This window comes from Chiloscyllium punctatum, chromosome 17 (genome assembly GCF_047496795.1).
Source record: "Chiloscyllium punctatum isolate Juve2018m chromosome 17, sChiPun1.3, whole genome shotgun sequence".
Classification (NCBI taxonomy): domain Eukaryota; kingdom Metazoa; phylum Chordata; class Chondrichthyes; order Orectolobiformes; family Hemiscylliidae; genus Chiloscyllium; species Chiloscyllium punctatum.
This window is the reverse complement of record NC_092755.1, coordinates 11,639,300-11,783,478: the sequence shown is the minus strand read 5'-3', so window position 1 is coordinate 11,783,478 and position 144,179 is coordinate 11,639,300.

Here is a 144,179-nt window from a genome sequence, read left to right as displayed (position 1 = left end):
GAGGTCGAATCCCAGGTGTCCCTCCTCCTTTCTGAGACATGGGAGACAAAGTGTCGGGCTCAGTTTCTCATCGCTAAGAGAGGTGCAGGTCATATCCCCAAAAATCCAGACAAATTGGACCCAGAGTCTCCGGGTGAAGCTAATGGGGGGAGGGGCGGGGCATTCCCCTGGTTGTTGTTCTGCAGTTATGTAGCGCATCTGCAGGATATGCCTTAACCTGCCCTCAAGCAGTGAGGACCACTTCCTTCATCTCATCATTAATGCCCCTCCCTAGCTGTTGGCCCTCAGGGAGGGCTGAATGGCCTGCTGGACTAAGGCACATGGCGATTCATTTGGTTTGCTCCTCAGCGTCCACTCTGTGTATAACAGACTGTCAGCCAGTATCTGTGACAGGGACGGGATCCTTTTTGGTGCTGCTCACCAGCTGGGTGCCTGGAATGGCTGTTGTGTACGGAGTGAGACCATAAGCTGCTTTACACTGGGTAACCACATGATTCATAGAATCTGAGTTCGGCTGTGGCTCAGGGCTGGGGACAAAAGGTGCAGGTACCTGGGAGACAGGCAGTGGGAGTCCCCATCTGTGAGCAGGTGTGGATGTGTCAGTGTTGAGCCTGTCATTATCTCCCTGGGGAGGTAGAACCCCAAAGGCACACATTATCCCATTCTGGGAGGGGTCCTAGTTCCCTCGGGATTGTATTTGCTCCTGGCACCTCCTACTAGGGCCTGATGTCTGTTGCAGGTGTAGAGGACCCATGCAACTGCTTGGAGCTCCCTACACTGTCCTTCCAGATTGTCAATGTAACCTGAGGCTGCCTCCCCATCCCCAGAGACCATCCTTTCACTGGATTGGGCTCTTCCCAATTATAACTGGAGTAGTCCCATGTGGGTGAGATTTTCCTGCAAGGTTCTGTCCTGCTCATTGTGTCGGAGACCTAGCTCGGTCACCGCCTGTAGGTTTCCCTGGGGTGACCGGATCCCAGCTGCCTTATCCCAGCTGGGGGTCCTCCAGGCTTTCAGCAGTGGAGTGAGCTTTCCAGCTTCCTTCCCCAGTTCTCTTTGGGCATCTCACCACAGCTCCTGTAACAGGAATCCTTCACTGCATGGCCAGGCTGGCTTCCTGCCAAATTCTGCAGGACTGTTTCACATTTGCACCAGCTCGTGTTCGTGTTGCTTTGGACGCTTCTGTATTATGGGACACCTGGGTATGTTCATAGAGTCTTAGAGTTCTACAGCATGGATACAGGCTCTTTGGCCCAAACTGGTCCATCCACACTAACCCCGTTTCCCTGCACTTGGCCCATATCCTTCCAATACGTTCCTCTCCATGTATTTGTCCAAGTGCCTTTTAAATGTTCTTAAATGTATCCTCCTCGACACTTGCAGTGGTAGTTCATTCCGTATGTGTACCACTCTCTGGGTAAAAGCATTGTCCCTCAGGTTCCCTTTTAATCTTCCCCTTTCACCTTAAACTGATGCCCTTTCATCCTTGATTCCCCAAGCCTTGGATAAAGACTGAGTGCATTCAGCCTATCCATGCCTCCCATGATCTTATACACCTCTATAAGGACACCCCCTCAGTCTCCTACACATGAAAGAAAAAGTCCTTGCTTGTCCAACCTCTCTCTATATCCGTCTAGTTGAGTTCTGGCAATATCCTTGTAAGTTTCTTCTGTACACTTTCCAGTTTAATAACATCCTTCCGATAGCAAGGTGGGCAAAACTGAACACAATACTCCGAGTGTGGCCTCACTAACATCCTGCACAACTACAACTGAACTTCCCAACTTCGATATTCCATGCCCTGACTGGTGAAGGGCCCAGTGTGCCAAAAGCCTTCTTCACTGCCCTGTCTCCCTGAGTTCAGAGAGCCGTGCTCCTGGAATCCAAGGTCCCTCTGTTCCACTACACTCCTTCAGGCCCTACCATTCACCATGATACCCCAGTCTTGATGTGACTTTCCAAAATGCAAGATCTCGCACTTGTCTGTATTAAAATCCATTTGCCATTTCTCAGCCCAATTCCCCAGCTGATCAAGGCCCTGTTGCAATTGCTGAGACCCTTCCTCACTTATTTTAGTGTAATCTGAAAACTTTCTAATCATGCCTTAAACATCCTCACTCAAATCATTGATATAGATATCAAACAGCAATGGGCCTAGCACTGACCAGCTCAGTCGAACCAGGCTGGGGTCGAACCTGGGTCCCTGGCGCTATGACGCAACAGTGCCTACCACTGAGCGACCATGCCACACCAACTGAGTTTGTACATTCTCCCCATGTCTGCGTGGGTTTCGTCTGGATGCACCAGTTTCCTCCCACAGTCCAAAGCTCTGCACGTCAAGTAAATTGGCAATGCTCAATTGCCGAAAATGTTCATGGATGTGTAAGTAAGTTACGTTAGTCAGGGGTAAATGTAGACTAATAAAGTAGGGGAATGGGTTTGAGTGAAATAATCTTCAGAGGACCAGTGGACTTGTTGGGCCGAAGGGCCTGTTTCCACAGAGGAGGGATTCTATGATTCTATGACCGCTGAGGCACACCACTAGTCACAGGCCTCCAGTCTGACTGTTACCCTCTGCTTCCTACCATCAAGCCAATTGTGTACTCAGCTTGCCAACGCCCCCTGGATTCCATGCGATCTAACTTTACAGAGCAAGGTACCATGTGGAACCTTATCAAAGGTCTTCCTGAAATCTGTAGAGTCTACATGTACTGGCCTGCCCTCGTCAAACTTCCTGATCACTTCAATAAAGAACGCTGACAAATTTGTGAGGCATGGTCTCCCATGCACAAGGCTTTGCTGACTACTCCCAATCAAATGTTGTATTTCCAAATGCATGTCTATCTAATCCCTCAGCATCTTCTCAAGTAACTTACTTACCAAGGATCTTAGGTTTACTGATCTATAGTTCCCAGGTTTATCTTTGCAGCCATTCTTGAATAAGGGCGCAACATATACTGTCCTTCAGTCTTCCAGGACCTCACCCGTGGCTAACGGTGAGGCAAAAAGATCAGCAGGGACCCCACAAGTACTTCCCTCGCCTCTTGAGGTGCAGTTGGATATGTTTGGTCAGATCCAGGAGATTTATCCACCTTCATACATTCTAATGCATTCAACACATCCTCTCCTGTGATATGGTCTGACCCCAAGAGATCATCACTAACTTTCCCAAATTCACAAGCCTTCATGTCCTTCTCCAAGGTCAACACAGAGGGGAAATAACTCCTGCGATTCGGCACACGCATGTCCACTTTGGTCCTTGAAGGGTCCTATTTTCTCTCTAGTTATTCTTTTTTCCTTGGGAGGGGGAGATTGCAGAGTTGGGTAGGGATCATTCAGGGACGGGGTGGGTGCAGTCTTGGGTAGGGATCAGTCAGGGAGGGGGTGATTGCAGTGTTGGTTAGGGATCAGTAAGGGAGGGGGAAATTGCAGTGTTGGGTACGAATCAGTCAGGGAGGGGGAGATTGTAGTGTTGGGTAGGAATCAGTCAAGGAGGGGGTGGGTGGTGGGTGCAGTGTTGGGTAGGGATCAGTCAGGGAGTGGGAGATTGCAGTGTTGGATAGGATTCAGTCAGGGAGGGGGAGATTGCCGTGTTGGATATGGATCAGACAGGGAGTGAGTTATTGCAGTGTTGGGTAGGGATCAGTCAGGGTGGGGGAGATTGCAGTGTTGGATAGGATTCAGTCAGGGAGGGAGAGATTGCAGTGTTGGATAGGGATCAGCAAGGGAGGGGAGATTGCAGTGCTTGGTAAGGATAAGTCGGGGGAGATTGCAGTGTTGGGTAGCGATCAGTCAGGGAGGGGGAGAATGCAGTGTCGGGTAGGGATCAGTCAGGGAGGGGAGATTGCAGTGCTGGGTAAGGATCAGTCAGGGGGGATATTGCAGTGTTGGGTAGGGATCAGTCAGGGAGGGGGTGATTGCAGTGTTGGGTAGCGATCAGTCAGGGAGGGGGAGAATGCAGTGTCGGGTAGGGATCAGTCAGGGAGGGGGTGAGTGCAGTGTTGGGTCGGGATCCCAGAAATATTCTCGTTCTCACAGTCTCTGGTTAGAGAATTCAAGTCTTGACAGATTGCCCTCCTGGTCTCTGTACGTTGAGGTGTTTGTCATGTACAGATGTGTAGATTTAGAGTGCAAATATCACCACAGTGCAAACACTCTCTTGTTGTCACTAAGGGAGCCCTGAATGCTCTGTTATACTGCACTTAGTCATAGAGATGTACAGCATGGAAACAAACCCTTCGGTCCACCTCATTCATGCCAACCTGATATCCTAACCTAATGCAGTCTCTTTTGCCAACACCTGGCCTGTATCCGTCTAAACCTTACTATTCATATACCCGTCCAGAGGCCATTTAAATGCTGTAATTGTCCCAATCTCCACTACTTCCTCTGGTAGCTTATTCCATACACACACCATGCTCTATGTGAAAAAGTTGTCTTCTTAGGTCCATTTTATATCTTTCCCTCTTACGCTAAGCCTATGCCCTCCAATTTGGGACTCTCTTACCCCAGGGAAAAGACTTCGTCTGATCCATGTCCCTCGTGATTTTATGAAACTTGAGAAGCCTCCAACGCTCCAGGGAAAACAGCCCCAGCCTATTTCAGCCTCTCCCTATAGCTCAAATCCTCCACCCTGGCAATATCTTTGTAAATATTTTCTGAACCCTTTCAAGATTCACAACATTCTTCGTTTGGAAGGAGACCAGAATTGCGCATGGCCTAACCAATGACCTGTACAGCCACAACATGACCACCTAATTCCAATACTCAATCATCTGCAAAATAAAAGAAAGCATGCCAAATGCCTCTTCGCTATCCTATCTGCCTGCACCTCTACTTACAAAGAACTATGAACTTGCACTCCAAGGTCTCTTTGTTCAGCAACACACCCTTACCATCGTGGATATCACGTGCTCTGATTTGCTTTTCCAAAATGCAGCACCTCGTATTTATCTAAATTAAACTCCAACTGCCACTGCTCGGCCCATTGGCCCGTCTGATCAAGATCCCATTGTACTCTGAGGTAACCTTCTTCACTGTCCACTGTACCTCCAATTTTGTTGCCCCCTGCAAACTTACTAACTATACCTCCTACGTTTGCATCCAAATCATTTATATAAATGATGAAAAGCAGTGGATTCAACACCGATCCTTGTAGCACATCAGTGGGCATAGGCGTCCAGACTGAAAAGCAACCTTACACCACCACCTCTTGCCTTCGAGCCAATTCAAATGGCTATTTCTCCCTGTATTCCATATGATCTAAGCTTGCTAACCAGTATCCCATGGGAAACCTTGTTAAACACCTTACGGAAGTCCATACAGATCCCATTCACCGCTCTGCCATCATCAATCCTCTTTGTTACTTCATCAAAAAAATCAGTCAAGTTCGTGTGACATGATTTCCCACACACAAAACCAATGCTGCTTTAAAATTAATCAAACTTTGGTCACTGGTCCCAAAGTGTTCCCCCACTGACACCTCAGTTACCTGTCCTCAGTCTGTTATCATTGTGATAGGCTGCTTCATTGCTGTGAATTTGAATTAAAATGAGAAAAACCTGGACTGACTGGACGCTGCTCCTCCATCAGGTAGGGAGTGGGGCAGGATCACAGGACACCGAATTCATAGTAAATTCTGTGTTCCATGATCTTGCCCCACTAACTACCCAATGAAGCTCTCGAAAGCTAGTATACGTCCAAATAAACCAGTTGGACTATAACCAGGTGTTGTGTGATTTTTAACTTTGGCCAGTCCAACACTGACACGTCTATGTCTTCAGTGCGGAAACAGGCTGTTCGGCCCAATAAGTACACACCAAATGAATTTGATTGATTCACTCATTGATTAGAGTGAAGGGATATTTCAGCACCGTCTTCAGTTGCTGCCTGAACTTTGTCAGGGTAAAAGCAAAAATACTATGCAGCAACTGAGAAACTGCATCATGAATCCCAATTCCAGCACAATTCATGTTGATACGTAGACCAATAACCTATCACAAACATTTGGCTACATATTGAATACATTGTTAACACTAACGGTAACAAGATGGATTTACCTCAGCTTTGCATTTCGGTGTCCCTGTGAGACTCTCCACTGGTCTCCTGTGGGCTCTGCTGGTTATTAACATGTGTCTGATGATGAAAACATTGAGCAGCAGAATCAGGGGAAATTGGAAAGTCGGGTTAGAATGTGGTGGAGGGACTCAATTATGACCCAGTCTCAAGAGTAATAAACACCGATTGTTACATCACAAAGCCAGGGGGCCTTATCCAGCCAATACTGAGCTGGGAACATAAAATACCAGAAGATGTTCTTTAAACAGCTCAGCACAGTCGCTGTTCCCAGAACAGTTTTCTAACTGCAATATTTAAATTCAGCTTCTGGCAACAAATGGCCATAAATCAATCGAAGGTGAAAGTGATGGCAAACCAGACAGTGCCGTCTGCCCCTATATAAAGCATTACAGCATAGATATTACACATGGGGACGCCCTATAGGAAATGGTGGTGTTTTCAATAAACAATCAGAATGTGTCTCAGGATCAGGTTGAGGATAACGACCAGTCGACCTGCCACTACCATGGCCACCAAGTAATGGGTATCACATCGAGACAATCCACATTCTTTATCAAGCAGCATGAAGATCATCACTACCTTAACTGTGAGGAAGGCAAGCAAACAAATTATACATTAATTTGGAGGTAAGGCTACAGTACCTTAATGGTTAGTTCTGCTGCCTCACAGTGCCAGGGACCGTTGACCCAGATTCCAGTCTGGGTCAACAGTCTGTGTGGAGTATGCACATTCTCCCTGTGTCTGCATGGGTTTCTACTCTGTAGTCCTGCCCAAAAATGTGCAGGTTAGATGATTGACCATGGTACATTTGCCCAAGAGTGACCAGGATTGTGCAAGTTATTTGGATTCGCTCTGGGAAATGCAGGGATCGGGTGGGGGTGTTGGGACTGAGGTCAGTGCAGACGTGAGGGGCAACATGGCATCTTGTGCACTGTAAGGATTCTATTCTGTAATTCTATGCCTAACAGCATTCTGAGAAAAGGAGAAAAATCACTTCATCTCTGTAACCAATCAAAGTTGCCTTAATTAAGACTTGAAAAATCAAGTGTCCTCCGGCTCTTGTCTCAATTTTAATGTTTCTTGCAAGGAGTCACCCATGAAGGAAGCGTTGCTGCAGCTGTTCCCAGTTTTACTGAGATCACAGCTGGAGGACTGTATCGGGCTTTTTTTCAATCTCTTTACCTCAGAAAGAATTTAATTACACGAGAAGATGTATGGTCACAGCTCACTCAGTTGATTCCTGGGATGACCAGTTCATCCCATGTGGAAATGTTGCGCAGTTTGGATGGATAACCTTTGAAGTTCAGCAAAAATAGGAATGATCATATTGAGACATAACTGACCCTGAGAGGACTTCACAGGGTGGATGCTGAGAGGATGGATCCCCACGTGCGGGTGTGTCGAACTAGGGGAACTGGAGAAAGTTTGAAAATGTAGCCTCTTCCATTTCAGACTAAGATATGGATGTATCTGATAATGTATTGCCCAGAGAGCAGTGAAGGCTGAATTTGATAGATATTTGATCAACTAGACAGCCAGTGCTTCTGTGAGTCAGGTTTGAGAGGGGTTGAATGGTCTATGTCTGTTCTTATTTGTTGTGCATCATGTCACAAATAGGTGGTGATTTGGTCCAAGGACAATCACTTTAAATGTAAGGGTGCTCCCATTTCAGATTGAGGTGAGGATGCTCCTTTGTCCTGAGGGGTGTGCTAGCTGTGGCATTCTCATCTGCAGTGAGCAGTGAAGATATTCAAGGCTGAGCTCAGTAGCTCCTTGATGGTCAAGGAAGCCCATGTTTATTGGGAACAGGGATGGACAGGGGGTTCAGCCACAGTCAGATCAGCTCTGATCTGTCTGAATGGTGTATCAGAGACCGAATGGCCAACTGGTGCTCCTACCTCCAGTGTAATGTCACACAACACGTCTCTGACAGAATTGCTCAAGGCTCTTACTGAGGCACAGGAATAAACCATTCAGCCCCTCAAAAGAGTTGCGTAGGAACTTGCATTCAGCACTTAGAACGCACTACACAGTGTACCAAGAAGTGATGCAACTCTTTTAAACAACTCCTCATCTGGACAGATTCTATGTATGCATAGGGCTTTCCATAGGGTCTGGCTGTTTTAATATATTTTGGGTGGAAGCTGGAGAAGTGTAGCATTGTGAAGTTATCTGTGGGTTTGCGGTAGAGTGAGGTGCCCATCCTTGGCGGAGATACATATGTCCAAAATGAGACAGTAGAGAGTAGTCCATTTTTAATGGTTTGAAGGTGGGATAAAACTTGTTGATATCACTGTAGTTTTATCAGTGACTCCTCGCCATGGGTGCAGAGGAAGAAAATGTCGTTGATGCACCTGGTGTATAGTGTTGGTTGGAGGTCCTGTGTAGAGAAGAAATCTTGTTCAGACATGTGCCTAAAGATGTTGGCATATTGGGGTGCAAATTTGGTCCCCGTGGTTGACCCGTGTGTCTGGATAAAGAACCTGTTGTCAAAGGTGAAGACATTGTAATTGAGGAGAAAGCGGATGAGTTGTCGGACAGTGCTTGGAAATTGGCAGTTGTTGCTTGTCTTTAAAGAACTCCCAAACCTCAAACAGATGAAGGGGTAAATGTAGGGGAATGGGTCGGTATGGAGTTGTTGGGCCGAAGGGCCTGTTTCCACACTGTAAGTAATCTAATCTAATCTAAACTATAGAGGAAACAGAGAGTAATGAATAAAGAACAGTACAGCAAAGGAACAGGCCCTTCAGCCCACCAAGACTGTGCTCAGACTTGATGCCTTTCCAAATGAAAAACCTTTTATCTTTCCATGGTCCATATCCCATGATTCCCTACCTATTCAAGAAATTGCTATTGTATCCACCTCCACCATTACCTTTCAGAAGCGCATTTCAGGTACTTATCACCATCAGTGCAAAAAAGCTGTCTCACACCTCCTTTAAACTTTCCCTTCTTACCTTAAAACTATGTCCCCTTGTAATTGAGTTGAGTATCCTGGGAAAAAGGCTCTGACTATCCACAGTAATAGCTTGGGGCTCTGATTGCAAGTGTAGTGATATTATCACAATCCCACTGACTCTCCTGAAGTCAGCACCTTTCAGGGAGAACACTCAACATTTCTGGTCAAAGTTTGTGAGAAGATTTGTAGCTCGGGTGCTCGTTGTTATGGTTCTGTTCGCCGAGCTGGGAATTTGTGTTGCAGACGTTTCGTCCCCTGTCTAGGTGACATCCTCAGTGCTTGGGAGCCTCCTGTTAAGCACTTCTGTGATCTTTCCTCCGGCATTTGTAGTGGTTTGAATCTGCCGCATCCGGTTGTCAGTATAACTACTATTATAGGTCAAGCCAAAAAGAGAACAGCCAAGGAATTTCTAGAGGCATGGCACTCATCCACAGATTCAATCAATAAGCACATTGACCTCGACCCAATACACCGGCCACTGCAATGGACAGCTAGAACTGACAACCGGAAGCAGCAGATTCAAACCACTACAAATGGCGGAGGAAAGATCACAGAAGTGTTTCACAGGAGGGTCCCAAGGACTGAGGATGTCACCTAGACAGGGGACAAAACGTCTGCAACACAAATTCCCAGCTCGACGAACAGAACCATTTCTGGTCAAATTATTTGTGGCAGCAAGAGAATCGGGACAGTTGCATCTGGATATAACAAAGGTGCAGATGATGGTTTATTCAGCAGCTAGACTGAGACAAAATGGTAGACCTGAGATATTGCGGAGTTGATAGTGAACAGGATTGGCGCTGGAGAGAATATGGAAATAGATATTAGTTTAGAGCCGAAGTACATGTTGGAGTTATACGCAGTTTGATTCCACTTCAGATATTGGCATTAAAATTGCTTGGTTAGGAATGGAGTTTGTGGACAGAAGTCGTGGCAACAGCTTCCTTTTTTCAGCATTTAAATTATGAGGACAGTAAGTTAGTTCAACAAAGATTATTGAATTCATAGTCAGATAGAAAGACTTATCAGGAATAATAGTGAGGAGAGGATAGAAATTAGCTTGAATCAGCCAAAGCACACTTTGGATCCACCCAATCTTGAGGAAGATTGTGAAGACCCAAATGTAAACCCCTGGTCAGTTTTGGAACACTCCAGCCTATTGTTGTCATATTCTGGTTCATTGTTGGGACATTCTCGTGCATTGATCTCTGATCTCTGCTCTCCCTCACTCTTGAACTGTTGATCCTGGTTAGTGCTGAAAGTGAAATTCCTGCTGATACTATGTGATAATATTGTAAGACCCTCAAATTAATAGGAAGAAAACCTTTTAGTGAAATAATTTGATGCATGGAGACTGACATTAACTACAATCACTGAACGAGCAGGTTCACTTAACCCCATTCAAACCAATTTGTTTTATAACATGGTAAATTAATACATTTGCTCAGTCTGGATGGGATGTCTGAGTGTTTCTGAGGAATGGACACAACAGCAAAGTGATTGATCTTAACTATTTAATGCTCCATAGATATGGAAGTGTAGTAAGAGGACTGAAGAGTTTTCAATTACCATCTCTTTTCATAAAAGAAGAGACAAACCCTGTAATAAAGAATAGCCAATGTAATATAATTAAAATATTGAGAATACTTCCAGAGTCTACCATTTGGGGAGAATAATGTGTTCCTCAGAAACATTGGATTTACAAGAAGCAACTAGAATAGTGACGCAAATGGAAAACACATGTATAGACAATAAAGGTCAGTTTATTAAGCTAGTATCAGAGCAGATCAATGAAGATGGTCCTGCAGATTTTCTCAACTAAAATACAATCAAGGGTCATTGTCGTGGAAATTAAATCTACTCAACTATTAGCAGGAGCAAAGAAAGGTCTTTATTTTGAATCCTGCAGGATTGACTCACTACACTACACCAGATGCCTTAAGACAAAGAGCACTGAAACATTGTACAGATGCTTGCCATATAGTGTTCCTTATCACACTCTCAAGGGCAATTCCCTGCTCTTTCAGACATAATGGTTCCTCAGCCTTCGATGAGTTCGACTATCACAAGGTCAAGTAGAATGTATACAGAATTCACACAGAGTTAAGCTGGCGGCAACCCTTCATCAAAGCATCGTTAACAAAGATTAGTACAGCATTGAATTAAAGAAAAGCATTCTCTTTAAATTTCGCAGCAAATGGATAATTAATTTCACAGTAAATGGATAATTTCCCATTTCATTTCCCCCTTTTTGTCATTTTATGACATCAAGCCCAACTACAGCAACAACTACAAAGAGATACAAAGCCGTAATAGCTATACATCAAAAAAAGTTTAGGAAACACCAGGCCTTTCCTCAGACACCACCTACCCGAAACATAACTTTGTGGTGGTATCTTCCCTTGCTCTGGTGTGCCCTGTACATAGCCCATGTGTGAGCTGCGGCAGCTCCATAACCGTATGAGGGTTCTAATCACAACTTGCACCTAATTGGTTCCGGTGCTGTCCGATATCTCCTCGGGCTCAGCAACATGCTTGTAATGGCTGGAGTGTATCCACTTGGCTTTCTGCGATCTTAACTGCTGTCTGTGTTGTGAGGAATACTTGAAACGGTCCAAGCCACCTCTTCGCCATACACATGTCAAACTACTCAGTTGGCAGCTGCTGGGCTGCCGTTCTCGCTGCTGAGTCTGCCCTTGCATTTCCTTGGGAAATAAGATCAGTATTTTTTGTGTGAGCTTCACACTTACACACAGCGATTGATTTAGGCAACAGGACTGCTTCCGGGAGGTCGGAAATCAGGTCGCAGTGTGTGATGGGCTTTCTGGTGGAGGCCAAGACTCCCTTGTGTTTCCACAGGGTTCCAAAATCATGTACAACCCCAAAGGCATATCTGCTATCGGTGTAAATATTCACTGTCCTTCCCTCAGCCAACTAACAGGCCTCAGTCAAGGCAATCAGCTCCGCTGCTGGCCCTGACAGATGAAAAGGGAGTGATCCCACTTTGACTACCTCGTAGATAGTCACTGCATCATACCCAACACAATTCTTGCCTGTCCCCATGCTCCTGAATGCTGACCCACAAAAACCTCCATATCTGGATTCTGACATGGTGAATCATGCAAATCTGGTCTAGGGCTGCAAATTTCATTAGTTACAGCAACACAGTCGTGTGTGTCTCTGTTTCCTTCTGTGGGGAGAAGGCTAGCAGGGTTAAGGGCGTTACATCGCTTTATTATAATGTTAGACATCTCCAATAACACAGTATTGTATCGGAGCCAACGTGCTGCTGACATGTGTGTGGTCGTTTGTTCGGAAAGCAGTCAGGATGCTGCATGTGGGACCAGGAGGGTTAATTCACCACAGTCGACTATATCCCTGGTTGCTACAACAGCCTTTTCAGCTGCAGCCACAGCTCACAGGCATTGAGGCAATCCTGCTGCTACGGGGTCAAGTTTAGCTGAAACATATGCTCCCGGCCTCAATCTTCCCCAATGATCCTGGAACAGCACAGATGTCATGCAGCCACGCTAATCATCTACCGTTTGTACAAAAGGCTGGTTTGGGGTCAGAATCCCCAGTGTAGGTGGAGTTTGGAGAGCCCTTTTTTAATTCAACAAAGGCACTCTCGGCCTCTGGGGTCCACTGTAATGGACTCTGGTTCTGCAACCCTTTTCCATGGGCTATGTTACTTAGGGGAGCCACAAGGGTTGTGTAATGTGCAATAAACATCCTACAGTTGGAGCACATACCCAAAAAGGTTAGCAATAGTCTTTTCGTATGAGGCTTTGGTATTTGCTGGATTGCTTGAACTCTGTCTTGACCAATAGCCTTCCCTTAATCAGATATTAGGTGACATAAGAACGTCACATGTTGTTGCACAAATTGTAGCTTTGTGAGACTGGCTTTGTGCCCTTCCCGCGCTAGATGGCAGAGCAACGGAAGGGTCTCCTTTCACATTGTTCCTTTGTTGGTGCCGCAGTCAAGCAATCATCTCCATACTGCAGCAGCACTGACCCCGGGGTTTGAACAAGAGTCTCCAGACTCCTGTGTAGAGCCACATTATATATGGTGGGGGACTCACAGTAACCTCGCGTGAAGATATATGATTTCGTTTTGAATGAAAAAACGAACCAGAATTGGGTGTACCGGTACACTAAAGGAGGCATTTGCTAAATCCACAACAGGGAACCATTTCCTGTCCGGTGGAATTTGAGCCAATATAGTATAGGGATTGGGAACATTTGGGGCACGAGGAACAACAGCGTCATTGACAGCCTGCAGGTCTTGAACAAATCTCCATTCCTCCGGTTTCCGGGAATGTTTGTCTTTTTGAACGGATAAATGGGGTTCTCACCGGTGAGTTTTCACAGGGGATTATCACTCCAGCCTTTAGGAGGGATTCAAAGACTGGAGTAATTCCTTCTATGGCTTCGGGTTTTAACAGGTATTGTGTTCTGCAAGGACGATACTCAGACTTCGGGGTTATCCTTATGGGCTCACAGCCCCATATGAGCCCCACATCATGTTTGCCCTTGGTCCACAACTCAGTAGGGACCATTTTTAATCTTGGGTTTGAGACTTCTATTTTAGGGAAACGCCAGGTTATCCCCCTAGGCTTCTCCGGGCTAGCGGGCATTACCTGGACTGTCCTATCTGCCTGGGTTAACCAATTTAGTTTCTTCTTATATGTTCGCATATCTGCATTTAATCAGATACCCACATCGTCCCTGAAGACCCAACCTTTCATCCTTTGTGCCTTTAGCACCCATGGTCCTAAATCCTACCACCTGTCACTGGACACCTTCACCAGTGACACGTGAGACCAGAACCTTCCACATCAACAAAATAGGGTCTACTTCCCGTCACTGATACTTTAGATAAGTTCACACTGACTGCACATCTGTGATCACTCCAATAAAATTCACACAATAACAACTGATCTGGTTTCACCAATCTCCTGAACCAATCCTTCTCATATGGTTCATCAGGGCCAACGTGATGTATGTGTGCTGTGCAGTGTAGCAGGTCTCCAGCAAGAAAATTGGTGTTAGTAGGATTAACATAGTTACTTGCTTCCAGGGCGAGTGAATTGCTCACTGAACTTCTCGCTCTCTGGATTAATAGCCACTCATAGACATACATCAGTGGTCGTAGGTCATATTTTACAGCCTGCACTGGTAAATCGTTTCTTTGAATTATCTGCAAGCTCGTCGGAATACTGACCAAATCCAATCCCAGTCTCTGTATGAGATCCTGGCCCATCAAATTTAAAGGACAAATTCCAATAACAAGAATGAGAATTGGAATGTTTCCCTTATCCTAGATTTGCTTAGTAGAGGTCCAGAAAATCTCTCCCGCACCATGACTCCTGATGCACCCATTGTGTTCAGGAACCTTTCACTCATCTTTATTTGTGTCGATTGTCTAAACGGGCTTAATGTAAGGACTGAGTGTGTTGCCCCTGTATCTATCAAAAAGGTAACTGATTTACTTTCACATCAAACATAGAGGTGGGTATCGATTAATAAGCATCATTGTGATATAGGACATGCTGTCCACACTTTGCAATCTCAGTGCTGAACATTGAGGTGAGATATGTCTCAGTGCGCGAAAGTTTAATAGAAGAGATTAGCAAAAGCGAGTCTTCATTGCCAAGCATAAAGGAAAGAGGCTTACCTGTACCTTGTGGGCTGCCCACCTCCACCTCAGCCTTCCCCTATTAGTCATCCTACTGTCCCACCTCCAGGGCCGAGTGAGGCTGTCTGTATGGGGCACTGTCTCACCCAGTGGTCCATTGCTCTGCAAACAAAGCACCCGCCAGATCTCCCTCTATCAGTGCCTCTTTTGTGACCTCTTCCTCTTCTGCGACCTCCCCCTCTGCCTCTCTCTCTTCCTGCAGCACCTCCCTCCAACAGCTGGGTGACCATTTACATCAGAGTAAGCTGAGCTTTATGTGTTTGCTGTTCCATCTTTAGTTTCTGCTTATCCTTCTCTTGGGTAAGCAATATTTCAGCATGTATTGCATGTTGTTCTATCAAATTCAGCTTTCCCCTGTCCCAGGTAATACATGTGTCTTTGACCTTTTTCACTATTTCTTCCTTCTTTCCATTGATGAAGCTGTTCCTCAGGTGTGCCTCATACAGTGTGATTTCTGCAGTCGTTATGTCCTCATGTCCTCTCAGTGCACTATGGGTGTTATGGACTTCAGTGAGATACTGGGACACTCTCTCACATTCCCATTGTTTTCACATTGCTGTTTTGGTCATCTCCATTCGCACTGGGAATGCCTCCCTACAGGCGGTTGCCAGCACTGCAACAAAAGCATTAAAGTCTCCCTTCTCTTCCACTTGTGGGTTGGCTGCTCTGGCATGGACGTTTGCAGCTGGCCAGGTATACTTGTGTTTGGTGACATTGGCACCTAGTTTTCATTCCAGGAGACGTCTCATCTATTGTGACGTGGGACGGAACTCAGTACAGAACTTTGTCACTTCTTATTAGCTCCAACCTCGTGTGGGTCAGGCAACTGCCCACAAGCACTTTCCAGATCCTTCATGGTCCATGGCTGGTGGGCCAACAGTGGGCACCCTTCTGGACCTGCAACTTCAACCATTGGGTCTTGCAGAACGACCTGGTTAGATGATCGTACGCCAGTACCCTCACCGTGTGACTCATCATCCGTCGGGGCATAATGACGGACAGGCATTGGATGCCTTTCCATCTTGGAGTGGTCGTCCTTCTTTTGGCCTTCTTGCTTCAGTCTGTTGTGGGTATGGTGTGCTATCGGTGATCTAGCAGGCCCTGAGGCGGTGGTCGCTGTCGTGGAACTTTAACCAGGCAGATCCCGTAGGGGGGAGGCAGGTCTCGGAGGGCAGTCATCAAGGTCAAGGTCTGAAACAGATTTAAGACACTGTACAGCTTCGTTAGGTTGTATCCCACATGTGCACTGCTGGTTGTACATGTATTTGATCTATCCTTTACTTGAGAATTCCTTTCTCTGATATCAGCCTCAGCCTTCCACATACAAGAAGCACTCCAATTCACAGGTTTGATCTTTCCGTCCCTTTTCTCCTTCTCTCTCTCCTCCTACCACAACCTTAATATTTCCAGCTGTCTTTTACTAAAACTTCCTCCCTCCGGAAAACCACATTCCTTAATACACAATTCTAACTGCTTTACACATTCTGGGGGGTACTTATTTAGCATGTATTGTATTTTTGGTTGGCCATTCCAAATTTTGTGTGAACTCTCCCTTTGTTCGCTCTTGCTAGAACCCATTTTTAGTGTAACATCAAAAGTGTTCAGCTCTCTCTCTCTCTGTCTCTCGCTCTCGTGGTACAGTTATCTATTCCCTTTTGACTTTCTTTTACCTCCGGAGGTCCCCTCTCACATTGGGCACGTCCGCCTCAAGGCCTTGGTTTTCGTAAACCAAGAAACCACATACCTGGTACGTCTTCGGCGAGTCCAACTCAGCCAATGTGGTTCCAAGTCTAAAACCAGCCTTAACCTTGCTGTCTCCTAAACACTCTTCAGACAGCAATCACCTTCCCTTGGGGTTTTACTCATACCACGTGAGAGTTCACTGAAGCCTTTTCCTGCTGTATTTATTCTCTAAGAATGACTCTCTATGTAGGATTACATAAACCACGACTATTACTCAACCTTAATTGATTTGAAACCCCGGCGCTAGGGCAATTTACAGATTCCCAGTCCTCTCGAAAAAGGGTCAATTCAGCGCTCGAGATGAAGTGAAAGACCTTCAAGGCGCTGGCACCTGTGCTTCCTGGGAATCTTCAGAATCTCATCCAGTCGCGGGGTCCCAGGACGAGCCCCCAAGTTTACTGTCATGGAAATTAAATTGACTTGACTCAATAATTAGCAAGAGCAAAGCAAAGGTCTTTATTAAAAAAATTACAAGATTGACCCATTACACTAAGTTAGATGCTCAATGCAATAAGTACCCAAACACTTACACAGATACCTGCCTTAGAGCGTTCCTTACCACACTCTCAAGGGCAGAGACTGGGGAAACTCAAGTTGTTATCCTCTCATCCCCTGGTACTAGACATAACAGTTATTCAGCTTTCGCTGAGTTCGACTATCGCAAGGTCGAGTTGAATGCTTACAGAAATCAAACAGAGATAAGCTAACTGCAACCCTTCATCAAAGCATCGTTAACAAAGCTCAGCACATTATTGATTTAAACAAAGCATTCTCTTTAAACTTTGCAGTAAATGGACAATTAATTTCACAGTAAATGGATAGTTTTCTATTACAGTCACAGTGTGTTCAGAGAGTCAGAGGGTGACACAATGTGTCTCAGAGAGAGTCACAGTGAGTCAGAGTGTCATAGTGTGTCTCAGGGTGTGTCTTAGAGAGGGTCACAGTGTGTCCCATTGTGTCTCAGAGAGTGTCACGGTGTATCAGAGAGAGGCAGGGAATGTCATAGTGTGTCAGAGAGTGTCGCAGTGTGTCAGAGAATATCACAATCTGTCTCAAAGACAGTCAGAGCGTATGAAAGTGCCTCAGAGAGTCCCACAGTATGTCCCAGACAATGTCAGAGAGTGTCACAGTTGGACTCAGAGAGTGTCAGATAGAGTCAGAGAGTGTCACAGGTTACTACAGAGAGTGTCAAAGAGGGTCAGACAGTGTAAAAGTGTGTCTCAGAGCGTGTCACAGTGTGTCTCAGGGAGTGTCAGAGAGAGTCAGGGAGTGTCACAGTGTGTCACAGTCTGTTAGAGAGTGTCACAGTATGTCTCAGAGAGCTTCAGAGATTATCACAGTGTCTTAGAGAGGGATACAGTATGTCTCTGAGTGTGTCAGAAAGTGCCACAATGTCTTAGAGAGTGTCACAGTGTGTCAGAGATTGTCATAGTGTGTCAGATAGATTCAGAGAGTGTCACAGTGTCTCAGAGAGTGTCACAGTGTGTCTCACAGAGTGTCAGAAAGTGTCACAGCGTCTCAGTGGGTGTCACAGTGTGTCAGGGATTGTCACAGTGTGTCAGAGAGAGAGAGTCAGAGAGTGTCACAGTGTGTCAGCGAGTGTCATAGTGTGTCTCAGAGAGTCAAAGAGTGCTGCATGCAGAGTCAAACAGTATCACAGTGTGTCACAGTCTGTCAGAGAATGTCACAGTGTTTCTCAGAGAGTGACAGAGAGAGTCGGAGAGTGGCACAGTGTGTTTCAGAGAGTGTCAGAGAGAGTCAAAACGTGTCATAGTGTGTCACAGTCTGTCAGAGAGTGTCACAGTACGTTTCAGAGAGTGTCAGAGAGAGCCACAGTGTGGTTCAGAGAGTGTCACAGTGTGTCTCAGAGAGTGTCACAGTGTATCAGAGATTGTCACAGTGTCTCACAGTCAGATTTGAGAGTGTCAGAGAGAGTCAGAGGATGTCACAGTGTGTCTCAGACAGTGTCAGTGAGAGTCAGGTAGTTTCACAGTCTGCCAAAGAGTGTCACAGTGTGTCTCAGAGATTTTTAGAGAGTGTCTCAGTTGTCACAGTCTGTCAGAGAGAGTCAGTGTGTCTCAGAGAGAGTCAGATAGAGTCGGAAAGTGTCACCGTGTGTCTCTGAGATTTTCAGAGAGTGTCTCAGTGTGTCACAGTCTGTCAGAGAGAGTCAGTGTGTCTCAGAGAGAGTCAGAGAGAATCAGAGAGTGTCACAGTGTGTCTCAGAGAGTGTCAGTGAGAGTCAGATAGTGTCACAGTCTGCCAGAAAGTGTCACAGTGTGTCTCGGAGATTTTCAGAGACTGTCTCAGTGTGTCATAGTCTGTCAGAGAGAGTCTGTGTGTCTCCGAGAGTGTCAGATAGAGTCAGAAAGTGTCACCGTGTGTCTCAGAGAGTGTCACAGTGTGTCAGACTTTGTCAGAGAGAGTCAGTGCGTCTCAGAGAGTGTCAGAGAGAGTCATAGAATGTCACAGTATGTCTCTGAGAGTGTCAGAACGAGTCAGAGAGTGTCACAGTGTATAAACGTCTGTCAGGGAGTGTTACAGCTTGCCTCAGAGAGTGTCAGAAAGTGTCCCAGTTTGTCACAATTTGTCATAGAGTGTCACAGTGTGTTGTGTTGAACCTCAGAGAGGGTCAGAGAGAGTCAGAGAGTGTCACAGTCTATCTAAGAGAGGGTCAGAGAGTGTCACTATGTGTCTCAGAGAGAGTCACAGAGTGTCTCAGAGAGTCAGATAGAGTCAGAAAGTGTCACCCTGTGTCTCAGAGAGTGTCACAGTGTCACAGTCTGTCAGAGAGTGTCACAGTATGTCTTAGAGTGTCATAGTGTCACAGTCTGTCAGAGAGTGTCACAGTGTATTTCAGAGAGTGTCAAAGAGTGTCACAGATATGCCTCAGTGAGTGTCAGAGAAAGACAGAGAGTGTCACAGTTTGTCACAGTCTGTCAGAGAGTGCCACAGTGTGTTACAGAGTGCGTCAGAGAGTGTCAGAGAGTGTCACAGTCGGTCTCAGAGAGGGTCAGAGTGTGACACAGTGTGCCAGAACGTGTCAAACAGTGTCATAGTATGTGTCAGAGTGTGTCAGAGAGAGTCAGAGAGTGTTACAGTGTGTCTCGGAGAGTGTCACAGTGTCACAGTCTGTCAGAGAGTGTCACAGTGTGTTTCAGAGAGAGGCAGAGAGTGTTACAGTCTACCTCAGAGAGTGTCAGAGAAAGACAGAGAGTGTCACAGTTTGTCAGTCTGTCAGAGAGATGTCACAGTGTGTTACAGAGTGAGTCAGAGAGTGTCACAGTCAATCTCAAAGCGGGTCAGAGAGTGTCACAGTGTGTCACAACCTGTCAAAGAGTGTCATAGTATGTCTCAGAGAGAGTCAGAGAGTGTTACAGTGTGTCTCAGAGTGTGTCACAGTGTGACACAGTCTGTCAGAAGGTATCACAGTGTGTTTCAGAGAGTGTCAGAGATTGTCAGATTCGGTCTCAGAGAGGGTCAGGGAGTGTCACAGTGTGTTACAACCTGTCAAAGAGTGTCATAGTATGTCTCAGAGTGTGTCAGAGAGAGTCAGAGAGTGTTACAGTGTGTCTCAGAGAGTGTCACAGTGAATTCAGAGAATCAGAGAAAGTCAGAAAGTGTCACAGTGTGTCTCAGAGAGTTTCACAGTGTGTCACATTCTTTCAGAGAAGGTTACAGTGTATTTCAGAGTGTGTCAGAGAGAGTCAGAGAGTGTCACAGTGTGTCATACTGTGTCTCAGAGAGTGTCGGAGAGTGTCAGTGTTAGTCTCAGAGAATGTAACAGTCTGTCAGAGAGTGTTACAGTGTGTCTCAGAGAGTGTCAGGGAGGGTCAGCATTTGTCTAAGAGAGGGTCAGAGAGTGACACAGTGTCTCTGAGAATGTCACCGTGTGTCAGAGAGTGTCGCAGTGTGTCACAGTGTGTTTCAGAGTGTGTTAGAGAGAGTCTGAGAGTGTCACAGTGTGTCATACTATATCTCAGAGAGTGTCCGAGTGAGCCAGAGAGTGTGTCAGTCTGTGTCAGAGTGTCAGAGAGAGTCAGAAAGTGTCACAGTGTGTCTCAGAGAGTGTCAGAGAGGATCAGCATTTGTCTCAGAGAGGGTCACAGTTTGACTCAGAGAGTGTCAGAGAGGGTCAGAGAGTGACACAGTGTCTCTGAGAATGTCACCGTGTGTCAGAGAGTGTCGTTGTGTGTCACAGTGTGTTTCAGAGTGTGTTAGAGAGAGTCTGATAGTGTCACAGTGTGTCATACTATATCCCAGAGAATGTCCGAGAGAGCCAGAGAGTGTCTCAGTCTGTATCAGAGTGTCTGAGAGAGTCAGAAAGTGTCACAGTGTGTCTCAGAGTGTCAGAGAGTGTCACAGGCTACCAAAGAGTATCACAGTGTGTCTCAAGGAATTTTCAGAGAGTGTCTCAGTGTGTCACAGTCTGTCAGAGAGAGTCAGTGTGTCTCAGAGAATCAGAGAGAGTCAGAAAGTGTCACAGTGTGTCTCTAAGAGTGTCACAGTGTGTCACAGTCTGTCAGAGAGCGACACAGTGTGTTTCAGAGAGTGTCAGAGAATGTCACAGTCGGTCTTAGCGAGTGTCAGAGTGTGACACAGTGTGTCACAGCCTGTCAAAGAGTGTCACAGTCTGCCTCAGAGAGTGTCAGAGAAAGACAGAGAGTGTCACAGTTTGTCAGTCTGTTAGAGAGTGTTACAGAGTGTGTCAGAGTGTCACAGTCTATCTCAAAGCGGGTCAGAGTGTGTCACAGTGTGTCCCAACCTGTCAAAGAGTGTCGTAGTATGTCTCAGAGAGAGAGTCAGAGAGTGTTACAGTGTGTCTCAGAGAGTGACAGAGAGATTCAGAGAGTGTCATAGTGTGACTCCGAGAGTGTCAGAGAGGGTCAGAGAGTGATACAGTGTCTCTGAGAATGTCGCCGTGTGTCAGAGAGTGTCGCAGTGTGTCACAGTTTATTTCAGAGTGTGTCAGAGAGAGTCTGAGAATGTCATAGTGTGTCATACTATATCTTAGAGAGTGTCAGAGAGAGTCAGAGAGTGTCTCAGTCTGTATCAGAGTGTCAAAGAGAGTCAGAAAGTGTCACAGTGTGTCTCAGAGAGTGTCACAGTGTCTCAGAGAATGTCACAGTGTGTCACAATCTGTCAGAAAGAGTTACAGTGTGTCTCAGAGAGTGTGAGAGAGAGTCAGAAAATGTGACAGTGTGTCACACTGTTTCTCAGAGAGTGACCGAGTGTCTCAGAGAGAGGCAGGGAGTGTCACAGTGTGTCTTTGAGGGTCAGAGAGAGAGAGAGAGATAGAATGTGTCACAGTGTGTCTCAGAGAGTGTCACAGTGTCTCAGAGAACGTCACCGTGTGTCAGAGAGTGTCACAGTGTGTCTCAGAGAGTGTCGAAGCGAGTCAAACTGTCATATTGTGTCTCAGAGTGTCAGAGAGAGTCAGAGAGTGACACAGTGTGCCTCTGAGAGCGACAGAGTTTGCCTCATAGTGGCAGAATGAGTCAGAAAGTGTCACAGTGTGTCTCAGGGAGTGTCACAGTCTGTCAGAGAAGGTTACAGTGTATTTGAAAGTGTGTCATAGAAAGTCAGTGAGTGTCACATTGAGTTATACTGTGTCTCAGAGACTGTCCGAGAGGGTCAGCGTTTGTCCCAGAGAGGGTCGCAGTCTGTCAGAGAGTGTTACAGTGTGTCTCAGGGAGTGACAGAAAAAGTCAGAAACTGTCACAGTGTGTCTCATAGGGTGTCAGGGAGAGTCAGAGAGAGTCATAGACTGTCACACTGAGTTTCAGAGAATGTCAGAGAGAGACAGAGCGTGTCACAGTTTGTCTAAGAGAGTGTCGGAGAGAGTCAGAGAGTGTGACCGTTTGTCACAATCTGTCAGAGAGTGTCACAGTGTGTCTCAGAGGTTGTCTGAGAGTGTTACAATGTGTCTCAGACAGTGTGAGAGAGAGTCAAAAGATGTCATAGTGTGTCACAGTGTGCCTGAGAGAGTGACCGAGTGTCTCAGAGAGAGGCAGAGAGTGTCACTGTGTGTCTCAGAGTCAATGAGAGACAGAAAGTGTCACAGAGAGTGATAGCCTGTTAGAGAAGGTTACAGTATATTTCAGAGTGTATCAGAAAGTGTCATAGTCTGTCAGAGAGTGTCACAGTGTGCCTCAGTGAGTGTCAACGAGAGTCAGTGAATGTCACCGTGTGTCTCAGAGATGGTCAGAATGTGTCACAGTGTTTCACAGTCTGTCAGAGAGTGTCATTAGAGTGTTACAGTTTGTCTCAGAGAGGGTCAGAGAGTTTTACAGTGTGTCTCAGAGAGTCAGAGACTGTCACAGTGTGGCACAGTCTGTCAGGGATTGTCACAGTGTGCCTCAGAGAGTGTCAGAGAAAGTCAGCGAATGTCACAGTGTGTCATAGACTGTCAGAAAATGTCACAGTTTGTCACAGAGCGTCAGAGAGAGTCAGAAAATGTTGCAGTGTGTCTCAGAGAGTGTCACAGTATGTCATAGTCTGTCAGAGAAGGTTGCAGTGTATTTCGGAGTGAGTCAGAGAGTCAGAAAGTGTCAAAGTGTGTCATACTGTGTCTCAGAGAGTGTCAGAGAGTGTCAGTGTTTGTCTCAGAGAGTGTCGCAGTCTGTGAGAGAGTGTTACAGTGTGTCTCAGAGAGTGTCAGAGAGGGTCAGCATTTGTCTCAGAGAGTGTCACAGTCCATGCGAGAGTGCTACAGTGTGTCTCAGAGATTGACAGAAAAAGTCAGAGAGTGTCACATTGTGCCTCAGTGTCAGAGAGTGTCACAGTCTGTCTCGGAGAGTGTCAGAGAGATACAGAAGGTGTCACAGTGTGTCTCAGAGAGTGTCACAGTGTCTCAGAGAATGTCACCATGTGTCAGATAGCATCGCAGTCAGGCAGAGAGTGTCACAGTGTGTCAGAGAGTGTCACAGACAGTGTCAAAGTCTGTCAGAGAGTGTGACAGTGTGTTTCAGAGAGTGTCAGAGAGAGTCAGAAAGTGTCAAAGTGTGTCTAAGTGAGTGTCAGACAGTGTCACAGTGTGTTTCAGAGAGGGTCAGACAGAGTCGGAGAGTGTTACACTGTGTCGCAGAAAGGGTCAGAGAGTGTCACTGTGTGTCTCAGAGGATCAGAGAGTGCCAGAAAGTGTCACAGTTTGTCTCAGAGTGTCACATTGTGTCACAGTCTGTTAGAGAAGGTTACAGTATATTTCAGAGTGTATCAGACAATGTCAGAGAGGGTCAGCATTTGTCTCAGAGAGGGTCACAGCCTGTCAGAGGGTGTTACTGTGTGTCTCAGAGAGAGTCAAAAATGTCACAGTGTGTCTCCGAGAGCGTCTCAGAGAATGTCACCGTGTGTCAGAGAGTGTCACAGTATGTCAGAGTGTCACAGTGTGTCAGAGTGTGCCATAGTGTGTCAGAGAGTTTAATAGTGTGTCACAGTCTGTCTCAGAGAGTGTCAGAGAGTCCACAGTGTGTCTTGGAGAGTGTCACAGTGTGTCAACGAGTATCACAGTGTGCCTCAGAGTGAGTCAGATAGAGTCAGAGTGTCTCTCTGTGTCACAGTCTGTCAGAGAGTGTCACAGGGTGTCTCCGTGTGTCAGAGAGAGTCACAGAGTGTCACAGCATGTCTAAGAGAGTGTCACAGAGCGTCAGAGAGTGTCACAGTCTGTCTCAGAGCGGGTCAGCGTGTGTCACAGTCTGTCAGAGAATGTCACAGTGTTCCTCAGAGAGTGTCAGAGAAAGTCAGAGAATGTCACAATGTGTCATAGTCTGTCAGAGAGTGTCACGGTGTGTCTCAGAGCATGTCAGAGAGAGTCAGAATGTGTCACAGTCTGTCTCAGAGAGTGTCACAGTGTGTCACCGTCTGTCAGAGAGTGTCACAGAGTATTTCAGAGAGTGTCAGAATGCGTCACAGTGAGTGACCGAGAGTATCTCAGTGTGTCACAGTCTGTCAGAAAGTGTCACAGTGTGCCTCAGTGAGTGTCACAGTATCGCAGAAAATGTCACCGTGTGTCAGAGAGTGTCCCACTAGGTCAGAGAGTGTCATCGTGTGTCTCAGAAATTGTCACAGTCTGTCAGAGAGCGTCACAGCATGTCTAAGAGAGTGTCATAGTGTGTCACAGTGTGTCTAAGAACCAGTCAGAGAGTATCACCGTGTGTCTCAGAGAGAGTCAGAGAGTGTCACAGTGTGTCTCAGAGAGTGTCATAGAGAATCAGAGAGTGTCACAGTGCGTCGCAATCTGTCAGAGAGAGTCAGAGTGCATCTCAGAGAATGTCAGAGAGTGTCAGCTAGCGTAACAGTGAGACTCAGAGAGTGCCACATGTGTTTCAGAGAATGTCCGAGAGAGTCAATGAGTGTCATAGTGTGTCATACTGTGTCTCAGAGCGTGTTAGAGAGTGTCACAGTCTCTCTCAGTGTCACAGTGTGTCTCAGAGTGTCAGAGAGAGTCATTGAGTGTCATAGTGTGTCTCAGAGAGAGTCAGATAGGTCAGAGAGTGTCACAGTGTGCCTCTGAGAGCGTCAGAGTGTGCCTCAGAGTGGCAGAGTGAGTCAGAAAGTGTCACAGTGTGTCTCAGAGAGTGTCACAGTGTCTCAGAGAATGTCACCATGTGTCAGATAGCATCGCAGTCAGGCAGAGAGTGTCACAGTGTGTCAGAGAGTGTCACAGACAGTGTCAAAGTCTGTCAGAGAGTGTGACAGTGTGTTTCAGAGAGTGTCAGAGAGAGTCAGAAAGTGTCAAAGTGTGTCTAAGTGAGTGTCAGACAGTGTCACAGTGTGTTTCAGAGAGGGTCAGACAGAGTCGGAGAGTGTTACACTGTGTCGCAGAAAGGGTCAGAGAGTGTCACTGTGTGTCTCAGAGGATCAGAGAGTGCCAGAAAGTGTCACAGTTTGTCTCAGAGTGTCACATTGTGTCACAGTCTGTTAGAGAAGGTTACAGTATATTTCAGAGTGTATCAGACAATGTCAGAGAGGGTCAGCATTTGTCTCAGAGAGGGTCACAGCCTGTCAGAGGGTGTTACTGTGTGTCTCAGAGAGAGTCAAAAATGTCACAGTGTGTCTCCGAGAGCGTCTCAGAGAATGTCACCGTGTGTCAGAGAGTGTCACAGTATGTCAGAGTGTCACAGTGTGTCAGAGTGTGCCATAGTGTGTCAGAGAGTTTAATAGTGTGTCACAGTCTGTCTCAGAGAGTGTCAGAGAGTCCACAGTGTGTCTTGGAGAGTGTCACAGTGTGTCAACGAGTATCACAGTGTGCCTCAGAGTGAGTCAGATAGAGTCAGAGTGTCTCTCTGTGTCACAGTCTGTCAGAGAGTGTCACAGGGTGTCTCCGTGTGTCAGAGAGAGTCACAGAGTGTCACAGCATGTCTAAGAGAGTGTCACAGAGCGTCAGAGAGTGTCACAGTCTGTCTCAGAGCGGGTCAGCGTGTGTCACAGTCTGTCAGAGAATGTCACAGTGTTCCTCAGAGAGTGTCAGAGAAAGTCAGAGAATGTCACAATGTGTCATAGTCTGTCAGAGAGTGTCACGGTGTGTCTCAGAGCATGTCAGAGAGAGTCAGAATGTGTCACAGTCTGTCTCAGATAGTGTCACAGTGTGTCACCGTCTGTCAGAGAGTGTCACAGAGTATTTCAGAGAGTGTCAGAATGCGTCACAGTGAGTGACCGAGAGTATCTCAGTGTGTCACAGTCTGTCAGAAAGTGTCACAGTGTGCCTCAGTGAGTGTCACAGTATCGCAGAAAATGTCACCGTGTGTCAGAGAGTGTCCCACTAGGTCAGAGAGTGTCATCGTGTGTCTCAGAAATTGTCACAGTCTGTCAGAGAGCGTCACAGCATGTCTAAGAGAGTGTCATAGTGTGTCACAGTGTGTCTAAGAACCAGTCAGAGAGTATCACCGTGTGTCTCAGAGAGAGTCAGAGAGTGTCACAGTGTGTCTCAGAGAGTGTCATAGAGAATCAGAGAGTGTCACAGTGCGTCGCAATCTGTCAGAGAGAGTCAGAGTGCATCTCAGAGAATGTCAGAGAGTGTCAGCTAGCGTAACAGTGAGACTCAGAGAGTGCCACATGTGTTTCAGAGAATGTCCGAGAGAGTCAATGAGTGTCATAGTGTGTCATACTGTGTCTCAGAGCGTGTTAGAGAGTGTCACAGTCTCTCTCAGTGTCACAGTGTGTCTCAGAGTGTCAGAGAGAGTCATTGAGTGTCATAGTGTGTCTCAGAGAGAGTCAGATAGGTCAGAGAGTGTCACAGTGTGCCTCTGAGAGCGTCAGAGTGTGCCTCAGAGTGGCAGAGTGAGTCAGAAAGTGTCACAGTGTGTCTCAGGGAGTGTCACAGTCTGTCAGAGAAGGTTACAGTGCATTTCAGAGTGTGTCAGAGAGAGTCAGTGAGTGTCACACTGAGTCGTATTGTGACTCAGAGAGTGTCAGAGAGGGTCAGCGTTTGTCTCAGAGAGGGTCACAGTCTGTCAGAGAGTGTCACACTGAGTTTCAGAGAATATCAGAGAGAGAGAGTGTCACAGTTTGTCTAAGAGAGTGTCGGAGAGAGGCAGAGAGTGTGACAGCTTGTCACAATCTGTCAGAGTGTGTCACAGTGTGCCTCAGAGAGTGTGATAGTGTGTCTCAGAGATTGTCAGAGAGGGTCACAATGTGTCTCAGACAGTGTGAGAGAGAGTCAAAAGATGTCACACTGTGTCACAGTGTGTCTGAGAGAGTGACCGAGTGTCTTAGAGAGAGGCAGAGAGTGTCACAGTGTGTCTCAGAGAGTCAGAGAGAGACCGAAAGTGTCACAGAGATTGTCATAGTCTGTTAGAGAGTGTCACAGTGTGTCTCAGTGAATGTCAGAGAGAGTCACAGAGTGTCACAGTGTGTCTCAGAGATGGTCAGAATGTGTCACAGTGTTTCACAGTCTGTCAGAGAGTGTCATAGAGTGTTACAGTGTGTCTCGGAGAGGGTCAGAGAGTTTTACAGTGTGTCTCAGAGTGTCAGAGAGAGTTAGAGACTGTCACAGTGTGTCTCAGAGAATCAGTGAGTGTCACAGTGTGTCACAGTATGTCAGGGATAGTCACGGTGTACCTCAGAGAGTGTCAGAGAAATTTAGAGAATGTCACAGTCTTTCATAGACTGTCAGAAAGTGTCACAGTTTGTCTCAGAGCGTCAGAGAGAGTCAGAAAGTGTCGAAGTGTCAGAGACTGTCACAGTCTGTCTCAGAGAGTATCAGAGAGAGACAGAAAGTGTTCTAGTGTGTCTCAGAGAATGTCACAGTGTGTCAGATAGAATCACAGTCGGGCAGAGAGTGTCACAGTGTGTCAGAGAGTATCACAGTCTGTCAGAGAGTGTCTCAGTGTGTTTCACAGAGTGTCACAAAGTGCTTCAGAGAGTGTCAGAGAGAGTCGGAGAGTGTTACACTGTGTCTCAGAGAGTGACAGAGAGGGTCAGAGAGTGTCACAGTGTGTCTCAGAGAGTGTCAGAGTGTTTCTTAGTGTGTCTCAGAGAGTGTTGCAGTGTGCCTCAGAGGGTCAGAGAGTGCTAGAAAGTGTCACCGTTTGTCTCAGTGAGTGTCACATTGTGTCACAGTCTGTTAGAGAAGGTTACAGTATATTTCAGAGTGTATCAGACAGTGTCAGAGAGGGTCAGCATTTGTCTCAGAGAGGGTCACAGTCTGTCAGAGGGTGTTACTGTGTGTCTCAGAGAGAGTCAAAAGTGTTGCAGTATGTCTGCAAGAGTGTAATAGTGTCACAGAGAATGTTACCATGTGTCTGAGAGTGTCACAGTGTGTCACAGTGTGTCAGAGTGTGTCAGAGGGAGTCAGAGAGTGTCACAGTCTGTCTCAGAGAGTGTCAGAGAGTCCACAGTGTGTCTCGGAGAGTGTCACAGTGTGTCAACGAGTGTCACAATGTGTCTCAGAGTGGGTCAGATAGAGTCAGAGAGTCTCACATAATGTCACAGTCTGTCAAAGAGTGTCACAGGGTGTCTCAGTGTGTTAGAGAGAGTCACGGAGTGTCACAGCATGTCTAAGAGAGTGTCACAGGGCATCAGAGAATGTCACAGTCTGTCAGAGTGTGACAGGGTGTCTCAGTGTGTCGGAGAGAGTCACAGAGTGTCACAGCATGTCCAAGAGAGTGTCACAGAGCGTCAGAGAGTGTCACAGTCTGTCTCAGAGCGGGTCACAGTATGTCATTGTCTGTCAGAGAGTGTCATAGTGTGTCTCAGAGCGTGTCAGAGAGAGTCAGAGAGTGTAATACTGAGTCTCAGAGAGTGTCACAATGTGTCACAGTGTGTCAGAGAAGGTTATAGTGTATTTCCAAGTGTGTCACAGAGAGTCTGAGAGTGTCACAGTGAGTCATACTGTGTCTCAGAGAGTGTCAGACAGGGTCAGCATTTGTCTCAGAGAATGTCACAGCCTGTGAGAGAGTGCTACAGTCTGTCGCAGAGAGTGTCAGAGTGTGTCACAGAGAGTGACAGAATGAGTCAGAAAGTGTAACAGTGTGTCTCAGAGAGTGTCTCCGTGTGTCACAATGTGTAAGAGAAGGCTACAGTGTATTTCCGAGTGGGTCAGAGAGTCAGACATTGTCACAGTGTGTCATACTGTGTCTCAGAGAGTTTCAGAGACAGTCAGCATTTGTCTCCAAGAGGGTCAACGTCTGTGAGACAGTGTTATAATGTGTCTCAGAGAGTGACAGAAAGGGTCAGAGAGTGTCACAGTGTGTCTAAGAAAGTGTCAGAGAAAGTCAGAGAGTGTCACAGTTTATCACAGTCTGTCAAAGAGTGTCACAGTGTGTTTCAGAGAAAGTCAGAATGTCACAGTGTGTCACAGTCTGTCAGAGAGTATCATAGTGTGCCTCAGAGATTGTCAGAGAGAGTCAGAGATTGACACAGTGTGTCACAGTCTGTCAGAAATTGTTACAGTGTGTTTCAGAGAGTGTCAGAGAGAGTCAGAGAGCATCACAGTGCATCGTACTATGCCTCAGAGGGAGTCAGTGTGTCACAGTCTGTCTCAGAGAGGGTCAGAGTGTGTCACACTGTCTCAGAGTATGTCACAGGGTGTCGGAGTGAGTCACAGTGTGTCTCAGAGTCAGTCAGAGAGTGCCAGAGTGCGTCTCAGAGCGAGTCAGAGAGAATCAGAGAGTGTCACATTCTGTCAGAGAGTGTCACAGTGTGTCACAGTCTGTCAGGGAGTGTCACAGTGCATCTCAGAGAGTGTATTTGAGAATCAGAGAGTGTGTCACAGTCTGTCAGGGAGAGTCAGTGTGTGTCTCAGAGAATGGCAGAGAGTGTCAGATAGAGTCACAGTTTGTCTCAGAGAGTGTCAGTGTGTCATACTGTCTCTCAGAGCGTGTCAGAGTGTGTCACAGTCTGTGTCAGAGAGTTTCAGAGAGTGTTACAATGTGTCTCAGAGAGAGTTAGAGAGTTTCACAGTGTGTGTCAGAAAGTGTCACAGTTTCTCAGAGAGTGGCAGAGAGAGTCAGAGAATCTCATAGTGTTTCTCAGAGAGTGTCAGAGAGTGTTAAAGTGTGTCTCAGAGAGTGTCATAGTGTTTCTCTAAGAGTCTTACAATGTGTCTCAGAGATGGTCAGAGTGAGTCAGAGAGTGTCATATTGTGCCCCAGAGAGTGTCAGAGAGAGTGTGAAAGTGTCACATTGTGTCTCGGAGAGTGTCAGAGAGTGTCATAGTGTGTCTGAGTGAGTGTCAGAGCGATTCAGAGAGTGTTACAGAGTGTCTCACAAAGTGTCAGAGTATGTCTCAGAGTGTCAGAGATAGTCAGAGAGTGTCACAGTGTGCCTAGGAGAGTGTCACAGTCTGTCAGAGTGTGCCTAAGAGAGAGTCAGAGAATGTCACAGAGTTTCATCGTGTGTCAGAGAATGTCAGAGTCTGTCAGAGAATGAAATGCTGTGTCATAATGTGACTCAGAGAGTGTCAGAGAGTGTCAGAAAGTCTCACAGTCTGTCAGAGTGTCGCAGTGTGTCACAGAAAATGTCAGTCTATCACAGTCGGTCGGAGAATGTCAAAGTGAGTCAAAGAGTGTCACAGTGTGTCTCAGAGAGTGTCACAGTGAATCAGAGAATGTCACCATGTGTGAGAGAGTGTCACAGTCGGTCAGAGAGTGTCACAGTGTGTCTCAGAGAGTGTCAAAGAATGTCACAGTGTGTCATAGTCTGTCAGAGAGTGTCACAGTGTGTCTCAGAGAATCAGAGAATGTCACAGAGTATCACAGTCTGTCAGAAAGTGTCACAGTCTGTCAGAAAGTGTCACAGTGTGCCTCAGAGAGTGGTAGAGAATGTCACAGTGTGTCAACGTCTGTCAGAGAGTGTCATAGTGTGTCTCAGAGGGTGTCAGAGATAGTCAGAAAGTGTCACAATGTGTCTCAGAGAGTGTCACAGTGTGTCATAGTCTGTAAGAGAAGGTTACAGTGTATTTCAGAGTGTATCAGAGAGAGTCAGAGAGTGTGACATTGTGTCATACTGTGTCTCAGAGAGTGCAAGCATTTGTCTCAGAGAATGTCACAGTCTGTGAGAGAGTGTCACATTGCGTCTAAGAGTGTCGGAGAGAGTCACAGTCTGTCTCAGTGAGAGTAGGAGAATGTCACAGTGTGTCTCAGAGATTGTGATAGAGATTCAAAAAATGTCACAGTGTGTCTCAGAGTGTCAGAGATAGTCAGAGAGTGTTTAGTGTGTCTAGGAGAGTGTCACAGTGCGTCACAGTCTGTCAGAGAGTGTCAGAGTGTGCCTCAGAGAGAGTGAGATAAAGTCAGGGAATGTCATAGTTTGTCTCAGAGAGTGTCAGAGAGTGTCACAGTGTGTCACAAAAAATGTCACAGTCTATCACATTTTATTCCTGATGAAGGGCTTTTGCCCGAAAAGTCGATTTCGCTGCTCCTTGAAATGCTGTGCTCTTCCAGCACCACTAATACAGTCTATCACAGTCAGTCAGTCAAAGAGTGTCACAGTGTCTCAGATAATGTCACCATGAGTGAGAGAGTGTCACAGTTGGTCAGAGAGTGTCACAGTCTGTCACAGAGAGTGTCACAGTCCGTCACAGTCTGTCAAAGAGTGTCAAAGTGTGTCTCAGAGAGTCAGAGAGAGTCAAAGAATGTCGCAGTGTGTCACAGTCTGTCAGAGTGTCACACGATGTTTCAGAGGGTATCAGAGAGTGCCACAGTGTGTCACAGTCTGTCAGAGAGTGTCATACGATGTTTCAGAGTGTGTTAGAGAGTGCCACAGTGTGTCTCAGAGAGTGTCAGAAAGGATCGGAGATTGTCACAGTGCGTCTCAAAGTGTCAGAGAGGATCAGAGAGTGTCACAGTGTGTCTAAGATAGATTCAGAGAGAGTCGGAGAGTGTCACAGGGTGCCACAGTCTGTCAGACAGTGTCACAGTGTGCCTCAAAGAGAGTCAGAGATTGTCTCAGCGTGTCTGAGAGTGTCAGAGAGAGTCAGAGAGTGTCACAGTCTGTCAGAGAGTGTCACAGTGTATCAACAGACTGTCCGAGGGATTCAAGTGTGTCTCAGAGAATGTCACAGTGTGTCTGACAGAGTCAGAGAGAGTCAGAAAGTGTCACAGTTTGTCTCGGAGAATGTCACAGTGTGAAACAGTCTGTCAGAGAATGATACAGTGTATTTCAGAGAGTGTCAGAGAGAGTCAGAAAGTGTCACAATGTGTCATACAGTGTTTCAGAGAGTGTTAGTGAGGGTAAGCATTTGACTCAGAGACGGTCCCAGTCTGTGAGAGATTGTCACAGTGTGACTCAGAGAGTATCAGAGTGAGTCAGAGAGGGTCACAGTATGTCATACTGTGCCTCAGAGAGTGTCAGAGAGTCAGACTGCATCGCAGTGTGTCTCAGAGAGTGTCAGAGAGTGTCACAATCTGTCTCAGAGAGTGTCCCAGCGGGTCAGAGATTGTCACAGTGTTTCTCTGGGAGTGTCACAGTGTCTCAGAAAATGTCACTGTGTATCAGAGAGTGTCACAGTGTGTCAGGGAGTATTGCAGTCTGTCTCAGAGTGTGTCAGAGAGGGGCAGAGAGTGTCACAGTGTGTTACAGAGTGTCAGAGAGAGACACAGAGGGTCACAGTGTGTCAGCATATCAGAGAGAGTCGGAGAGTATCACAGTGTGTCTTAGAATGTGTCAGAGAGTGTCATAGTGTGTGTCAGAGCGATTCAGAAAGTGTAACAATGTGCAACAGAGAGGGACAGAGAGTGTCACAGTGTGTTCCAGAGTGTCAGAGAGAGTCACAGAGAGTCACAGTGTGTCTCAGCATGTCAGAGAGAGTCAGAGACTGTCACAATGTGTCTCAGAGTGTGTCAGAGAGGGACAGAGAGTGTCACAGTGTGTTCCAGAGTGTGACAGAGAGGGACAGAGAGTGTCACAATGTGTTCCAGAGTGTCAGAGAGAGTCACAGAGAGTCACAGTGTGTCTCAGCATGTCAGGGAGAGTCAGAGAGTGTCACAGTGTGTCTCAGAGAGTGTCACAGTGTGTCTCAGAGTGTCAGAGATAGTCAGAGAGCGTCACAGTCTGTCACGGTCTGGCAGAGAGTGTCACAATGTGCCTCAGAGAGAGTCAGAGAAAGTCAGACAATGTCACAGTGTTTCATAATCTGTCAGAGAGTGTCATAGTGTCTCTCAGAGAGTGTCATAGAGTGTTGCAGTGTGTCTCAGAGAGTGTCAGACAGTGTCAACGTCTGTCAGAGAGTGTCACAGTGTGTCAGAGAGTCTCAAGTGTGTCTCAGAGAGTGTCACAGTGTATCTGAGAGTCTCAAGTGTGTCTCAGAGAGTATCACAGTCGGTCAAAGAGTGTAACAGTGTGTTTCAGAGAGGGTCTGCGAGTGTCACAGTGTGTATCAGAAAGAGTCTGAGAGTGTTACACAGTGTCTAAGAGAGTGTCATAGAGCGTCCAAAAGTGTCACAGTCTGTCTCAGAGAGAGTGAGAGTGTCACAGTCTGTCTCAGAGAGAGTCAGAGAGAGTCACTGTGTGTCTCAGAGAATGTCAGAGTCTGTCAGAGAGTGGCACAGCGTGTCTTGAAGAGTGTCAGAGAGGGTCAGGGAGTGTCACACTGTGTCTAAGAGAGCATCAGAGAGCGTCAGAATGTGTCACAGTGTTTCTCAGAGAATGTCACCGTGTGTCAGAGAGTGTCAGAGTCGGTCAGAGAGTGTCGCAGTCTGTCAGCGAGTGTCACAGTGTGTCTCAGGGAATCAGAGCGATACTGAAAGTGTCACAGTGTGTATCAGAGAGTGTCACAGTGTCTCAGAATATGTCACCGTGTGTCAGAGAGTGTCACAGACTGTCAGAGAGTGTCATAGTGTGTCACAGAAAATGTCACAGTCTGTTAGAGTCATTCAGAGAGTGTCACAGTGTGTCAGAGAGTATCACAGTTAGTTTCAGAGAGTGTCAAAGAGATTCAGAAAGTGTCACAGTGTGTTTCAGAGAGCTTCAGACAGGGTCAGTTTGTCACATTCTGTCAGAGTGCCACAGTGTGTTTCAGAGAGTGTCACAGAGGGTCAGAGAGTGTAACAGTGTGTCAGAGAGTATCACAGTGTGTCACAGAGAGTGTCACCATCTGTCAGAGAATGTCATATTCAGTCAGAAAGGGTCACAGTCTGTCTCAGAGAGGGTCAGAGAGTGTCACAATATGCCTCAGAGAGAGTCAGAGATAGTCAGAGAATGTCACAGTGTGTCATAGTCTGTCACACTGTGTCTCAGAGAGTGTCATAGTGTGTCTCAGAGAGTCTCACAGTGTGTTTCAGAGAGTGTCACACGGTGTCACAGTCCATCAGAAAAGGTTACATGTATTTCAGAATTTGTCAGAGAGAATCAGAGAGTGTCACAGTGAGTTGTTATTTGTCTCAGAGAGTGTCCGAGAGGGTCAGCATTTGTCTCAGAGAGGGTCACAGTCTGTGAGAGAGTGTCATAGTGTGTTTCAGAGAGTGACAGAATAACTCAGAAAGAGTCACAATGTGTCTCAGAGAGGGTCAGAGAGAGTCAGAGAGTATCACAGTGTGCCTAAGAGCATGTCAGACAAAGTCAGAGAGTGTCATGCTGTGCCTCAGAGAGTGTCAGAGAGAGAGAGAGAGAGAGAGAGAGAGAGAGAGGCACAGTCTGTCTCAGAGAGTGTTAGAGAGTGCCACAGTGTGTCTCAGAGAGTGTCACAGTGTGTTTCAGAGAGGGTCTGCGAGTGTCACAGTGTGTATCAGAAAGAGTCTGAGAGTGTTACACAGTGTCTAAGAGAGTGTCATAGAGCGTCCAAAAGTGTCACAGTCTGTCTCAGAGAGGGTCAGAGAGTGTCACAGTCTGTCTCAGAGAGAGTCAGAAAAAGTCAGAGAATGTCACAGTGTGACATAGTCTGTCAGAGAGTGTCATAGTGTGTCTCAGAGAGTGTCAGAGAGTGTCACAATGTTTCTCAGAGAGCGTCAGAGAGTCTCACAGTGTGTCTCAGAGTGTCAGAGAGAGTCACAGTGTGTCTCAGGGAGAGTCAGAGAGTGTCACAGTGTGTTTCAGAGAGTGTGAGAGAGAGTCAAAAAATGTCACAATGTTTCTCAGAGAGTGACCGAGTGTCTTAGAGAGAGACAGAGAGTCAGATAATGTCACAGTTGGACATAGTCTGTCAGAGAGTGTCATAGTGTGTCTCACAGTGTGTCAGAGATAGTCAGAGAGTGTCACAGTGTGTTTCAGAGAGTGTCACAGTGTGTTTAAGTCTGCCAGAAAAGATTTCAGTGTATTTCAGAGTGTGTCAGGGAGAGTCAGAGAGTGTCACACTGAGTCGTAGTGTGTCTCCGAGAGTGTCAGAGAGGGTCAGCGTTTGTGTCAGAGAGGGTCACAGTGTGTGAGAGTGTGTGACAGTGTATTTCAGAGAGGGACAGAATGAGTCAGAGAGTGACACAGTGTGTTTCAGAGAGTGTCAGAGAGTGTCACACTGTGTCAAAGTCTGTCAGAGAGTGACACAGTGTGCTTCAGAGAGTGTCAGAGAGTGTCACAGTGTGTCACAGTCTGTCAGAGAGTGTCACAGTGTATCACAGGCTGTCAGAGAGTGTCAAAGTGTGTTTCTGAGAGAGTCAGAGAGTGACACAATGTGTCTCAGAGAATGTCCAATAGGATCCGAGAGTGTCATAAAGCGTCTCAAAGTGTCAGAGAGAGTCAGAGAGTGTCACAGTCTGTCAGAGAGTGTCACAATGTCTCATACAGTGTCTCATACAGTGTCTCAGAGAGTGTCAGAGTTTGGCTCAGAGATGGTCACAGTCTGTGAGAGAATGTCACAGTATGTCTTAGAGAGTGTCAGAGTGAGTCAGAGAGTGTCACAGTATGTCATACTGTCCCTCAGAGAGTGTCAGAGAGAGTCAGACGGTATCACAATGTGTCTTAGAGAGACTCAGAGAGTGTCACAGTGTGTCTCAGAGAGAGTGAGAGAGTGTCAGAGTCTGTCTCAGAGAGTGTCAGAGCGGGTCAGAGAGTGTCACAGTGTGTCTCAGAGAGTCAGAGAAAGACAGAAAGTGTCACAGTATGTCTCAGTCAGTGTCAAAGGGTCTCAGAAAATGTCACAGTGTGTCAGAGAGTGTCAGAGCGGGTCAGAGAGTGTCATAGTGTGTCTCAGTGAGTACCAGAGCGATTCAGAGTGCGTCTCAGCGAGGGTCAGAGAGTACCACAGAGTGTCACAGTGTGTCTCAGAGAGTGTCCCAGGGTGTCACAGTCTGTCACTGTGTGTCACAGTGTGTTTCAGAGAGAGTCAGAGCAAGTCAGAGAATGCCACAGTGTTTCATAGTCTGTCAGAGAGTGTCATAGTGTGTCTCAGTGAGTCTCATAGAGTGTTACAGTGTGTCTCAGAGATTGTCATAGAGTGTCAGACAGTGTCACAGTCGGTCAGGTAGTGTCACAGTGTGTCACAGAGAGTGTCACAGTCTGCCACGGTCTGTCAAAGAGTGTCACAGTGTGTTTCAGAGAGTCAGAAAGAGTCAAATAATGTTACAGCGTGTCTAAGAGAGTCTTAGAGAGCATCAGAAAGTGTCACAGTCTGTCTCAGAGAGGGTCAGAGTGTGTCACAGTCTGTCAGAGATTGGCACAGTGTGCCTCAGAGAGTCAGAGAAAGTCATAAATGTCACAGTGTGTCATAGTCTGTCAGAGTGTCATAGTGTGGCTCAGTGAGTGTCAGAGATAGTCACAGTGTGTTTCAGAGAGTGTCACGTGTGTTTCAGTGAGTGTCACAGTGTGTCTCAGTCAGTCAGAGAAGGTTACAGTGCTTTTTAGAGTGTGTCAGAGAGATTCCGAGATTGTCACAGTGAGTCGTACTCTGTCTCAGAGAGTGTCCGAGAGGGTCAGCCTTTGTCTCAGAGAGGGTCACAGTCTGTCAGAGGGTGTTACAGTGTGTCTCAGAGTGGGTCAGAATGAGTCAGAGAGTGTCACAGTGTGCCTAAGAGACTGCCAGAAAAAGTCAGAAAGTGTCACAGTTTATCACAATCTGTCAGAGAGTGTCACAGTGTATCGTGCTGTGCCTCAGAGATGGTCAGAGAGAGTGAGAGTTTCACAGTCTGTCTCAGACAGGGTCAGAGAGAGTCACTGTGTGTCTCAGAGAATGTCAGAGTCTGTCAGAGAGTGGCACAGCGTGTCTTGAAGAGTGTCAGAGAGGGTCAGGGAGTGTCACACTGTGTCTAAGAGAGCATCAGAGAGCGTCAGAATGTGTCACAGTGTTTCTCAGAGAATGTCACCGTGTGTCAGAGAGTGTCAGAGTCGGTCAGAGAGTGTCGCAGTCTGTCAGCGAGTGTCACAGTGTGTCTCAGGGAATCAGAGCGATACTGAAAGTGTCACAGTGTGTATCAGAGAGTGTCACAGTGTCTCAGAATATGTCACCGTGTGTCAGAGAGTGTCACAGACTGTCAGAGAGTGTCATAGTGTGTCACAGAAAATGTCACAGTCTGTTAGAGTCATTCAGAGAGTGTCACAGTGTGTCAGAGAGTATCACAGTTAGTTTCAGAGAGTGTCAAAGAGATTCAGAAAGTGTCACAGTGTGTTTCAGAGAGCTTCAGACAGGGTCAGTTTGTCACATTCTGTCAGAGTGCCACAGTGTGTTTCAGAGAGTGTCAGAGAGGGTCAGAGAGTGTAACAGTGTGTCAGAGAGTATCACAGTGTGTCACAGAGAGTGTCACCATCTGTCAGAGAATGTCATATTCAGTCAGAAAGGGTCACAGTCTGTCTCAGAGAGGGTCAGAGAGTGTCACAATATGCCTCAGAGAGAGTCAGAGATAGTCAGAGAATGTCACAGTGTGTCATAGTCTGTCACACTGTGTCTCAGAGAGTGTCATAGTGTGTCTCAGAGAGTCTCACAGTGTGTTTCAGAGAGTGTCACACGGTGTCACAGTCCATCAGAAAAGGTTACATGTATTTCAGAATTTGTCAGAGAGAATCAGAGAGTGTCACAGTGAGTTGTTATTTGTCTCAGAGAGTGTCCGAGAGGGTCAGCATTTGTCTCAGAGAGGGTCACAGTCTGTGAGAGAGTGTCATAGTGTGTTTCAGAGAGTGACAGAATAACTCAGAAAGAGTCACAATGTGTCTCAGAGAGGGTCAGAGAGAGTCAGAGAGTATCACAGTGTGCCTAAGAGCATGTCAGACAAAGTCAGAGAGTGTCATGCTGTGCCTCAGAGAGTGTCAGAGAGAGAGAGAGAGAGAGAGAGAGGCACAGTCTGTCTCAGAGAGTGTTAGAGAGTGCCACAGTGTGTCTCAGAGAGTGTCACAGTGTGTTTCAGAGAGTCAGAGAGAGTCAGAAAGTGTAACAGTGTGTCACAGAAAGTGCCAGAGAGTGACAGAGTGTGTCACAGTCTGTCAGAGCGAGTCACAATGTGCCTCAGAGTGGGTCAGAGAGTGTCACAGTCTGTTAGAGAGTGTCACAGTGTGTTTCAGAGAGAGTCAGAGAGGGTCACCATGTGTTTCAGAGAGTGTCAGATAGGATCAGACAGTGTCACAGTGCGTCTCAAAGTGTCAGAGAGAGTCAGAGAGTGACACAGTGTGTCTCAGAGAGTGTCAGGTAAGATCAGAGAGTGTCACAATGCGCCTCAGGGAGAGTCAGATAGGATCAGAGAGTGTCACAGTGTGTCACAATCTGTCAGAGAGTGTCACAGCGTGTCTCAGAGAGTGTCACAGTGTGTTTTAGAGAGTGTCACACTGCCTTTCGGAGAGAGTTGGAGAGCGTAACAGTGTGTCTCAGAGAGTGTCAGCGAGGGTCACAGTGTGTCGAAAACTGTCAGAGAGAGTCAAAGAGTGTCACAGTGTGTCTCTGAGAATGTCAGATAGAATTAGAGTGTGTCACAGTGCGTGTCAAAGTGTCAGAGAGTGTCACAGTGTGTCACAGCCTGTCGGAGAGTGTAACATTGTGCCTCAGAGTGTGTCACAGTGTGTCACAGTCTGTCAGAGAGTGTCACAGTGCTTTTCAGATAGTGTCAGAGAGTCTCACAGTGTGTCACAGTGTGTCAGAAGTGTAACAGTGTGTTTCAAAGAATGTCAGAGAGTGTCACAATGTGTCCCAGAGAGTGACAGAGTGTGTCAGAGTGTGTCACAGTCTGTCAGAGAGTGTCACAGTGCGTCTCAAATTGTCAGAGAGGGTCCCAATGTGTCTCAGAGAGTCTCAGAGAGTATCACAGAGTGCCACAGTCTCTCAGAGAGTGTCACAGTGTGTTTCAGAGAGAGTCAGAAAGTGTCACAGTCTGTCTTTGAGAGTGTCTCAACGTGTCACAGTCGTTCAGAGAGTGTCATCGTGTATGTCACAGAAATTGTCACAGTCTGTCAGAGCGTGACACAGTGTGTCTCAAAGAGTGAAAGAGAAAGTCAGAGAATGTCAGTTTGTCACAACCTGTCAGAGAGTGTCACAGTGTGCCGTGCTGTTCCTCAGAGAGTGTCAGAGAGTGTTACATTCAGTCTCAGAGAGTGTCAGAGAGACTCAGTATGCGTCTCAGAGTCAGAGAGTGTCACAGTGTGTCTCAGAGAGTGTCAGAGAGTGTCACGGTGTGTTTCAGAGAGTCACAGAGTGTCACAGTGTTCCTCAGAGAGTGTCAGGTAAGATCAGAGAGTGTCGCAATTCATCTCAGAGAGTTTCAGATAGGATCAGAGAGTGTCACAGTGTTTCTAAGAGAATGTCAGAGAGAGCCAGAGAGTGTCACAGTGTGTCACAGTCTGTCAGAGAGTGTCACAATGTGTCTCAGAGAGTATCAGATTGAATCAGAGAGTGTCACAGTGTGTCTATGAGACTGTCAGAGAGAGTCAGAGAGTGTCACAATCTGTCAGAGAGTGTCAGAGTGAGTCTCAGCGAGTGTCACAGTGTGTCTCAGAGAGTCAGAGAGAGTCGCAGTCTGTCTTTGAGAATGTCACAGTGTGCCACAGAGAGTGTCAGAGAGAGTCAGAGAGTATGACAGTGTGTTTAAGAGAGTGTCAGAGAGAGTCACAGTGTGTCTCAGAGAGAGTCATAGTGTATCTCAGAGAGTCAGAGAGAGTCAGAACGTGTTACAGTCCGTCTCATAGAGTGTCACAGTGTGTCACAGTCTGTCAGAAAAGGTTACATGTATTTCAGAGTGTGTCAGAGAGTCAGAGAGTGTCATAGTGAGTCCTACTGTGTCTCAGAGAGTGTCAGAGTGGGTCAGTGTTTGTCTCTGAGAGGGTCTCTGAGTAACAGAATGACTCAGAAAGTGTCACAGAGTGTCTCAGAGACAGTCAAAGAGTGTCACAGTGCGCTTAAGAGAGTGTCACAGAGTGTCACAGTGTGCCTAAGAGAGTGTCAGAGAGAGTCAGAAAGTGTCACAGTCTGTCTTTGAGAGTGTCTCAGTGTGTCACAGTCTGTCAGAGAGTATCACAGTGTACCTTAGAGAGAGTCGGAGAGAGTCAGAGAATGTCACAGTGTGTTTAAGAGATTGTCAGAGAGGGTCACAGTGTGTCTAAGAGAGTGTCACAGTGTGTCTCAGAGAGTCAGAGATAGTTAGAACGTGTCGCAGTCTGTCTCAGAGAGTGTCACAGTGTGTCACATTCTGTCAGAGAAGGTTACAGTATATTTCAGAGAGAGTCAGAGACAGTCAGAAAGTGTCACAGTCTGTCTTTGAGAGTGTCTCAGTGTGTCACAGTCTATCAGAGAGTATATCAGTGTACCTTAGAGAGAGTCGGAGAGAGTCAGAGAATGTCACAGTGTGCTTAAGAGATTGTCAGAGAGGGTCACAGTGTGTCTAAGAGAGTGTCACAGTGTGTCTCAAAGAGTCAGAAAGAGTCATAAAGTGTCACAGTATTTCTCAGAGAGTGTCAATGTGAGACACAATCTGTCAGAGAATCTTACAGTGTATTGCAGAATGTCTCAGAGAGAGACAGAAGGTGTCACAGTGTGTCATACTGTGTCTCAGAGAGTGTCAGCATTTGGCTCACAGAGTGTCACAGTCTGTGAGAGAATGTCACAGTGTGTATCAGAGAGTGTCAGAGTGAGTCAGAGAGTGTTGCAGTGCGTCTCAGAGAGTGTTAGATAAGTACAGTGCATGTCAGTGCGTCTAAGAGAGTGTCAGAGAGTGCCACAGTGTGTCACAGTCCGTCAGAGAGTGTCACAGTGTGCCTCAGAGAGTGTCCGAAAGGATCAGAGATTTTCACAGTGTGTGTCAAAGACACAGGGAGAGTCAGAAAGTGTCACAGTCTGTCTCTGAGAGTGTCACAGCGTGTCACAGTCTGTCAGAGCGTGTCACAGTGTGTTTCAGAGAGAGTCAGAGAGTATCCCAGTGTGTCTCAGCGAGTGTCAGAGTGTGTCACAGTGTGTCAGAGCGTGTCACAGTGTGTTTCAGAGAGAGTCACAGTGTGTCTCAGAGAGTGTCAGGCAGTGCCACAGTGTGCCTCAGAGATTCAGAGAGTCAGAAAGTGTCAGTCTGTCTCAGAGAGTGTCACAGTGTGTCACAGTGTGTCAGAGAGTGCCACAGTGTGTCAGAGAGTGTGATAGCGTGTCTCAGAGGGTGTCAGAAAGTGTCACAGTGTGTCACCGTCTGTAAGAGCGTGGCACAGTGTGCCTCAGAGAGTGTCACAGTGCGTCTAAGATAGTATCAGAGAGAGTCAGAGACTGTCACAGTCTGTCTCAGAGAGTGTCACAGTGTCTCAGAAAAAGTCACCCAGAGTCAGAGAGTGTCACTATCCATCAGAGAGTGTCATCGTGTGTCACAGAAAGTGTCACAGTCTGTCAGAATCTGTCATAGAGTGTCACAGTGTGTCTCAGAGCGTGTCACAGTGTGTTTCAGAGAGAGTCAGAGAGTATCCCAGTGTGTCTCAGCGAGTGTCAGAGTGTGTCAGAGCGTGTCACAGTGTGTCTCAGAGAGTGTCACAGAGTGTCTCAGAGAGTGGCACAGTGTTTAGATTACATTACAGATTAGATAACATTACAGTGTGGAAACAGGCCCTTCGGCCCAACAAGTCCACACCAACCCGCCGAAGCACAACCACCCATACCCCTACATTTACCCCTTACCCATAACTACGGGCAATTTAGCATGGCCAATTCACCTGACCTGCACATCTTTCGACTGTAGGAGGAAACCGGAGAACCTGGAAGAAACCCACGCAGACACGGGGAGAACGTGCAAACTCCACACAGTCAGTCGCCTGAGGCGGGAATTGAACCCAAGTCTCAGGCGCTGTGAGGCAGCAGTGCTAACCACTGTGCCCCCGTGCCGCCCACAGTGTATCACAGTCTGTCAGAGAAGGCTACAGTATATTTCAGAGTGAGTCAGAGAGAGTCAGAAAGTGTCACAGTCTGTCTTTGAGAGTGTCTCAGTGTGTCACACTCGTTCAGAGAGTGTCATAGTGTGACACAGAAATTCTCACAGTCTGTCAGCGCGTGACACAGTGTGTCTCAGAGAGTGTCAGAGAATGTCACAGTGTGTTTTAGAGAGTGTCAGAGAAACTCAGAGAATGTCAGTTTATCACAACCTGTCAGAGAGTGTCACAGTGTGTCCTGCTGTGCCTCAGAGAGTGTCAGAGAGTGTCACATTCTGTCTTAGAGAGTGTCAGAGAGAATCAGCATGTGTCTCAGAGAGTCAGCGAGTGTCACAGTGTGTCACAGTGTGTCTCACAGAGTGTCCGATAGAATCAGAGAGTGTCACAGTGTGTCTATGAGAGTATCAGAGAGAGTCAGAGAGTGTCACAGTCTGTCAGAGAGTGTCACAGTGTGTCTCAGTGAGTGTCACAGTGTGTCTCAGTGAATGTCACAGTGTGTCTCAGAGAGTTAGAGAGAATCAGAAAGTGTCACAGTGTGTCTCAGAGAGTGTCACAGTGTGCCAGAGTTTGTGACAGAGTGTCAGGCAGTGCCACAGTGTGTCTCAGAGAGTCATAGAGAGTCATAAAGTGTCACAGTCTGTCTCAGAGAGTATCACAGCATGTCAGAGAGTGTCACAGTGTGTCTCAGAGAGTCAGAGAGTGTCACAGTGTGTCTTAGAGAGTGTCACAGTGTATCTCAGAGAGAGTCAGATAGGATCAGAGAGTATCCCAGTGCATCTGAATGTGTCAGAGAGTGTCACAGTGTGTCTCAAATTGTCAGAGAGGGTCCCAGTGTGTTGCAGGTAGTGTCAGAGTGTGTCACAGTCTGTCAGAGAGTGTCATAGCATTTCAAAGAATGTCAGACACGGTCCCAGTGTGTCTTAGACAATGTCAGAGAGAGTCAGAAAGTGTCACAGTCTGTCTTTGAGAGTGTCTCAGTGTGTCACAGTCTTTCAGAGGGTGTCACAGAAGGTCACAGTGAGTCTAAGAGAGTGTCACAGTGTGTCCCAGAGTGGCAGAGGGAGTCAGAAAGTGTCACAGGTTTTCTCAGAGAGCATCACTGTGAGACACAATCTGTTAGAGAATCTTACAGTGTATTGCAGAGTGTCTCAGAGAGAGTCAGAGAGTGTCACTTTGTGTCTTATAGAGTGTCAGAGTGTGTCAGAGTGTGTCACTTTCTGTCAGAGAGTGTCACAGTGCATCTCAAAATCTCAGGGAGTGTCCCAGCATGTCTCAGAGAGTGTCACAATGTGTCACAGACTTTCAGAGAGTGTAACAGTGTGTTTCAGAGAGAGTCAGAGAGTGTCACAGTGTGTCTCAGAGAGTGTCAGTTAGGATCAGAGAGTGTTATAGTGCGTCTCAAAGTGTCAGCGGAAGTCAGAGAGTGGGTCTAAAAGAGTTTTAGAGAGAGTCAGAGTGTCACAGTGTGTCTCAGAGAGTGTCAGATAGAGTCAGAGAGTGTCAGAGTCTCTCTCAGAGAGTGTCACAGTCTGTCAGAGAAGTTTACAGTATATTTTAGAGTGAGTCAGAGAGAATGTGTCACAGTCTGTCTTTGAGATTGTCTCAGTGTGTCACAGTCGGTCATAGAGTGTCACAGCGTGCCTCAGAGAGTGTCAGAGGGAGTCAAAAAGTGTCACAAACTGTCTAAGAGAGTATCACAGTCTGTCTCAGAGAGTCAGAGAGAGTCCGAAAGTGTCACAGTGTGTCTACAAAAGTGTCAGAGAGTGTCACAGTGTGTCACAGTCTGTCAGAGAGTGTCACAGTGTGTCTCAGAGAGAGTGCGATAGGATCAGAGAGTTTCACAGTGTGTGTCAGAGAGACAGGGAGTGTCAGAAAGTGCCACAGTCTGTCTCTGAGAGTGTCACAGTGTGTCACAGTCTGTCAGAGAGTGTAACAGTGTGTTTCAGAGAGAGTCAGAGAGTGTCACAGTGTGTCTCAGAGAGAGGCAGATAAGATCAGATAGTGTCACAGTGCGTCTCAGAGAGTGTCTCAGTGGGTCTAAAAGAGTTTTAGAGAGAGTCAGAATGTCACAGTCTGTCAGAGAGTGTCACAGTGTCTTTCAGAGAGAGTCAGAGAGTGTCACAGTTTGTCATAGTCTGTCAGAGAGTGTCACAGTGCTTTTCAAAGAGTGTCAGAGAGTGTCACAGTGTGTCTTATAGAGTGTCAGAGTGTGTCACTTTCTGTCAGAGAGTGTCACAGTGCATCTCCAAATCTCAGAGAGTGTCACAATGTGTCACAGACTTTCAGAGAGTGTAACAGTGTGTTTCAGAGAGAGTCAGAGAGTGTCACAGTGTGTCTCAGAGAGTGTCAGTTAGGATCAGAGAGTGTTATAGTGCGTCTCAAAGTGTCAGCGGAAGTCAGAGAGTGTCACAGTGTGTCTAAGAGAGTGTCAGATAGAGTCAGAGAGTGTCAGAGTCTCTCTCAGAGAGTGTCACAGTCTGTCAGAGAAGTTTACAATATATTTTAGAGTGAGTCAGAGTGAATGTGTCACAGTCTGTCTTTGAAATTGTCTCAGTGTGTCACAGTCGGTCATAGAGTGTCACATCGTGGCTCAGAGAGTGTCAGAGGGAGTCAATAAGTGTTACAAACTGTCTAAGAGAGTATCACAGTCTGTCTCAGAGAGTCAGAGTAAGTCTGAAAGTGTCACAGTGTGTCTACAAAAGTGTCAGAGAGTGTCACAGTGTGTCACAGTCTGTCAGAGAGTGTCACAGTGTGTTTCAGAGAGAGTCAGAGAGTGTCACAGTGTGTCTCAGAGAGTGTCAGTTAGGATCAGAGAGTGTTATAGTTCGTCTCAAAGTGTCAGCGGAAGTCAGAGTGTGTCACAGTGTGTCTAAGAGAGTGTCAGATAGAGTCAGAGAGTGTCAGAGTCTCTCTCAGAGAGTGTCACAGTCTGTCAGAGAAGTTTACAGTATATTTTAGAGTGAGTCAGAGAGTATGTGTCACAGTCTGTCTTTGAGATTGTCTCAATGTGTCACAGTTGGTCATAGAGTGTCACAGCGTGCCTCAGAGAGTGTCAGAGGGAGTCAAAACGTGTCACAAACTGTCTAAGAGAGTATCACAGTCTGTCTCAGAGAGTCAGAGTGAGTCCGAAAGTGTCACAGTGTGTCTACAAAAGTGTCAGAGAGTGTTACAGTGTGTCACAGTCTGTCAGAGAGTGTCACAGTGTGTGTCATAGAGAGTGCGATAGGATCAGAGAGTTTCACAGTGTGTGTCAGAGAGACAGGGAGTGTCAGAAAGTGCCACAGTCTGTTTCTGAGAGTGTCACAGTGTGTCACAGTCTGTCAGAGAGTGTAACAGTGTGTTTCAGAGAGAGTTAGAGAGTGTCACAATGTGTCTCAGAGAGAGGCAGATAAGATCAGATAGTGTCACAGTGCGTCTCAGAGAGTGTCTCAGTGTGTCTAAAAGAGTCTTAGAGAGAGTCAGAGTGTCACAGTCTGTCAGAGAGTGTCACATTGTGTCTCAGAGCGTGTCACAGTGTGTCACAGTCTGTTAGAGAGTGTCACAGTGTGTCTCAGAGAGTGTCACAGTGTGTTTCAGAGAGAGTCAGAGAGTGTCACAGTCTGTCACAGTCTGTCAGAGAGTGTCACAGTGCTTTTCAGAGAGTGTCAGAGAGTGTCACAGTGTGTCTCAGAGAGTGTTGGATAGAATCAGAGAGTGTCCTAGTGCGTCTCAGAGTGTCAGAGAGGGTCCCGCTGTGTCGCAGAGTGTGTCAGAGTGTATCACAGTCTGTCAGAGAGTGTCACAGTGTGTTTCAAAGAATATCAAAGAGTGTCATAGTGTGTCTTATGCAGTGTCAGTGTGTGTCACAGTGTGTCACTTTCTGTCAGAGAATGCCACAGTGCATCTCAAAATCTCAGACAGCGTCCCAGCGTGATTTAGAGAGTCTCAGAGAGTGTCACAGTTTGTCACAGTTTCTCAGAGAGTGTCACAGTGTGATTCAGAGAGAGTCAGAGAGTGTCACAGTGTGTCTCAGAGAGTGTCGGATAGGATCAGAGAGTGTCCCAGTGCATGTCAAATTGTCAGAGAGGGTCCCGCTGTGTCGCAGAGTGTGTCAGAGTGTGTCACCGTCTGTCAGTGATTGTGACAGTGTGTTTCAAAGAATGTCAGAGAGTGTCACAGTGTGTCTTATTGAGTGTCAGAGTGTGTCACTTTCTGTCAGAGAATGTCACAGTGCATCTCAAAATCTCAGAGAGTGTCCCAGCGTGTCACAGAGAGTCTCCGAGAGTGTCACAGTGTGTTTCAGAGAGAGTCAGAGAGTGTCACTTTGTGTCTTATAGAGTGTCAGAGTGTGTCAGAGTGTGTCACTTTCTGTCAGAGAGTGTCACAGTGCATCTCAAAATCTCAGGGAGTGTCCCAGCATGTCTCAGAGAGTGTCACAATGTGTCACAGACTTTCAGAGAGTGTAACAGTGTGTTTCAGAGAGAGTCAGAGAGTGTCACAGTGTGTCTCAGAGAGTGTCAGTTAGGATCAGAGAGTGTTATAGTGCGTCTCAAAGTGTCAGCGGAAGTCAGAGAGTGTCGCAGTGTGTCTCAGAGAGTGTTAGTTAGGATCAGAGAGTGTCAGAGTCTCTCTCAGAGAGTGTCACAGTCTGTCAGAGAAGTTTACAGTATATTTTAGAGTGAGTCAGAGAGAATGTGTCACAGTCTGTCTTTGAGATTGTCTCAGTGTGTCACAGTCGGTCATAGAGTGTCACAGCGTGCCTCAGAGAGTGTCAGAGGGAGTCAAAAAGTGTCACAAACTGTCTAAGAGAGTATCACAGTCTGTCTCAGAGAGTCAGAGAGAGTCCGAAAGTGTCACAGTGTGTCTACAAAAGTGTCAGAGAGTGTCACAGTGTGTCACAGTCTGTCAGAGAGTGTCACAGTGTGTCTCAGAGAGAGTGCGATAGGATCAGAGAGTTTCACAGTGTGTGTCAGAGAGACAGGGAGTGTCAGAAAGTGCCACAGTCTGTCTCTGAGAGTGTCACAGTGTGTCACAGGCTGTCAGAGAGTGTAACAGTGTGTTTCAGAGAGAGTCAGAGAGTGTCACAGTGTGTCTCAGAGAGAGGCAGATAAGATCAGATAGTGTCACAGTGCGTCTCAGAGAGTGTCTCAGTGGGTCTAAAAGAGTTTTACAGAGAGTCAGAGTGTCACAGTCTGTCAGAGAGTGTCACATTGTGTCTCAGAGCGTGTCACAGTGTGTCACAGTCTGTCAGAGAGTGTCACAGTGTGTCTCAGAGAATGTCAGATAGAGTCAGAGAGTGTCAGAGTCTCTCTCAGAGAGTGTCACAATCTGTCAGAGAAGTTTACAGTATATTTTAGAGTGAGTCAGAGAGAATGTGTCACAGTCTGTCTTTGAGATTGTCTCAGTGTGTCACAGTCGGTCATAGAGTGTCACAGCGTGCCTCAGAGAGTGTCAGAGGGAGTCAAAAAGTGTCACAAACTGTCTAAGAGAGTATCACAGTCTGTCTCAGAGAGTCAGAGAGAGTCCGAAAGTGTCACAGTATGTCTACAAAAGTGTCAGAGAGTGTCACAGTGTGTCACAGTCTGTCAGAGAGTGTCACAGTGTGTTTCAGAGAGAGTGCGATAGGATCAGAGAGTTTCACAGTGTGTGTCAGAGAGAGTCAGAGAGTGTCACAGTGTGTCTCAGAGAGTGTCGGTTAGGATCAGAGAGTGTTATATTGCGTCTCAAAGAGTCAGCGGAAGTCAGAGAGTGTCACAGTTTGTCTAAGAGAGTGTCAGATAGAGTCAGAGAGTGTCAGAGTCTCTCTCAGAGAGTGTCACATTCTGTCAGAGAAGTTTACAGTATATTTTAGAGTGAGTCAGAGAGAATGTGCCACAGACTGTCTTTGAGATTGTCTCCGTGTGTCTCAGTCGGTCATAGAGTGTCACAGCATGCCTCAGAGAGTGTCAGAGGGAGTCAAAAAGTGTCACAGACTGTCGAAAAGAGTATCACAGTCTGTCTCAGAGATTGTCAGAGTGAGTCCGAAAGTGTCACAGTGTGTCTACAACAGTGTCAGAGAGTGTCACAGTGTGTCACAGTCTGTCAGAGAGTGTCACAGTGTGTCTCAGAGAGAGTGCGATAGGATCAGAGAGTTTCACAGTGTGTGTCAGAGAGAGTGCGATAGGATCAGAGAGTTTCACAGTGTGTGTCAGAGAGAGTGCGATAGGATCAGAGAGTTTCACAGTGTGTCTCAGAGAGAGTGCGATAGGATCAGAGAGTTTCACAGTGTGTGTCAGAGAGAGTGCGATAGGATCAGAGAGTTTCACAGTGTGTGTCAGAGAGACAGGGAGTGTCAGAAAGTGCCACAGTCTGTCTCTGAGAGTGTCACAGTGTGTCACAGTCTGTCAGAGAGTGTAACAGTGTGTTTCAGAGAGAGTCAGAGAGTGTCACAGTGTGTCTCAGAGAGTGGCAGAAAAGATCAGATAGTTTCACAGTGCGTCTCAGAGAGTGTCTCAGTGTGTCTAAAAGAATCTTTGAGAGAGTCAGTGTCACAGTCTGTCAGAGAGTGTCACATTGTGTCTCAGAGCGTGTCACAGTGTGTCACAGTGTGTCTCAGAGAGTGTCACAGTGTATTTCAGAGAGAGTCAGAGAGTGTCACAGTCTGTCAGAGAGTGTCACAGTGCTTTTCAGAGAGTGTCAGAGAGTGTCACAGTGTGTCTCAGAGAGTGTTGGATAGAATCAGAGAGTGTCCTAGTGCGTCTCAGAGTGTCAGAGAGGGTCCCGCTGTGTCGCAGAGTGTGTCAGAGTGTATCACAGTCTGTCAGAGTGTGTCACAGTGTGTTTCAAGGAATATCAGAGAGTGTCACAGTGTCTCTTATACAATGCCACAGTGTGTCACAGTGTGTCACTTTCTGTCAGAGAATGCCACAGTGCATCTCAAAATCTCAGACAGTGTCCCAGCGTGTTTTAGAGAGTCTCAGAGACTGTCACAGTTTGTCACAGTTTCTCAGAGAGTGTCACAGTGTGTTTCAGAGAGAGTCAGAGAGTGTCACAGTGCGTCACAGTCTGGCAGAGAGTGTCACAGTCTGTCAGAGAGTGTCACAGTGTGTTTCAGAGAGAATCAGAGAGAGTCAGAATGTGTCACAATGTGTCACTTTCTGTCAGAGAATGTCACAGTGCATCTTAAAATCTCTGAAAGTCCCAGTGTGTCTCAGAGAGTGTCACAGTTTGTCAGTTTCTTAGAGAGTGTCACAGTGTGTTTCAGAGAGTGTCAAGGAGTGTCACAGTGTGTCTCAGAGAGTGTCAGATAGGATTAGAGAGTGTCACAGTGCATCTCAAAGTGTCAGCGAGAGTCAGAGAGTGTCACAGTAAGTCTAAGAGAGTGTCAGAGAGAGTCAGAGCGTGTTTCAGTGTTTCACAGTCTGTCAGAGAGTGTCTAGTGTGCCTCAGGGAGAGTCAGAGAATGTCACAGTTTGTCATACTGTGTCTCAGAGTGGCAGAGAGTGTCAGCATTTGGCTCAGAGATGGCTACTGTCTGAGAGAGTGTCACAGTGTGTCTCAGAGATGTCAGAGTGAGTCAGAGAGTGCCAAAGTACGTCATACTGTGCCTCAGAGTGTGTCCAATAGAGTCAGACTGTATCCCAGTGTGTCTCCGAAAGTGTCAGATCGGATCAGAGAATGTCACAGTGCATGTCAAAGTGCTGGAGAGTGTCAGAGAGCATCACAGTGTGTCATATTCTGTCTGAGAGTGTCACAGTGTGTGTCAGAGAGTGTCAGTTAAGATCAGAGAGTGTCACAGTGCGTCTCAGAGAGTGTCTCAATGTGTCACAGTCTGTCAGAGAGTGTCACTTTGTGTCTTAAGGAGTGACAGACAGTATCACAGCATGTGTCAGAGATTCTGCGAGAATCTGAAAGTGTCACTATCTGTGAGAGAGTGTCACAGTGTGTCACTATCTGTCAGAGAGTGTCACAGTGCTTTTCAGAGAGTTTTAGAGAGTGTCACAGTGTGTCTCAGAGAGTGTAGGATAGGATCAGAGAGTGTTACAGTGCGTCTGAAATTGTCAGAGAGGGTCCCAGTGTGTCTTAGAGAGTGTCGGAGTGTGTCACAGTTTGTCAGAGAGTGTCACAGTGTGTATCAAAGAATGTCAGCGAATGTCACAGACTTTGTCCGAGTGTGTCAGTCTGTCAGAGAGTGTCACAGTGCATCTCAAATTGTCAGAGAGGGTCCCGTGTGTCTCCGAGACTCTCAGAGAGTGTCACAGAGTGTCTCAGAGAGTATTGGATAGGATCAGAGAGTGTCCCAGTGCGTGTCAAATTGTCAGAGAGGGTGCCGCTGTGTCACAGAGTGAGTCAGAGTGTGTCACAGTCTATCAGAGATTGTCACAGTGTGTTTCAAAGAATGTCAGAGAGTGTCACGGTGTGTCACTTTCTGTCAGAGAGTGTCACAGTGCATCCCAAAATCTCAAAGAGGGTCCCAGTGTTTCTCAGAGAGTCTCAGAGAGTGTCACAGTGTGTCTCAGCATGTGTTGGATAGGATCAGAGAGTGTCACAGTGCATGTCAAATTGTGAGAGAGCGTCCCGCTGTGTTACACAGTGTGTCAGAGTGGGTCACAGTGTGTCACAGTCTGTCAGAGAGTGTCACAGAGCATCTCAAATTGTCAGATAGCGTCCCAGTGTGTCTCAGAGAGTGTCACAGTGTATCACAGTCTCTCAGAGAGTGAAGCAGTGTGTTTTAGAGAGAGTCAAAGAGTGTCACAGTGTGTCTCAAAGAGTATCAGAGAGGATCAGAGAGTGTCATAGTGCGATTCAACGTGTCAGCCAGAGCACAGTGTGTCTAAGAGTGTGTCAGAGAGAGTCAGAGCGTGTTTCAGTGTGTCACAGTCTGCCAGAGAGTGTCACAGTGTGACTCAGAGAGAGTCAGAGAGTGTCACAGTGTGTCATACTGTGTCTCAGAGAGTGTCAGCATTTGGCTCAGAGATGGTCACAGTCTGTGAGAGAGTGTTACACTGTGTCTCAGAGATGACAGAGTGAGTCAGAGAGTGTCTCAGTACGTCATACTCCACCTCAGAGAGTGTGAGATAGAGTCAGACTGTATCCCAGTGTGTCTCTGAAAGTGTCAGATAGGATCAGAGAGTGTCACAGTGTTTCTCAATGTGTTAGAGAATGTCAGAGAGTGTCACAGTGTGTCACAGTCTGTCAGAGAGTGTCACATTGTGTCTCAGAGGGTGACAGAAAGTATCATCGTGTGTCAGAGATTCAGAGAGAGTCTGAAATTGTCACTATCTGTCATAGAGTGTCACAGTCTGTCAGAGAGTGACACAGTGCTTTTCAGAGAGTGTCACAATGTGTCTCAAATTGTCAGAGAGGGTCCCAGTATGTTGCAGATAGTGTAAGAGTGTTTCACAGTTTGTCAGAGAGTGTCACAGTGTTTTTCAAAGAATGTCAGCGAGTGTCACAGTGTGTGTCCGAGAGTGTCAGAGTGTCACAGTTCGTCTGAAATAGTCAGAGAGGGTACCAGTGTGTCTCAGAGAGTCTTAGAGAGTGTAATATTGTATCATAGTCTCTGAGAGTGTGTCGCAGTGTGTTTCAGAGAGAGTCAGATAGGATCAGAGAGTGTCACAGTGCGTCTCAAAGTGTCAGAGAGTGCCACAGTGTGTCACAGTCTGTCAGAGAGTGTCACATTGTGCCTCAGAGAGTGTCATAATGCGTCTCAAAGTGTCAGCCAGTCTCAGAGAGTGTCACAGTGTGTCTAAGAGAGTGTCGGAGAGTGTCACAGTGCTTTTCAGAGAGTGTCACAGTGTGTTTCAGAGTGTGTTGGATAGGATCAGAGAGTGTCACAGTGTGTCTCAGAGAGTGTCAGATAGGATCAGAGAGTGTTACAGTGCAAATCAAATTGTCAGAGAGGGTCACAGTGTGTCGCAGATAGTGTCAGAGTGTGTCACAGTTTGTCAGGGAGTGTAATAATGTGTTTCAAAGAATGTCAGAGAGTATCACAGTGTGTGTCAGAGTGTGTCACAGTGTGTCACAGTCTGTCAGAGAGTGTCACAGTGTGTCTCAAATTCTCAGAGAGGATCCCGGTGTGTCGCAGAAAGTGTCAGGGTGTGTCACAGTCTGTCAGAGATTGTCACAGTGTGTTTCAAAGAATGTCAGAGCGTGTCACAGGGTGTGTCAGAGAGTGTCACAATGTGTCTCAAATTGTCAGAGAGGGTCCCGGTCTGTCGCAGAAAGTGTCAGAGTGTGTCACAGTCTGTCAGAGATTGTCACAGTGTGTTTCAAAGAATGTCAGTGAGTGTCACAGTGTGTGTCAGAGAGTGTCACAATGTGTCTCAAATTGTCACATAGGGGCCCAGTGCGTCTCAGAGATTGTCACAGTGTATCACAGTCTCTCAGAGAGTGTCGCAGTGTGTTTCAGAGAGAGTAAAGAGTGTCACAGTGTATCTCAGAGAGTGTCAGTTAGGATCAGAGAGTGTCATAGTGCGTCTCAAAGTGTCAGCGCGAGTCAGAGAGTGTCACAGTGTGTCTAAGAGAGTGTTGGATAGGATCAGAGAGTATCACAGTGCGTGTCAAATTGTCAGAGAGGGTCCCAGTGTGTCTCAGAGTGTGTCGGAGTGTGTCATAGTCAGTCAGAGAGTATCACAGTGTGTTTCAAAGAATGTCAGAGAGTGTCACAGTGTGTCTTCTTGAGTGTCAGAGTATGTCACAGTGTGTCACTTCCTGGCAGAGAGTGTCACAGTGCATCTCAAAATCTCAGAGAGGGTCCCAGTGTGTTTCAGAGAGTGTCACAGTTTGTCATAGTTTCTCAGAGAGGGTCTCAGTGTGTTTCGGAGAGAGTCAGAGAGTGTCACAGTGTGTCTCTGAGAGTGTCAGATAGGAACAGAGAGTGTCATGGTGCGTCTCAAAGTATCAGAGAGAGTCAGAGTGTCGCAGTGTGAAAAAGAGAGAGTCAGAGCGTGTTTCAGTGTGTCAAACTGTGCCAGAGAGTGTCACAGTGTGACTCAGAGAGAGTCAGAGAGTGTCACAGTGTGTCCTACTGTGTCTCAGAGAGTGTCATCATTTGGCTCAGAGATGGTCAACGTCTGTGAGAGAGTGTCACAGTGTGTCTAAGAGATGTCAGAGTGAGTAAGAGAGTGTCATAGTGATTCAAACTGTGTCTCAGAGAGTGTCAGCATTTGGCTCAGACATGATCACAGTCTGTGAGAGAGTGTCACAGTGTGTCTCAGAGAGTGTCAGAGTGAGTCAGAGAGTGTCATAGTGTGTCTCAGAAATGTCAGAGTGAGTCGGAGAGTATCACAGTACGTCATACTGTGCCTCAGAGAGTGTCAGATAGAGTCAGACTGTATCCCAGTGTATCTTCGAGAGTGTCAGACAGGATCAGAGAGTGTCACAGTGTGTCTCAAAGTGTCAGAAAGTGTCAGAGAATGTCGCAGTGTGTCACAGTCGGTCAGAGAGTGTCACAGTGTGTTTCAGACAGTGTCAGATAGGATCAGAGAGTGTCACAGTGCGTCTCAGAGAGTGTCTCAGTGTGTCAGTCTGTCAGAGTGTGTCACATTGTGTCTCAGAGAGTGTCAGACAGTATCTCAGTGTGTGTCAGAGTTTCAGAGAGAGTCTGAATGTGTCACTATCTGTCAGAGAGTGTCACAGTGCTTTTCAGAGAGTGTCAAAGAGTGTCACAGTGCATGTCAAATTGTCAGAGAGGGTCCCGCTGTGTCGCTGAGTGTGTCAGAGTGTATCACAGTCAGTCAAAGAGTATCACAGTGTGTTTCAAATAATGTCAGAGAGTGTCACAGTGTGTCTTATAGAGTGTCAGAGTGTGTCACAGTGTGTCAGTTCCTGGCAGAGAGTGTCACAGTGCATCTCAAAATCTCAGAGAGGTTCCCAGTGTGTCTCAGAGAGTGTCACAGTTTGTCATAGTTTCTCAGAGAGGGTCTCAGTGTGTCTCAGAGAGTCTCAGAGAAAGTCACAGTGTGTTTCAGAGAGTCAGAGAGTGTCACAGTGTGTCTCCGAGTGTGTCAGATACGATCAGAGAGTGTCACAGTGCATCTCAAAATGTCAGAGAGAGTCAGAGAGTGTTACAGTGTGTCTGAGAGAGTGTCAGAGAGTGTCACAGTGTGTCTCAGAGAGTGTCAGATAGGATCATAGAGTGTCATAGTGCGTCTGAAAGTGTCAGAGAGAGTCAGAGTGTCGCAATGTGTCTAAGAGAGTGTCATAGAAAGTCAGAGCGTGTTTCAGTGTCACAGTCTGTCCGTGAGTGTCACAGTATGCCTTAAAGAGAGTCAGAGAGTGTCACAGTGTGTCATACTGTGTCTCAGAGAGTGTCAGCATTTGGCTCAGAGATGGTCACAGTGAGAGAGTGTCACAGTGTGTCTCAGAGATGTCAGAGTGAATCAGAGAGTTTCACAGTACGTTATACTGTGCCTCAGAGAGTGTCAAATAGTGTCAGATTGTATCCCAGTGTGTCTTCGAGAGTGTCAGACAGGATCAGAGAGTGTCACAGTGTGTCTCAAAGTGTCAGAAAGTGTCAGAGAATGTCGCGGTGTGTCAAAGTCTGGCAGAGAGTGTCACAGTGTGTCTCAGACATGTCAGATAAGATTTTAGAGTGTCACAGTGCGTCTCAGAGAGTGTCTCAGTGTGTCAGTCTGTCAGAGTGTGTCACATTATGTCTCGGAGAGTGTCAGACAGTATCTCAGTGTGTGTCAGAGATTCAGAGAGTCTGAATGTGTCACTATCTGTCAGAGAGTGTCACAGTGTGTCACAGTCTGTTAGAGAGTGTCGCAGTACTTTTCAGAGAGTTTCAGAGGGTGTCACAGCTTGTCTCAGAGAGTGTCAGATAGTATCAGAGTGCGTCATAGTGCGTCTCAAAATGTCCGCGAGTCTCAGAGAGTGTCACAGTGTGTCTAAGAGAGTGTCGGAGAGTGTCACAGTGTGTCTAAGAGAGTGTCGGAGAGTGTCACAGTGCTTTTCAGAGAGCATCAGAGAGTGTCACAGTGTGTCTCAGAGTGTGTTGGATAGGATCAGAGAGTATCACAGTGCATGTCAAATTGTCAGAGAGGGTCCCAGTGTGTCGCAGAGTGTGTCAGAGTGTGTCACAGTCAGTCGGAGAGTATCACAGTGTGTTTCAAAGCATGTCAGAGAGTGTCACAGTGTGTCTTATAGAGTGTCAGAGTGTGTCACAGTGTGTCACTTCCTGGCAGAGAGTGTCACAGTGCATCTAAAAATCTCAGAGAGGGTCTCAGTGTGTCTCAGAGAAAGTCACAGTGTGTTTCAGAGAGAGTCAGAGAGTGTCACAGTGTGTCTCAGAGAGTGTCAGATAGGATCATAGAGTGTAATAGTGCGTCTCAAAGTGTCAGAGAAAGTCAGAGAGTGTCGCAATGTGTCTAAGAGAGTGTCATAGAGAGTCAGAGCGTGTTTCAGTGTGTCACAGTCTGTCAGAGAGTGTCACAGTGTGTCTCAGAGAGTGTCAGATAGGATCATAGAGTGTAATAGTGCGTCTCAAAGTGTCAGAGAAAGTCAGAGAGTGTCGCAATGTGTCTAAGAGAGTGTCATAGAGAGTCAGAGCGTGTTTCAGTGTGTCACAGTCTGTCAGTGAGTGTCACAGTATGCCTCAAAGAGAGTCAGAGAGTGTCACAGTGTGTCATACTGTGTCTCAGAGAGTGTCAGCATTTGGCTCAGAGATGGTCACAGTGAGAGAGTGTCACAGTGTGTCTCAGAGATGTCAGAGTGAATCAGAGAGTGTCACAGTACGTCATACTGTGCCTCAGAGAGGGTCAAATAGAGTCAGATTGTATCCCAGTGTGTCTTCGAGAGTGTCAGATAGGATCAGAGAGTGTCACAGTGCGTATCAAAGTGTCAGAAGGTGTCAGAGAATGTCGCAGTGTGTCACGGTCTGTCAGAGAGTGTCACAGTGTGTCTCAGAGAGTGTCAGATAAGATCAAAGTGTGTCACAGTGCGTCTCAGAGAGTGTCTCAGTGTGTCACAATCTGTCAGAGAGTGTCACAGTGTGTCTCAGAGAGTGTCAGATAAGATCAAAGTGTGTCACATTGTGTCTCAGAGAGTGTCAGACAGTATCACAGTGTGTGTCAGAGATTCAGAGAGAGTCTGAATGTGTCACTATCTGTCAGAGAGTGTCACAGTGTGTCACTATCTGTCAGAGAGTGTCACAGTTTTTCACAGTCTGTCAGAGAGTGTCACAGTGCTTTTCAGAGAGTGTCAGTGAGTGTCACAGTATGTCTCAGAGTGTGTTGGATAGGATCAGAGAGTGTCCCAGTGCGTGTCAAATTGTCAGAGAGGGTCCGGCTCTGTCGCAGAGTGTGTCAGAGTGTATCACAGTCTGTCAGTGATTGTGACAGTGTGTTTCAAAGAATGTCAGAGAGTGTCACAGTGTGTCTTATAGAGTGTCAGAGTGCGTCACAGTGCATCTCAAAATCTCAGAGAGGGTCACAGTGTGTCTCAGAGAGTGTCACAGTTTGTCACAGTTTCTCAGAGAGTGTCACAGTGTATTTCAGATCGAGTCAGACTGCATCCCAGTGTGTCTCCGAGAGTGTCAGATAGGATCAGAGAGTGTCACAGTGCGTATCAAAGTGTCAGAGAGTGTCAGAGAATGTCGCAGTGTGTCACAGTCTATCAGAGAGTGTCACAGTGCGTCTCAGAGAGTGTCTCAGTGTATCAGTCTGTCAGAGTGTGTCACATTATGTCTCAGAGAGTGTCAGACAGTATCACAGTGTGTGTCAGAGATTCAGAGAGAGTCTGAATGTGTCACTATCTGTCAGAGAGTGTCACAGTGTGTCACAGTCTGTCGGAGAGTGTCATAGTGCTTTTCAGAGAGTTTCAGAGAGTGTCACAGTGTGTCTCAGAGAGTGTCAGATAGGATCAGAGAGTGTTACAGTGCATCTCAAATTGTCAGAGAGGGTCCCAGTGTGGCGCAGATCGTGTCAGAATGTGTCACAGTCTGTCAGAGATTGTCACAGTGTGTTTCAAAGAATGTCAGCGAGTGTCACAGTGTGTGTCAGAGTGTGTCAGAGTGTGTCACAGTGCATCTCAAAGTTTCAGCGAGAGTCTGAATGTCACATTGTGTCTCAGAGAGTGTCAGATAGGATCAGAGAGTGTCATAGTGCGTCTCCAAGTTACAGCGCGTCTCAGAGAGTGTCACAGTGTGTCTAAGAGAGTGTCGGAGAGTGTCACAGTGTGTCTAAGAGAGTTTCAGAGAGTGTCACAGTGTGTCAGAGATTGTCACAGTGTGTTTCAAAGAATGTCAGAGAGTGTCACAGTGTGTCTTATAGAGTGTCAGAGTGTGTCACAGTGTGTCACTTTCTGTCAGAGAGTGTCACAGTGTGTCTCAAAATCTCAGAGAGTGTCCCCCTTTGTCTCGGAGAGTCTCAGAGAGTGTCACATTTTGTCACAGTTTCACAGAGAATGTCACAGTGTGTTTCAGATAGAGTCAGACTGTATCCCAGTGTGTCACCGAGAATGTCAGATAGGATCAGAGAGTGTCACAGTGCATCTCAAAGTTTCAGCGAGAGTCTGAGTGTCACAGTGTGTCTCAGAGAGTGTCAGATAGGATCAGAGAGTGTCATAGTGCGTCTCAAAGTATCAGAGAGTGTCACAGTGTGTCACAGTCTGTCAGAGAGTTTCAGAGAGTGTCACCGTGTGTTTCAGAGAGTGTCAGATAGGATCAGAGAGTGTTACAGTGCCTCTCAAATTGTCAGAGAGGGTCCCAGTGTGTCGCAGATAGTGTCAGAGTGTGTCACAGTTTATCAGGGAGTTTAATAATGTGTTTCAAAGAATGTCAGAGAGTATCACAGTGTGTGTCAGAGTGTGTCACAGTGTGTCACAGTCCATCAGAGAGTGTCACAGTGTGTCTCAAATTGTCAGAGAGGGTCCCAGTTTGTCTCTCCCCATCTCTCTCCCCACTCTGCCACCCTTCTCTTCCACCCCTCTCTTTCCCCCCTCTCTCACCCCATCTTTCTCCACAACTCTCTCTCCCCCACTCTCTCTCCCCCACTCTCTTCCCCTCCCCCTCTCTCTACACCCCTCTCCCCCTCTCTCTCCCCCTCTCTTTCCCGCCTTTCACTTCCCCGTCTCTTCCCCCTCTCTCTCACCTCTCCCGCCAAATCTCTCTCCCCACTCTCTCTCACCCAAATCTCCCCAAATCTCTCTCCCCACTCTCTCTCCCCAAATCTCCCCAAATCTCTCTCCCCCCTCTTTCGCCCCCTCTTCTCTCTTGACTCCTCTCTTTTGCCCCCCTCTATCGCCCTCACTCTTGCACCCCTCTCTCCCATCTCTCGCCTGCCGTCTCGCTCCCCTCTCTCGCCCCCATCTCTCGCCCCCCTCTCTCCCCCTCTCTCTCATCCCCATGTCTCCCCCATCTCATTCCCTCTTGCCCCCACTCTCGCCCCCTCTCTTGCCCCTCTCTCACTCCCTCTCTCGCCCCCTCTCTCACCCCCTCTCTCTCTCCATCTCTCTCTGCATCCTCTCTCGAATCTCCTCTCTCTTCACCCTCTATTTAAATCCTTCTGTCTATCTCACCCCCTCTCTCGCCCCCCTCTCGCACCCATCTCTCGTCCACCTTTCTCGCGCTCATCTCTTCCTGTTCTCTCTCCCCCTCTCTCAGCCCCACTCTCGCCCCCTACTCTCGCCCCCACACTCGCCCGCTCTCTTGACCCGTCTCTCGTTCCCACTCTCTCTCCCTCTCTCTCACCTCCCTCTACCCCTCTCTCGCCCCTCTCTCTCCCTTTCTCTCTCTTACCCTTCTATCTACCTTCTCTCTCCACCTCTCTCTTCACCCTCTCTTTAACTCCGTCTGTCTCTTTCCCCCCTCTCTCTACCCTCCCTCCCGAATTCTCTCTCTCTTCCCCTCCCTCTCTCTCCCCTCTCCAACTGCTCTCCATCAGACCTCTCTGCATCTCCCCCTCTGTGACCCTCTTTCCCCCTCTCCCCTCTTCCTCCTCTCTCCCCCACTCTCTCCCCCCTCTCCCCCCTTCCTCCGCTCTCCTCCACTCGCTCTCCCACTCTCTTCCCCTCTCTCTCCCCTCTTCAACTCCCATTTCAAACTCTGCTGTCCATCTCCTGTCTCTCCATCTCCCCTCTCTCTCCCCCGCGCTCTCCCCTCTCTCTCGCCACCCAGTCTTGACCCGTCTCCCGTCCACTCTCTCACCCCCTTCCTTGACACCTCCCACGCACCCTCCCTTGCCCCCTTCCTCGTTTCCTCCCTCCGCCCTCCTGTCCCTGTCCCATTTCTGTCCCCCTCTCACTGTACACCTCACTCTGTCCAGTTCACTCTCTCACCTCTCTCTCCTCTGTCTACCTCCTCTCTCTCTACTGCCTCTCTCTCTTCCCCGTCTCTCCACGACTCTCTCTCTACACCCCCTCTCTCTTCCCCTCTCCCCTCTCTCTCCCTCTCCCCCTCCCTCTCCCCCTCTCTCTCCCACTCTCTACCACCCTCTCTCTACTCCGTCTCTCTACCCCTTCTCGCTCCACGCCTCTCTCTAACCCCTCTCTCCTGCCCTCCCCCTCACTCCCTCTCTCTCTCCCCCTCTCTTCCCCTCTCTCTCTACCCCCCTCTCTCCATGCATCTCTCTCTCCCCTCTCTCTCTCTCACCCCCTCTCTCTACCCTTACTCTCTCTCTCCCCCTCTCTCACTCTTCACTATCTGTCTCCCACAACTGTCGCTGATCTCTCTCCGCCCTCTCTCCCTCTCTTACCCTTCCCTCTTTCACTCCCTCCCTCACTCACCGTCTCACTCTCCGCTCTCTCTCACTCCTCTCTCTCCCCATCTCTCCCCCACTCTCTCCAGCTCCCTCTCCCCCCTCTCTTCCCCTCCCGTCTCCCCCCTCTCTCGCCCCCCTCTCACACCCCCCCGTCTCGCTCCACTCTCTCGCCCCCCCCTCTGCCCCTCTCTCTCTGTCCCCTTCTCTTTGTGCCTCCTCTGTCTGTCCCCCTCACTCTTTCCCCCATCTCTGTCCCCTTTCTCTCTCTATCCCCCTCTCTCTGAACTCCCTTCTCCATCCACAATTCTCTCTGTCCCCCCTCTCTCTGTCCCCGTCTCTCTCTTTCCCCCATCTCTATCTGCCCCCTCTCTCTGTCCCAACGTCTCTGTTCCCCCTCTCTCTGTCGCCCTCTCTCTGTACCCCTCTGTCCCCCTCTCTCTGTCCCCCTCTCTGTGTCACCCTTCTCTCTCTGTCCCCCTCTCTGTGTCACCCTTCTCTCTCTGCCCCCTCTCTGTCCCCCCTCTCTGTCCCACGCTCTCTCTATGCCCCGCCTCTGTACATCACTCTCTGTCCCCTCTCCCTGTCCCCACTCTCTGTGCCCCCCCCCGTTCGCCCTGTCTCTGTCCCCCCCTCTGACCCCCTATCTCTGTCCCCCCTCTCTCTGTCCTCCCTCTCTCTGTCCCCCCTCACTCTGTCCCCGTCTCTCTCGGTCCCCTTCTCTCTGTCCCCCCCTCTCTCTCTATCCCCTCGCTCGCGCTCTCTGCCTCCTCTGCCCCCCTCTTTCTGTCCCCTTCCCTGTCCCCCTCTATCTCTGTCCCTCACTTTCTCTGTCCCTCCCCGCTCTCTGTCCCCCCTCTCTGTACACCCCTCTCTCTGTCCCACTGTCTCTGTCCCCCTCTCTCTGATCCCCAACTCTGTCCCCCCACTCTGTACTCCCACTCTTTGTCCCCGCATTCTCTGTCCCCACACTCTCTGACCCCTTCTATCTACCCCCTCTCTCTGTACCCCTCACTTTGTGCCCCTTTCTCTCTCTGTCCCCCCTCTGTCTGTCCCTCCTCTGTCTGTCCCCCTCTGTCTTCCCCCTCTCCCTGTCGCCCGCTCTCTCTGTCCCCCTCTCTCTGTCCCGCCCCCTCTGTCCCCCCTCTCTGTAATCCCCTCTCTCTGTCCCCCCCTCCGTCTCCCCTCTCTCTGTGCCCCCCTCTCTGTCCCGCCCCCTCTGTTTCCCCTCTCTCTGTCCCCCTCTCTCTGTCCCCCACTCTGTCCCCCACTCTGTCCTCCTACTCTGTACCCCCACTCTGTACCCCCAGTCTCTGTCCCCCCACTCTCTGCCCTCTCTGTCTGACCCCTTCTATCTCCCCCTCTCTCAGTCCCCCCTCTTTCTGTCCCCCTCTCTCTGTCCCGCATCCTCAGTCACCCCTCTCTCTCTTTGTCCCCATCTCTGTCCCCCTGTCTCTGCCCCACTGTTTCTGCCCCCCCGCACTGTCCCCCCACTCTGTGCCCCCACTATCTCTCCCTCTCTCTGTCCTCCTCTCTCTGTCCCCCGCTCTCTGTCCCCCATCTCTGCCCCCCTTTCTTTGTCCCCATCTATCTGTCCCCTCTGTCTGTCCCCGCTTTCTCTGTCCCCTCTCTCAGTCCCCCCTCTCTGTCCCCCCTCTCTGTACCCCCTCTCTTTGTCCCCGTCTCACTGCTCCCCCATCTCTTTCCCCCTCTCGCTGTCCCCCTCTATCCGTCCTCCCTCTCTCTGACCCCATCTCTCTGTACCCCTTTCTGTGACCACAATCTCTCTTTCCCCCTCTCTGTCTCCCCACTCTGCCCCCCTGACAGCCCCCTTCTCTCTGTCCCCCTCTCTCTGTATCCCCGCTCTGTCCCCCTCTCTGTGCCCTCCTGTGTCCACCTCTCTCACTTTCCCTCTTCTCTCTGCCCCCCTCTGTCTCTGCCCCCCCCTCTCTGTCCTCCCTCACTCTGTCCACCCTCTCTCTGTCCCCGTCTCTCTGCCCACTTTCTGTCCCTCTCACTCTGTCCCCCTTCTATGTCCCCTCTCTCCGTAACCCCTCTCTCTGTCCTCCCTCTCTCTGCCCCGTCCCTCTGCCCCTCTCTCTGTTCTCCCTCTCTCTGTCCCCCACTCAATGTCCCACGCTCTCTGTTCCCCTTTCTCTGTTCCCCTTTCTCTGTTCCCCTCTCTCTGTCCCCCTCACTCTGTCCCCCACTCTGTCTCCCACTCTGTCCCACCACTCTGTACCCCCAGTCTCTGTCCCCCCACACTCTGCCCCCTCTCTCTGATCCCTTCTATCTCCCCCTCTCTCAGTCCCCCCTCTCTCTGCCCCCCACTCTCTGTCCCACTCCCTCAGTCCCCCCTCTCTCTTTGTCCCCCGTCTCTGTCTCCCTGTCTCTGTCCCCATGTTTCTGCCCCCCAGTGTCCCCCACTCTGTGCCCTCACTCTCTGACCCCCACTATCTCCACCTTTTTCTGTCCTCCTCTCTCTGTCCCCCGCTCCCTGTCCCCCATCTCTGCCCCCTTTCTTTGTCCCCATCTCTCTGTCCCCTCTCTCTGTCCCTCTCTATCTGTCCCCCCCTCTGTCCCCATCTCTCTGTACTTCTTTCTCTGACCACCCTCTCTCTATCCCCCTCTCTGTCTCCCTACTCTGCCCTGTCTGCCCCCTCTCTCTGTCCCCCCATCTTTGTACCCCCTCTCTTTCCCCCTCTCTTTGCCCACCTCTCTCGCTTTCCCTCTTTTTTCTGTCCCCCTCTGTCCCTGCGCCCTCTCTCTTTCCTCCCTCTCCATGTCTACCCTCTCTCTCCCCCCTCTCTCTCCCCCCTCTCTGTCCCCCCTCTCTCTGTTCCCGTCTCTCTGTTCCCCCATCTCTTTCCCCCTCTCTCTGTCCCCCTCTGTCTCTGCCCCCTCACTCTGTCCTCCCTCTCTCTGTGCACCCTCTCTCTGTCCCTGTCTCTCTGCCCACTTTCTGTCCCCCTCTCTCTGTCCCCCTCTCTATGTCCCCTCTCTCTGTACCCCCTCTCTCTGTCGTCCCTGTCTCTGTCCCCGTCTCTCTGCCCCCTCTCTCTGTTCTCCCTCTCTCTGTCCCCCACTAACTGTCCCTCTCTCTCTGTTCCCCTTTTTCTGTTCCCCTCTCTCTGTTCCCCTCTCTCTGTCCACCCTCTCTCTGTCCCCTTCTCTCTCTGTCCCCTTCTCTCTCTGTCCCCCTCTCTCTCTGTCCCCCTCTCTCTGTCCCCCCTCTGTCTGTCCTCCCTCTCTCTGTCCCCGTCTCTCTGCCCTCTCTCTGTGTCCTCCATCTCTCTGTACCCCCTCTCTGTTCCCCTCTACTCTGCCCCCTCTCTCTGTCTCCCTGTGTCGCCCATCTTTCTGTAGCCATTTCTCTGCTCTCTCTCTGTCCCCCACTCTCTGCCCCCTTTTTCTGAGCCCTCTGTCTGTCCTACTCTGTCTGTCCACCTCTCTCTGTCCCCCTCTTTCTGAGCCATCTCTATGTCCCCCTCTCTCTGTTCCCCCTCTCTCTGTCACCCACTCACTGTCCACCCTCTCTCGGTTCCCGTCTCTCTGTCCCCCATTCTCTATCCCCCTCTCTCTTTCCCCCCTCTCTCTGTCCCCCTCTCTCTGTCCCCCTCTCTCTGTCCCCCTCTCTCTGTGCCCCCCCTCTCTGTCCTCGCTCTCTCTGCCCCCCTCTCTCTGTCCCTCTCTCTCTGTCCCCCTCTCTGTCACCCCTCTCTCTGCCCACGCTCTCTCTGTCCCCCTCTGTTCCACTCTCTCTCTGTCCCGTCTCTCTCTGTGTCCCCCTCTCTCTGTCACACCCCTCTGTCCACCCTCTCTCTGTCCCGCGCCTCTCTCTCTGACCCCTATCTCTCTGTCCCCTCCCTCTGTCCCACACTCACTGTCCCCCTCTCTGTGTTCCCCTTTCTCTGTCCCCCTCTCTGTGTTCCCCTTTCTCTGTCCCCCTCTCTGTGTTCCCCTTTCTCTGTCCGCCTCTCTCTGTCCCCTTCTCTCTGTCCCCCTTTTTCTCTGTCATCCCTCTTCCTGTCCCCCTTTCTCTGTCCCACTCTCTCTGTTCCCCTCTCTGTCCCTCTCTCTGTCACCCCTCTCTGTCACCCCTCTCTCGGCCCACGCGCTCTCTTTCCCCCTCTGTCCCACTCTCTTTCTGTCCCATCTCTTTCTGTGTCCCTCTCTCTCTGTCCCCCACTCTGCTCCGCCCCCTCTCTGTCACCACCGCCCCCCTCCTGTCCACCCTCTCTCTGTCCACCCTCTCTCTGTCCCGGTCTCTCTGTCACCCCAGTCTCTGACCCCTTCTATCTCCCCCTCTCTCTGTCCCGCCTCGGCTGCCCTTCTCTCTTTCTGTCACGGTCTCTCTGTCCACCTCGTCCCGCCCCCTGTCTCTGTCCACCGCGCTCTCTGTCCCCCCCATCTCTCTGTCCCCCCACTCTCTCTTTCCCCTCTCTCTCTGTTCCCCTCTCTCTCCTTCCCATCTCTCACTCGCTCTGCCCACCCTCTCTCTGTCCCCTCTCTCTCTCTCTGTCCCTCTCTCTGTCCCTCCGCGCTCTCTGCCCCCTCTCTCTCTGTCCCTCTCTCTGTGTCCCCCTCTCTCTGTCCCCCTCTCTCTATCCCCCACTCTGCTCTGTCCCTCTCTCTGTTGCCCTCTCTGTCCACCCTCTTTGTCCCCCCACGCTGTCCCCCCACTTTCTGTCCCCCCACTCTCTGAACCCTTCTATCTCCCCACCACTCTCTGTCCCCTCTCTCACTGTCCCACTCTCTCTGTCTCCTCTCTCTCTGTCTCCTCTCTCTCTACCCCCCTCTCTGTACCGCCCCCTCTGTCACCCCCTCTCTGTCCCCTCTCTCTCTGTCCCCATCTCTCTGTCCCTCCCTCTCTGTCTCCCTCTCTCTCTCCATCTCTTTCTGTCCCACTCTCTCTGCCCCCTGCCTGTCCCATACTCTTTCTCCCCCTCTCTCTGCCCCCCCTCTCTCCCACCTCTCTCTCTCTGTCCCCCTCTCTCTCTGTCCCCCTCTCTCTGCCCCCTCTCTCTGCCCCCCCTCTCTGCAACCCCTCTCTCTGTCACCCCCCGTCTCTCTGTCCCGCCTCTCTCTCTGTCCCCCCACTCTCTGTCCCCCATTTCTCTTTGGCCCCCTCTCTGTTCCCCGTCTCTCTCTCCCCCTCTCTCTGTCCCCATCTCTCTCTCTGACCCGCTCTCTCTTAACGCCTGTCTCTGCTCCCTCTCTCTGTTCCCTCTCTCTCTGTTCTTCGTCTTTCTGTCCCCCCTCCTTTTCTGACCCCTGTCTCTCTGTCCCCCTCCCTCTCTCTACGCCTTCTCTCTGTCCCACTATCTGTTTCCCCTCTCTCTGTCCCCCTCTCTCTCTCCCCCCCTCTCGGTTCCCCCCTAAGTCCAGCGATCTCTGCCCCCCACTCTCTGTCCCCGTCCCTCTGTCCCCCGATCACTGTCGCCCCCCCCTCTGCCCCGTCTCTTTGTCCCCCATCTCTGTCACCTCCTTTCTCTGTCCCCCCTCTCTGTCACCCTCTCTATCTGTTCCCCTCTCTCTGCCCCCCTACCTCTGTCTCCCCTCTCTCTGTCCTGGCCCCTCTGTCTCCCCTCTCTCTGTCCTGCCCCCTCTGTCCTCCCCCTCTCTGTCTCCTCTCTCTCAGTCGCCTCTCTCTCTATCCCCTCTCTCTCTGTGCCCCCTCTCTTTCTCTCCTCCCTCCCTTCTGTCCCCACCTCGCTGTCCCTTCGCTCTCTGTCCCCCCTCTGCCACACCCCTCTGTCCTCCCTCTCTCTATCCCCTCCCTCTCTACCCCCCTCTCTGTCTCCGCTCTCTCCATCCCCCATTCTCTGTTCCCCCACTCACTGTCCCCCCTCTCTATGCCCCCCTCTCTGTCCCCTCCCTCTCTGTCGTCCTCTCTCTGTCCCCCTCTCTCTGTCCCCCTCTCTCTGCCCCCCTCTCTTTGTCCCCACTCTTTACCCCCTCACTCTGTCGCCCGCACTCTGACCCCCCATTCTCTGTCCCCCACTCTCTATCTCCCCTCTCATTATGTCCTCCCCTATTTCTCTCTCTCTCCCCGTCCCTCACCTTATCTCTCCCTTGCCCCCCTCTATCTCTCTGTATCTGTCTCTCCCTACTCCATCACTATCTCTCCACCTTCTCTTACTCTCGATCCACCTACCTCGGTCTCTCTTTCTCCCCGCTTCCCTCTGTTTCTCTCTGACTAAATCTCTCTCCCTCCTGCCCCTCCCTCTCTCTCTGACACACTCTGTCTCCCTCTGATCTAGAGACTGGGGGTGGGGTTGTGGGGTGGATTTAGTTGTTGCTGCTGTGGCTGCATGTTGTGGTTTTGAGATGATACAGAGATGGGAGAGGTGAGAGGAGGGGGAAAATGTGGTAGAAATGGAATTGCATGAGGGAGACAGACGGCAGAAGTGAGAGAGAGTGCAGGGGAGGGGTTAGGAATGACTGGAGGCAGGAGGAGAAACCTGGGTTGGGGTTGTGTGTGTGAGAGATTGGTGGACGTTGGAGAGTGAAAGGGGAGGTGGTGTGAAAGAGAGAGTATGCAGAGTGAGAGAGAGAGAGACAGACAGACAGACAGAGAGAAATGAGGAGAAAGTGTGGGGGTGAGGAAACGGGGAGGTCAGGTTGGAGTGGCGGGAACAGAGGGAGTTAAATCCAGCTCCTGAGCTCAGGGCGTGGTGCCCTCCCCTTCCCTGAGGACCAGGACTTGGGGCTGAGTCTGTCTCTCTCCAGCTCAGCTTCTCCAACACAAAGACACACAACAACATCGGTCACTCTGGTGCTCGGCATGCTTTAATCAACATTTTTATTGGTTACAAATGGAAGTGATGGATACAGTCAGTGGGATGGTGCCTTTTCTCACTGGCCCCTGAGTTGTGAGAAACATTGAAATGTTTCCCTGTTACCCCCCTGTGGGATAAGGATGGACAAACCAGCGCTACCCTCAGTCTGTTACCATAGCGACAGTCTGCTCCATCGCTGAAACACTGAACTGAAACGAGAAAATCCCGGATGGATTGATTAATGAGGGAATTTGATGGATGGATGGATTTGGGTGAAGGGATGTTTCAGCACATTCTTCAGCTGCTGCCTGAACTTAGTCTGGGTCACGGCATAAATCGCGGTGTTTGTGCAGCAACTGAGGAGCTGCAGCATGAAGCCCAATTCCTGTACAAAGGGATGGAGAAACACAGAGTAATACCCAATATTATACATCCGGAACCATATAGAAAACAGCATTAACGTTGACCATAACAGGATGAAATTGGCCGAGATCGCAAACAGTAAAATGATGGATTTTTTTCGGTTTCTCATTTCAGTGTCAGACTGAGCGTCCCCATTGGTGTGAGCGCGGAGTCTCCTGCGGGCTCTGCTGGTCACTAAAATGTGTCTGACGGTGAGAACATTGAGCAGCAGAATCAGGAGAAATGGGACACACGGGGTTAGAATGTGGTGGAGGAACTCGATTGTGGCCCAGACCCTGGAGGATAGCACAATGCCTGTTACATTACAAAACCAGGGGGTGTTCATCAGCAAATACCGAGCCTTGAGCATAAAATACCAGAAAATGTTCTTTAAACAGCTCAGCACAGTCACTGCTCCCAGAACCACAGCCGCCGTTTTCTCACTGCAATATTTACTTTTCAGCGTCTGGCAACAAATGGCCACAAACCGATCAAAGGTGAATGTGACGGTGAACCAGACAGCGCAGTCAGTGGCCGCATAAACCAGGACGGCGTGAATATTACACACGGGGACGGAGTCCATCAGGAAATAAAACTGTTCCCGATAAACATTGGGAATGTGTCTCAGGATCAGGTCGAGGATAATGACCAGGAGATCCGCCGCTGCCATGGCCCCCAGGTAACGTCTGACACATGGAGACAATCCACAATCTTTATAAAGCAGGACGTAGATGGTCACTACGTTAACTGTGAGGAAGGAAAACAAACCCATTATCCATCAGCCTGGAGGCAAAGGGACCCCTTTGATTGGGGACCCAGTGAGATTTTCAGATGTGTCCCTGTGTTCAGGGATTTATTAAAATAATTGGAGCTGGAATAACAAATGGGAAGGTGGGAATTGCTGACAAAGATGTGACATAAACCACAAGAAACCCTCCTTCCCCAAACACACAGAGACACATCCATAAGGACAGATGGTTTCTCGAACATTCCCACACACTCGATCCCTCGAGAGCAGACACAGGTCACTCCTTCCCAGTTCCTAATACGGAGGGTGGGAACGTTGCTATCCTGAAGGATTCTCTCCCAGTTTCCTGAAGACAAACGGAGTTTGGGAATTTCTGTATTTTGGTCTAAATTGTGGTCGATCCTGTGTCGTGGAGAAATGTAAACGCAGGGAAAACGTATTCACCCCTTTAACTGCCCGAGGGGCCTTCGGAACAGTGTCTCCTTCTCCCTGGAACGGGATCTCTTCCCTCGGGATCTTATCGTTTGTTCAATTCACTGACGTCCGGCCCTTCACAAACAATGTCAGGGACAGAACGTTCCGGGGAACTCCTTGATCTGTCCATGACCTTCCCCCATCCTCTCTGACCGATCACCTCTCCCCCACCTCCGTCTCCCAATCTCATTCCCAGCTCCCATACCCCAGCCCAGCCCCAGCCCCCAGGCCCCAGACCCACCCCCCAGCCCCAGCCCCAGCCCAGCCCCAGCACCAGCCCTAGCCCCAGCCCCAGCCCCAGCCCCAGCCCCAGCCCCCTCCCATTTATCTCTCAGCTCACAAGCCCACAATCCTCATTCCTGATGAAAGGATTATGCGTGAAACGTTCATTCCCCTGCTCCCCGGATGCTGCCTGACCTGCTGTGCTTTTCCAGCACCGCCCTCCCAGTCAGGAAACAGTCCGACACCGTCATACTCACAAGATCAGGCCTGATGTGTAATTTAGATTAGATTAGATTACCTACAGTGTGGAAACAGGCCCTTCAGCCCAACCAGTCCACACTGACCCGCCGAAGCGCAAACCACCCAGACCCATTCCGCTACATTTACCCCTTACCTAACACTACGGAAAATTTCCTATGGCCAATTCACATAACCTGCACATCTTTGGACTATGGGAGGAAACCAGAGCACCCGGAGGAAAGCCACGCAGACATGGGGAGAATATGCCAAATCCACACAGTCAGTCACCTGAGACTGGAATTGAACCCGGGTCTCTGGCGCTGTGAGGCAGCAGTGCTAACCACTGTGCCACCGTGCTCACCCATCATATTTCATGAAGCCCCATCACCATCCCTGGGTATATCCTGTCCCACAGGCAGGACAGACCCACAGTGATGGGGACACCCTGGGATACAGTCAGGGAAGGAGTTACCCTGCAAATCCTCAACATTGATTCCAGAACCCAGGAAATCTCATGGTAAAAGATCATGGTCAAGAAAGTCGCCTGAGGATGGTTATCTCCTGTCCCCCACCCCTCCTCTTGGAAACAGATCAGAGGAAGCACTGAGGGTGATAAGGACTCAGACCATCCTCTGGGTGTGGGACTTCAATGTCCATCACCAGGACTGTCTCCACAGGCCCACCGCTGCCTGAGCAGGGATTAGCTTCAATACACAACAGCCAGACTGGCGGAAACATTCTCACCAAACTCCATGTCCCAGATGGATCTGTCCCTGACAGTATCTGTAGGATTTGCCAGCACACAGTCCTGGTGGAGGCACAGTCTCAGCCTCATACTTGACACACTCAAGATTAGTGTGTTCCTGGAAAAGCACAGCAGGTCAGGCAGCATCCGAGGAGCAGGGAAATCACTGTTTTGGGCAGCAGACCTTCATCACGAATGAGGCTGCGAGCCTCCAGGATGGAGAGATAAATCATATTAGGCGTACTGCTCACTGTGTTATGTGGCACTCCCTCCTGTGAAGTAGGACATACTTCTAAAGGGCTGAGCACATGGAAACTGGCCATCCACGAGGCACTGTGGGATAGTAACAGCTGCAGCATCAATGGCCTTCCCTCCATCATAAAGTCAGAAGTGGACTATTCACTGATGGTTTCAAAATATTCAGCACCATTCACAACTGCACCGATACTGAAGCAGGCTATTCAGCCCATCAAGAATTTTAAACAGGAACAGAATGAGAACAGTCAGCCATTGGAGGCTATTACTCAGCGATTGGAAAAGAACTTTTAATCTCTCATACTTGTTACACAGGAAATGGAAGGGAACATTCAGCACTTCAAAGCTGATACACGGGAATACGGGGAGCTGTGTAGACCACAGCAGTGCCTTGATCTATAAACCCAGACGAGATATCTGTCCAGGACGTGGAGCTGTGCAGACCACAGCAGTGCATTGATCTATAAACCCGGACTAGATACCTGTCCAGCACGGGGAGATGTGCAGAATTCCGCAGGGCACTAATGTGTGAACCTGAAAGAAATATCCATCCAGTCTGTGGAGCTGCACGGACTACACCATTGCATTATCTATGAACCTCAGCCAGTTAGTCGGACCAGCAGAGGGATCAGTGCAGTAATCACCGTGAATTAATCTGTAAACCAGGAGCAGTTACCCTCCCAGCATGTAGGATTGTGTACCCCACCCCAGTGCATTGATCTGTAACCCAGGAGCAGTTACCCTCCCAGCATGTAGGACTGTGTACACCTCCCCAGTGCATTGCTCAGTAACACTGTGTTAGATCCCTGCCCAATGTCGGGAAACTTGCAGCCCATGCTGGAAGTGACAGGATCTGCAGCTCCCATCAATTTCCAGCTCCATCTCTCCATTGTGTCATGACAAGGGGGTATTGTGGGTGAGAACATCACTGCCACAGAGATATAGAGATGGTGGGGGAATCAGTTTAAACAATAACAAATGGGAGGGGTATGGGAAATAGACAGAGAGGGGGAGACTGAGAGACAGGGTTATGGAAGGATGTGTTCCCAGGTTTCAGAATGCAGAAATGAAAACATTTTAACAGCATATTGTAACATAAGCCAGTGTTTCCAGGAATGTTAGGTTAACATGATATTGGTGGGAGTTCAGATGGTGCAGAGTTTTGGATGAGTTCTGCAGCTTTGTATCTGTGTGTAGGGTCAGCAGAGTCTTTGACAAATTGAGCTAAATCTAACAATAATTTGTCTCAGTGTTATTTCCATTTACTGTGACAGAGGGATCATCTACACGAGGCCGAGTTAGTTTCCTGGTGCTATCTTATCGGACTCACCTCATTAACTACCCACCCTACCTCATGGTGTCCCTCATTCAATACCAGCCCGATTCTCCCCCCAAATATGGCTGGAGGTACTCACCAACGCCCGGGTGCCCCTAGGTATTCCATGATCCCTGACACTGGTGCCATCTTTAAAAGGCCAAGGGGCACACGGTTGAGCTTTCTCAGTTTGGAGCTGCCCTGCACAGTTTACCCCGAGCATGGCAGATAAGGGACAATTACACCACGGTTTGTCGACAGGGGCACGGAGGTCCTGGTGGATGGGCTAGTACAGAGGGGGACCATTCTCTTCCCAGAGGGGGCACACCACCAGACCCACTGAACATGGTCTGAGCTCACCACCCAGCTCAGTGCAGTGTGCGGTCTGAAGAAATGACCACCAATACAGGACAAGCATCAATAACCTTCCCCACTCTGTCAGGATAAGGGTCACCATATTCTCTCTGCTCCCTCACACTCACTGTGTATCTGTTATAGCACCGACCTCTGAACAAGGCTCATGGTCCACCACACTCACTGCCGCATGCAGCACCTTCTCTCTCTCTGTCTCTGTCTGTCTGTCTCTCGCTCTCTCTCTCTCTCCACTTTACCACCCCCCCCCCCACATTAATAACACTGCATGGATACAACACTGTGGACTGACCCCCTCCGGACACCTCACCATGACCCCCTCCCCACCTACACCAGCACTAACAGCAGGGCCACTCACTCCCTACTCCTTTCTCCTTGTCCAGGACAAACGGCCTGGAATAGGACATGAAGGGCCTATCCGCGTAGTGGCGTGCCCGATATCCGTTCCCTCATCCTCCTCCCCCTGCCATGTGGGGACGACCCTGGTACGAGCCGGAGAGGACCAGGATGCCTCGTGAGGAGATTCTGAAACATCCACGTCCCACCGACCGAGTAAGGAGCAATGTTCAGTGAAGGGCAATTCTCACTTTAAACCCACTGGGAGCTCCATTTCCCCCCGGCACAACTTCGAAGCCGTGGCCCTGATGCCATCTCCCTTTTGTCTCGAGCTGGTACAAATGGAATACCCATGGTCTCGGTGGGCAGGAGGGTGGGCTCACAACACATCGTCACCACCACCTCCCAGGAAGGGAGCACGGAGGCTCCCTCCTACACCTCCTCCTGTAAACAGCTCAGATACTGAAACTAATCTGTGATAGTTACTGCTCTCCCTACTTGTCCTGATATCTTCAACAATCTGTGCTCATATACACCCAGCGCTCTCTGCTCCTTCACCCCCTTTATAATGGCACAGTCTGTTTTAAACTGTCTTTCATTGTCTTTCTTACCAAAGTGCATCACCTCAAACTGCTCTGCACTGATACCCATCTGTCATAAACCTGAACACTACATCAACGTGTGATTGTCCTGTTAGAGTTCCACACTCTCCTCCATAGACTTCAGAGTTCTTCCAGGTTCGGTGCCATCTACAAACATTGAGATTGTTATAGTGTCACAGTCCCTATGAAACAACTGAAATCCTGTCCCACATACACGAGTGTGAGCAAGTGAAATACTGATATATTCCTATGGACAAAGTCGAATAATGACATGCTGTCAATGGAGCAACAAAAGTCCTGACACACACCAGACGGAGCGAATGAAATATTGACAAACCACAGAGCAAGAGAAATCGGATAGGTCCCACTTATCGATATTCATCAGGATATGATGGGATGAAGTTGAAAATGTGTACTGTACCTTTAACAGAGGGTGAATGCTGTTCTGAACAGAGAGCTTACAAGCTCCTGTGATATGAGAGGATGGCAGACCCAGAAACAGTATATTGCTATAGAGCTGGAGTCGGGTAATAAGCAGTTAAGAGAAAGAGGGTCCCAGAATTGTGAATAGTTGATGTAAAATGTTCACTTTCAGAGTGAAAAAAAAATTGATGTTTTTATTTAAACAGTGGAATTTGGCAGATCTGTCCCTCATATTTTAACAGTTTACGAGGCGAATTGAGCATTTCTTTATGTTTCATTTAAATTACCAGATGAGCTTCACGCCGTGCCCTCACCATCCCCGTGTGTGTATCTGTGTGTCTCTGTGTGGGGCAGGTCTGGCAGTCTCTGTGGTGCTTAAAGTGATGCAATGCCACCCTCTGCTGGCCTCCAGACGCCACTGCACAGGCATTGGCAGAGGGTGAAAACCAACAGGGATTCATTCAGAGAGGGGGAGGGAGAGGGCAGCTGCTCACGGCACCATCCAAACTGATGTCTTATCCATGGACTGATCTAAATGTCCTTTAAACGTTGTAACTGTCCCTGCTTTCACCACTTCCTCTGGAAGTTCATTCCACACACAAGTCAGATTCTGTCTAAAATATTTACCTCTCATGATTTTTGTAAATCTTTTTTCCTCGCACCTTAAAAATCCCTCAGTTTTGAATCCTCAACTCTAGGGAAAAGACATCAGCCCTTCAGCTTCTCTGTAACCCTCATTATTTTATAAACCTCTGTAAAGTTACTGCTTAATCTCATATTCTTCAGTGAAAAAAGTCGCAGCCTATCCAGCCTGTCCTGAAAGCTCACTCCCTCCTTTCCCAGAAACATCCAGGTTAAACTCTTCTCAATCCTCTCCAGCTTAATAATATGAACATCAGTAATATCAAAGTGAATAGTCAAGGTATTTTCTAAGGGTACGGGGAGTCCAAAACTAGAGGACATAGGCTTAAGGTGAGAGGGGAAACATTTAAAAGTGACCTAAGGGGCAGTTTTTTTCACTCAGAGGGTGGTGTGCCTATGGAATGAGCGGGCAGGATGACCAGGCTGTACACAGTATTCCAGAAGAGGTCTCACCAATGTCCTGTACAACCACAACATGACATCTCCACTCTGATACTCAAAGGTCTGTCCTATGAAGACATGTGTTTTATACACCTTCTTAACCACACTATCTATATGAGATGCAAATTTTAAAGAATTAAACCTGACTGCTTAGGTTTCTGTACTATAGCACTGCCAAAGACCCTACTTTTAATTGTATAGGTCCTGCTGTTGTTTGATTTACCAAATCCAAAACCTCGCATTAATCCAAACTAAACTCCATCAGCCACCCCTCAGCCCAGTGAGTGAGATTACTGTCAGCTCCCCCCCCCCCGCTTCAATTTTAAAATGCCCATCCCTCGCCAGGATGCCTGCACACTCCAACCTTGATTTTCACAAAGACCCTGAGCTTGGTTTGCCTTGTGTGGTTTGGGGGAGGAGGGACAGATTGCAGACACAGTCAGTGGGGAGGAGAGGCTGGACAGTAATCAGCGGCCTGGTGTCACTTCATGGCTTTAGGAAAAGGGGAGTCGCACGTGAGAGTTGGGTAAGAGTGATTGGTGTTTTGTGACCAGAAATTAAGCTCTTCCTTCGTCTCTGGTGTTCAGTAATAAATATCTATTTGAGACCCTTCATTGGGCAGAGTGTGTCTGCAGGATTTCTTTCCCTAATATTGCAGACTACAGATCATAGCAATTAAAGATGTTTATAGTTAATTTTGGTAGCACAGCACGTACATTCAATATCCTACAGTTGAGACAAATATCTTGCGTTTGCTTAACAATGCAAAGTGCATTGTGTCGTTCAGTAATAGTAACCTGATTATAATAAATCCACAACGAGCTGAAAGTGGGCGCTAAAATATGACCCAAAATCTGGGTATGGTAGTGTGGCGGGTAGTGTCCCAGTCTCTGAGTCAGAGCTCTGTATTTGATTCCAATTCCTGAACTTGTGTGGTAGTGTTCCTAGCTCTGGGCTAGAAGGCCTGGATTCAAGTCCTGCCTGTTGCAGAGGTATGTCACAGCATGACAGAACAGTCTGATGAACAAACACACAGGAGAATACTGTTACAGCTTTATGGGTATTGCTGAGTGATGCTAGTGTTCCAACCTCCGGGCACAAAGGTCTAGGTGTAAATCCCACAGAAGTGTCTCAGGATACATCTAAACAAACTGATTAAAATGGATTTAGAATTGTGACTTGATGGAGAAGGAAGAGGTGTCAGTATTGCATTTCAGAATTTAGGCCCAGGATGAGTGAAAGTACAGCCATTCGTGTTGATTGGGGTCACATTTCGCAGCAGTAAAGGGTTTATAAAATCAAAATGGCCATGGATAGGGTGAGTATTCAGGGGTTTTCCCCAGGTTAGGGGCGTCCAAAACTGGAGAGCTTTGGTGGAAAGTGAGAGGGGAAAGGTTTTGAGAAGGCATAAAGGGCACCATTTCACACAGCGGGTGGTGCACATATGGAATGAGCTGCCAGAGGAAGTGGTGGAGGATGGGACAACTACAGCATCGGGATACTGAGAGACCTGGCGAGCTTTTCCAGCAATTTCTATATTTCTTTAAAAAAATGCATTCAGTTTAACACAGGTATTCTGAATAAATTAAACATTTTTATTTTTTTAATGACGCAGGGACATATAAATATATCTTCAAATTGACCGAGACCATTTTCTGCGAAGGGTATGGTACTGTGTATGACAGCAGTGATGATGCACCTACATGGAACAGGGAATGTGATGGAGACATAGTTTGGACAATGTACAAGGAGACCTCACATGGTCCAGTTTGGGAGAGGATGACATTACTGTGTGATTCAACTCAGAGAGGGAGAAAATGTAATCTGCCTGAGAAGGAATGGCCTATTGCACTCTCTCTTCTTCATTGTTCCTCATCACAGCAATGTGTGCGAGCTAAAAAAAACCTCTACAGTCATCGTTACCATCCTTATTTTTATGGAATCCCTGCAGTGTGGAAACATGCCCTTCGACCCAACAAGTCCATACCAACCTTCCCAAACCATTTCCTGATACTTACCCCTGACTATTGCACATATAACCTAGAAATCCCTGAACACTACAGACAATTTAGCATGGCCAATCCACCGAACCGATAAAGTTTGTGGTAGGAAACTGGATCACCCATTAGAAGCTCACACAGACAAGGGGAGAATGTGCAAACTCCACACAGGCAGTCACCCAAGGCTGGAATCGACCCCAAGTCCTGGTGCTGTGAGGTAGCAGTGCTAACCACCGTACTACCATTTGGATGATCCCGAATCAGAATTCACTGGAATCGACTCACTGCCTAAAGCAAAGGGAATTCAGTCAAATCCAAACTCTCCCAGGATGAAATCTCATTGCTAGCAGCTTGTGTGAGTACAATATCTTCAGAAGCAGAATAACGTTTTGGACAATCTCACAATTGTTCCTTTGTCATCAGTTCCAATAATATTTGGACAAAGTTCTTTCAAGTTAAAATTGCAGAGATTATGTGTGTGTGTGTGTGTGTTTAGAAAGGGATATATTGATGATATATTTGCAAAACCCAAACAGTTTGCCATTCATTGACCCTGACCCAGTCTGAGACCGATATCATCGGCCATATCACCGACCTGGTCACATTTAACATTTGTTGTGAGCAGTGGAGGAGTGGGACTAGAAAAGGAAACAGTGACCCAAAAAGCCGGGGAACTATAGACCGGTGAGCCTGATGTCAGTGGTGGGTAAGTTGTTGGAGGGGATTCTGAGGGACACGACTTACATACATTTGGGAAGGCAAGGGCTGATCGGGGTAAACAACGTGGCTTCCTGCATGGGAAATCATGTCTCTTTAATTTGGTTGAGTTTTTTGAAGAGGTGACAAAGAAGATTGATGAAGGCAGTTTGGTAGACATTGTCTATATGGACTTCAGCAAGGTGTTCATTTAAAGAACAAAGACCACAAAGAAAATTTACAGCCCAGGAACAGGCCCTTCAGCCCTCCAAGCCTGAGCCGATCCAAATCTACTGTCTAAGTCTGTCGCCCAATTCCTAAGCATCTTGTATCCCTCTGCTCCCCACCTACTAATACATCTGTCCAGACGCATCTTAAATGAATCTACCGTGCCTGCCTCCACCACATCTGCTGGAAACGTGTTCCAAACGCCCACCACCCTCTGTGTGAAGTACTTACTGCGTGTATTCCCCTCAAATCTCCCACCTCTCACTTTGAAAGCACGACCACTCTTTATTGAATCCTTCACCCTGGGAAAAAGCTTGTCTCTATCCACCCTGTCTATACACTTCGTGATTTTGGAAACCTCAACCAGGACCCCCTGAATCTCCTTTTTTCTAGGGAAAAGAAACCTAACCTACTCAGCCTCACTTCATAGCTAGTATTTCATTCTGATTGGTAGACAGATTAGTATTTTTCAGTCACATGGGATACAGAAGAAGCTCGTCACAATTGGCTTGAAGGAAGAGGGGTATTTTTCAGACAGGAGGCTTGTGAGCAGCAGTGTGCTGTAAGAATCAGTACTGAGTTCACTGCATTTCATCATTTATGTAAAAGATTTAGATGTAAATATCTGGGCCATAGTTCGTAAGTTTACAGATGACATCAGAAATGTGGTGTTGTAGATTATCTCAGAGTACAACAAGACCGCAATTAGATGGGACAAAGGGGCAAGGATGGACAGATGAAGTTTAATTTAGATAAATATGAGGTTTTGTATTGTGTGAAGGCAAATCAAGGCAGAAATTATACACTTAATGATCAGGTCCTGGGGAGTGTTGTGGAACAAAGGGACATAGGACTGCAGGTACATTATTCCTTGAAAGTGGAGTCACAGGTGGACAGAGTGGGACAGAACACATTTGGCACATTTGCCTTATCAGTCGGAGTATTCAGTACAGGAGTTGTGGTGGTATGTTGTATCTGTACAGGATGTTGTGAGGACACTTTAAGAATACTGTGTACAACTCGGTTTTCTGCAGAAAAGATTGACACGGATGTTCCAGGACTGGAGGTTTGAGCTTCATGGAGAGGTTGGTTAGGTTGAGGTGTTACCCCGAGAAGTGTCAGAGGTTGAGGGGTGACATTATAGAGATTTATAAAACCATCAGGGGCATGGATATTCTGAACAGCCACTTTCTGCTCCTCAGGATGCGGGGTGGGGGTCCAGAACAAGAGGGCATAGTTTGAAGGTGAGAGTGCGAATGAAGTAAATGTTTCACACACAGAGTGGTGTGTGCATAGAAAGTGCTGTCAGAGGAAGTGGTGAAGCTGGTTACAATCGCACATTTAAAAATATCTGAGAGGAGGGATATTGGCCAAATGCTGGCAAATGGTACTGGATCAGATTTGACATGTGCTCGGAGTGAACAGATTGCACTAATGGGTCTGTTTCTGTTCTGCATGACTCTCATCTCTCTTTACAGAGCTTCCCCTCTCTGCAACTTGTGCTCCATTTGTTGTTCATGTTGTACACCCAGATTCACTGAGAATCCAGACTCCATACCTCACCAGAGATGACTCACAAAATCATCTGGTCTCCCTGACTGCAATATGCAATACTAGAACATTCATAAAAATAACACACACTAACTTTCCAATAACAGAATGGGAGAACATCAGAAACAGGGGCAGGTCATTCACTCCCCAAGCCTGCCTTGCCCTTCACTAAGATCGTGACTGAACTGCTCTTGGTCTCAAATCCTCTTTCATACCCAATTCTTCATAGCCCTCACCTCTCTGACAGGTGAAATCCATCTATTTCATCTTCAAATATTTTCAGTCATCTCGCTCCCCTAACACTCTTGAGAAGAGAAATCCTCATATTCAATCCCACCTGTTTGATGAAAACACTTGCTGTTCCTATGTCATGGCTTATTGATGTGAACAAAAGAGGTTGAGACAAGGGTTCAGGTAAAAATGACTGGCCCCGATATCAAGGCAGTGGTTGACTTTTGTTGGCATCAAGGAGCTTAACAAAACTGGACTTAATGGGAATCAGAGTAACCTCTCCGGTGTTTGGAGTCAAACATGGCACAAAGGAAGGTGGTCATCATCTCAGTCCTGGGTCACCTCTGTGGGACATCCTCTGGGTAGCTTCCTCTTCACAAACAGCGTCAACTGCTTCATCAATGTCTCCCCGCCCCCACCCTCCCCACCATAAGATCAGAAGTGGGGATGGTCGCTGAAGATTCCACAATGTTTGGAACATTTTGTCCCCCCCCCCCCCCCCCTCAGCTCCTGAACTGGTCTGTGTCCATGTGCAGCAAGACCCGGGCTCCATTCAGGCTTATGCTGTTAAAGTATCAGTAACATTCATGTAACAGCACATTGCCACAGTAAAACAAGAGTTCATTCAGCACCTCACGCTGGTTTCACAGGAATATGAGGAAGCCATTCAGCCCATTGACACTATTGGAGAAGAACAGGGACAGCCCACTCAGTGTCTCCAGAATATTTCTCAGGAAGGGAAGGAGTCTAGTGTGATGGACCACATCGGAGCCCCTCGAAAATATTTGAAAGCAATAGCCGCAATTCTAATGTTTTCTTATTTGAAAGGAAATGTAAAGTTTCTCTTCCAGATGCAATGTGACTGGTCAAACTGCTTGGTGTGAAGCAAAACACCATTTACTTCAACACGAAAGATGAAACAAAACCAAAGAAAGAGGAATTTAGAATAACGTAATTCTATTGGACAAGTTAACAGAATAATGCATCTAGGAACTATTACTAATGAACTGTTCCAATATAGGAAAATCCCATAAACACAGCCCTTGGCAAAAAGGAATATTTAGACACAGATTGTCACAAACATTTCTCCAATCCAGGAATTAAAAACAGCAGCAAGAGAAATTTCAGAGAGGGTAGCAACCAGGAGACATTCCCTGAAGCTTCCAACTCTGTGGAGACCCCAATAGTTTCTGATGTTACTGAGAAACCAAAACCCAGAGATCCTAATCTGTGAGAGCTGGCCACACCCATTCAGGCTGCATTAAAACAAACCCAAGGCCTCCCTAGCTGTTTACCCAAGTGGTCTTAACTAGCCAGCTTGGTAACGCTCGTTCAATCTCTCTTTTAAAATAAGCCAGGACAAAATAACCTCTGCAGCATCATCACACTAGTCAGCACATCGAGCTTGTCAAACAGAAACCTAGTCAGGCCCTTGGCCCTGTCCAATTGGGCGAGGAAGTCACTTGAGCCACTTACACAGGAACAGTAGGAGGCCATTCCCACCATAATACACTTACACGGGGGCAGAATGAGGTAATTTATGCTGATTCCTGATGAATGTCTTATGCCCAATACGTCGATTCTCCTGGTTCTCGGATGCTGCCTGACAGGCTGTGCTTTTCCAGCAATCAACTCTCTACTGTGATCTCCAGCATCAGCAGTCCTCACTGTCTCCTAATAGATGCTCTAACATGATGAACAAGTGGAGCAGAGGCTGCACAGACAGACTGCTCCACGTTGTTCCTCTTGGCTCCATTCCCTATGATACACACGTGGGACTTTAACATGGTTCTCTAGTGGTGAGCAGAGAAACTATATGTCTTGTGTGAAGTCTCAAGAAGGCATCTTTCATCTACGAGTAGAAAGCCTGGTGTTTCAATATAGGGCGGAAGTGGGTGGGAATGGCTATCTGTATTGTGGCTTATGTTGGGAATTGTGGGCAACCTGAAGTTCAGTACAGGGTTCACTCACCGACTGCACTATAACATGGGGAGAGTTAGTAAAGGCATATAAACTGTTAGGAAAGTCACGTTAGGCTGATGAATGGATTCTCTAAGTTCAAATAATGCTGATCGTGTTCATGTTGACCTTGTCTAGTGCACGTCCTGTGCAGTGTAACCTGTATGCCTTACTCTGTCCAAGTCTATTTCCACCCTATGATCTGTCTGGCCATGCTTACTATGACCTGTCTCCACTGCTCATAATCAAACTGTTTTCCTGTACTGAGGTACACGTGACAGTAAATCAAACCAATCAATGTATGGAATTTCTCTCTCTGTCAAAGTCTGTTTTGGAAATAAGTGATCGCTGCCACTCCTCGTGTTTCAGCATCACTCTTTCTTGGTCTCTCACAGCTCTACAGGTTAAACACTCAGCTCCTTCACTTTATTCTCAAGATACCATCATCAGTATCTGTGGGAAGGAGATCATTCCTTAGAAAGGAGATCAAATCTGTACAGAGTGCCCCAAATACTCTCTCAGCCAGGCTCTACAACAGCAGGAAGATGGCTTTACTTATGTACTCGAATCATCTTACAATAAAGGACAGCATGCCATTGACTGCACCCCTTACTTACACAGGATTTGATTCAGACCGGTCAGCATAGACTTGTGAGTGGGAGATCATGCTTCCCAAATTTCTTAAAGTCCTTTAGTGAAGTGACCAAGAAGATTGATGAGGACAGAGCAGTAAACGTAGTCTCTACGGATTTCAGTAAGGCCATTGATAAGGTTCCACATGGCAGGCTGCTCTGGAAGGTTCCATCACGTCGATTACTGTTGGAACTGGTCAATTGGATACACAGTTGGCTTGTTGGTAGGAAGCAGAGGTTTTAGTGGAAGGATGTTTGTCAGACCGGAGGCTGCGTCATTAGCTGATTGTTATCTATGATTTGGTTGAGAATGTACAAGGTATGATTAGTAAGTTCGCAGATGACACTAAAATAAGTGGGAGCATGATCAGTGAGGAAGTTTATCAGAAATTGCAGCAGGTCCTTAATCGGGTGGGCAAGTGGGCCGAAAAATGGCAATGGAATTTAATATAGAAATGTGAGGTCTTGCATTTTGGAATCTCAAATCAAGGTAGGAGTTCCATGGTGCATGGGAGAGCCTTATGGGGTGTAGTGTGCAGAGAAACCTTGGCGTTCAGGTGCATGGTTCTCTGAGAGTGGAGTCACAGGTCGACAGGGCAGTGAAAAGGGCATTTGCGACACTGGCCTTTATCAGGCAGGACATTGAGTATAGAAGTTGGGAATTTATGTTTCAGTTACACCAGGACTTTGGTAAGGCCGCACTTGGAGTATTGTATTCACTTTTTGTAACCTTGTTATCGGGAGGATGTTATTAAATTAGAAAGCGTGCAGAAGAAATTTACAAGGACATTGCCAGGACCCAATGGTCTGAGTTTATTGGGAGAGGTTAGACAAGATAGGACATTTTCTTTAGTGTGTGGGAGACTGAGGGAGTCCTTATAGAGCTGTATAAAATCATGAGGGATATGGATAGGGTGAATGCTCTCAGTCTTTTCCAAGGTTTAGAAAATCGAGGATTAGAGGGGATCAGTTGAAGGTTAAAGGGGAAGGAATAAAAGGGAACCAGAGGGGCCACTTTTTAACACAGAGGGCTGGTACGTGGATGAGCTGCCAGCCGATGTGGCTGAGGGGGTACATTAACAGCATTTCAAACGCATTTGGATAAATATGTGGATCGGAAAGGACTGGAAGCATATGGGCCAACTGCAGGGAAATGGGATCAGCGTGGATGGATATTTACAAGGTAGAGTCAAACCCTTCTGTTAATTAAAACCAAACACCCAGAAAAGCTCGCCTCACCTTGTAATCTGTTAACATATGAGTGACACAGATCTCCTACATTCCACTATTTAAACAAAAATTAGCAAGTTAATTTCTTAACTTTAATAGTGAACACTAAACAACAAATATTCATGAATCCAAGCCCCCCTTGTCTTAGCTACTTACTATCTGACTCCGACTCTGTACAAATATGCTGTTCCAACAACCCACATATGAAACATTACAACCACACATTCTCTATCTTCCCCGCTGTGCTCACTCTTTCAGCTGCTGATCTCCTGGGTCATTTTTTTATGCAAGTAGGTTTACATGAACATGTATCTTTGATAGAGAGTGTTTGAGATGGCCAGTTAGTACTCCTGCTCTACAGCAGTTAATCTGCTGTTGGATGGCAGTGGCTCTCCCTCTAATGTTCAAAATGCTGGGTTTATATAGTCCCCATGATACAATAATTCTCATAATTTGATTGCTTTCCAGGTGTCCAAACAATAATATTAACATTCTGTTGGCTTCTGGTATCCTGAGCGTTATTTAAACTGTTTGGTTGTATTTGAATTGTTGTCAAAACAGCAACCAAAACTCAGGTTTCCATTTCCCAGTTAATTGTTACATGTGGAACAGTGTACCTTTAGCTGGCATCTGTGGCTGTACTTTCTATTCAGCAAAACCCGTTCTGTCTTTAAATGACTGGACATGATTTCGGCTTCATAACACCTCCACACTTAAAAAAAAACATGAAATGACAGAATGAAAAGATGGCTTCATTTCTTTTCCTCTAATTCTTAATCCCATTATTATGAAATACAAAAGTATTAATCTCAGCTATACCATACATATTAATTCTGCACATATATATATAACACTGCAATAAGTCAAATTTTATCTAAACATTTTCCTTTAAATCCGCGATTACGCATCTGCTATCACATTTTAGGACCTACAGCATGTACGTTTTGTAAGGTTAAAGTTGGTAAGATAAGACTCCAATGAAATAGTCTCAAATTCTGGTCTTTAAATATTCCAAAAAATGCAAGAGGTATGTCGTTCTCCACAACCATCTCTGACTATTCCTTTGTCATATAAACATTAAAATATTGTCAGTCCAGTGCTAAACTTAATCATTCTTTTTCAATAATGGAAATTTTGTATTTTTTTTCTGGTGGATATTGAGTTTTTTCGACAAGTAGCAATTGGTCATTCAATTCCATCATTATCTTTCTGTATCAATACATCTTCGACCACCATACCCCAAGCATCAAACACAATTCTCAAAGGGTTACAAAATATTTGGTATTGCTAAAGCTGGTGCAGTGATTAATACTGCTTTAAAATTCTCAAATGCCTCCTGGTATTGTTCTGTCCACCACAATTCTGTGTTCTTCTTTAGTAAATCCATCAGTGGTGCCAATACGCTGCTGAAGTTTGGAACAAACTTCCGATAGAATCCACGCAGTTCCAAAAATTGAAGCACCTCTTTCTTCGAGGATGGTTGTGGAAATTCCTCAAAACCCTTCGTCTTTATGTTCCATGGGGTCAACCTCCCATGTCCAATGTCATGTCCCAAGAACGTCACCTCTGCCTTCGCGAATTCTGTTTTCTTTAAGTTTATTACCAAGTTTGCTTCTTGTAATCGTTCAACATGCTCTGCCAACTGTAACATGTGAGCTTTCAATCACTTGCTAAAGATCACCACATCAAAACCAAAAACTGCACAATTTGTTCATCTGGCCGCTACTCCATTCCTGAGTCTTAAATGTGGTGGTGCATTATTCATTCACATGACGAACTCTAACTTTTTTGTCATACCAGATAGTTGAACTGACTTAATTTTTTTTTAATTTGAAAGGGAACACTAAACCTGGCTTTGAAGGGATTTCCTACCACTAGTGGCAATACTAACACATCATCCCCACGGGAAATCATCAATGTTTCAGAGTTTTTATCTGCCACCTGCTTCATTCCATGCTGTGCCCTCTTCAGGTGCTGTTTAGCTAATTCACCTACTCCAACTAATTTCTCCCTCATGTTAGATATATAATCCAAGTGTGAGATCTCCGACTTCGGTCCTGTCAATTTATATTTAATTAATTTCAAAGGACCTCTCACTTCATGTACGAATACTAACTCAAAGGAAGGAAAGTGAGTAGATTTATTTGGGGCATCTCTAATGGCAAAGAATATAATGAGAAGCCTTTATTCCAATCATTCGGGTAATTCTGACAGTACGCTGTTTATATTGTCTTCAGCTTCTGATGCCAACTTTCCAAGACTCCCTGGGATTCGGGATGCGATGCACTTGATTTAAACTGCTGCATGCTGACTCTCTGTCACTCCATGACGTCCTTAAACAGCTGATCGGTAAAATGAGAACCTTAGTCTGTCTGAATCACACTGCGTAGCCCACAGTGAGTAAAGAAAGCTACCAACTCCTCCACCTCCCTTTTTGCCTTTAAACTCCATAATGGAATTATCCATGAAAATCGGGAATCACATCCATTAGGATCAGCAGATATTGGTTTCCAGTTTAATTTGGAAAGGGGAGCTACACAATTAATCATAACCCATGAGAAACGTTCTTCGAATACAGGAATTGGCAACAACGGTGCTGGTTTTATTACTGCCTGTGACCTACCTACTATTTGGAATGTATGACATGTACAACAAAAATTAACCATGTCCTTGTGCATTCCAGCCACTAGAAATGCTTTAGCCTGAGTCTTCCATGCATCAACTCCTTTGGCGTTTTCTTTCAGTTTTCCTTCCTGTTGTAACATACGACAGTGGGATCTTGTTACTACACAGTCTGGAAAAATCCCTGGGTATTTTTATTTAATTCCCCTGTTCCCTGGTCTTACTTTGGCTTCTCCACCACAAGGGGTGCCTTTCCCACCTTGGATCCTGCTAAATCATTCCCAAGAACAAACTGTATTCCTGGAACTGACCCTCTGTCACTCAATTCACTGTTACTTCCCCAACCTTGATGTGGCACTCCAACCTGATGTTACACAAGGGAATGCTTAATTTCTGTCCCCATTCCACAAATTATCACGCTGTTGAGTAATATGTCAGGAAGAGTGAAAACACTTCCATCTCCTACTATTAGAGGCCGAGGGGAAGTGAGGACAACAGATGCTGGAGATCAGAGTTGAAAAGTGTGGGGCTGGAAAAGCACAGCAGGTCGGCAGCATCCGAGGGGCAGGAAAGTTTACGTTATAGACAATAGACAATAGACAATAGACAATAGGTGCAGGAGTAGACCATTCTGCCCTTCGAATCTGCGGCATCATTAAATATGATCATGGCTGATCATCCTTAATCAGTATCCTGTTCCTGCCTTGTCTCCATAACCCTTGATTCCACTATCTTTGAGAGCTCTATCCAACTCTTTCTAATATGAATCCAGAGACTGGGCATCCACTGTCCTCTGGGGCAGAGCATTCCACACAGCCACCACTCTCTCGGTGAAGACGTTTCTCCTCATCTCTGTCCTAAGTGGTCTATCCCTTATTTTTGAGCTGTGTCCTCTGGTACGGCACTCGCCCATCAGCGGAAACATGTTTCCTGCCTCCAGACTGTCCAATCCTTTAATAATCTTATATGTCTCAATCAGATCCCCTCTCAGTCTTCTAAACTCAAGGATATACAAGCCCAATTGCTCCAGTGTTTCAGCGTAAGATAGTCCCGGCATTCCAGGAATTGACCTCGAGAACTTACGCTGCACTCCCTCAATAGCAGAATGTGTTTCCACAAATTTGGAGACAGAACTGAACACAGTACTCCATGTGTGGTCTCACCAGGGGCCTGTACAGCTGCAGAAGAACCTCTTTGCTTCTATACTCAATCCCTCTTGTTATGAAGGCCAGCATGCTATTAGCTTTCTTCACTACCTGCTGTACCTGCATGCTTACCTTCATTGACTGTTGTACAAGAACACCCAGATCTCTCTGTACTGCCCCTTTACCTAAATTGCTTCCATTTAGGTAGTAATCTGCCTTCCTGTTCTTGCCACCAAAGTGGATAGCCATGCATTTATCCACATTAAACTGCATTTGCCATGCATCTGACCACTCAACTAACCTGTCCAGGTCAACCTGTAATCTAACATTCTCCTCACATTTCATCCTGCCACCCAGCTTAGTATCATCAGCAAATTTGCTAATGTTATTAATACCATCTTCTATAACATTAACATATATTGTAAAAAGCTGCAGTCCCATCACTGATCCCTGCAGTACCCCACTGGCCACTGCCTGACATTCCGAAATGGAGCCATTTATCACTAATCTTTGTTTCCTCTCAGCCAAACAATTTTCAATCCCAGTCAGTACTTTGCCCCCAATACCATGCGCCCTAATTTTGCTCACTAACCTCCTATGTGGGACTTAACAAAAGCTTTCTGAAAGTCCAGGTACACTACATCTACTGGATCTCCCTCGTCCATCTTCAGAGTTACATCCTCAAAAAATTCAAGAAGATTAGTCAAGCATGATTTCCCCTTCATAAATCCATGCTGACTCTGACCTACCCTGTTACTACTATCCAGATGTGTCGCAATTTCATCCTTTATTATAGACTCCAGAATCTTTCCCACCACTGAGGTCAGACTAACTTGTCTATAATTTCCTGTTTTCTCTCTCCCACCTTTCTTAAAAAGGGATACAACATTAGCCACCCTCCAATCCACAGGAATGATCCCAAATCTATCAAACTCTGGAAAATAATCACCAACGCATCCACGATTTCTCGAGCCACCTCCTTCAGTACCCTGGGATGTAGACCACCAGGCCCCGGGGACTTATCAACCTTCAGACCTAATAGTCTCTCCAACACCAATTTCTGGCAAATATAAATTCCCTTCAGTTCAGGTCCTTCAGCCACTGCTACCCCAGGGAGATTGCTTGTGTCGTCCCCAGTGAACACAGTTCTGAAGTACCAATTCAATTCTTCTGCCATTTCTTTGTTCCCTGTAATATATCCCCCTGTTTCTCTCTTCAAGGGCCTAATTTTAGTCGTAACCATTTTTTTGCCATTCACATTACTGAAAAAGCTTTTACTACCCTCCTTTATATTTTTGGCCAGTTTACCTTCGTACCTCATTTTTTTCTCTGCGTATTTCCTTCTAAGTAATCCTCTGTTGTTCATTAAAAGCTTCCCAGTCCTCCTTTTTCCCACTTATATTTGCTATGTTATACTTTTTCTCTTTTATCTTTATATGTTCCTTAACTTCCCTCGTCAGCCACGGCCACCCATGCCTCCTCCTGGGATCTTTCTTCCTTTTTGGAATGAACTGATCCTGCATCTTCTGCATTATACACAGAAATATCCGCCATTGTTCCTCCACTGTCGTCCCTGCTAAGGTATTAAACCATTGAACTTTGGCCAGCTGCTCCCTCATAGCTCCATACTTCCCTTTATTCAACAGAAATACTGTCACTTCCGATTGTACCCTCTCCCTCTCAAATTGCAGATTGAAGCTTATTGTATTATGGTCACTACTTCCCAATGGCTCCTTTACTTCAAGGTCCCTGATCAATTCTGGTTCGTTGCACAATACCAGATCCAGAATTGCCTTCTCCCTGGTAGGCTCCACCACCAGCTTATCTAAGAATCCTTCTCGGAAGCACAAAGTCTCTTTCTTGAGGTCCAATACCATCCTGATTCTCCCAGTCTACTTGCATGTTGAAATCCCCCATAACAACTGTAGTAACATCTTTGCGCGAGGGCAATTTCAGCTCCTGATTCAACTTATATCAGACATCCAGACTACTGTTTGGGGGCCTGTAGATAACGACAAAGAGAGTCTTTTTATCCTTAGAATTTCTCAGCTCTATCCATACTGACTCTACATCCCCTGATTCTAGGTCCCCCCACGCAAGGGACTGAATATCATCCCTTACCAACATGGCCACCTGACACCCTCTCCCATCAGTCTGTCTTTACGATAGCATGTGTAGCCTTGTATATTTATTTCCCAGGCCCTGTCCACTTGAAGCCACGTCTCAGTTATCCCCACAATATCGTATTTGCCAATTTCCAAAAGAGCCTCAAGCTCATCCATCTTATTTCTGATGCTTCATGCATTCATGTATAGTATTTTTAATTTGTTACTGCCCTCACCCTTCCCAGCAACTCCTATTTCACTCAACCTTACAGCATGATCCCTTTTTGAGTTTTCTGCCTCATTGATACAGTTGTCTTTCTTAACTTCCCTTGTTTTAATTTTCCCTTCAATTTCCTTCTTAAACATCCAGTTTGTCCCCTCTCCCCCCCTCCCCCCCCCCCCCCCGCACGTAGCTGTGTTGCAAACCTGCCTGCCAGAATGCTGGTCCCTAACCTATTAAGCTGCAAGCCGTCCCTCTTGTATAATTTATGCTTACCACAAGACATACCCCAGTGATCCAAGAATATAAATCCTTGCTTCCTGCACCAGTTTCCCAGCCACACGTTCAAGTCCATTATCTCCCTGTTTCTGGCCTCACCAGCCCGAGGAACTGGAATCAAACCGGAGATAACCACCCTGGACGCCCTGCTTTTCCGCCTTCTTCCTAGTTCTCCGAAGTCCCGCTATAGTATGTTCCTCCTCTTCTTCCCGACATCATTTGTGCCGACATGTACCACCACCTCTGGCTCTTCACCTTCCTCCTTGTTGATTTCCTGCACTCTTTCTGTGATGTCTTCAACCCTGGCACCAGGAAGGCAACACACCATCCTTAAATCCAGTCTGCTGCTATAAAAATCCCGGTCAGTTCCTCTCACTATAGAGTCCCCTCTTACCACGGCACTGTGTGATGTCCGACTCTTCCGCTCTGCCTCCACGCCAACTTTTGATTGACAGACCTGGCCGCCTCACGGACTGGCACTATCATCTGTCTCTTCTGTTTACAAAAGATTCAACTTGTTCCCGACAGATACTTCCCCCGGGATCTCTTACACCCCGGGGTCTCCTCTCCGCCTTCCTCATCGTCTGCTCTCTTCTGCTCTTTTCTGGTATGGTCGGTGTAATAACCTCGCTGAAGGTCTTTTCCAGAAAGATCTCGTTCTCTCGGATGAGCCTAAGGTCCCCTGTGCTGCAATATGCTCTGTCAGTAGCTGAACGTGAACACACTTTCCACACTTAAACGAGCCAGGCAGACCAGAGTCGTTGACCTCCCACATCAAGCACGTAGCACACTGAACTTGGCAGTCATGTCTTCACCCTCTTCAACTGTGGCATAATCCACACACCCAGAAAAGTTCACCTCACTTCATTATCTGTTAAAACATGAGTGACAAAGTAGTCGCAAATTCCACGATTAAGAGAAAAATAACAATTTACAAGTATGTATGTTAACTCACTGAGCTTGAAGGTTTGTTTTCAGATGTTTCATCACCATGACTGGGTAACATCATCAGTGAGAGTGTCTGGTGATGCACTGGTGGTATGTCTCGTCTTTCTATTTCTAGGTCTTGGTTTCTTAAGTTGTGTGATGTCATTTCCAGTTTTTTGTTCAAGGGAAGGTAGATGGGATCTAAATTGATGTGTTTATTGATGTACCTCTGGCTAGAATGTCATGCTTCTTAGAACTTTCGTGCATGGCTTTGTCCTAGGAAGTGTGGATTGTCACAGTCAACGTGGTGTCCTTTGTCTGTATGTATGGAAACTAGTGAGAGTGGGTCATGTCTTTTGGTAGCCAGTTGGTGTTCATATATCCTGTTGGCACGACAACAGGACAGTTTGAAATGGAGGAAAAATGATTTTATAAACTCTGTTTAATCAGTGTGTGTTCAGAGAAGGAAGATGGTTCATATGTGTACAACACATTCTGAATGAACAACGCAGACACAGTTAATGAAAAATGATGCGCACGATGTATAAAATTTATAAAGCATTAAAACATTATTTGATCCTCATCTGAAGTGATACCTTCCATTTCTCTCAATGTCCTCCCTTTTCTGGGATTCCCAACTCTAGTCTCTCATTCTTATCAGGGTGTGTGTTATAAAATCTTGATTCTGGTTTCCCAATTTATTTCAGTTAATCCCCTTTCTACTGGGACTTCAATATGTTGGCCTGCTGGGTTCTTTCCAAAGCTAGTGTCTGTCATATTGTTGGAGAGAAAAGTTATGGCATCAGACCCAGCATTGCAGGGATCAGTTCTGGGTCCTCTGCTGTTTGTAATTTTTATTAATGACTTAGATGAGGGAGTCGAAGGGTGGGTCAGTAAATTTGCAGATGATACAAAGATAGGTGGAGTTGTGGACAGTGAGGAGGGCTGTTGTCGGCTGCAGAGGGACTTAGATATGATGCAGAGCTGGGCTGATGAGTGGCAGATGGAGTTCAACCCTGCCAAGTGTGAAGTTGTCCATTTTGGAAGAACAAATAAGAATGCGGAATACAGGGTTAATGGTAGGGTTCTTGGTCAGGTGGAGGAACAGAGGGATCTTGGGGTCTATGTACATAGATCTTTGAAGGTTGCCATTCAGGTGGATAGAGTTTGTAAGAAGGCCTATGGAGTATTATCGTTCATTAGCAGAGGGATTGAATTCAAGAGTCGTGAGGTGATGTTGCAGCTGTACAGGACTTTGGTTAGGCCACATTTGGAGTACTGTGTGCAGTTCTGGTCGCCTCACTTTAGGAAAGATGTGGAAGCTTTGGAGAGGGTGCAGAGAAGATTTACCAGGATGTTGCCTGAAATGGAGAATAGGTCGTACGAGGATAGGTTGAGAGTTCTCAGCCTTTTCTCGCTGGAACGGCGAAGGATGAGGGGTGACTTGATAGAGGTTTATAAGATGATCAGAGGAATAGATAGAGTAGACAGTCAGAAACTTTTTCCCCGGGTACAACAGAGTGTTACAAGGGGACATAAATTTAAGGTGAAGGGTGGAAGGTATAGGGGAGATGTCAGGGGTGGGTTCTTTACCCAGAGAGTGGTGGGGGCATGGAATGCGCTGCCCGAGGGAGTGGTAGAGTCAGATTCATTGGCGACCTTTAAGCGGCATTTGGATAGGTACATGGATGTGTGCTTAATCTAGGATAGAAGTTCGGCACAACATCGTGGGCCGAAGGGCCTGTTCTGTGCTGTATTGTTCTATGTTCTATCTATGTTCTAAACATATTGCTCTTTTGTACGTGAACTGTACAAAGGACCACAGCACACAGAAATTGCCAAAATATTGAGGGAAGAATATCTACTTCTTTCGATTATATAGTTTTCTCATTTTCCACATCTCCATATCTATATCCTCTCTCTCGTTCTCCCTTTGCATCTAGTTAAGATATCCACCAATTCTTCTTCGTGTCCCATCTGTCAAAACTCCTTCTTTCAGTTTATATCTAACGCTCTCTTCAAGATCTGTTCGAAGTCTGTCCTATTTAGCACCGTGATACTACCACCCAAATTGGTGAAGGATATTCTCATTGTGCAAGTGTGACTTTGTCTCCACAATGAATATGCGGTGGCCACTCTTACCGATACTGCCGTGGACAGACACTTCTGCAACTGGCAGATTAGTAAGGCTGTGGTCAATATGTATTTTCCTCTTGTTGGTTCCTTCACCATCTGCCGCAGTACCAGTCTAGCAGTTATATCCTTTAGGACCCGGCCAGCTCGATCAGTAATGCTGTAGCTGAGATGCTCTTGGAGGTGGACATTGAAATCCGCTACTCAGAGTACATATTGCATCCGTGCTACCATTATTGCATCCTCCAAGTGTTGGTCAGCATGGAGGAGTATTGATTCATCAGTTGAAAGAGGCTGGTACATGCTTATCAGCAGGAGGTTTCCTTTCCCATGTGTAAACTAATGCCATGAGATTTCATGGGATATGGAGTCAAGAGCAATTCCCTTCCAACTGTATCCCAATGTGCCGCCACTTCTGCTGTGTCCATCCTGCTGATGAGACAGGAGATATCTGGGGAAGGTGATGGGGAATCTGGGACATAGGCTGAAATGGATCATCCACTCAGCACTTCTGACTGAAGATTGTCGCGAATAAATCAGCCTTATCTTATGCACTGAAGTGCTGGGCTCTTCCATCATGGAGGAAGGGGTTATTTGTGGAATCTCTTCCTCCAGTGAATTGTTTAATTTTCCCTAAAGTTTCTTGACTGGATGTGGAAGGACTTACACATTACAGAATCATACCTTCCAGACAATGTCATGCTGTTGCTTCACGAGTCTGTTTATTTCTATTCACCGTTTCCTGCCAGCTGTCCCATTCTAGAAACATGTCCATATATTATCCCCAATCCACTCAGATTTGATTTTGCAAACTGGGCTTGGAGATTTACCAAACTTTTTCTAAAAATCAACATGTTTAACATTCATTGCTTCTCTTTCATTTGTCTCCCAGTCTGTTTCTCAAACATAATTCCCATTTCAAAAATTATGTTAGTGTTGTCTATGACCATTACTTTAAGTCCCAATAATTTCTCCTAAACAATTTGCTTACTATGTTCTATGTTCCATGTACTCTATCATTTTCCCACACCAGACTGGGTTTTCCTAGTACTGTTAGAAAGTTCTGTGAAGACAGAATGTAAGTAGTGGCTTCACAGTTTTGCCATTTCCCTGTACCCCATTCTCCATTCTCAGGTTTCAAACCGTAAGGAAACTGCACTTGTTTTCTCATATTTCTCACATTGACATAATTTAACAAGCTAATACAGTTCACTCTTATAACCCTTATGAATATAACTCTTCAGAAACCCATCAATTCCTGCCTTAAACTGCTCAATAATTGACCTTCCACACCATACACTCACAGGAGCATAGACTCTGTGCCTACAGAAGTACTGCACGATCTATATTAGTCCCACCTTCCTACACCAGACCCATAGCCTGGAATGTTATGACAATTCCAAGTGCTCGTCCAAGTACTTTTTAATGATTGTGAGGTTACTCGTGATAATTCCCCTCTCAGGAAGTAATCCCAGAACACAACACCCTCCAGGTGAAGAAAAATGATTAAATCCTCTCTGAACCTCAAACATTTCACTTTAAAAGTGTACTGGCTTGTTCTTGACCCTCTGACTAAAAGGAACATCTGCTGCCTATCCACCCTGTCCGTATCGCTCATCATCTTATCCTCCTGAATCACATCCCCCTCAGACTTGTCTGCTCCAAAGTAAACAACCCGAGCTTATCCAGCCTTTCTCCATAGCTGATATGCTCCATCCCAGGGAACATCCTGGTGAATCACCTCTGCACCCTCTCCAGTACAATCACATCCTTCCTGGAATGTGGTTCTCGGAGCAACATACAGTATTCCATTTTGGCCGAACCAAAGCCCTGTGTAGCTCTTATAATCTACGCCCTGATTAGGAAACACAACACCCAAGGTCCAATTCTTAACTAGCCCATTAACCTGTCCAGTCACATTCAGGGATGTGTGGAGAAGCACACCCTGAGCTTCCTAGTGTGCTGCCATTCATTGTGTCCTCCCCTGTCTGGTTCCTTCTCCCAAAGTGCATCACCTCATATTTATGAAGGTTACATTCTATCTGCCATTGATCGGCCCATCTGACCATTCCATCTGCATCTTCCTGTAACTTAAGGCCTTCCTCCTCACTGCTAACCATCCAGCCAATCTTTAAGTCAAAAATACACTTACTTATCACACCTCCCCCACACTCCAACTAGCCCCCTCCAAGTTCACATCAATATTTTCTATGAACAACACAAACAATAATGGACACAGCACTGATCCCTGTGGTACACCAGGAGATACTGGTCTCCAGTCACACAAACAGCCTTCTCCCACCACCCTCTGCCTCCTGACACTAAGACAATTTTCGTCGTAACTTGTCACGTCATCTTTCATGTTGTGAGATTTTACTTTATTTTTCAGTTTCCCAGGTGGAAATTTGTCAAAGGCCTTCCTACAAAACTAAATAATCGACCTCCTCAAACTAATTCAATCAAATCCAGTGGATGTGACTTCCTTCTGATAAAGTCATGATGATTATCCCTGAAATAACCTTGCGACTCTGATTGGAGTTCAATTTTCTCCTTCCCTATTTTATCCAGTCGTTTCCTTAACAGTGATCTCATATTCGCTCGTCTATATTTCCCTAGTCTGTCTCTCCCACCCTTACTGTGAAGTGGAATCGTATTAGCAGTTCTCCAGTTCTCTAGCACCTCCCCTATGGCCAGATTCTAATTAAAATATTCAGTCAGGGACTTTCCTCCCTTGACCTCAATAGCCACCTGTGATACAACTCATTCAGACGTGGAGATTGGTCCACATTTATACGGAACAAAGCCTCAAAACCCTGTTCGTATTTTGCATCAATCTGTTCAAGAGCTTCCCAGCCCATCTTTTTGAATTCTGTACCTGCCTCCTCCTTCTCCCAAGTCAAATAGATGTGAAGGTCTCATGCAACAATCCATCAATGTTCTCCAGCTTGACAGACAGATTGCCCCTTTGGTTTCTAATAGACACTAACTGTTTGCTGATTATTCTGTTCTACTTGTCCGTGTAGAATATAATGGGATTCTCCTTGATCTCGCCTACTCGTACTTCTGCATGTCCCTCTGTTATTCAGACCCCGCTATGTTTCACTGCAATCACCTCTCTTGTTTTGAAACTCGAGACCACAGGCTGAGTTTCCACATTAGACAATCTTGCCATCTTAGGGATTAATCGGCATAATACCTTTTGCAGTTCCTCTGTAGTCAGTACATTTTTTTTAGATTGGGAGTCCGAATGATACACAATACTTTAAATTTAGTCTCACCAGCACTCGATGAAACTGGTGCACGACATCCTCTATATTCACAATTCATTCACATGAATGTAAACCTAATTTTTATTTTCCCATTTGCATATGTTCTTCCCAATACCTCTCACTTTAACTTTCTTGTGAGCTTACTGTGTGAGTTTGTTAAAAAAAAGCTCATGACTATCTAACTATATATTATACATTTTTTCTTCATTGCCTATGACCACAAGAATCATCTTCATACCGTTCCAAAAAAAAATTGCCACTTCTGGTTTTCCATCATCGGTACAGCCTCACACTCACCAGTTATGTTATTACCTTCTAAATATCTACTAGCATGTTCTTTGTAATCGAGTCCAACCCGGCTGCGGATGACAAGATAACTGGTCTGTAGTGCACCATTCTCCATCTTCATCTCTTCTTAAACTATTGGATATTATTTATAACCTTTCCCTTATCCAGATTGGCTAAATCCCTTTTGGGAATGTGTCGGAAAATAAAGTGAAAATCCGCGATGCAATCAACATGTCGATTGCTGCTTCCTCTGAAATTCTTGTATGCGGTACATCTCCTCTGTCAGATTTATAAATACTCAATCCAGCTTTCTTTTCAAAGATAACCCCAACACTGATAGGAATGATCTTAGACTTTACTTACACAAGTCCCATGGTCACTTGGTATTTCTGGAAGAATTTCTGGACCTTCTTCCATGAAGATAGACACAAAGAAACTGTTTCTTTTTCCTGCGATTTCTCTGTTCTCTGCAATAAATTATCCTGTACGCACACCAACTGTTCCACATTTTTAGTTTTTTTTTCATACATTGATAGACGCTTTGTAGCGGTCTTTATCTTTTTCTTTCATTTGCACGCTTTTTCTCTTTCTGAATTTCTTCTCAGTTTCTTGGTCATCCTTTGCTGGGTCCTACATTTCTCTGAATCCACTGGCTTACTGCAACACTTGGCATTTTTCTAAGCTGCCTCCTTTCATCTAATAGGTAGATGAAGGTGGGTTGAAAGTGATAGTCGGAGAGGAGGGTGGCCCAGATTGATAGGAAGGACTGTGGACACATAGGAACATTCAAAAGGGCGGTGCTGACTTGGAAGGTTGGAATGGGATAACGTGGGATTAGGGAAAGTGGCGATTCCCATCCCAAAGAGGATGCTTTCTTCCTCCAGGCTTCTGGTGGCTCAGGTTTGGCGATGGAGCAGGCCGAGGGCCCTCATGTCCTTGGCAGAGTGGGAAGGGGAGTTAAAGTGCTCAGCCACAAGGCGATGGACTTGTTCAATGTGGCTGTCCCAGAGATGTTCTCTGAAATGATCCACAAGTTGACCTTCTGCTTCGCCAATGTAGAGAAGACAACATTGATTGTAATGGATACAGTAGATGAGGCGTTTTATCTCCCTTCATCACCTATCACTTTCAACCCAACCTTCATCTACCTATCACAATCCCAGCTACCTCCCTCCTACCGCACCCCCTTCTCATTTAACTCTCTTGACCCCTTGACCCAGAAGCCTCATTCCTGATGAAGGGCTTATGCCCGATACGTCAATTCTCCTTGTCCTAGTCTGCTGCCTGATTGCACTTTTCCAGCACCACACTCTTCGACTCTGATCTCCAGCATCTGTAGTCCCCACTTTCTCCTCACACCTTCAGGGCTTGCATGACTCAGGTTTATCATGGTTACTTCAAATACAACAAAAACTATCGTGTACTCAAGCAGCATAAAAGAAAACCAATACATTTTGGTCACTATTCCCAAAAGGTCCTTTACAGAAAAAATTTCAATTAGCTCTTCTGATCACTCAATACCAATTCCTAAATAACCTGATCTCGAGCTCAGTGCTCAACATAATGTTAATGTAAACCATCTCACACGTGGTCATGAAATCCATTTTTCCCAGCATTAGCATTCAATTGGGTTAACACAGTTTAGATATAATTTAAGCAGTACATTATTACTGCAGTACCCACAAATGTGTATATCTCATTTCCTGTTTTATAACATGCCCAAAATTTGTATTGCAGCTTTCACTTTGATATATAACTCCCATCAATGTTTGCTCTTCCTTGTTGTTTTTACGCTCCACCTTACAAGATTCTGTGGAATCTGAGCGACGTGGGCTCTGGGGAGGTTAATGGCAAAGATCATCTCGCCACATCATTTATGGGATGGGATAACGTGGGATTAGGGAAAGTGGCGATTCCCATCCCAAAGAGGATGCTTTCTTCCTCCAGGCTTCTGGTGGCTCAGGTTTGGCGATGGAGCAGGCCGAGGGCCCTCATGTCCTTGGCAGAGTGGGAAGGGGAGTTAAAGTGCTCAGCCACAAGGCGATGGACTTGTTCAATGTGGCTGTCCCAGAGATGTTCTCTGAAATGATCCACAAGTTGACCTTCTGCTTCGCCAATGTAGAGAAGACAACATTGATTGTAATGGATACAGTAGATGAGGCGTTTTATCTCCCTTCATCACCTATCACTTTCAACCCAACCTTCATCTACCTATCACAATCCCAGCTACCTCCCTCCTACCGCACCCCCTTCTCATTTAACTCTCTTGACCCCTTGACCCAGAAGCCTCATTCCTGATGAAGGGCTTATGCCCGATACGTCAATTCTCCTTGTCCTAGTCTGCTGCCTGATTGCACTTTTCCAGCACCACACTCTTCGACTCTGATCTCCAGCATCTGTAGTCCCCACTTTCTCCTCACACCTTCAGGGCTTGCATGACTCAGGTTTATCATGGTTACTTCAAATACAACAAAAACTATCGTGTACTCAAGCAGCATAAAAGAAAACCAATACATTTTGGTCACTATTCCCAAAAGGTCCTTTACAGAAAAAATTTCAATTAGCTCTTCTGATCACTCAATACCAATTCCTAAATAACCTGATCTCGAGCTCAGTGCTCAACATAATGTTAATGTAAACCATCTCACACGTGGTCATGAAATCCATTTTTCCCAGCATTAGCATTCAATTGGGTTAACACAGTTTAGATATAATTTAGGCAGTACATTATTACTGCAGTACCCACAAATGTGTATATCTCATTTCCTGTTTTATAACATGCCCAAAATTTGTATTGCAGCTTTCACTTTGATATATAACTCCCATCAATGTTTGCTCTTCCTTGTTGTTTTTACGCTCCACCTTACAAGATTCTGTGGAATCTGAGCGACGTGGGCTCTGGGGAGGTTAATGGCAAAGATCATCTCGCCACATCATTTATGATCTTCTCAAACTTTAATTTCTCCAGATCTCTCGTTATGCTGATGGAGTAGAGAAGAGCAATGACCTTCGAACAATGCTCTGTATTCCCCCAGAGAGCTGAGACTGCTCTAACCTGGGTGCGAACCTTACAGCAGGCTGGTAAAGTGTTGCTGCTGCTGTACAGCATCTTAGTGAGATCACATCTGGAGTAGTGCGTACAGATTTAATTTCTTCAATGAAGAAAATATGTTGTCATATTGGAAATAGCTCAGGGATGGTTCCCTCAACTGATTCCTGCAATGAAGGTGCGAGCTTATAACGAAAGGATGATCAGGTTGACCCAGTAGCCATTGGAGTTTACAAAAATTAAAGATGATCTTACTTGAACATAGATGACAGAAGGAGTCAACAAGTGAAGCAAATAACACAGATAGTGGAGGGACCATTCCGTTCTCTAGCCTGTTACACAGGAACAACAGGGGGATATTCAGGCCTTCGAACCTGTTACATGAAAATAGTATGAGGCTATTCAGCCACTGGAGCCTGATATACATTTACAGAAGGAGGCCCATCATCCACTCGTGCCTATAACAGTAGGCCATGCTGCACCAGTATCCTGTTAAACAGCAACAGGATCAGTCCATTCAGCCTCCGCAAGTCTGTAACATAGGAACTGGAAGAGGTCACACGGTGACGGGAGATTGTTACACTAGGATAACAGGAGGCCATTCAAACCCACTGAGCCTATTGCAAAGGAATTGGATAGGGATAAATACTATCTGAGACTTCTTTCATGAGAAAGGAAAAGGTATTTTCGACACGTGTCTGTTGTATGGGAACAAGATAAGACCAATCAATCCCTCGGTCCCATCTCTGAGATGCATGAGGAGACCATTCAGTATTTCCACCTGTTATGGGGAAGTATGAGAAGACCCATCAGCCCCTCAAAATGTTACCCAGCAACAGGAAGATTCCATAATCTCCCAATCCTCCAAAGCATCAACAGGAGGAGGTCGTTCTGGCCTTGAACATGACAATATGGGAATACCAGAAAGACGTCAGCCCATCGAGTTTGTACACCAGCAGGATGGTGAGTCCATTCAGCCACACATGGCTCTTACTCAGTAATTGGAGCAGATCACTTAAAAACGTGTGCCCATTAAATAGGAATTCAAAGAAAACGTAAAGGGTTTCGAAAGGGAAGAACTTATAATAATGGTATAAATTAGAGAGGAAAGTGTAACAATGAACTATTGTAATTTAAGGCAAATTGTTAGAGTCAATGTTCAGGACATTTGCAAAGTTAAACCACAATCCATCAGAGTCAACATGATTTTACGAATGCTAAATCGTGTTTGAATTGTTTGCTTGAGTTATTTGAAGATGTCATAAACAAGGTGGAGCGTGGGAATCCTGGAGATGGAACATATCTGGTCTTCCTGAAGGCATCAGATATGTCGCTTCTCTAAAGAGTAAGTGGTAAGATCAGACAACATGGGTTTAGTAGTAATATATTAGCTTGGATGGAGGATTGGTTAACCAGCAAAATGGAGTCAGATGGAGTAAATGTGTCATTTTCTTTTGGCAAATGCAATTTGCTGGGTGCCATTGATTTCAGTACTCATGCCTCAAGCATTTGCGATCAATGGGATTACTGTACTCGGTTGATGGGACAGAAAATACGATGCCACATTTTCAGATGACTCTCACATCGATGGGAAATTACTTCGGAATGACGATGCAAGAGGTTTTAAAACTATATGGATAGGTTGGGTGAATGGGCCAACATTTGGCAAGGAAAATTAAAGTGAATGAATATGGGGCTATTCAAGTTGGCCAATATAATAGAAAGGCAAATTATTATCTAAATGAAGAGAAAGTTCAAAGTGTTTAGGTGCAGAGGGATCTGGGTGTCTGCTTGCATATCACAGAAAACCTGCCTGTGGGTACTGCAAGTAATGAGAAATGCAATAATTTCAGTGTTTATTTATAAAAGGATAGAGTAGAAAGGTAGGGAGTGTTGGTGTAGCTATGCAAGGCATTAGTGAGGCTGCAACTGGAGTACAGTTTGGGTGTCCTGCAGAATGAAGTATTTCCATTGGAGGCAATTCAGAAGAGCTTCATTAGATTGATTCCATATTTGAAGTGTTTGTCTTATGAAGAGAAATTGAGCAGTTTAGGCCTATACTCTCCAGTTTATAAGAATGAAAGGAGATCTCATTGAGGTCTGTGAAATGCTAAAAGTAATTGAATGTGTAGATATGGAGTGGATTTTGTTTTTCATGTGGCACAATCTACAACAAGAGACTAGAGTTTTAGGATGGAGAGTTGGTAGGAAAGTGGAACAGAGGCCGTGTTGACATCAGCCTCATCGAGGGGCTGGATACCTCACAGATGTTCCGTGTTCTTATTCAACCCTTCGACTGTGTTGCCCAGGAATGGGGGAAGACGAGGTATCATACAGGAAGCGGACAATCAGGATAAATCAGTTAGAGAGAACGTTACCAGTAGGGTCACACAGTGACCAGTGATGGGTTCTCAATTATTTACAGTCTCTATTAATGATCAGGAGGATGGAAAAGTTATACAGATGCTGAGTTTGTTGATGTCCATAAGACCATGAGGCCATAAGACATGGGAGTGGAAGTAAAGCCATTCGGCCCATTGAGTCCACTCCGCCATTAAATCATAGCTGGTGGGCAATTCAACTCCACTTATCCGCATTCGTCCCGTAGCCCTGAATTCCTTGTGACATCAAGAATTTGTCAATCTCTGCCTTGAAGACATTTAGCGTCCCACTGCACTGCGCGGCAATGAATTCTACAGGCCCACCACTCTCTGGCTGAAGAAATGTCTCTGCATTTAAGTTCTGAATTGACCCCCTCTAATTCTGAGGCTGTGCCCACGGGTCCTAGTCTCCTCGCCTAACGGAAACAATTTCCTAGCGTCCACCCTTTCCAAGCTATGTATGACCTTGTAAGTTTCTACTAGATCTCCCCTTAACCTTCTAAACTCTAATGAATACAATCCCAGGATCCTCAGCCGTTCCTCGTATGTTAGACCTACCATTCCAGGGATCATCCGTGTGAATCTCCGCTGGACACACTCCAGTGCCAGTATGTCGTTCCTGAGGCATGGGGCCCAAAACTGGACACAGTACTCCAAATGGGGCCTAACCAGAGCTTTATAATGTCTCAGCAGCACATCGCTGCTTTTATATTCCAACCCTTTTGAGATAAATTACAACATTGCATTCGCTTCCTTAATCACGGACTCAACCTGCATGGTTTACCTTTAGAGAATCCTCGACTAGCAATCCCAGATTCCTTTGTACTTTGGCTTTATGAATTTTCTCACCAGTTAGAAAGTAGTCCATGCTTGTATTCTTTTTTTCCCAAAGTGCAAGACCTCGCATTTGCTCACATTGAATTCCATCAGCCATTTCCTGGACCACTCTCCCAAACTGTCTAGATCCTTCTGCAACATCCCCACTTCCTCAGTACTACCTGCCTGTCCACCTAACTTTGTATCATCGGCAAACATCGCTAGAATGCCCCCAATCCCTTCATCCAGATCATTAATATATAACGTGAACAGCTGCGGCCCCAACACTGAACCCTGCGGGACACCGCTTGTCACCGGCTGCCATTCCGAAAAAGAACCCTTTATCCCAACTCTCTGCCTTCTGTCAGACAGCCATTCCTCAATCCATGCCAGTAGCTCACCTCGAACACCATGGACCCTCACATTACTCAGTAGCCTACCGTGTGGCACCTTATCAAAGGCCTTTTGGAAGTCTGTATAGACCACATCTGCTAGGTTTCCCTGGTCTAACCTACTTGTCACCTCTTCAAATAATTGTTATGTCGCTGTGATAAGCAAGAGATTAACTTACCACGAGAGGGTGGAGAGTCTGCAAATTGATTCAGAGAGGTAAAGACAATAGATAATAGTTTGGCAGGTGGAATTTAACATGATATAATCGGTCATTCCATTTACAGGAATAATGGAAGGCAGTATGTTACTGAAATGGAGAGGGATTACAGGACTTAATGATACTGTGTACTGGGGGGGTTCACTCAGACTCGTTCTGACATGGGAGGTTTTGCTCCATCCCTGATCATCTGCTCCCAGATACTCCAAGTGACCCCATTGCTCTCCGTACACATGGAATATTTTGAAGTGGTTGATTGGTGGTGGGGATGGTGATTTGAACCGTGGATCAAGGGGACAGCCTTTATCCAAGATATATTCATTTCTTTCCACGTGGAGACCCGATGATGATGGGAATGGCTGACTGCTTCTGAATGAAGAGGCCGTGACTGCTGCCAGGACAGTGGGTATTCACCAACATGATGTACTGTGCATGGGTACACTGTATTGTGAATAGAGAGAGAGGTCCTACTGTTCCTCTACCACTCCCCATTGACATGAGTACTCTGCAGATGCTATGTACACCACCGAGAATCCCACAAAACCTAGAGGAGAGTGATCAGATAGATACCCACTGGGTGTTTGTATTGTCCAAACTTCTTGTTGTTTTTATAGAATCTCTACAGTGTGGAGGCAGGACATTCTGTCCATCAAGTCCACATTGACCCTCGGAACAGTGTCCCCTCCGGACCTGCCCCCCTACTCTATCCATGTAACCCTGCATTTCCCGTGACTAACCTATCTAACCGGCACATTCCTGGGCACTATGGGCAATTTAGCATGGACAATCCGTTTTAAGCTGCATATCTATGGACAATGGGAGGAAAGTAGAACACTGGGAGGAAATCCACACAGACATGGGGAGAATGTTCAAAATTCACATAGAGGGTTGCCCGAGGTTGGAACTGAACGTAGCTACTTGGTGACAGGAGGTATCAGTGCTAACCACAGATCCACCATGCGCATCCGTTAGTTTTATTAGTTACTTGTGGCTAACTAAAGAAATCTGCCTGACTTGTTCCTGTCAATGAACCTGCCTCAGTCTGAGAACTTTATCATCGGCCATATCACCAATCTGGTTACATTTAAAATTTAGTGTCAGCAGTGGAGGAATGGGACAAGTTTAGGAAACAGTGACATCCTCCAACCTCCGTCAGAGCAGGAATTAGGAGAACTGCACAAAGTGGGATTTCAGTCAAGTGGGAATTCTCTTTCCCAGAAGTTTGGGGTGGCTGGACCTTTATATTACATCGAAGCTGGCTTTTTCTGATTTTCCATGGACAAGTTACTCAGGGAAAATGGTGCATGGAAAGAAAAGTGCAGTTGGGATCACAATGAGATGAGCCATGACCTTATTTACTGGTGGAGTAGTGTGAAAGGGCCGAATGGCCCACTTGTGTCCCTCAGCCCTATGTTCTGATGTTCCATTCAGCCCTCTGACCTGCGGAACAGGGGCAGATCGAGGCCACTCCGATGGTTAGGTGTAGTTCTGGAAATGTACTTGGAAAATCCAGGCTGGATCAGGAAGTGACCACCACCCCCACCCCCCAGTCTCTGGTTCCAGGCTTCCCCTCTTTGTAACTTCTGCTCCAGATGTGGGTCATGTTGCAGACCCAGATACGCTGGGAATGCAGCCACATAACCCACCCAGGGTTAAAACAACAAATCCTCTGCTCTCCCTGAATGCAACATTGTACAACACGATTTCCAGCAAAATAACCCATTACTTTCCAAAAGCATAACATGTGAAATTAATAAATAGGAACAGGAGTAGGTCAAACGGCTCCTCAAGCTAACCCTGTCATTTAATAAGAACATGGCTGATCTACTCCAGTGCTCAACTCCACTCTCTTGCCGACTCCCTGTACCCCTCCACACCTCTCTGGATTGGGGAATTCCAGACATTCATTACCTTCGGAGAGAAGACATTACTCTGCATATCAGATTGAAATCGATGTTCTTTATTCGGTATCTATATCATCGAGTTCAACACTTTGTTCAAGAATGGAAACAACTTCTCAACCTCTACCTTCTCCAACCCCTTCTGTGTCTTGTAGGTTTCAGCAGTATCACTCCTCATTCATTTAAACCCCAATGAATTATCGCCTCACCATCTTAGAGATTCTTAATAACACAACCCTTTCTTCTCAGGAAACCCCCTAATGTACCAACCAAGTTACTTGCTGCATCATCATGCTGACTTTATGTTTCATACACAGGAAGACTCCAATGCCTTTCCTGTTCCTTTTCTGGAAGTCCTCTCCATTAAGGAACAGCCTTACTTTTGATTCTCAGTGTCATCCTCAAACTCGGATGTATGTTGCACTCAACTCCCTCCTTCAGGCTGACAGTTTAGATTGCAAATAACTGATGCCATCAGACTGATATTTGTGGTACTCCAGCAGATAAACCTTTACCATAAAGATCCATTAATCCTGACTCTCCGATTTCTGTGTTAAACAATCACCATCCCATGATAATACAGTATCCGACATCCTGGAACTTCTGTTTTGTGTAAGAACCTTTGTTTTGTAATTCCTTGTGGAAAATCTCTGGAAAGCCTGGTGTCCACCAGATCCCCTTTATCAAGTCCACTTGTTACATTTTCAGGCATCTCCAGAAATACTTTGCATGATCTTACAGGGCAAAATATCATTTCCTTTTCACAAAACCACCCTGACTCTGCGAGAAGCTTTTCTAAATGTCCATGCTTGCCAGGTTTTCCAAACTATACTAGTCCCATCTGTTTTCATTCGGTCCATGTGCCTCTAAATGTTTCCAATTCATATGTTTGTCCAAATGAGTTTTAAATGTTGTAGCTCTCCTTGCATCTCCCACTCTTCCTCTGGAAGCTCATTGCATACTCAAACCGCCCTCTGTGTAAAAAGGCTGCCCCTTAGCCCCTTTTAAATCTACCTTCTTTCACCTTAAACCTATTCCCTCTATGTTTGGATTCCCCTATCCTTTGGAAAAGACCTTGGCTATTCACCCTCTCCATACTTCTCATGATTTTATAAGTTTCTATAATGTCACTCCTCAACATCCTACACTCCATCTGATGCTAACTTCAAGAACAAGCGTTTAAAGATAAGCACTGCAAAATTGAAACAATATTAAAAATGACAGGTAACCAACACTCGGCCCAAACATCATACTGTGATTTGTTTTTCTCCATATTACAATACTAAGGCAGCATGAAACGCTTCCTAGTGCCAATAAGAAGTCAAGCACCTGAATTCCTTTATCTAAAGGGGGTGATGATGGCGACAGTGAAAACGTATCTGTGGCCAGATCTATATAATACCACATGGTCAACATTCTCCCTCCTGGCCTCCGTATAACTTTGTCTGGTTGTGTCTTCTTTATCTTGCATTCAATAGAGAGAACCCCTTTCCCCCGTTCACACTTTAAATTCGACCCGTTATACAGAATATTCCCTTTCACCACTGCTAAAAGCCCGTTTATCTTTTGCCAGACCCTCTTTTTCCTGCCACCCATCCTCAAAACATCTGGCAAGTGATTAAAAGACCATTTTGCAATTGTATTCAGTTTTGAAGAATTGTCGCACTGGACTGGAAACGCTAACTCTGTTTCTCTTTCTCTGCAGATGTTGACAGACCTGCTGAGTTTCTCCAGAAATGAATAGGCACAGAACAAGTTTTCAATTAAATAAATAATTATGGATACTGGATATAAAAATTAAAAAAAAACCTTTATAGAAGGTTCACTGGACCTGAAAGTTTAACTCTGCATTCACTCCAGAAAATTCTGCAACACCTTTAGCAATTTCTTCAGCAATTTCTGTTTACGAACAATTTCCAACGACATATTGTCAATGATGCCCAAACATCCTGTCCAACATGGAGCGTTGTACACTGGGAACTGAATATTAACGCATGGTGACAAGTTCCTTGACTCTGAAACTGCATAAGGCTGGCATCACTGATCCTGCAGAGCTCTGATTCATGGTCAGGGGAAAAAAACCGAAGGACACACATTCATTTTAAATACAGAAGATGGCATTACTGAAAGGAAAAGATTCAGATTAGTACCTTAATGGATATTGTTTACGTAACAAATTGGAGGCGTGACAACAAGGAAAGACTTCCAGCAGAATGAGAATATGAAAATGGAAGTATTTCCGCATCAGAAACCAGAGTAGGGCACTGAATACAGGGCTGATGGGTGAATGGGTCTCTGTGCAAACTGGGGAGGGGGGGGGAGGGGGGTGTCAGCCAATAGAATTGACTTGTAGATATTGCAGCTAAAACTGGGTTATCATCTGATGCTGTAGATTTCAATGACAATCTGTAACTTTCCCCAAGGATAGTACATCCATCTACCATTTCCATCAAGCTGATCCATGGGTCAGTGACGAATGTGGGTGAACATGGTCGGGTCGGAATCTCGTGCACCTACACCTATGACAATCCATTAAAGCTACCGCACTTGACTGGTTACACTATGAACAGCAGGACTAACATCTGAGACAGAGAGATAGATGATTCCAAGACTAACAAATCAGATATAAGCTCTCTCATCCTGTCCAATCCATGCATAAAAGTCGATGGACCATTAAACAACATACTGGATGAGAGGACTCCACAAATATCTCCATCCTAAATATTGGAACAGCCCTGTGCATCCATGTAGACGATGCAGTATCTGCACCATCCTCAGCCAGAAGTGTTGAGTCGATTACCCAACTCACCCTCACTATGATACCCTCAGAATCACAGATGCCCGTCTTCAACCAATTCAATTCACTGCACGTGACATGAAGCAACAGCTGGACACTGTCGATACGACAAAGGCATTTGGCCCTGACACCATTCCTGCAATAGGACTGAGGACCTTTGCTACACAACAAGCCGTGTACCTGAGGAAGCTGTTTCATTCCAGCTCCAACTTAAACATCGCCCTGGCAATGTGGGTAATTACTCGACTATGTCACACCCCCTAATAAGGGAATAATTACAATCAGACCAATTACCACGCCCTCAGTCTCATCATGATGGTCAAATTGGTTGGGGATATTTTTGATAGAGCTGTCACACAGCACAGAAATAATCGGTTCAGTGTGGTTTCCGATAGGCCCCCATGTGGAGATGATGGTGTTGTGGAATTGTCATTGGATTGCTAATCCAGACCAGGATAATTCTTTGGCAGTTGGTGCAAGTTAAAAATAATGAATAAAATATCGAGATCTAATACCTGGTGTCAGTAATAGTGATCATGTATTCAAGGTCCATTATAGATGTCGATCTCCTTCCCCAATGTACTTGCAGGAAGTGAATCTCCCGTGCTTTTCTGGTTTGGCCTAAAAGTGACTCCCGACACACAGACATGTGATACACTCTTCAATGGTCTCGGAAACGGCCAAGCAAGGCACTCAATTGTATCAAACTGCTCCGAGGTCTTAAAGGATAAACCCGGAGAGAACAGCCAGCACCAGCCTCGTTATCAGAAAAGGGAATGGGAAACACAATCCTGTCGACCCTGCAGAGACCTCCTTCCTAACAGCTGAGAGCTTGTGACAACATTTACAGAGCTTTCCCACACACTGCACAGAAGCATCGGGAAAGGAATATGTCATACAACTCATTGAGCTTTTCCTATTCTAGTTAATGGCCGAACATCTCCTCAACGCAGTTTTCCCCATACAATATGCATATCCCTTAATATGTTTAAACATTGCGAAACATAAAATGGGAATTGCTGTAGTCCATTCAGCCCATCAATTTTGCGCCTCCATTCTATGTACAGGCAGTTCACTGATAACGCGTGTTGATTAAATACAATTTGGCTGCAATGCAATTCATGAACCTTTTTCTATAAAGTCAACTGGCGTTCACTGTGACGCGATTCCTTGGCGGACACCAGCTGAACAGCAAATCCTGCCTCAGAAACCCTCTTTCTACAAAAGGTACAATCAATGTGTTCAGCAAAAACAGGAATGCAATCGACTCTGCAGGCCTTGAAACTGAGCCTGAAACTGGGAATTGTAGTCTATATTTCGAAAGAACTTAATTTCAAACTGTGGGGATAATCTTGGAGAGAACTGGAATTCCCCATCGGCATCACATGGTCAGTCAGCCCCCGCGTGCTTTCTGGTGAAGATTGTGGTGAAAGGTACGGTGCACCAGTGAGTGACTGTGGTGTGAAAGCGTTACATTTACAGCATTGTTCCATTACAACATGTAATTTAAAGATTTATTTAGACTGTCCTATTGCGTGTTAGACCAAATTTAACTTTTGGTTTTTACTGATATTTTTGGGGGTTCGCCACTTACCCTCTTTTTTTCCATAGACTTCATTATTAATATTGCACGATTTTGTACACCACAGTGTTGCACAGGAACACATTATTGCGTTATTGGAGAACAACCTGGAATGATAGCTGATTTTCTATCTTCACACCATACTCCTGCTCTCTCCCTATCCCTTTACTTTCCAGAAATCCTTATTTATATTCAGTCCCTTGACTTCCACAGCCTGATCTGGGAGAGAGTACACCTGGTTCGCCAGTCTCCGAGTGCAGGCATTTATTCTCATCTCAATGCAAAGTGGCCTGTCTGTACCTAATATTGTGGCCCCTTGTTTTAGACATCCCAGCCAGGGGAATTGCCATCCCTGCTTCGAATCTGTCTCGCCCTGTCAGAGAGTTATATATTTCACTGAGATTTTCCTAAACCCCATTGAATACAGGTCCAGTTACCCCAAACTCTGCTCCCACAACAAGTCTGTCATCCCAGAGATCAGTCTGGTCATCCTTTGCTGCTCTCCCTCAATGTCAAGTTTGTCATCTGTTCGGAAAAGTGACCAAAACTGCACACAATACTGCACAATGTTCGAGGTGGGGTCTCACCAAGGCCCTGTACAGCTGCAGAAAGATACAGTTACTCCTGTACTCAAATCCCCCTGAAATGAAGGTGAATACAGCATTTATCTTCCTTCCTGCTTTCTGCTCCTGCAATATTGCTTTAAGTGATTGGTGTACAGGGAGATCCAGATTCCTTTCAAAGTTACAGTTCCCTCGTGCTGGGCCTACATACAATGGTCAGCGTGCCAATGCCATTCCCACTATTGACTTCTGGCTTCAGAACTCACTGTCACACATGGACTCGGAGGGCTACGCAGAAATAAACAAAAATGCAGCTTAAGTTGATTTATAGAGTAACATTTTTCAACCACTCCTGTTTCAAATAAGAGGCTGCCAGTCCTTTGTTCCCATCAAAGTACACAACATCTCAATCTTCCCATTACTCTCTACCTGCCACGTATTTGCCAAGTCACTCCACTTGTCTCGATCACCTTGGAAAATTTTTACATCCTCCTCATCCACTCACAGGCTGACACCGTTTAGTGCTGTCAGCAGACTTGGGAATATTGCATTTGCGCCCCTCATCCAAAGATATGATGTTTATTGGGAATAGCTGGAGCCCAAGACACAATCCTTACAATATCCTCCAAGCATTCCATTTAAAAATAAAACATGATTTTATTCCTACTCACTGTTTCCTGCCAGCTCTCCCATTCTAAATCTATGACCATATATTAGCCCGAGTCCCATAGGATTCAAATTTGCACAATAGGCTCGGGGCTTTATCAAAAATCTTTCCTTTAATCCACTCGCATGGCATTGATACCTCCTACATAATTTTGCTAAAAGCTACTTTCTCAAATATGATTCCCATTTCATAAATCTCTGATGACTTTTTCTATGCCCATTCATTTCAGTTCAATACTTTCTCTAAACTGTTTAATTGCTATTTTCATATAATTCCATTTTTCTCACAAGACTAAAGTTCCCTAGTATTGCTAGGAAGTTTTCTTTTTTGTTTTGTTTTCTTCTGTGAAGGCATAACTAAAGTATTTGCTCCATAGTTCTGCTATTTCCCGGTCCTCAATTATCTGGTATCAGACTGTAAGAAATCTGCAACTTTTTTTTCTTAATTTTGCATTGACATATTTCCAGAAAATATTACAAGTTCTCTCTTATCAAGTTTGTTAAGATAATCTTCAGAAACCCATCAATTCCTATCTTAAGCTACTCAATGATTGACCTTCCACAGCCATGCAATCACAGAAGCACAGACTCTGTACTACCAGAAATACAGCAGAGTCTACATTCGGCCCACTTTCCGACACAAGACCTTAGCCGTGAATCTTAAAGCATTTGAAGTGCACAACAGTGTCGTTTCTAATGGTTTGAGGTTAGCATGACAACTCCACTCTCAAGAAGTGCATTCCAGACCCCAACACCCTCTGGTTGAAAAACAATTCTCAAATCTTCACTAAACCGCAAATCCTTCTCTTTTAAAGTGTGGCCCTTTTAGTAACAGCAACAGCTGCTCTCTATCCACCCTGTCCATGTACCTCGTAATCCTATCCTTCTGAATCACTGACCTCGCAGCCTTCTCTCCTCCAAACTAAACAACCTGAGGTTATCCAGCCTCTGTCCATAGCTGATATGCTCCATCCAAGGGAACATCTCTGCACCCCCTCTACGACAATCACATCCTTCCTGTAATGTTGTTCCCAGACCTACACACAGTATTCCAACTTGCCCTCACCAAAGTTCCGCATAGTTCTTATAATCTATGCCTCGATTAATAAAGGCTATGTTTACATTCCCCTAGCCTTTCCCAGATTGTGTATTAACCTGTGCAGACATATTCAGCAATGTGTGGAGAAGCACCCTCTGAGCTTCCTAGTGTGCTGCCATTCATTGAGTACTCCCCTGTCTGGTTCCTTCTTCCAAAGTGCATCACTTTATATTTATCAGGGTTACATTCCATCTGCCATTGATCCACCCATCTGACCATTCCATCAGTATTTACCTGTAACATAAGGCCTTCCTCCTCACTGCCAACCACCCGGCCAATATTTGTATCAAATACAAACTTATTTCTTACACACCCCACCCCTCGTCCATATTCACAGCTGCATCATTTATGAATACCACAAATAATAAGGATAAAAATCTCTCAACATCAGTTACATCACGTGGTTGTGCACGTTGATGCAGAAGCAGCGTTTCGAAAGCTAGTGCTGCCGAATAAACATGTTAGACTATGGTCTGGTGTTATGCTATTTTTAAATTTGTCCACCGTAGCCCAACACTAGCACCTCCGAATCACAAATAATAAGGGACCCAGCACTGATGCCCATTGGTACAGCATTGGACACTGGCCTCCAGTCACACAAACAGCCTTCTCCCACTCCCCTCTTTCTGCTACTACTAAAGTTGATTTAGATGCAACTTGGCAAGTCACTAATGAGTCCTACGTGTTCATTGTTTATTCTGTTCCGCTTGACACACTTCTAGGTGATCTGGGGATTCTCTGTAATCTTGGCCATAAGACCAAAAGGCATAGGAGGGGAAGTAAGGCCATTCGGCCCATCGAGTCCACTCTGCCATTCAATCATGGCTGATGGGCATTTCAACTCCACTTACCCACATTCTCCCCGTAGGGCATTTCAACTCCACTTACCCACATTCTCCCCGTAGCCCTTAATTCCTTGTGGCATCAAGAATTTCTCAATTTCTGCCTTGAAGACATTTAGCGTCCCAGCCTCCACTGCACTCTGTGGCAATGAATTCCACAGGCCCACCATTCTCTGGCTGAAGAAAGGTCTCCGCATTTCTGTTCTGAATTGACCCCCTCTAATTAAAAGGCTGTGTCCACGGATCCTAGTCTCCTCACCTAACGGAAACAATTTCCTAGCATCCACACTTTCCAAGCCATGTATTATCTTGTAAGTTTCTATTAGGTCTCCCCTTAATCTTCTAAACTCCAATGAATACAATCCCAGGATCCGCAGCCGTTCCTCATATGTTAGACCTACCATTCCAGGGATCAACCTTGTGAATCTCCACTGGACACGCTCCAGTGCCAGTATGTCCTTCCTGAGGTGTGGGGACCAAAACTGGACAAAGTACTTCAAATGGGGCCTAACCAGAGCTCTATACAGTCTCAGTAGTGCAACGGTGCTTTTATATTCCAACCCTCTTGAGATAATTGACAACATTGCATTCACTTTCTTAATCACGGACTCAACCTGCATGGTTACCTTTAGAGAATCCTCAACTAGCACTACTAGATCCCTCTGTACTTTGGCTTTATGAATTTTCTCGCCGTTTAGAAAGTAGTCCATGCTTGTATTCTTTTATCTTTATTTCTTTTGTCCTGCCTTACCCCTGTGTTAGTCAGTCCCCTCCACGCGCAGAATTTCCTCCTTATTGCAGTCTTAAAAGGTTTGTCCCTTATCCTGTCATTATTTGCCTTGAATGTGGATTAGACGGACTGATAAATTTTTTATTAATTTCCAACTTGCCGTATGTTTTGTGAGTTTTATAAAGTTCACAGTGACCCACCATTGATTCGTTGAAACCCTAGAGAATGTCGGCCAAGTTTCCTCATCACGCAATCTCTCCATCTGCGGGATTTATCTGGATAATGTCCATTACATATCCTCTGTGGTTAGTATATTCTTTCTTAGATTTGGTCACCAAAACTATTCTCAATACTCCAGGTACAGTCTCACCAACACTCTGTGAAATTGCTTCAACATGTCTTTACATCTATATTCTGACTCCCTGAAAGGAAGGCAAACCAAACTTTAAGTTTCCACTAACATATATTCCTCCAAATACCCTTCACATCATTGCACTTTCGAACTCACTGTGTGAGTTCTTATAGAAAGCCTTCAGATAATCTAAAATATGCCAATTGTACTGGTTCCCCATTGTCTATGCTGTAAGAATCAACTTCAAACAATTCCAAAGTTTGTCAAGTATGATTTCCCTTTCAGCAATGCATACTGAGTCTCTCCAATGTTGTTGTTAATGTCTAAGTATCCAATATCACATCCTGTATAACATATTCCAACAGTTTCCCGACAAATGTCCAGTTAATTTGTCAGCAGTTCTCCACACTAACTCTTCTTCCCTTTGTAGATGCTTGGATCCCTACCATTCATCTATAGTGCTTGGATCACGTTTCCTAATGTCCATATATCTACAACGGCTTCCAGACTCCGCTAAATGTACAGGAAAATAGAACGCAGTCATCGACAATGCAATCAACTCTACTATTTGTGATTTATTTCTGAAGATTTTGTTATGAAGTACATCTGTTTTGTCAAGATAAGCAACGTTCAATCCAGCTGCATGTTCAATATTGCCTTGTTACTGATATGAATTGACTTTATGTCTTTACTTCCACAAGTCCTATACGATCACTTCGTATTTCTGGGTGATTTTCTGGACCTTACTCCATTAAGACAGATGTAAAGTAACTGGTCATTTACTTTGCCATTTCCCTGTTATCCACCATAAACTCGTCTCTCCCGATTGCAAATTTCCACATTTGACTATGTTTTTTTTTTGTTTTTGAAATATAGATCATAGATTTTTGCAGTCTTTGTGTTCCTGTTTGTTTACATGCATGTTCGTGTTTGATTTCCTGATCAGTTTGATGGCCCTCCTTTTCTGGATTGCAATTTTCTGAGAATTCATAGGATTCCATTGTGTCTGGAATTCTTCTGAAGTCACTTCCTGTGATTTATATATTCTTTAATTTGTTATGTTAATCATCATTGAGTCACTTACTCACTCTTTGGTGTTTTCATCGGAAATAAGTAGACATATCTTTCAGACTATGCAGTATTTCTATAAGTCTCCTGGTCCTGACCAGATATATTCAGGAACACTGTAGGAGGACAGAGAAGTAATAGTGGGGGCCCTGGTTGGTACTTTTGTATCATCAGTAGCCAACGGGTGAGGTCTCGGAGGACTGGAGGGTAGCGAATGCTGTGCCCTTATTCAAGAAGAGCTACAAAGAAAAACCTGGGAATTATAGACCAGCAAACCTAACATCTGTAGTAGGTAAGTTTCTTGAGAAGGCTCTGAGAGAGACGATATACATGCATTTGGAAAGGCAGTGTGTGATTATGAGCAGTCAGCACGTCTTTGTGCATGGGGGATCATGGTTCAAAAATTTGTGAGAGTGCTTTGGTGAAATGACAAGTAACTTTGACAAGGGCATGGTGGTGTACGTGGATTTCAGTAAGGCCTTCAGTAAGGTTCCACATGGTAGGCTGCTCTGGAAGTTTAGATCATATGGAATTGAGGGGGAGCTGGCAAATCAGATCCAAAATTTGCTTGATGGAAGGAAACATAGCGTTAAAGTGGAAGCATGCCTGTCAGACTGAAGGCCTGCGATGAGTGGAATGCCTCAGGAGTTGGTTCTGGGACTATTACTGTTTGTTTTATGCATGCATATTGTATATATATTTACAGATAAGTGTCAGTTCTTGTATTTTAGAAAGTCAAATCAAGGTAGGAGTTTCATGGTGAATGACAGGGTCTTAAGGAGTGTATTGAGACAAAGGGACCTTGGAATTCAGGATCAAGGTTCTCTCAAAGTGAAGTCACAGGGAGATAGGGCAGTGAAAAAGGCATTTGGCAAACTGGCCTTCATCAGTCAGAGTAATGAGTATCGAAATTAGGGAGTTATGTTGCAGTTATACAGGATGCTGGTGAGGCAATATTGGTAGTGTTATGTTCAGTGTTGCTCACTTTGCTATAGGAAGAATGTTATTAAACTGGAAATAATGCAGAAGAAATTTACAAGGATGATGCCCGCACTCAATGGTCTGAGATATAGTGAGATGTTGGGCAAGCTAGGAGTTTTTACTTTAGAGTGTATGAGACAGAGGGGGATCTGATGGAAGTGTATAGGATCATGGGAAGCATGGATAGAGTGAATGCTCTCAGTCTTTTTTCACAGGATTGAGCAATCCACGGACTAGAGGGCAGCAATTTAAGATCCGAGGGGAAAGAGTAAATGTGAACCTGGGGGGCAATTTCTTTTACACACAGGGTGGTGTGCACATGGAATGAGCTGCCAGCAGAAGTGGTTCAGGGAGGTACATTCACAAAATTTAAAATGCATTTGGACAAATACACGGATAGGAAAGAATAAGAAGGATATGGTGTAAGGGGAGGGAAATGGGGTCAATGTGAATGGACATTTTGTTTGGAATGGACCAGTTTGGGCTGAATTACCTTTCTCCGTGATGTCGGACTCTTTGACTCTCACAATCATTGCTTCTCCCATTGAATGTTGTATTATACTTCCCCAATTCATTGGCGCGTACTTGACCCTCTAGCCTCCAGGCTTCCATGATGATTGACCAGAATGTTCAAACATTCGATATTGTATTCAGACGCCGTGTAAAAATGCAACATATTGATGTCACTATTCCTCCAAAGCTGCTTCAGAGCAAGGTTATTAATTAGTCCTCCTGACAACACAACACCAAATCTGAAATAACATGCTCTCTAATTTGGTTCACAACATACTGTTCAACCTATCTGATATACACTTATGGAAGTTTATCGTCACAGTATTAGCAGTCACCGCAGTTTCGGAGCAACTTGAGACCATCCAGTATGACTGCAGCACCCACGATTATTTGTTACTCATTCACAGGATGAGGGCGTCGCTGGATAACCAGTATTTATTGCCCATGCCAGAGGGCAGTTAAGATTTAGTAGCGTTGTCTTCAGTCTGCAGTCACATGCAGGCTACACCAGGTGAGGACAGCAGTATCCTTCCCTCAAGGACATCAGTGAACCAGATGAGTTTTTCAAACAATCGACAATGGATTCCTGGTCATCATAAACCCTTGATTCCAGATACATATTGAATTCAAATTCCACCATGGCAGGATTTGAATTCATGTCCCCAGAATATTACCTGGATCTCTGGGTTTAGAGTCCAGTGATAATATCACTGTGTCATTGCTCCCCCTGGCATATACTTGCATACCTAATTTCCAGAGCATATGTTGTAAAGTATTTACGTGACAGATTTGGTTTTTATATATAACACACTAATGTTTGCTTCACCTTGCTGTTTGTAAGATCCACTCAAACTATTTCTGTGGGAAGTTACGGAAAGGGTCTGTGGCATTATTACCGATAGACGTGGACAAGACGTTCAGGGAGACTCACCTCAACGCTGAGATAATCTGAAGAATTGGTCAGCAATACAGGGCAAGCATCAATATTCTTTCCCCCCACTTTGCCAGGATAAGTGTCACCATATTCTTCTGCTCCCTCGCACTCACTGTATATCTGTTATAACACCTACCCCCGAACAAGGCTCACACTCTATCTCCAAATAAGGCTCAAGCACGACCACACTCACTGTTGAACTCAGCACCTTCCTTCCCTCACGTTTTCTGTCACGGACGCAATAGCCCCGCACACTAATACCACTGCATGGATACAACACTGTGGTCAGACTCCCTCCGGACATCTCACCCTTCACCCTTCCCCCTTCCCCTATACCAGCACTAACAGCAGGGACACCCACTCCAACCCTCACTCCGTCCCTCCTCTTCTCCCATTCCAGGAGAAACATCCTGGAATAGGACATAAAAGGCTAAGCCGGGTGTTAGAGTGCCCGATATCGGTTCCCTCAACCTCTACCTCGAGATGTGGGGAAGATCCTGGAAAGAACCAGAGAGGATCAGGACACTTTGTGTGGAGATTCTGAAACATCGACGTCCCACCAACCAAGTAAGCATCAATGTTCAGCAAAAAGGAATTCTCTATTTATACTCGGTGGCATTTCCAATCTCATCTCTCTCACTTTTCAGGCTTAGTTAAAAGCATTAATGAAAGACTAAAAATCGAAATAATGTTTATTCTCTTCAGTAAAAATGTTAAAAAGAAAAAAATAAACGATATAAGTTCATTATGAAAATCTAAAACATGACGTTCATTCAAAATTATCGGCAATCCTCGTAAATACTTGACATCATTTCTCTCCCTAAATCTTCTTACGAGTGTTTGTATTCTAGCTTCTGTTTCTTTAATTTCAACGGAATATAGTGTCCTGCTATCAGATGCTCACAGTAAATGTCCCTTCCTCTCTGAACTTTTCGTAAACTGTCAATATATTTCCAAATAACTGAATGTTCCACATCAAGTTCGCATTGTCATCTCCTGTGGGCAGCTTCTGCATTATTTTTTTTTGTCCTCATTGTTTAAAGTTCTTTCATATAAATTCCACATTCCAACTGGAAAAAGCGGTGGACGCCGACCATTTCCTCTGCGTAATCTTCTACCTCCATAGTTATCCTCGAACCGGTTCAGCATCGGTTGCAATTCATCTGGAAGCGCATCAGTCAAATGTTCAATAGCTTCATGAATGTTTTCAACCTGAATAAATGCAAGACCAATTATCATTTTAGCTCTGCAAGACAGCTCTGAGTCAATGTTATACTGACTCAAGTGTCTTTTTAACATTTTTACTGAAGGGAATAAACATAATTTTTATTTTTATTGCTTAGATGAATGCTTTTATCTAAGCCTGAAAAGGAATAAATATGAGCTGCGCTGAAATAGTTCTGCACCTAAATGGGTCTGCGGCAAAATGGGCTGCACCAAACAGACCGCACCAAACAGAATGAAGTATTCAGTAAATTACACAGCACAGGGGGACGCCATATAACCATCCCAGGCTGTTATTCAGAAGCAGGGACACCCTGGGTAGCTGTCAAGGAAATGCAGTGTATAGATCATTACTCATTTTGTGTGTGGAAAGCTGTATCGAGTGGAAATCTTCAGGGAACTGTATGAGGTCATCAACAAATTACAATCTATTCTAATGAACCGGATGAAGGAGATGGAACTCAGTTTGATCATACACCAGGATAGTCATTCAATAAGATGCCAAATGGAGACAGAGCATCTGCAATGGGATACAGACAGGGGACGGCAGAGCGTCTGCAATGGAATACAGACAGGGGAAGGACAGATCACCTGCAATGGGATACAGACAAGTGAGGTCAGAGCATCTGCAATAGGAGACAGATGGGGGAGGGAAAAGCGCTTGCAATGAGATACAGACAGCGGAGGGCAGAGCGAGGGCAGTGCGTCTACAATGGGATACAGACAGGGAAAGGGCAGTGTGTCTGCAAGGGGAGACAGACTGGGGGAGGGATGCACCTCTGCGATGGGATACAGACAGGGGAAGGGCAGACCGTCTGCAATGGGACACAGACAGCGGAGGTCTGACCGTCTGCAATGGGACACAGACAGGGGAGGGCAGAGCGCCTGAAATGGGATACAGACAGGGGGAGGGAAGAGCATCTGCAATGGAATACAGGCAGGGGGAGGTAGACCGTCTGCTGTGGGATACAGACCAGGGAGGCATAGCATCTGCAGTGGGATACAGATGGGGAGGCATAGCGTCTGCAGTGGGATACAGACGGGGAGGCATAGTGTCTGCAGTGGGACATAGACGGGGAGGGCAGAGCATCTGCAATGGGATCCAGACAGGGGAAGGGAAGAGTGTCTGAAATGGGATACAGCTAGGGGAAGGCAAAGCGTCTGCAATGGGATACAGACAAGGGAAGGCAAAGCGTCTGCAATGGGATACAGACAGGGGAAGGGAGAGCGTCTACAATGCGATACAAACATCTGAAGGCAGTGCGTCTGTAATGGGATACAGACGGGGAAGGGTAGATCGTCTGCAATGGGATACAAACAGGGGGAGGGCAGAGTGTCTGCAATGAGATACAGACGGGAGGCGGCAGAGCGTCTGCAATGGTATACTGATGGGTGAGGGCCGAGGGTCTGCTATTGGATCCAGACGGGGAGGCAGAGAATCAGCAATGGAATACAGACGGAGGAGGGCAGTGCTTCTGCAATGGGATACAGACAGTGGGAGTGCAGAACATCTGCAATGGGACACAGACTGGGTAGGGCACAGCAATAAGCAATGGCATACAGACAGAGGATGGCTGTGAGCAAAGCTTCAGCAGAAAAAAGAAGTACAATATACATGTGATGGAAATTTTCTGTTTTGTTGGAAAGATGAAACAGCAGAAATTTATTTAAATGCAAGGAGAATGCAGAACTCAGTGTTACAAAGGGATTTGTGGGTCTTAGTATATGAATCACATCAAATTAACCTGAAGATGCAGCAAGTGATTTGGAAGGTAAATGTCGTAATCCTGTTTCGCGCAAGGGGTATTGGGTATGATCTTAGCAATGTTTTCTGCATCAGCACAGGGCATTGCTGAGATTACATCTGTTGTATTATGTGTAGTTATAACTGCCTAAACTGAAAAAAAAAACAAAATTGCTTTCGAAACGTCTCAAAGATGTTTCTCTTTACGCATTCTTGGAATGAAGGCATTACGTTATGAAGAATTAACAGTTCGGCCTGAGAATGAGGGATGTTTTATTGGCCATATAAGATCTTGAGATGAGTGTAGTTGGTGAATACCGGATGGATATTTCTTCTTGTGTGGAAGAATAAAACTGGGGAAATAATTTAAGAATAAGTCAGGTTCAAAGGAAAGGTCATTGGACCAAAAAATTGAACTATGAATTCTGTTCCTACATGCTGACAAACAAGCTGAGCTTTTCCAGCAATTACTGCATATGTTTAAGAATATTCATTTTAACACAGATCTTGTGAAGACATGAAACGCTTATTTTTACATTATGCAAGCACATATTAAAAAAATCTTCAAAACAAGTTGGAACATTTATTGTTAATGAATTAATTCTGCAATAACACACTGACCTGGCGTCGAGAATGTGATGGAGTCAAATAGTTTGGACAATGTTCAAGAAGAGCTCACAGAGTCTAGTGTGGGACTGATAACGTTACTGATTTAACTTACAGATGGAAAATGTAGCCTATCTGTTGAGAAACATTCTATTGCTCCCTTTCTGTTTCCCTATCGCTCATCACAGAAATGTGTGGGAGTGAAAAAAAGTCCAGTCGTCTTTCCCACTAATGGAGGATTCCTGATGAGGATTCATTGGAATCTCCCCATTGCCTGAAGCAAAACAATTCAGCCAAATTCAACTGTTTCATGAAGAAATCCCATTGTCAGAAGGCTGTGCAAGCAGAATAACAACAGAAGTAATTATCCGACTCGATAGTGAGGGTAACAGACAGGAGATTCTGTGGCTGCAAATGGGAATCCAGAATGGTGTGTAGCCTCCCACATGACCAGGGCCCAGGATGTCTCAGAGCAGCTGCAGAACATTCTCACTGCGGGTTGGGGGGGGAGTGGGCGGGAAGCAGCCACAAGTCATTGTGCACATTGGTACAAAGGACAGAGTGACACAGGTAGAAGTAGTGATGACATCCTGCAGAGTGATTGTAGAGAGCTAGGGAAAAGGATAAAATACAGTGGTAATATCCAGTTTACTTCCAGTTCTCCGTGCAAGTGAGGGTAAGAATAGGAGGATATGGCAGATGAAGGGGTGGCTAAAGAATTGGTGCAGGGGACAGAAATTTTTATATTGCTGGGATCTTTTGTGGGGCAAAGATGATGTGTCCAGGAAGAACGGGTTGTACCTGAGCTGGAAGGGGACCAATATGCTGGCAGGCAGGTTTGCAACTGCTGCAAGGGAGGGTTTCAACTAGATTGGCTGGGGTTGGGGAGTGGTGGGATCCTCAACAGCAGGGAGGCAAGTGCGAGGCTGGAAGGAGATACAGTAATCAGAAACAGTAAAATGAAGAGACGGGTCTGGCTAGACAAAAACAGGGAGCAAGGAATGCCTGTTGGATTAAATTGCAACTGTTTCAATGCAAGATGGCTGACAGGTAAGGCCGATGAACTCAGGGCATGGATCGGAGCGTGGGACTGGGATATTATAGCCATTACTGAAACATGGCTAAGGGAGGGACAGCACCGGCAGCTTAAAGTACCAGGGTACAGGTGTTTTATACGGGACAGAGAAGGTGGAAAGAGGAGACAGGGAGTTTCATTTTTGATTAAGGCGAGTAACACAGCAGTAAACAGAGATAAAATAACTGATGGATCATCCTGTGAGGAATTGTCTGGGGAGCTCATAAACAAGAAGGGAATGGTGATAGGATTTGGATTGTACTATAGGCCCCCAAATAATAAACGAGGAATAAGGGGAACAAAAATATGTAGACAGACTGGGGAGACCTGCAGGGCCAGTAGGATTCCATTAGTAGGAGATTTTAATTTTCCTAACATAGACTGGGAATGACATAGAATTAAGGACTGAGATGGGATGTATTTATTAAGTGTGTTCAGAATAGTTTCCTCAAGCAGTAAGTAGAGGGTGCAACTCGGGAAGGGACGAAGCGTGACCTACTCTAATATCTAGGGCAGGACAGGTGACTGAGGTGACAATGGGGGAGCACGCTGGGACCCGTGACCATAGTTCTATTAATTTTTAACTAGTTACAGAGAAGGAGAAAACTGCTCCACATGTTCAAGTTCAAACTTGGGGCAAGGCGAATTTTTATGGAATGAGACAGCAGCTTGGAGGGGTTGGTTGGAGGAGTTTGTTTGCAGGCGAAGGGACCTCCTGCAAGTGGGAGGACTTTAAAAGTGAAATGTCGACAGTTCAAGGTCTATATGTTCCTGTGAGGGTAAAAGGTCGATATGAAGAGGGAACCTCGGATGTCAGGAGATATTGAGGCTTTGAACATCAAAAAGGAGGCGTGGATCAGGTCCAGGCAGCTGGGGATCGAGGAAATCCCTGGAGGTATACAGGGGATACAGGAGTTTCCTGAAGAAGGAAATCAGGAGGGTGAAAAGGGGGCACAAGATAGCCTTGCCTGAGAAGATTAGGGTGAATCCAAAGAGGTTCATTAAGAATATTAAAGTAAAAAGAATAGTTAAATGAGAATATGACCCCTCAAAGTCCAAAATGAAAATGCATGTCTCGAACCGTAGGACATTTGCGAGATTCTGCCTTTACCGTGGAGAAATACATGAAACTTGGGAGATTAACAAAAGTCGTAGTGTTATCTTGGGATGAGTCAATATCACAGGAGAAGACGTGTTGTATGCATTAGAATGTATGAAGGTGGATAAATCTCCTGGTCCTGAACAGATGCATCCCAGAATACTGCAATAGGCTACAGAAGAAACTACGGGGACCCTGGTTGATATTTTTGCATCATCGTTAGCTACAGTTTAGGTTCCAGAATATTGGAGATTAGCAAATGTTGTGCAATTATTCAAGAAGGGAAGCAAAGAAAAATCTGGGATCGGTAGACCAGGAAGTCTAACATCTGTGGTACGTAGGTTACTTGAGAAGACTCTGAGGGATAAGATATGCATGCATTTGGAAAGATAAAGTTTGTTTAGAAATAGTTTTTTTGACAGATTCCCTGCAGTATGGGAACAGGCCATTTGACTCAACAAGACCACACCGACCCTCCAAACAGTAAGCCACCCAGTCCCATTTACCCCTGACGAATGCACATAACACTATGGGTAACTTAGCATGGCTAATTCACCTGAACTATACATCTTTGGATTGTGGAAGGAAAATGGAGCACCCAAAGGAAACATACACAAACACAGTGAGAATGTGCAAACTCCACACAGAGAGTCACCCGAAGCTGGAACCAAACCCGGATCCATGGCACTATGATGCACCAGTACTAGCCATTGAACCACCATGCCACCCTTGCTTTTTTTCAACACAGTTCAATGACACAGGGACAAAATCTATTCTGCCCTTCTCCCATGATGCACGTTCCAATATCACATACCATGGATAATTTATTCCCCACTGAAAGTGTCATCTTATTATTATTTATTAGTTTGATATTATTAATTTTAATAATTATTATTAATAGTTGTTTTTAGACTGGAAAGATTGCATGGCTTTGTGAGTGGGAGATAATGCCTCTCAAATTTGTTTGAGTTCATTGATGAAGTGACCAGGAATGTTGATGAGGTTAGGGCGGTAGACTGTGTGGTTTTCAGTAAGGCCTTTGACAAGGTTGCCATTGATATGCTGGTCTGGAAGGTTAGAATCGCATGGAATCCAGAGGGTGCTGGCAAATTGGACACACAATTGGATTCATGGTATTAAGCAAAGGTTAATAGTGGAAGGATGCTCTCGGACTGGAGGCCTGTGACATATGAAGTGCCTCAGGGGACTCTGCTGGGCCCGTTGCTGTTTGTTATCTGTATCAATGATATTCTTGTGAATGTACAAGGCATGATTAGGAAACTTGACGATGACACTAAAATAGGTGGTATCGTGGACAGTGAGGAAGTACATCAAAAATTGCAGCAGGACCTTGATCAATCTGGAGAAGTGGACCAAGGGATATTTTGGCAACATTAGATCAAGGGAGGAGTTTCATTGTGATTGGTAGGACCTTATGGAGTGTAGTTGAGCAGAGGGACCATGGAGTTTAGGTCCACCGTTCTCTGAAAGTGGGGTCATAGTTAGACATGGCAATGAAGAAGGCTATTGCCACACTAGCAACCATCGGTCAGGACATGGAGAAGAGCAGTTGGGAAGTTATGTTGCAGTTAGACAGGATGTTGGTGAGGCTGCACTTGTAGTGTGTTCAGTTTAGTCACGTTGCGATCGGAAGGATGTTTTTAATTTGGAATGTGTGCAGACGGAATTTACAAAAATGTTGCCAGGACCCAACTTTATGAATTATAGGGAGAGGTTGGACAAGCGAGGACTTTTTTCTTTAGAGCACAGGGGAGGGGTCTTATAGAAGTTTACATGGATAGGGTGAATGGACCCAACCTTTTTTGCCTAGAGTTGGGGAATCAAGGAGGGGAGAGCATCAGTTTAAGGTCAGAGGGGAAAAAATAAAAGGGAAACTGATGGAAACTGTTTTACACAGAGAGTGGTACACAAAAAATGAGCTGCCAACGGAAGTGATCGAAGCATTTATATTAACGATATTTAAATGGCATTTGGGCATGTACATGGACAGGAAAGGACGAGAATGTTATCGGCCACATGCTGGGAAATGAGGTTAGTGTGGATGGATATTTGGGTCAGCATGGACGGGTTTGGGCCAAAGGGCCTCTCTGCCTCTCTCCATGCTTTAGGACTTGATGACTACAAATAGAACAGCATTTGGGTCAAACTCTCATTTTTCCTTTGGTCATGAGTTCGAATCATATTTGGATAATGATTTTTCAAGTTAACTTTGCAGATATTTTGCTTTTCAGTTTGTTATCGACAATACGTGTGTGTGCGCATGAGTGTGTGTGTGTGTCTGTGGGTGTGTATGTGTGTGTGTATGTGTCTGTGTGTGTGCCTGTGTGTGTGTGTGTGTTTCTCAGTATTTTTCAAAGGGAAATATCACTGTACATATTTGCAATATCCTCTCGTCATTCCTCTTTCCATCTTAGTTTGTTTTGGTCATAGACATGTTGTTTTAGTAGATTAAAGAAATCTGCCTGAGATGTTCCTAACACTGACCCTGACACACTCTGAGAACTATATCTTTGGCCATATCACCAACATAGTTATAATTATTTTTTGTGGGCAGTGGAGGAGTGGGGCTAGAAAAGGTAGAAGTGAGCCAAAACAACACAGGGAATTATCGACTCAATCAGCCAACGTCAGAGACGAGGAGTTCCTTGGAGGGGATTCTGAGGGAACGGAATTTGCATTTATTTAGAGAGACAAGGAATGATTAGGGATAGTCAATATCGATTTGTGTGATGGAAATCATGTCTAATTAATGTGATTGAGTATTATGAAGAGGTGACAAAGAAGATTGCAGAAGACACTGTGCTGTACAACTTTTACACAAACTTCAGCAAGGCATTTAATAAGGTTCCCCATCGTAGACAGATTACTAAAATTAGGTTATATGTAATCCAAGAAAAGCTAACCAATTGGATACAAAATTGGATTGAAGGTAATGGATTTTTTTCCAGACTGAAGACCTGTGGCCAGCGGTGTTCTGAAAGAATCAGTGCTGTGCTCATTGCTTTTCATCACGAACATAAACAACTTTGATGTGATTATTGGAGGCATGGTTAGTAAGCTTACAGATAACATCACCAACGCGGTGCAGTGGACAGTGAAGAAGATTATCTCGGAATATAACGGGATCCTTGAACATCAATGAGCCAAGGACTGGCAGATGGAGTTTAGTTTAGATATTTGTGAGGTTTTACATTTTGGTAAGTTAAAGCGGGGTAGTGCCCTGGGAAATGTTGCTCAACAAAGAGAACTATGGGTGAAGATTCATAGTTCCTTGTAAGTGGAGTTTACGTCGGTAGAGTAGTGAGGAACGTGTTTGACATGCTTGCCTTAATCGGTCAGAACATTGAGAACAGGAGTTGGAGTAACGTGTTGCGCTTGTACAGGACGTAGGTGAGGCCACTTTAAGAAAACTGCGTACATATCAGTTGACTCTGTTAAAGGATGGATGTTGTTAAGCTTGAAAGGGTTCCGAAAAGATTTACAAGGATTTTCTGGAACCTGAGGGTTTGAGCTACAGGGAGATGATGAACAGGTTGAGGCTTTTTCCCCTGGACTGTCAGAGGCTGAATGGTGACATGACAGAGGTTTGAAAAAGTCCTGAGGGACATGGATAGTCTAAATGGGCAAGAACTTTTTCCCAGTGTAGGGGCATCCAGAACTAGACGGCATAGGGTGGAGGTGACAGGGCAAAGACTTAGAAGGGACCTGAGGGAAAACATTTTCATACAGAGGCTGGTGGGTGCACTGCCAGAGGAAGTGGTGAAAGCGGGTACAATTACACTTTTAAAATGTAACTGGATAGGTACATAAATAGGAATGGATCATGTGATGTGGGCCAAATGCTGGCAAATGGGACGAGATCTGATTAAGATGCCTGATTGGCATGGACAAATTGGACAAAAGGATTTGTTTCCACGCTGTATGATTCTCTTATTCGCACAGTGGGATGAGGAAGAATTCCAAAAGGGCCATTCGAATGGGAATTCTCTTCCCCAGAAGTTTGTGGTTCTTCTCTGATTACAAATATTCACAGGTGAGTTAGTTAAAGATTTGACAGATAAGTGAGTCACGGATAATGGGACACAGACAGGAAGATGATGCTGAGACCACAATCTGATCAGCCACAATCTTAATGCCTGGTGGAGAAGGCTCAAGTTCTGTAATGACCCACTCCTGATCCTCATTCCCATGTTTCTGTGTCCCATTCAACCCCTCTAACCTGCGAGACAGGAGCAGTTAGAGTCCACTTATTGTTATAGCATGGTGCACAGAAATAGAGGAAACAATTCGGTCCCTCAAGACTGTCCCACTCGGTTTGGGATTTATGGAAAATGTAATTGGAAGACCCAGGCTGGATATGGAAGAGGTTGCTCATTTCTCTTTACAGGGCTTCCCCTCTCTGTAGCTTGTGCTTCATTTGTTGATCATGTTGTACAGCCAGATTCACTGTGAATACAGCCCCAAAATCTCACCCGGTGATGGCTCACAAAATCCACGGGTCTCCCTGATTGCAACATTCCATACACAAAGCACTGTACAAACCAACCGAATTCAATACCCAGACCAAAAGAAACTAACAATTACAAGACGCTACTTTTGAGCCCAACAATCTCCCTGTGCACATTCTCGCCTTCCCTGCGTGGGTGTTCTCCAGGTGCTCCATTTTCCTGCCACAGCCCAAACATGTCCTGGTTAGGCAACATGGCCATGTTAACTTTCCCGTACTGTTCAGCGATGTGTAGGTCAGGTGTAAATATGGTGTAATAGGAGAGGGGAATGCATCTGGATAGTTTTCTCTTCCGACGGTTGGTGTGGACTTGTTGGGCCAAATGGCCTGCTTCCACTCTGTCGGGATTCTAATCCTGAACCCGATTTGGAATTATCGATTTCGAACCGGGCAAGTGTCCCCAGATTGCCATGGACCAGAGCAGAATGCCTGGTCGCCAACCTTGTCTTCGGTTCGGTTCTTAACATTATGGAAAAAGGCCCTACGGCCCAACAAGCCCACACAAAAGACCAAACCACCCAACCCCACTCCGCTACCACACTTTTAACCCTGACTAATGCACCGAGAGCTATAGGCAATTTAGCATGGCCAATTCACCTGACCTGCACATCCTTGGATTGTGGGAGGACACCAGAGCACCCAAAGGAAACCCATGCAGACACGGGAAGAATGTTTAAACTCCACACAGTCGTAAGCAGGAATTGATACTGGCTCCCTGGTTCAGTGAGTCAGTAGGGCTAACCATTGAGCCACCGTGCCGCCCCACTACTTTATAGTAAAGGCAGACGTGAAATGGATGCTCCAGATGTGATGTGGTTGGTCAAACCACTCAACTTTAAGCAAAACACAATTTATTTAAACACTCTAATAAAAATACATAGAAGAGGAGTTTAGAATAACTTAACTACTTGAAACCTTAACAGATTAATAGATACAGTACAATCTACTAATGAATTGCTCCAATGTACTAACACCCCATAAACTCATCCCTTGGCAAAAAGACACATCGAAGGCTAATCGGTCTTGCACGCAGTTCTCCAATCCAGGAGGAAACAGCATCATGCCAGATTTCAGAGAGAATTGCAGAGAGGGATCATTTACTGAAAGAATCCAACTTATCCCCGACTGCAAGCACCTGGTGACTGTTATAGCTCAGAAAACCTGGAAAACCAGTTCCGTGAGAGCTGGCCATTGTTATCAATATGTATTTTTTTTAAAAAACCTGAAAAGCCTTCTAAGTTATTTACTTCAGCCGTTTGCAGTACGCAGTTTAGCTTTTAAAATATCTCTTTAAAGAAAACGAGACAATAGCCTTTTTTTAAGCGCGAGCATTGTCAGAGATATTAGATACCTGGTCCTTTACAATAATAATCTCGGGGCTTCCTCGTGTTACTGACCACACAATGAACTCAGAGGGACAAACACGTACGTCAGACGTTCAGTGGACAGGCACAGACCATCTTTCAAAGCTGCTGAATCCCCTAAGTAACATGGAGCAGAACATGGGGCACACCAGGAAATGAACATCTGCCTGACACACACCTCCCGACATGGAGCACCACATGGAATACAGTGGGAAGTGAACAACAGGAGAAAGTGAGGACTGCAGATGCTGGAGATCAGAGCTGAAAATGTGTTGCTGGAAAAGCGCAGCAGCTCAGGCAGCATCCAAGGAGCAGGAGAATCGATGTTTCGGGCATGAGCTCTTCTTCTTCCTGAAGAGGGGATCATGCACGAAACGTCGATTGTCCTGCTCATTGGATGCTGCCTGACCTGTTGCGCTTTTCCAGCAATACATTTTCAGAAGCGAACAACTGCCCAAGAGACACCATTTCACTGTTTCTGAGCTTCACAATGCCAGCACTCGATACACTAGAGAGGCAAAAACCAAGGCCAGGGAAAATTACAGAGGGACAGAAAGATTCACATTAAAGATAGAAACAGGCAGTTAATTAACTGAGAAGATGTTGTGGAAATAATGAGAAAAAGACTGGGTGTTGGGACTAAATGTAGGATTCACTCATTCGAGAGCCAAATTACAATAATGAGAACATTGAGTAAAGGTATTTTCCGCACAGTTGGAATGGTTTGTTTCATCAAATTCTAAATCTCCTTCACAGAACACTTCAAACTGGGAGAAGTTGACAGACTAACACGGAGAGCTGTGCAGGCCATGCTCATGTACTACTCAGTAAACTGGATTATTTGCCCAGCATGAGGAGTATTGGAAACTTTTACTATCATATAGGAACGATACATTCACCAAATACACACAGCAGTGGAATGCTGACATCAGGTCCATATGACCAGTATAAGATGTATGTGTGTGTGTGTGTGGGGGGGGGGGGGGGGGGGGGGATGTGGTGGTGGAGGTGTTGGGTGGTTGCATGTGGAAATCATTGCATGAGAGAAAATACACTTAAAGGAAACCAGGTTAACTATGACCCGCTGGCAGGGATTGGGATAATCGACACAGAGAGACCGAGGGAAGTTTCTTGGACAGATGAGTTAAAGAGCATGAGAATATTAAAGTAAATACATTGCCACACACCATAGCGATATAGCTCAGCGTGCACAGGAATATCAGATGGATGAATGTTTGGTTTGAGTTCGAATCAGTTTTGTTTCTGTAGGTTTCATCCCGACAGTGTCAGCAGCAGATTATTGTCATCATTAAGTCTGTACTTCACACCTCAAGGTTCAAACAGCAGATGGGTTAAGCCAGTGAAGTACAATCTGAAACAGCGAATAGTTAAAGTTAATAATGATCAGGGCATGACGTCAGAAATCAGCTCATGGCCAACGGGGTCACCAAATTTGAGATTCGTCTGTTTCAATGACCACCTGCATGTTCCCCTCCAAGCCGCTCACTACCCTGGCTTGGAAATATACCGCTGTTCCTTCACAGTCGTTGGGTCAGAATCCTGGAATTCCCTCCCTAACGCTGCAAGTGGACTGCAGCGATTCAAGAGTCCAGCTCACCATCACCTTCTCATGGGCAAATAGGAATGGGCTATTCGCCACGAATGAGATGGAGTTCCTGGAAGGAAACAGAGTTTGTAAACATAATAGAGGACAATGACCTCCACGCTCCCAATACTTAAATAACAAGGGCAGTGAGACAATGGTTCACATCTGAAAGTGAGTAGGTCAACTTAGAGACCCATGATTAACAGTCTGAATCAAGAAGGGAGGCAGTAATTGAACAAGTTCACTGGTGCCGTTAGTCGTGATCTGCAGAATGAATGTGTGGATTCAGGGTCTCAACATGAACAATAATAGTGGCAAGGAGTGAAGTCTACATGAAATAACAGTAATGCAGTCATAACTAAGTTTATAGAAAAATATCTGGATGGTGAGACTTACCAGGGACATAAACGGTAGTCAGGAGAGGATAATAAAGACATTGAATAATGAGAAGAGCATAATAGGTCTGCAAATTAAATGACAACCAATCATAATATGTAGAAAGAAACCAGCGTAATCGGATAAATCCCTGTCCATTGTCGTAACATTCCAGTCCAACGTCCTCAGCTTTTGATCCATTGTTGGAACATTGCGGTCCTCACATTCTTATCCATTGTTGGAAGATTCCAGTTTAATATTCTCAGATTCTGATCCATTGTTGGAAGATTCCAAACTCCTGTTTTCAGATTCTGATCCATTGTTGGAACATTCAAGTCTAACGTTCTCAGATTATGATCTCTCCTCCCCTTCTCCATCTAGAGCTGCTGATCCCTGTTAGTGCTGACGGTGATTCTCCCACTCAGACTATGGGATAACACATTGAACGAAGCCCATATATCATTAAGAGATGGGAATTTTCCACTGGAATAATTAGAATATATGGCGGCTGACATTAATCACAGTCACCAAACAAACAGGGAAAATTAAACCCTTCCTTACATTAAATTCCATATCATAATAAAAGGGATTGTTTACTCTGTCTCGATGGAATGGATGAGGGTTACTGATGGCCAGACTATAAATCTTTCAAGTTTTTCTTACTTTTTCCTTGAATGTGGGAGTTTTCACAGAGCACTGCAGGGCTGTATATGTCCTAGTCTGTTTATAAAGTTGCAGGGCTAAAATAACAGACTAGCTGCAAGAAATGTCTGTTCGGGAAATTTCTGAATACATTAACTCAAGAGAGAAAGTGAGGATTGCAGACGCTGGAGAGAGAAGGTGGTGCTGAAAAAGCACAGCAGGTCAGGCAGCATCAGAGGACCATTGACATTTCTTGTGGAAGCCCTTCATCGGAATGAGGCTTGTGGCCCAAGGGTGCTGGGAGATAAATGGAAAATAGGTGGGGTTGGGGGAAGATAGCTGAGAATGTGTCAAGTTTATGAAGTTGGGGTTGCAGGTGATATGTGAGAGAGAAGGGTGGAGCAGATAGATAGAAAGGAAGATTGCCAGGTAGGGCAGGTCATCCGGCGGTACTGAGTTGGAAGATTGGAACTGGGATAAGTTGGAGGTAAGGTAAATGACAAAACTGGTGAAATCCACATTGATCCCATGTGGTTCCAAGGTCCAAAGGCAGAAACGAGTCTTTCTTCCTCTAAGAGTCGGATGGTTAAGGTTTGGCGGTGGAAGAGGCCGAGGACCTGCATGTCCATGGTGGAGTGGAAGCGGGAGTCAAAGTTTTCAGCCACGGGGTAGTGGGATTGTTGGTGCGGGTGTCCCAGATATGTTCTCTGAAGTGTTCCACACGTTGGCGTCCTGTCTCCCTAATGTAGAGGAGACATCAGGAGCAACGGATACTGTAGGTGACGTGTGTGGAAATGCAGGTAAAACTCCGAAGAATGTGGAAGGATCCTTTGTAGTCTCAGATGGAGGTGAGGGGGAGGTGAGGGTACAGGTTTTCCAAATCTTGTGGTTGCATGCGAAGGTGCCAGGAGTGGAGGGTGGGTTGTTGGTTGGCGTGGACCTGACAAGTGATTCGCACCAGGAATGTTCTTTATGGAACGCAGATCACGGTGGGGAGGGAAATATATTCCTGATGGTGGGGTCTGTTTGTAGGGAGGATAATGCATTTTATCTGGAGGTTTGGTGGGATGGAAGTTGAGAACAGAGTGTTCTTTCCCTATTGAGTTTGGATTGCTAACATTTGAAGGCAGAGGTACGGGAAGTGGATGAAGTGCTCTGGATAGCATCGTCGACCACGTGGGAGTGGAAATTGTTGTCTTTGAAACAGGAGCCATTTGGGATATACACTGGGTTCAGAGAGTGGTGCTCGAAAAGCACAGCGGGTCAGGTAGAATCCAAGGAACAGGAAATTTCGATCTTTTGGGCAAATGCTCTTAATCAGGAATCGGGTTTTTGCCCGAAACATCGGTTTTCCTGCTCCTCGTATGCTGCCTGACCTGCTGTGCTTTTCCAGCACCACACTCCGGACTCTTATCTCCTGCATCTGCAATACTAACTTTCGACTATACACTAAGTTCCGCCAATTCGGTAATACTGTTTTTAATTCTGTTCTCACTGCTGTAGGCAAGAAGTTGTTAAACTTGAAAGCGTGCAGAAAAGATTTCCAATTATATTGACAGTGTTGGGTAGGGTGGTGGTGGCGAGTGATGTTGAGCTACACGGAGAGTATGATTGGTCAGGGGCTATATTCCCTGGAGCGTTGTTTCTGAGGAGTGACCTTACTGAGGTTTATCGTGGTGAATCCCGATGCTCCAGGGTGAGCAAGGCCAAAGGCCAGAGAAATAGACTGAACAGTTATTCACATTAAAACTGGACAATTACTCATCGACAACATGTTGGCAAACGATGGAGGTAGACTGAAGAATGGGACCGGCCGGAGGAGTCAGAATTGGAGGGTCCAATCACATGATTGTGAACAAAAATAAAGGTATATTCTCAATCCACCTCACCGAACCAGACCAGACACCATAAACCCAGAGAAGATCTTTGTTTGGCATACAGCACTGCGCAGACCAGGCTAGTGTACTGCTGAATACCACCCTGCAATTAGTCCAGAGTGAAACACTGTGCACACTAGAGCAGTGCATTGATCGATAAACCCAGATGTTTTAAACAGGGAGCACGATGCAAACCGGACTGGTATACTGTGCAATACAACGACAATCTACCCAGAGTGTAAAGGTACGCAGACCACAGTAGTGCATTGATCCATGAACCCAGATTAAATATGCTACCAGGGTGTGGAACTATGTCCATCATCCCAGCGCATTGTTCAGTAACATTGTGTTAGATCACTGCCCAGCATAGGGAAACTTGCAGCCCATGCTGGAAGTGACAGGATGTGCATCTCCCATCCCTTTACAGCTCCATATGCCCATTGTGCTATGACACAGGGGTTCTGTCGGTGTGAAAATCACTGCCAGGGAGAGAAAGCGGAGGAATAATTTTAAGTATCAACAAATGGGAGGGCTTTGGGGAATAGACGGAGAGAGCGAGATTGAGAGAAAATGTCATGGAAGAATGTGTTCACAGAACCCAGAATGATGAAATGAAAACATTTCAATAGTATCCTGCAACATGAGCCAGTGTTTCCAGGAATGATGGGAGAACGGGATATTGGTGTGATTTCAGATGATGGACAGTATTGGATGACCATTTGTTCTGCAGCTTTGTAACTGTGAATAGGGCGAGCAGAGATTTCGACACATTTGGCTGAACCTCACAATAAGAGGAGAAAGTGAGGACTCAGATGCTGGAGATCAGAGCTGAAAATGTGTTGCTGGAAAAGCGCAGCAGGTCAGGCAGCATCTCAGGAGCAGGGGAATCGACGTTCAGGCATAAGCCCTTCTTCAGGAATGAGGAAAGTGTGTCCAGTAGGCTAAGATAAAAGGAAGGGAGGAGGGACTTGGGGGAGGGGGTTGGAAATGCGACAGGTGGAAGGAGGTCAAGGTGAGGATGATAGGCCAGAGTGAGGAAGAAGATTGCAGGTTAGGAAGGCGGTGTTGAGTTCGAGGGATTTGACTGAGACAAGGTGGGGGGAGGGGAAATGAGGAAAGTGGAGAAATCTGAGTTCATCACTTGTGGGTGGAGGGTTCCTAGGCGGAAGATGAGGCGCTCTTCCTCAAACCATCGTGTTGCTATGGTCTGGCGATGGAGGAGTCCAAGGACCTGCATGTCCTTGGTGGAGTGGGAGGGGGAGTTGAAGTGTTGAGACGCGGGCTGGTTGGGTTGGTTGGTCCGGGTGTCCCAGAGGTGTTCTCTGAAATGTTCCGCAAGTAGGCAGCCTGTCTCCCCAATATAGAGGAGGCCACATCGGGTGCAGCGGATGCAATAAATGATGTGTGTGGGGGTGCAGGTGAATTTGTGTCGGATATGGAAGTATCACAGAGGGACAGAGGGATTGCAGCAGCTCACAGTACCATCTAAACACAGACAGACAGAGACACACACACACATACACACACACACAAACACACATACACATACATAAACACTGACACACAGACACACACAGTCACACACTCACATACATACACTCATATACACACACTGACATACACACGCACTTACAGAAATAGGCACACACAGACGCAAACGGGCACACCCGCATAGATTCAGACACATAAACAAACACACACACTCACAGGAAGAGACACACACAGATGCAGACACACACACAAACAGTCAAACACAGATACATACACAGATGCGCACATACTCACCGAAACAGACACCCACGCAGACACTTACACGGCTGCACACAGACACACGCACATACTCACAGAAACCCCACACCCACACAGACACAACCACACAAACACACACACACAGACACCCAGATGCAGAGAGACACACAGATGCACAAACAAATACACAGAGACTTGCGAACGCTCGTGTCCCCCAGCCCTATGTTCTGATGTTCCATTCAGCCCTACGGACCTGCTACACAGGGGCAAATCGAGGCCAGTCCGATGGTTGGGTGTAGTTTCGGAAATGTACTTGGAAAGTCCAGGCTAGGTCAGGAAGTGACCCCACTCCCCACTCCAATCCCGCTTTCCAGGTTTCCCCTCTCTGTAACATTTGCTTCACATATGTGTTATGTTACAGACCCAGATTCGCTGAGAATTCAGCACCCATACCTCACCCAAGGTTAACTCAAACCTCTGCTCTCCTTGAATGCAACATTGTACAACACGACTTCCAGGAAAGTAACCAGTTACTTTCCAAAAGCATAACATGAGAACGTACGAAATTGGCACAGGAGTAGGCCATTCGGCCCCTCAAGCCTGCATTGTTATTCAATAAGAGCATGGCTGATCTACTCCACGGCTCAACTCAACTTTCCTGCTAAACCCTTGCATCCTTCAACTCGCTGATATGTCAAAAGCCGCTCCACCCCGACTGTAAATACATTCAGGGTCCCTTGGATGCTGCCTGAAAGGTTGGTCTTTTTCAGCACTACACTCTTTCAACACAGGCACGCATACACACACACACATACTCACAGCCATCCCACACACACACATATCTGAGAGACACACACAGACACACAGAGACATACGCACGTCAACCGACACATACACGCACACATGCGCGCGCGCGTGCGCGCACACACACACACACACACACAGGCACACACATACACAATCACACACACGCACACACACACACACACACACACAAAAGCACACACAGCCACAGATTTCACCAGTTTCGACATTTCCCCTCCCCCCACCTGATTCCAGATCCAACCCTTCAACTCGGCACCTCCATCTTAAACTGCACAACCTGTTCATCTTCCTTCCCACCTATCCACTCCACCTTCCACTCTAATCTATCACCTTCACCCTATCTTCATTTAACAATCACCTTCCCAGTTACCTTCTCCCCAGCACCACGCCCTCCCATTTATACCTCAGGCCTCTTGGCCCACAGGCCTTATTCCTAATGAAGGGATTAGGCTCGATATTTCGACTCTCCTACTCCTTGGATGCTGATTGAACAGTCGTGCTTTTTTCAGCACCACATCTTTCAACACAGCACATGTATGCACACGGACAGAGAAACACACACACACAGACACAGACGGACGCACACACATACCAACACACACGCAGAAACACACAGACAGCCACACTTACCACGCAGGAAGGCATCTACATTCCCCCTCCACACACACAGAAACCAACATGCCCCCCCACACACGCACACATAGGCTCACACACAGACACACACCGACACACACACATACACAAACAGACATATGCAAACAGTCACATACACACCCACACTCCCCACTTGTGCACACATACGCTAACACAGACACACGCAGATATATACACTCAAACAGACATACACTAACACAGATGCAGACACACGCAAAAAACATACATATATACATACATACACACAGACACAGACACACATACACACACACACACACACACAGACAGATGTACACTCGGGCACACAAAAAGAGTTGCACACGCAATGACATACACCACACAGAAAACACACCCATACAAGCAATCACACAGGCACACATACACACAGACTCTCGCACACGCAAACAGATACCCACAACTTCCGATACACAGACACCTACATTTGACACACACATGTACATGCATGCACACACTCAGATGTAGACAAACACACAGGCACGCACGCAAACAGAATAAGGACACACACTAACGCACACAGACACATACAGACACTCAGAGACATACAAAGACATGTACACACACAGAGGCACGCACACATTGACGCATATACACGCATGCACACATCCTGTAAAATGCAATATTTAGTGACCTACCTTTACAAATAATCTTACATATAAGAAAAGATTGAAGTCCTAAAATGCACCAGTAGACCATGGCAGTGTATCACTTTCAGCAAAAGAGGGTGAGACAAAGGTGGAGGGGGAGGGAGGAAGGGAGGCTTTGAACCCCATTCAATGACCCACCCCAAAACAAAAAAATTCCCATTGCACACAGCTGCAGAGATAGAGATGCAAACATACAAACACACACTAATGCAGAACACACAGAGAGATAGATACACATAGATATGCATGGAGACACACACAGATCGAGAAGCACGGACAGAAATATGCAGAAACATACTTGGACATGCAAACATATAGAGTTTATATGAGGGTTTTAAAACAGACTTATCGGCCCATTCAGCCCAATTCTAACGATGATCTCAAACTAAACTAGTCCCACATTCCTGTGCTTGGACCATATTTTTCCAAACCTTCTCTTATTCTTGTACTTAATAAAACGTATTTTAAACATTGTAACTTTACTCACATCTATCACTTCCGAGGACGTTCATGCCACACACGAACCAAATGATGTGTCATCACAATGCACTTCATAGATCCTGATCAGGTCCACACAAGAACTCTGTGAGAAGCTCGAGAAGTGATTGCTGAAATCTTGATGAGATGTTCTTATCATCAATAGCCACAGGTGAGGTGCTGGAAGACATGAGACTGACTAATGTGGTGCAATTATTAGACAAACTGGCAAGGAAAGGCCAGAGAACAAAAGACCAGTGAGCCTGACATCGGTGGTGGGCAAGTTGCTGGAGAGAATCCTAACGACAGGATTTACATGTATTTGGAAAGACAAGGACCAATAAGGGAAAGTCAACATGGCTTTGTGCATGGGAGATCATGCATCACGAACTGGATTACGTTTTCTTGAAGAAATAACAACAAGTATTGATGAGGGCAGAGCAACAGACGTGAGCTATACTGACTTCAGTAAGGCATTCGAGGAGAAAGTGAGGACTGCAGATGCTGGAGATCAGAGCTGAAAATGTGTTGCTGGAAAAGCGCAGCAGGTCAGGCAGCATCCAAGGAGCAGGAGAATCGACGATTTGGGCATGAGTCCGAAGACGGGCTCCTGCCCGAAACGTCGATTCTCCTGCTCCTTGGATGCTGCCTGACCTGCTGCGCTTTTCCAGCAACACATTTTCAGCTCAGTAAGGTATTCAACAAGGTTACCCATGAAACATTGGTTAACATGGCGAGATCTCATGGAATACAACAAGGACTAACCATTTTGATACAGAACTGGTTCAATGGTAGAGGACAGAGGGTCGTGGTGGAGGGTTTTTTCAGACTGGAGGCCCATGACCAGTGGTTTGCCAAAAAGATTGGTGCTGGTTCCACAACTGTTGATCATTTATATACATGATTTGGATGTGAGCACAGGAGGTATGGTTAGCAAGTTCATATTTGACACCGAAATTGAAGGTCCAGTGGACAGAAAAAAATGATTACCTCAGAGTAAAACGGGATCTTGATCAGATGGACCAATGGGTCGATGAGTTGCAGATGGAGTTTAATTTATATAAATGTGCATTGCTGCATTTTGGAAAGGAAAATTAAGTCTTGGTTTGTACATTAAATGTTAAGTCCCTGGGGAGTGTTGCTAAACAAAGAGACCTTGAAGTGCAGGTTCCTAATACTTTGAAAGTCGAGTCGCAGGTATATAGGATCGTGAAGATGGTGTTTGATATGCTTCTCCTTGTTGAACAGTGCATTGAACGTAGGTATGGGAATGTCATATTGCGGCTGTGCAGGACTTTGGATAGGCCATTATTGAATACTTCATGCAATCACGGTCTCGCTTTTTGAGGAAGGATTTGTGAAATCTGAAAGGATTCGAAAAAGATTTGCATAGACATTGCCAGGTTTGGATGTTTTCAGATTTATGGAGAGCTGAATATGCTAGGGCTATTTTGCCTGGAGCATGAGCAGTTGAGACTTAATAATGAAGGCTTATATACTCACAAGTGAAATGGATAGTGTCAATATGCATGGTCGTTTCCCTAGGGTAGCACTTTCCAAAGGTAGTGGACATAGTTTCAATGTCAGAGGGGAAAGTATTAAAAGGGATCTAAGGGGCAACGTTTTCAAAGACAGGATGCTTTATATGTAACGACATGCCCGAGGAAGGCTGGGACAATTACAACATTTAAAAGGCATCTGGATGGACACATGAATAAGAAGTGTTTAGGGGGATGTGGGTCAAATGCTGGCAAATGGAACTACATTAATATAGGACGTCTATCTGGCAGGGTCGAGTTGAATAGAAGTGTCTGTTTCCATGCTGGATAGCTCTATGAAACTACATCTTCTGTAAAACTTTCTCCTGTCATCTTAAAATTACCCCCTTATCTTTAAATCCACCACCCTAAGGAAATGACACGTGCCATTCAACATTATCTATACCCCTCATTGTTTTATAAACCTCTATAAGGTTGATAAAGCCTCACACATCTATGCTGCAGTGGAACAGGTCCCAGTCCATCGAGCCAATCCTAATAACTTAAACACACCATTCCCAGCAACAGCCTGTTTAATAATATCCTCAATGTAACTAGGTGACCAGAACGACAGAATACTCCAGGACAGACCTCACGAATGTCCAGCATAGCCTGAAGATAATGTTTCAGCTCCTGTACTCAAAGGTCTGAGCAATGAAGGCCAGCAAGCCAAACGCCTTCATAACCACCCTGCCTACACATGATGCAAACTTCCAAGAAATATACCAGAAACCCTAGATCTCTCTGTTCTACAACGCTATCAATGGCTCGACGTTTAATTGTGTATGTCCTCTCCTTGTTAGTTTCACCAAATTGCGATACATTGTATTTATTGAAATTAAACTCCATCTGCCACTCCTCAGCCCAGTGAGTGATAGGACTGGGGAAGAAAGGCACGACAGTAACCATCTGCCTTGGATTCCTTCGTGGTTTTAAGAAGAGGATAGTCACACGTTAGAGGCGGGAAAGTGTGATTGGTGTTTTTGATCCAGGTAGTATGTTCTACCTTCGTCTCTGGTGTTCAGTAATGACTCTCTATTCCAGGTACTTTCTTGTGCAGAGTGTGTCTGCAGGATGTCTTTTCCTCATATTGTAGATGTCAGAAAATAGCCACTTAAGGTGGAAATCATAGCCAAACAATTAAAGCTCTTCATAGTTTTTCTCGAAGGCAAAACACATAAATTGAACATCCTATAGTTGAGTTGAGTTCCTTTCATCTTCTTAACTACGTGATTCTTTCAACTGACTAATTCAGTAAAGTTAACCAAATTTTAATGAATCCACACAAAGCTGAAAGCTGACATTTAAAATGTGACCCAAATTCTGAGTATGGTTTAAGTCTTGTTAGTGGCAACGCCCATGCCTCTGAACCAGAGCTCTCGGTTAGATTCCAATACCTGAACTTGCGTGGTAGTGTCTGTCACTCTGGAGCAGAAGGTCTGGATTCAAGTCCTGCCTGTCACGGAGGTATGTCACAGTATTCTAAGACAGACTGATGAACAAACGCATAGGAGAATAATGTTGCAACTTTTGGGATTATTGCCAAGTGGTGGTAGTATGTCAGCACAAAAGTCTAAATAAAACTCCCACGGAGTGTTTCATAATTTGGCTGAACAAGTTGTTAAAATGATTTTAGAATTGTGACTTGATGGAGAAGGAAGAGGAGTCATACTAAATTTCAGAATTTAGGCCCAGGGTTACTGAAAACACAGCCATTCGTGTTGATTGGAGTCACATTTGCACGTTCTAGAGGTTTATAAAATGATGAAGACCATGGAAAGGGTGATTAGTCAGGGTCTTTACTCCAGGGTAGGGAAGCCCAAAACTAGTGGACATAGAATCAAGGTGAGATGGACAATATATAAAGAGGACCGAAGGGGACCATTTTCACACAGAGGTGGTATGTGTATGCAATGAGCTGCCAGACGAAGTGTTGAAGGATGGTACAAATTACAACATTTAAAAGCATCTGGATGGGGACATGGATTGGAATGGTTTAGAGGGATATGGTACAAATTCTGGAAAATGAAACTAAGTTAATTTATGACATCTAGTTGGCAAAAATGCGTTTGACCAAAGTGCCTGTTTCTGTGCTGTACATTTCTATGATTCATTGATCCAATTAAAAATGATTTCTTTGTAATCTTATGTAACATTCTTTATCTTCTACTATACAACTAAACTTGGCATCATCTGTAAACTTGCTCACCATACATTGCATAATTCTCATCTAAGTCACTGATGTAAGTAACAACCAAAAGTGGATCCAGCACCAATCCCTGTGGAACGCCACTGGTAACAGGTCTCCAATCCAAAAGACAACCTTCCTCCACCACCCTCTGCCTCCTGCCAATAAGCTGAAACGCACTTACGCATACAGACAGAGAGACACAGACACAATCTATCTTTAAGACAGCGATAGATACATTTTGATTCATAAAGGGATAAAGGTTGCAGTTAGAAGGCAGGAGAATTTTGTTGAGAAAAATGTCAGCCATGATAAAACAACAGATCAGATTTGATGGACCAAACAGTCTAGTTCTGCACCAATTTCATGCACTCTATGCTTACGCTGTCTGGAATGTCTAACCAAGAGAACAGTGGAGGCTGAATTTGATAAATACTTTACTGAAGAGAGTCAATGGGAATGTGCGATAGGTTTGAGGGGCTGATTGGTCTCTGTCTTTCCTATTGGTTGTGCCCTCATTTTTGAAATGGGAAGCTGACTTGCTGTGAGGTTCATACACTTTCAAATTTAGAGGTTTCCCCATTTATGATTGAGATGCCAATGTTCCTATCTTCCTAGGGTTGTGCTGTCTGTAGTATTCTCATCCCCAGGGAACAGTGAAGATTGGGCCATATAGTCATAGAGTCCTAGAGATGTGCAGCATGAAAGCAGACCTTTTGGTACAACTCACCCATGCTGACCACATATCTCAACCCAATCTAGTCCCAACTGCCACATCCCTCCAAAACCTCTCCTATTCATATACCCATGCAGATGCCTTTTAAATGTTGCAATTGTACCAGCCTCCACCACTTCCTCTGGCAGCTCATTCCATACACGTACCAGTCTCTGCATGAAAACGTTGCCTGTTAGGTCACTTTTATATCTTTCTACACTCACCCTAAACTTATACCCTCTAGTTCTGGACTCCCATACCCCAAGGAAAACACCTTGCCTATTTACCCTATCCACGCCCTTTATGATTTTATAAACCGCATAAGGTCATCTCTCAAAGACAATCCCTTATTTTAATGTGTAGTGACTGCAGCAATTTTTCAACACAAAAGCCAAAAATGAAATTAACGATGAAGATTATTGGTTGTATTGTTAAAGGGTCGCATATTCATCACTCTAATAGGAACTCTCCCCCCTCCTCAGAGTCTGAACGTCAACATTGAGCAAATGACTGACACTGCAGATGGTTCTATCGTTGCAATAGAAAGACAGCATTTTTGATTGGGTAGCGATCACCCCAAATGTTAGTCTATATTCTGTGCTCATCTTTTAAACTCTCAGGGATCAGGATCATTGACAGTACGAACTCCACGTGAACATCTGACAACAAATGGCCCGAATGGAGGATCGCTGATATCAGAAACAAATCGATTATCAGCTACACAGTATAGGAGGAGGCCATGCAACCTTTCTAGGCTGTTAAACAGGAACAGGAGAGCCCTGGTCTGCTAACAGGAAATACAGAGTCCAGATAATTACTTATTTTCAGGTTGGAAAGCTGTGACTAGTGGAATTCCTCAGGAATCAGTGTGAGGTCATCTACAGTTTACAGTCCAGATTAATGATTTGGATGAAGGGGCTGAATGGACTGGAGCTCAATTTGCTCATACACCAGGATAGCCATTCAACAAGGTTTCAAGTGGAGACAGATCGTCTGCAATGGGATATAGATAGGGGAGGGCAGAGCTTCTGTAATGGGATACAGACAGGGCAGGGCAGTGGGAAAAGCTTCGCCAAAATAAAACTGTTAAATGTAGGTGATGGGAAGTCTGTGTTTTAGAAGACGAATATAACTTTAAATAATATAACTGGAGGCAGATTGCAGAACTCCATAGCACAAAGGGACTCGTGTGTCCTGGTACACAAATCACATCAAGTTAGTCTGTATATGCAGCACGTGATTTGAAAATTAACTGAAACGATACTTTCCCATGCAAAGAGTATTGGGACTGATCGAAAGGATGTTTAAGGATGTTTCATTGCATCTGTACAGGCCGTTGCTCGGACCATATCTGATGTACTGTGCAAGGCTGTAATTCCACTGAAGTTAAAAAGCAAACTGCTTTTGAAATTTTTCAAATATGTTTCCCTTTACTTGCTCTTGCAAGTAGACAGGATAGTGAAGAAGGAGTTTGGTATGCTTGCCTTTATTGGTCAGTGCATTGAGTATGCGAGTTGGGAGATCATGTTGTAATTGGGCAGGGTGTTGGTGAGGCCAGATTTAGAATACTGTGTTTAATTCAGTTTGCTCAGCTACAGAAAGGATGTTGTTAAACTTCAAAGGGTGCAGAAAAGATTTACAAGGATATTGCCAGGAGTGGAGAGTTTGAGGTATGGGGGAGGCTGAACTGACTGGGGCTTGTTTCCTCTGGAACATCGTAGGCTGAGGCGTGACATCGTGCTCATTTTTAAAATTATGAGAGGCATGGAGAGTCTGAATAGCCAAGTATTTTTCACAGGATCGGGGAATCCAAACCTATAGGACAAAGGATTAAGGTGAGGCGAGAAAGATAGTAAAGGGACAATATTTTCATCCAGATTGTGGATTTCATTTTAATTTATTTCATCCAAAGTTTCATCCAACATTTAAAAGGCATCTGGCTATGCATATTAATAGGAAGGATTGACAGGGATATGGGCCTAATGCTGACAAATGGGTTGAGATCAGATTGGGATGTCTGCGTTAGTGGACAAGTTTCCTTGCTGTACAACACTGTAAGGGAGATGAAGAGAAATGCTAAAAGGGCCATTTGAGTGGGAATTCTCTTCCCCAGAAGGTATGTGGTTTCTCTTTGTTCACATTTATTCAAACTGAGTTCATTAATATTTGACAGAGATTGAGTCATGGATAATGGAATACACACAGGACAGTAGGGCTGAGACCACAACCTGTTATTCCACAATCTTAGTGCCTAGTGGAACAGTTTCCTGGTGTCGAACAACCTAACCCTGCTCCTGAATGAGATGCTCCATTGTTCCATTCAGCCCCTCCAATCTGCTAGATAGTAGCAATTGGAGGCTACATACTGTATCACCTGGTGCACAGAAACAAGGAAGACCATTCAGAGGTCTTTCAGTGATCTAGATCCCCTGACTCTCTCGAATAGAAAATTCCTGACATTCACTACCCTCTGTTTGAAGAAACCATTTGTCTGCATATACACCATGACCTATTGATAAAATGAGAGAGGTGAATACAAGTGCTTAGCTAAGTGCGACTGGCCCTGGTATCAGGGCAGTAATTAACTCAGGATAACATGAAGGACCCATAGCAAAATTGTACTTCATCAGAATCCGTTGCAAACTCTGCGCTGTTTGGATTCATTTACAGCTCAAGTGAAGTTGTTTATCATGATTTGGCATCAATCATCTCAGCTGTGCGACATCACTGCAGGAGATTCTCAGTGTAGCTCCCTCAGCCCAGGCATCTCCAGTTCCCCACAGTGTGGAAGCAAGCCATTCAGCCCACTGAGTTCACACCGATCAGAAGTGGGGATATTCACTGTAGGTTGCACAATATTCAGAACACTTCGCCATCCCTCAGGTCCTAAATCAGTCTGTGTCCATGCGCAACAAGACCTGGACAGCATTCAAGCCTGTGCTGTTTAACTGCCGTTAACATTTATGTAACAGCGCTGCCAGACACTGCACATTTCGACAGTAAACGAAGGACTTCAC